The 144,179-nt window shown below is 40.7% G+C and overlaps 3 protein-coding genes across 9 annotated transcripts in view; all 3 read left to right on the top strand.

Annotated features, from left to right (window-relative positions):
- Window positions 1-17,205, top strand: part of ddhd1a (DDHD domain containing 1a) — a 22,133-nt gene extending 4,928 nt beyond the window's left edge. The window contains 13 exon segments of the mRNA XM_051078031.1: window positions 2,716-2,817; window positions 6,218-6,346; window positions 7,776-7,923; window positions 10,533-10,642; window positions 10,736-10,842; window positions 10,931-11,193; window positions 11,905-11,980; window positions 12,201-12,350; window positions 12,614-12,678; window positions 12,791-12,963; window positions 13,499-13,696; window positions 13,807-13,826; window positions 13,828-17,205. Coding sequence (XP_050933988.1) covers window positions 2,716-2,817; window positions 6,218-6,346; window positions 7,776-7,923; window positions 10,533-10,642; window positions 10,736-10,842; window positions 10,931-11,193; window positions 11,905-11,980; window positions 12,201-12,350; window positions 12,614-12,678; window positions 12,791-12,963; window positions 13,499-13,696; window positions 13,807-13,826; window positions 13,828-13,992 — 1,706 coding nt within the window. The 3' untranslated portion in view covers window positions 13,993-17,205.
- A 2,433-nt stretch (window positions 17,206-19,638) lies between these two features.
- Window positions 19,639-59,187, top strand: fermt2 (FERM domain containing kindlin 2). Of its 4 annotated transcripts, XM_018663562.2 has the most exons (17): window positions 19,639-19,900; window positions 21,867-22,024; window positions 35,161-35,394; window positions 41,560-41,688; window positions 43,959-43,991; window positions 45,672-45,897; window positions 46,083-46,185; window positions 46,464-46,571; window positions 48,993-49,127; window positions 49,733-49,782; window positions 50,337-50,461; window positions 50,624-50,730; window positions 50,818-51,036; window positions 53,947-53,967; window positions 55,125-55,249; window positions 55,418-55,559; window positions 56,546-59,187. In XM_018663562.2, the coding sequence occupies exons 2-17, from the start codon at window positions 21,868-21,870 to the stop codon at window positions 56,717-56,719; spliced, it is 2,088 nt and encodes a 695-aa protein (XP_018519078.1). In that variant the 5' UTR covers window positions 19,639-19,900; window position 21,867; the 3' UTR covers window positions 56,720-59,187. The 4 variants fall into 4 exon arrangements, with proteins under 4 accessions (XP_018519078.1, XP_018519080.1, XP_018519079.1 ...); XM_018663564.2 differs by lacking the exon at window positions 43,959-43,991 and having other exon boundaries at window positions 19,641-19,900; XM_018663563.2 differs by lacking the exon at window positions 53,947-53,967 and having other exon boundaries at window positions 19,641-19,900.
- An 8,721-nt stretch (window positions 59,188-67,908) lies between these two features.
- On the top strand, window positions 67,909-128,461 carry stxbp6 (syntaxin binding protein 6 (amisyn)). 4 transcript variants are annotated; one of them, XM_051078008.1, is made up of 9 exons: window positions 67,909-68,066; window positions 68,479-69,115; window positions 71,366-71,760; window positions 81,041-81,261; window positions 115,216-115,346; window positions 115,526-115,691; window positions 118,507-118,605; window positions 124,519-124,676; window positions 126,513-128,461. In XM_051078008.1, exons 4-9 carry the CDS (start codon window positions 81,108-81,110, stop codon window positions 126,534-126,536), a joined length of 732 nt encoding a protein of 243 aa, XP_050933965.1. In that variant the 5' UTR covers window positions 67,909-68,066; window positions 68,479-69,115; window positions 71,366-71,760; window positions 81,041-81,107; the 3' UTR covers window positions 126,537-128,461. The 4 variants fall into 4 exon arrangements, with proteins under 4 accessions (XP_050933965.1, XP_050933966.1, XP_050933967.1 ...); XM_051078009.1 differs by having other exon boundaries at window positions 67,913-68,066; window positions 68,928-69,115; XM_051078010.1 differs by having other exon boundaries at window positions 67,916-68,066; window positions 68,913-69,115.
- The last annotated feature ends 15,718 nt before the right edge of the window (window positions 128,462-144,179 follow it).

The raw sequence follows: 144,179 nt of genomic DNA, 5'->3' as shown, positions 1-144,179 counted from the left end.
TTGTTTGGGCTGTTTTTACAGGAAGACTAAAGAGTAGATTATTTTATCTTGGAATTAATAATCTGAAGCTCTTGGAGCTATAAGAAGGCTACCTTGTACCATATTACAATAGTTAAATGGATCATAAAGCGAGCCAGCCAGGCTCTGACATTACTGCAGTACATACATTTCCCCCGCTATCTCTCTCTCTCCCTCTCCCTCTTCTCCTCTCTCTTTTTTTCTGCCCTTCTCCTTGTGCCTCAGTAGCTAGCTGAGACTAAAGGTTAGTGAAGTAGAAGACATGTGATCAGTATACTAGCGTGCTATGCAGGCATAATTACATAATGTTCACTATGTACTTTTTTGCTTATTCTGATATAGTGTATTTTACTAAAGAAAGATCAGTTTTCAGATCACTTTTAATGAACAGAAATGTCAGTTTTAGATTCATAGTTTTTCCCTGTATAGATATCTCCCTTATTAATGTTTGTTTTATTTTCTGTAATTTTCTTTGAAGAATGAGTGTTGCTGTAGGAAAGTTGACAGTGGTCACGATGCTAAGCTTGTGGCATCAGAGAGGAAGCCACAGCTCTTATTTCAGTTATTGAGGCCAAAAATGGCCACAGGGGAATTATAGTTGATGGATTTTATTAATTGCTTTTTAATGTTTTGATTTCCATTGCCCAACTTTGATCAGCAGATTTTTTTTTTCTCTCAGCATAATGGTGCCAGTGTTATTTTCCAAGCCAGACTGAGGAAAATATTATTTGTCATTTTTCAGAGAGCTGAAAATGAAATAGAAGAAAAAAACATTTAATTAGCAGAGGATCCCGTACACTCCTTTAAAGTTTTTCCAGTTTGTGCACATGTGGGTATAGAAGAGTATAAGCCCATCATGGAAAGTATAGGGTGTGTCCCAGTCTGTTTAGCTTCTCAGACGTCAAGGAAACATAGAGGCAGCAAACAGCAGGCTGGGCACAGGGTCATCTGTCAGCATAATACTTTTGGTATTTTTGCAGTAGGCAAGGCTTGTAAAGTTTGTTTGTGTATACTACGTATTCAGCTACATATTTACTTAACCAGCACAAGAGGCTGGGAACACACTGCATGACTGCTTGAGTGATGACACATGCTTAAAAGAACCGGAAATGAATTACACACCGATGACTAGCTATTGGATCTTTAATGTTTTAATGTTTCAGTTATAGTTGGACAATACTTGTGCTCAAGACATCAGATATGTTTGAAATCATCAGGTGGCAAGAGAAAAAACATCAGATTGTCTAAGTCTACTGCTCATTGGAGCAACAATACATAGTCTTATTTGGTTCGATCTGGAAATGACTTTTAGTTGTCCAGTTGTGCCTTGGGGTGATGTAAATCATGTGTGTCCTCAACCTTAAAGGCCCATCACACACTTTTGTCTACAGCACACGTAAAGATTATTTGCTCCTTATGATGAAGATTCTGTGCATAGTGAATATCCCAGTCACTGGGGAACACTTATTTATGGATGGATCCATCAGTGCTGTAATGCCCAGATGGACTTCACTGATAGCTTTTACAGCAAATAAACATCCTGTGCACTCAGCAGGTCTCTGCTGCTCTTCAGCCTTTCACCTCTGCTGAAGGAGACGCTGCTGACATTTGCAAGTCTGATTTGCAGAATGACTGATGTAGTCAGATCTGAGACTTGTGGACTTGGCTGATTTGATTAACAAATGCTGAGGAGACCTTTTTAAATATCAGATCAAGCCATCCACTTGACCAATTCAGTGATTTAATGTATTTAGAACTTCTTTTCATTGAGCTTCAGTTTTGTTTTAAGTTGTATAGGACTGTTTGGTTATGATTAACATATGAACACCAGAATTTTAATTAATTTGCCGTATCATTTCTTCTTATTCCCACTAAATTTTACAATAAAGCTGTTGTTCTCTCTCAACAGAAAGATTGTTCTGAGCCACACAATGTATCATTTCCTCATTTGTGCAGTTCCAACTAAAAGAATTACAGAATAATCTCTTTGTATGATTGTAGTTGTTTCTTGCCATAAGTGGGATTCGGAATCAGTTCCCTAAAGTGATTCTGTAACACAAAGTATTCATAATCCCCAATGGAAACATAAATGCTGCTAGATGTTGTCAGAAGTGTTTAGAAAGTGAGCTCTTGTTTGTGTCCCATTTTTTCCCAAAATGTCTTGAAATGTTCAATTACTTTGTGCCCCTCTATTTACAATACAGGAATTTTTTTTAGTAGTTTCTTTATAATTAAGTCTTGAATTGTGTGGAAAATCATTGTTTCACCATTTGTTTCACCATTTCATCATATTTAAGTAACGAACAAACACATACAATTTTGTGTCTATGTATTACACATACATGTTAAAGATTTTAAAGATTTTATAACATGTTTAGTTTTCACAGTAGTAGATTTCTGCAGTAAGTGTTATTTAGAGTCTACCTCAGTCATCTTGGGCGTATGTCAAGAAGCGCTGCATTTTGCATCATACTGTAGCTGATTATTAAGCCATTGTTTCAGCTTATTTTCATGATTTCTTCCTGTAGCCACTAGGCCCTGTCAGTAACCAGTACAGGTTCTGTATCAGGGTCCTTGAAGTTCTAACCTGATAGCAGCGCTACTTGATATATCGCCCTGTTCAAGAGTGATGACAGTGGTAGCTCGTGTGACTTACGCCAGGGTAATAGACATTACTCACTCTCTGTCCGTTGTTAGTTCTCTCCCACCTGCCCCCTTTCTACCTCCCTTTTCTGTTCAAATGGAGTGGATATCAGACGAGTGCTAAAACTACATGTCACAAGCGCAAACGCTGCCAAGGTACTGTAAATTACCAAGTATTTGTTCTTTGCTTTGTTTTTTTTTTTAATTTTACTTCTGCTATTTTAGATCTGCTAGTTTGTGCCCTCTCTCCTCATAGAACCTAGGTCTCTGTGGAGCTAGATTTTCCTTTCATTTGTGATTCAGACCTTTAAAAATCTATTACTTAGAGCTAGACCTAGGCTCAGTTAGAAATGGTTGTGTTAAAGTGATGTAGGCTGCTCTCCCAGTTCTGCACTGCATCCTTAGCTGGGCCTAGTTGCTAGAACGTCTTCCTTTATGCTGTGACCTAGTGTCTGGTACTACTGCTGGAAACCTGTCAGTCTGTCTCTCATCTCCTTGCTGGGATAGTGAGTAGACAACATGGTTCAGTCAACTTCTAGGGCAAGACCCCTCAAATCAGTGGATCTGGAATGAATAAGCTGGTCCTCAAAAAAGCCACCTTTCTTTACCCTTTTTTAAAAAAATCTCTCCAACCCTGTCTCCCACATTCTCTCCCATTGCTTTCCTTCTCTCATCCCTTCTGGCAGTATGACCGTAATTAATGAACCACCATCACTAGCTCTCGCACTAAGGGCAATGAACAAAGCGCTCTGTTGAGAGCCTAGCGCAAGTGATGAGCTGAACAGAGGAGCCATTGTGGCCATTTACTATAGCCCCCAAACACGTTGTGTAGAGTCGGCCTCTTAGAGGTCCATCACTGTCCTAGTTCTGAGTGCATTGACCCTCATCAAAAATGCTGAACGGAGAGGTCTCAGGGGTCTGCGTCCTCATCTCACTGGAAATCCAAGCAGCCATTGACCTAAAGCTTAGTGTCCAAAGTAGACCTCAGCAGATACCTGTGATTTTCCTGAATAACTCTCCACCTGGGTTGAGTGTATTACAGTCTTGTAAGTACTACACTTATTTTACTAATATTGCATTAGTATTCTGTCCCGTCCTTCTCTACAACAAGTGGGAAAACCTTGTGAACGGAATGCACCTGATATGTTTATCATGCATTAGCCAAGAAAAAATTGGAACTAGTATCTTTCCTTAGAAAATCATTGTCACAGGCCCAGACCAATATCGCAGCACATCGTATTTGTGATTAATTTTAGGAGCCCTTCCTATTCCTATGCTGCTTCCTTTCCCATCCCACCCTAACCCTCTCACACACAATTCCCCCCAATTCTCTTGCTTCAGCAGCTTCCCAAGCCCCTTCCCCATCATTGTCAGATTCTGTCTGTCTCCTCATGTCTAACCCTGTCTCCCACCCCACGTCCTTCAGTAGTTCTCAGTGGCCATTAGAGAACTAGATCAGTAAACTCTTTAACCTTTATTGGTTGACTGCCAGCTCCCCTGTACACTTTGATCCCCTTTTCCTTTCCCTTCCTTTCACAATGCATTGTCTTTCATTGTAAAACAGGAAGTGTCCTTGCACAACCCCAAAGCATCACTCCATCTTACTGACTACATTTTCACTTTTAAGTCCCATCAAACTGAGATTTGATACTCATAAAGCCAGCTAACTGGAGAAGTTCAACATATTCTAGCTGGTCTCTAAGACCTCCTGTTTTACAGTGGACTTGGCTACTAATAGAGCTCGACAGTCTGAAGTGGCCCTCCTTGTCTAGCAGTGTTTGGTCTCATCTCACACCAACTTATTTTTCCTCTGTATTTTCACCTGTGCACGAGGTAGGTGAGAACAGGAGGCCACTTGAAACTGTTTAAGATAAAGCCAAACTGGACGGTGAAAGGTGCTCTTCTTGGAAGAGTTGAATGTTCCCCCTCACTGCTGCTGATGTAGAATGGTTGAGTGATATCTTGTGTGGTGGTAGAGGTTAAGCACATGTTTCCTTTGCTGTTGAGTGGTTTCATTTGAGGATCTGCAAAGGTATATGGAAACGTGTGAGACAAGAAACTAATGTATGCTACCAAATCTCTCACCTCTGGTTTCTCAAGACATGCACTTTATTGTTCTACCTGGCTGGGAAAACAGTGTTATTCCAAATTTGACTAGTTCCCTTTAGTCCAGCACCTCTGTTCCTTGACTACTTCTTCTTCCAGACCCTGCCTGTCCTTCTCCTTTCAGAGGCAGTCATTCATTTTCACACTGGTTGTACTCAGAGTGAACAGGTCTCAGTTAAGGTACAATAATTGCTTGGCCTTACATGGCCCCCCCAGTCATGCTTGTCCAATGAAGAAATTAGCCTGCCAGGCTACAGTCTCAGCTCAACCCAACCATGTGACACACAAACACACAGGCTTTGTTGATATACTTTATATATCTTGTTTTATTGATTTACATGTGAAGTGGAGAGAGAGACAGATACATTTTTGAATTTTACTTACTCCTGCCATCTAGATCTGGCCAGTGTATTAGGAAGGAATGTCTCATAAATGCCCAAACATTAACGGACGAATGAGAAAAAAATAACTCTGGAAATGATACTGACACTGACACAAGACTCAAGTGATTCCTACATCTCTATGAAAGATACATACAGATTGTATAAAAGACATTCAGTTAAATCTCAGGCTCTCTGTGTTCATCTTGAAACACCACAGTGCAATAATAACATCTCTTTTACACTTTGACCATTTCAATTTTGAATGTTTGCGGGGCAATACTGGTTCAAACTAGCAAAAAAGTCTGGAACATTGCGTTTCTCCAAGTACTCTACCCCATTCTTAAGGGTTTTAATCCCCAGATTGGTTCAGAGCAGTACAAAGAGCCATGACTGTGCACTGGACCTATGCCAAAGTCCTCCACCAATCTCATTCAGATGAACTTGCCTGCACAGGACATTCAAAGGACATGCTGCAGGGACATAAATAAGCTCTCAAGTCAGCCAGCTTCATTGATCGCTTTTAGCTCCTGTAGTAAATGGTGTCTCCTCTCTAGCCATACCTCTGCTCTTACTTGCTCCCGTCACTGCATTACACTACAACCTGGAGAAAAACTTAAACTGAAGTGAAAATGAATTTACGTTTAATCATGTTGCAAGCACATAAATATCTCTGGTCTACTCAGAATGATGATACACAAGCAGAACGGACAAGCAAGAGCTGAACTATGCAATCACAGTGTGTGATAGTTTGATGTGTTTTTTTTCCACCTGCAGATCAATGCTCCAGACTGCATTTGATTGAGCTGTTTGAATAGATTGATCCTAGACTTTTGCTTTTTTTTCATAACCTGGTGTAATTCTTATGATGTCTTCAATCTCTCTCCATCTGTGCTCTCCCTGAAATTTGTAATCACAACACTTCGTATCGGCAAACCTTTTCCCTTCACCCGTCACCCTGATTTTTCCCTTCTCTTTGCTCAATTTTCCCATTCCATCTGCCAATGCCCTCCTCGTTTTCCTCTGCCCATTCATTCGCTCACTCCTCTCTCACTGCCCCCCTCCTGCAGCCGTCCACAGTCTGAAGCTGAGTCGGACCCATGTGGATTGGCACAGTGTGGACGAGGTCTACCTCTACAGCGATGCCACCACTTCCAAAATTGCCCGCACCGTCACTCAGAAACTGGGCTTCTCCAAAGGTTTGTAATCACCCACTGTCATCGTCTTTCCAGATAATAATGTGAACAGTTTCCTAATCATACTGTACGTGTGTGCTTTTATTGTTGTCAGCATGAAGTACTTTCTCTACTGTTGGAAATAGAAATGTTTTGTTTGAATGGTAGATGTCTTAAATGATCTGTCATATTTTCTTCTGTTTTACTCTCACTATAAGGGACTGCTTCATTATACCTATTACTACAAGCTTGTGGGCTGTGAAACCAGCAATTTGCACAACTGAAATACTCAATTGATATCAATAAACACCAAAAGAATGACATTTTTTTTTACACACAAAGTACATCACATGTTTTAGCTGCTAACAGGGATCTAGAGATGCCAGTGTTGTTTGGTTGGCCTACCTCTTTAGTCCAGATAACAACTATTAGATGGATCGCCATAAGATTTTTGTACAGACATTTGTGGTTCCCAGACATCGTGACTTTAATAGCCCCCCTAACCTTTCCCCTGGCATCACCATGGGGTACGTCAACACCTCTACCCAATTCTTTGTCCATCTAATGCACAGATTAAATACTGACTGCATTTGCACTGTGCAGTAATTTGCTAGTATTAACAACCATTTGCTAGCAGTTATTTAAACATGGCTGTGCACAGTTCAGTCTCTTAAATGGATTAGCCCAGAAAATCATGCAGTGTCCATCTGCTGTTTTCAGGCACTAGATCTGATCAAATGACCTGAGTGTGACTGAAAAGGCAGCAACTGCACTTTAACCCAATGTCTGATGTTTGATCTGTATAGAAGACTAATCTGATCTAAGATTCTCCCTAGCTCTACGGTACATTTTCATCTCCTGCTTTCAGATTATAAGAGGAGCTGACAGTGGTTATCTCAATCTCCCCTGACACACAAATGATTACTGAGGGGAAATCTCCTTAGTGCTATCCAGACAGCAGCAAATTCCATTGGCTCCTGTCACCTTGCCGCACAGCACATGACTGAGCTAGACTGTAGATTCTAAATAAGGGCACACACTCAGTCCTCTAGGTACACTACAAGTGCTGCCAGGCAGTCTCAGGACAGTCGCAGTAGGACTCTGTCTCACCTGCTGGCCTCTTTGGACTCAGAACAACACTTTCTTAAACACCACAACATCACATATATTTATAGCTCTCTAGTGAACAGACTAGAGATGTGTTAATTTAGTAATGCATGTCAAAAAGTGCTGTTAAAAAGTCTTTTTTTTACTGTATAAAAATGACAAGTAAACCCAGGTGGTTACAAGTCAAGTCAAGTTAAGTCAATTTTTATTTATATAGCACCAATTCACAACAGTTTTTCTCACAGTCTTGAGGCACTGTACATACAGAGCAGGTCTAGACCATTCTCTTTTTCAAATTAACATTACAATAAATAATGATCCCACCCTGTCCTCTCTCCTCTTCCAGCATCCAGTAGTGGTACACGGCTCCATAGGGGTTATGTTGAGGAGGCCTCACCTGAGGATAGACCACCTCAGACTACACACATTGTCTTTGTGGTCCATGGGATTGGACAAAAGATGGACCAGGGGCGCATTATTAAAAACACTGGAATGTGAGTTGCAGTATTTAACAAGGATAATTTAATTGAGGATTTGTATGTTTTCTTTTTCTCAGTAAGACCACGACCTTTTCACTTTTGTTCCACTAGAATGTGTGAAGATTAAAAAGGACAGCTTCCACCTTTGTACCTTTTTTATTTGCACACAATCTGTACTAAATCTAAGTTAATTCAAGTGCATGGTGAGAAAAAATCTCTCTGGGATGATGTGATGTTCGAATTGCCATGAAGTTTGTTTGCTCTCTGTTCCTTTTCTCTTTTTTCCCAGACATGATCTGTCTCTCACACTTCTCATGCTGTCATTCTGTTTTTCTTGTGGCTTTTATGATGTCAGCTCACTTCTTCCCTCTTTTTACTTTGTTCCTCTGTGTGTCACAACACATGCACACAAGTATGACAATATCCTTTTAAATGGCTATGAACTCTATATAGCATTTTCAGCGCATTTACTTCCCTGGCCTCATGACTAAGCATCTTGTATCTTATGTTGTGTTCTTTATTAACTGATGAGAGGTTTCAGATATCAACCTGTCTGGCAGGTTCTTGTGATTCCAGATAACTTTGTTTTGCAGAAACTTTACCAACTATGTAACAAATGTGTTTATCAAATGCGTGACTTGTGTTTGCAGAAGAATGTAGATGCTGCTCATCACTACATATTCACAGCTGTTTTTTTAAGCATTTGAATATAATTCAGAATACAATGAATATAAGTGGCATATTACTGCATTAACCAAATCAGGGCTGTCACTCTGCTTTTCCCTTTGCTGTGTTCATCTAAAGCCACCCATAATTACAGCACTGGAAGTTATTTCAAGCATTTCTCTTGAGATCACAGCACCTGCAGCCTTTGTATTTTGTTCTCCTCCCTTCCACCTTTCTCACTTTGTCTTCTCCTGCTGTTCTCTTACTTTTTTCATTGCTTTGTTAATGTGCCTACAGTCTGGCAGCCCTGAAACTTGAGAAAACACGGAACGGAGCAGGGATATGCACTGCAACACAAGCAAATATAGAAAATGTGCAGTATGTATGCAATGCAACAGACTGAGCTGCTAATTCTGCAGGAAATATCAAAGACTAGACACGTCCTAATACTGGGTAAAAATCTTCATGAAAAGCCAATATCCTGTCAGCTAGGACTCATGCTATCCTAGTGTTAAAACTTATATCAGCTAACCAGTTACACCAACATCAGCATTCCACAATACAAGCCTGTGTTTCCAGCTGTGCCAAGTCTAACTGTTGGTTTGCCTTGAGCAGCATAAACAAAATCCCCATTTACTTCCATTTTATTTGGGTGGTGTCTCAATTTTGAAAAAATGAAAACTGTGACTTTGGTCTGATACTGTTAGCCAGCTCTTTAATCTGAGTTCCTTTTGTCTTTGAAAGGCTTCATGTTTTAATGATGGAACTCTATCAATAGTAAATATTCATATAGGCAAGGTTCACAAACCTTTAGGAAGTTACAGTGTCAGCACACCAGTGGCGTAACTGTACTATAGTAGTACAGAATGTGCAGACCAGTGCCTCGATGTGTGTCTCTGTGTCACAAAGTTACTGTCTGGCCACAGCCCCACAGCTTAGGCCAGCTAAGCAGGTAAAGTAGACCAAGCTGCGGAGCACTTTAAGCTTCACTCCCAGCTCCCTGTGGATTACAGCAGCATACACACTTTCCTCAGCCAAGAGGAAAGATCAGCCTGACATGCCATTTCCTTGTTTTTTGTTTTTTTTTTGTTGTTGGTTTTTTTTTTTTATTTTGAACCTGAATTATTCTCAGCTTTGTGCCTTTCTAAGTTTCATTAGCTTTATTATTATGCTCAAAAACAAAATCAGGGAGTGTCTGTTTAAAATGTGTTTAGCTAAACCTAGAATGTCACTGCTTAATTAATGCCAACCTAAAAACTAGGCAAAACCTTGCGGATGCAGTGCAGAGAGCTCTGTAATACAGCGCTGAACCCTCTTGAGTATTTATGTTCCCCTGCAAACGCAGCACATAGTCCTGTCAAAACCTGCATTAGGTTCATTCATTCAGAGACCAGTCATTTTAAAGCCTCTCTCAGCCTCCATTTACCCCATGCAAACACCATACCTCACTCTTTCTCTCCCTCTCTCTCTCTTTGTGTATTTAGTGTATCCTGCGAGCTAATGTTCCCCTATATAGGACTAACAGCAGTGTAGCCATTGTGCGTGTGTGTGTGTGTGTGTGTGTGTGTGTGTGTGTGTGTGTGTGTGTGTGTGTGTGTGTTGCATGAGAGAAGCTGCTGCATCAGTGAGCAGTAAAATGGATGTCTTTCTTCCCTCACAGACAGTCATTAAAGTCTGTGAGAGAACGAGTGCAAACACAAACTTCCCAGTCAGTCTGTAGCACGGCCGGATAAACAAAGAGACTCTTACTCACCCACTCAGAACCTGTCATTATGATGCACTGCTGCCCAAACAATGTGATGATGACGTTGTTTCCAAATTGCACACTTTTACTGCAGTTTGTATCTGAACGTTTTGCCATATAAGCTAAAATATTCCCAAATGCACTCTTAAGGGAATAAAATGATTAATGTTGTCCTAATTTACTGTATGTTCTTTGTTATCATGTGGCTGTTCAGGCTGAGGGAGGGCGTAAGGAAGATGGAGGAGAAGCACTTTTCAGATAACAATGACGAGCATGTGGAGTTCTTGCCTGTTGAATGGCGCTCCAAACTCGCACTGGATGGAGGTAAGCGTGTGCTGTTTTTTTTTTTTTTTGAGAGTGATGATACATGTGATTGTATATATTTTGAACTGTGATATTGGTTGTATGTCTCTGTAGATACAGTAGACTCAATCACACCCGACAAAGTGAGAGGACTGAGAGATCTCCTCAACAGCAGCGCCATGGACATCATGTACTACAACAGCCCCCTTTACAGGGACGAGGTGAGAGTCACATGCTTGCAGAAAACACTCACACATCTCTCTTGCGCTCTGTTCTTCCACTAAACTTCTTCACCTTCTGTCTCTTCAGATCACCAAGGGCCTAACACAGGAGCTAAACAGACTGTACACGCTTTTCTGCTCCCGGAATCCTGAGTTTGAGGAGAGAGGAGGGAAAGTGTCCATTGTGTCTCACTCCCTCGGCTGCGTCATCACCTATGATATCATGACAGGGTGGGATCCCGTGCGCTTCTGCCTGCAGGAGCATCACGCTGTGGAAGAGGAGCTGGACCTGCGCTGGATGTCCTATGAAGAGAGGCACGTTTTAGACCAGCTGCGGCTCACAAGGAATCGGTAAGGCTTGCTAATGTAGATCTCAGGGACTGTATGTATGTGTGCCTATGTAGGATTTGCAAATGATGTTTTGAGGGGAGAGCCTTCAGGGAGGCTTGAGCTATAACTTTGAATATATCTTGATAATGTGGGTACCAAAACAATGCACAAGCTGGTTGTTTAAACTAGACTTAATTGTGCCAGTTTACTCATTTACCTTCAGCTCTCTCAATAGGAAAAAATAGCACATGCTGCTCATATCTTTTCAACCTCTAAAATCATCATCAAACGAAGCATTTGTCTGAATACTATGTGTGCTGTCAGTTGCTCTTCTCATGCTCCCTTTTTAGACAATGAGCTGGCAACTTGTGCTTCCTGTTAGCTTTTGTCAGACAGCACATACTGTGATGCCTCATGATCAAATGGAAGGCAAGAAACTTTTAATATACCTCCTTTACAACACCCATCACCCTGTGTGTGCAATATCATTTAGTGTGTAGTACCATTACCTCAATATAACAAGCTGCTGGAGAAAAGGTTTCTGATCTGAGTGGTGCAGAGACTGAAAACCAGCCCGAAGGATAAAAGGTCTCAGCAGATGATGACTAAGTGGAGGTAATAGTGATGCATACAGGAAAGTTTAAAGGGAGATGATATTATAACCTGAGGTTTTAGAGAAGTTTTTAATTTCTCTTTATAGTTTCTTGACAATGTCCTTTTTGCTTTTAACAGGTTGCGAGAACTGGAAAATCAACTCCTCACCCTGGAGGCTTCTAAACCCTCAGCACCACCAGCCCTCAAATTTAAGGTAAGCTGCTCCTTTACAATATTACTAAACACCAGTCAGTGGTACTCCATCAAATGCTGTGACTTAACTTTCTGCAAACTTTGGCTTCCTTGTGTGAACATTGTAGTAATGTAATTATTTGGTGGTGTATGTAAACAAGGAAAACAAGGTAGCAAATGTTTACACCCCTTCTTTAGAACGTTTAGGGTTACCCATCATTTCTTCACTTTTTGCCATACAGGTGGAGAACTTTTTCTGCATGGGCTCACCTCTGGCAGTGTTCTTAGCCCTGAGAGGGATCCGCCCCGGTACCAGCTGCCACCAGGATCACATCCTGCCCACCTCCATCTGCAGCAGGCTCTTCAATGTCTTCCATCCCACAGACCCTGTGGTCAGTCTCCCTTTTGCCCTGTTCTCTCACTCAGGGTTATGACAGCATGTAGAGATATTCTTTTCTTATTTTATCATCTTTAGTTTTTTCTTTTTGTTTCTCTTTGCATGCATTTAGAGTATCATTTATCAGAAGGAATTTGCTGTTTTACACAACTTCATTTTTCATTGTGCTCTCCTAATACGTAGAACGTTTACAACTCCCAACAGAATGTTCACTGTGTGTATTTTGACATAATTTGAAGTTTTTATTGCTCTCTGCAGGCCTACAGACTGGAGCCCCTCATCCTCAAACATTACAGCAATATTGCACCTGTTCAGATCCACTGGTAGGAGCTTGACTGTTACATCTTATAACACTCAATGTTATCCCTTGTACACACAAAGAATGTTTTTAGAGAATGAAAATTCTGAATAGTTGGGATTTGTTTTCTCGATCAGGTGTAGCGCCACAAACCCCACACCCTACAATGAGATCCGGCCGACCTTCCTCAATCCAATCAAAGACCCGACATCTGACACTGAGAGCATTCCTAGCCCGAGCACTTCTCCTGTCCTCCCTCGGAGGCACTATGGAGAATCCATCACCAGTCTGGGCAAGGCCAGCATACTGGGTATGACTGTTTTCTCTATATGATTGATATGATGATTACTGATATTATATACCAGTCCAAAAGAGTTGTAAAATTCTTCAATAAAACCAAAATAAATTTATTTGAGTGCATACAGATGTATGACAATTGAAGTATCTGGGCAGAGAAGAAAGGTGTAAATATTCTCCTTTTAATACATATGTCTACATATTCTTATAAAACTGGCATGGGGGAATAGTATGAGCTCTGACAGCAATGTGAGCCCCAGAGAAAGAGCAGAACACATTAAATTTCACTTGAGAGATAGTCCTTATCCCATAGGTAAAATCCATTCTCTCCTGTGAGGTCCAGTATTTGAAGTCATGTGAGACACTCCATTTGACTGCAGCACTATGTCAACAGTGCCATCATGTGGAGAGATGGAGAATGGGCTCAGATACTTTGCTTTCCTCATACTTTGAAAGTGATTGAAAAACAGAAAGAAAAAGCATTACCACCACATCTCACCCATGATGTCTTTTTTTCTCTGACTCCCCTCTATGCTGCCTTAATGTAGGAGCGGCAAGCATAGGGAAAGGAATTGGAGGCATCCTTTTCTCTCGTTTCTCCCGCTCCAACAGCCAGCCTTCAGTGTCTTTAGGACTTGACGGAGGGACAAACAATGAGGAAGAGGAGCAGAAGCGGGCAGAAAGCCAGTCAGCGTATGGCCTCTCCACCATGGCACGCCCCACCTCACCTACTACTGACACTTCATGTACGTTCACTTACCTCTCCACACTAAACAATCATAGAGAAAGTCCTCTTATAGAAGGAAGAACTTCTTTCTTACTCACGTCTTTGTACTGCTCTGTATATTTCTTACAGTGGAGCTGGAGCGGCGCATTCGACTTTGAGCTTCGAGAAGGCCTGGTGGAGAGCCGCTATTGGTCAGCAGTTACCTCACACACAGGCTACTGGTGCTCACATGATATAGCACTCTTCCTGTTGACCTTCATATACAAGCAGAAGACAACCTCCGACCCAGCAGAGGATACTACGGAGCCAGACTGAAACAGCACACTCATATGACACACACACTTCAACGGTGTCTTATAACCCTGACAGGGCGTGTCATCCTCCTGACAAGACACAAAAATAGACTTTAATTCATTTATTTTTCATGCGCACAAACTGATTAAATACACTAATCTCTTTCTTTTATCTCCCTGTGATCCAGCTTTTTTAACACTTGGAAATCATTACTGACAAACTGATGTCATTCCAGGATGTGCATTTTTGTCTCTTTTTGTTTAGTTTTTACACAATTGTGCACCCTAAGGGTGACAGTGTTGGACCAGGAACCCCTAAGGAGGTGCTCTCTTTGCCAGTATGACCACAAATTATATGTAAACATGGTGTAAGAGTTTGATGCGTAGGAATTTGTTGCACCCAGTGGAAGACACTTATACCATCGTCCCCAAATCTTCAACCTTAAACAACAGCTTCAGCCTGTTGGCAAAGTGTCCATACGTTTTCTGTTAATTAATTACTCTGTCCAGCCTCTCTCCCAGCGACTCAGCCCAGAGCCTTGTGACACACTTGCCTGACCCACGGTCACTGAGGCTTTCAGTCCTGTGATTTTTTTTTTTTTTTCTTTGATGAGTAGGAGAGAGAAATATAATTGTCAAAAATAGCTGTTTTATCTTTAAAATAAACCTTTAGCCACTATGTCTCAAAATCTTAATGCTAACAAGCAGAAGCATTGCCTTTCAAAATTAGCCAAACAATGTTACACGTGAAGAATATTTTTGTTTAGTATTTCTGAAAGAAAACTGAGGGCATTATCCCTTTAACAATGACAGCTTAAAATAGATATGCACTAAAACATGAGTAAATCGCCACTTTTATATACTACACAGTTAAAACAGAATTTTCTTTTATGTTTAGTTTTCAGAAACTAAAGTGTTCGGGATAAAACATCTCTTATTATAACAGTTACAGCTGAACACCCTACAGGACATCATTAGTTTCCATGTGACATTAATGTACAGAAGTTTGCAGCCACATAAGACTTGTATCATGATACTCGTTCTTAAACAAGGCGCCTGGCATGTATAGTTATTTTCTTACACACAGTTGATAAGTCCAGATTGTAGTCTAGAAATCTCTTGATGATGTCATTTACTAGACAAGAGGTGTCACTCAAAACGGTCACACTCCTTCAAATTAATTTCCATGCCTCTACATTAAGGATGAGGTATGGAGAGAATTTTATGTGCTCATATCTTTATATTGATATCCAGATAAAATCAGTGGTACAAGATGTATTTTTCTTAGAGATTAAAAAAAAGAAATATTTTTCCTAGCAATTTTCAGGCTCTCGTGGGAATAAACCTGGATCTCATCTTGGGAAAATGGGATTCAAATTTGTGGCCAAATAACAGTTATGTGTTTAGCTCGTTAGCGGCTCGGCTTTATAGTAACACTGTGGCTAATTTATATTCCATGAAAACATAATTAGTCGTAGGGTAAGAGTAGCTTCTTTTTTTATTTTGTGGCTTTTGTGATACATTGCACACAAAAGTCAACTGTGTCTTGTTCACCTTTTTCGTGAATTGGTGGCTAATTCACCCCCCCCCCTCCGAACGGTGGATAATGTCAGCTTGTCTTTTTATTTGTGTAAAAGATGGGATTAATTACTTTTAAAAAACCTGGGTTTTCCAGTCATTATACATATGTGATTGCCTGATTGCAACTTTACCCCAAAAAGAAAAAAACATGGACAGCCAGGGACAGCAAATCATGAGTCTTGTTTTCTAAAAAATAACTTTTGCAGATTAATCATGACTTATATTAGTTTTATTTTTTTCTAATGTGGTCCTTTAAAAACACAGCAAGTAGTAATTATGCAGAAAGCTTAGTCACTTTGCATGTTGTCATATTAATAGGAAATGGATGGAACGAGAAGACAATGCAGAGTGCCAAGAAACTGCTTTGTGGTCTTTGTGCAGTAGAAAACCACTTGTGATTGTTTATGAATGTCTAATGAAATCATTTATGAGACAATTGCAATGGATGAAGAAATGGAACTTAACCCTCAGCTTAACGTTTATGGAGCTACGTGACAGATTTGATTACTGTCGGTGTCAAATTTCCTGTTATAATATAGTTATCAAAGAGCTTTTTTTGATTTGCTATGGTGCAAGCTGCTGCTTTTCTGTTCCACACAATCAAGGGCTGTTGTTGACTGGTCCACAGCTGAATGGAATCAGTTTCTTGGTCTTATGTGTGTGTCTGTGTTATGTGTGCTAAGGCCTACTGACTGAAACCAGGCTGCCTTTCAGATGACCAGATAGGTGACTGGGGAAGTAGTACGGAGGCAGGGGCGATTAAGGGAGAGTGATATGAAAGTGTTTGTACATTTGACCTGGTGGATCTTGCACATTCATCTGCTATGAATTGCACAGAAATTATATAGAAAATGGCCCATTTGTTAATTTTATATATACATCTTTGCATGTTACATTGCAGCAATAGAAAGCAATTTTAACATGTTACTTGGATGGCAGGAAATGCTGTTTACCTTGGAAACCTTAAAGATGCAATGCAAAGTACAGAAACAGTTCCACTGTTACCTCTGCATCTTTAAATCACACTGTGGATTTAGACACAGCAAATGTGTATTCGTAACAATTACATTAATATATTCTTGCCAGTGCTTGTGATTAGGCTGTGAGTTTCCAAAATGTATGTAAAATTTGCACATTTTCCATGAGAGCGATTCCTGATTCATGCACAGGTTTTCAACTGTCTTCACTCTGCATGCTAAACATACATTGTACCTTTGACTACATGAGCATTTAATGCACAGCATTTTGAATGAATGACAGTTTTTTTTTGTTCAAGGCATCATAAGCATCAGGGAAATGTCTACCGTATATTTTATTTGTAGATTCAACACTCCAGTTTTAAGCCATTACTACGTCAAAGCATCAAGTGCTGTTGCAGGTGTGTCGTCCAGAGGTTAATAAAGAAGGGCCTGCAGCCATGTGTAATCAGACATTGGGTGAGAAAGAGAAATGCTAATTGAATGTTATTGTGGGTGGTTTTGAATGAATTGTGTTAAATTTGGTATCACTGTTGCTCTAATTTTGAGTGGATGTCTGGCAAAATGTTTTTTGTCTGTCCCTAGAGCTGTGCAATAACCCATGCCTGTAATGGATTCTAACTGCCATCCAAAGCACTGTATTTATTTCCTTTTATTAAAGCATTTCTTTTTTTGGATACAGTGACTGTGTCTTCTTGCTCTGCCATATCTCACAAATAATTCCAGGAGAAAAATATTAAATATAGTTGTGTAGGAGGAGGTGGAAAGCATCAGAGAAAGATGGCCCCATTGCTCATTTCCAGGCTGATTTCGGAGGACAATGGAGCTATTTGTTCATCTGAAACTCAGATCAGATTCTTTCCGAGGCGCCCCCCTCGCGTGAGTAACAAAGCGGAACTTATAGATTGTAAATAGGCCTCATTGTAATCTGTGAGCAGTCATAGCTTCCACATGGGTTACTGGGGTTTTTAATGCAGTTTAGCAACATCTGCAAAGGCAAGGCTCACAGATGGGACCAGTTAGCACAGGGGTTATTCTCATAAATAATGGATTAGGCCCTGCTGTTCTGCATTTGGCCAGAAGAGGTCAGTCATCTATCAGTAAAACTGGAACAAAGACCCCTATTGACCATCTGTTGTCCAGTGCCCCCTCTCTTATCCTGTTTCCATTTATTGCCCTCAACTAATTGAGCTATTTTGACAGTTGTTAATGCTGTTATTTGTAATTGATTGGCTGGATCAATAATGTTTGTAAGGTAGTAAGATGTTAAATTGGTATAAGATACATAGAATTTGTACCAAAATCGCACAAACCACAATACAAATGCTGAGAAACTGATTTTTTTTTTTTTCCCCTAAAGGTGACTCATGCAGATCTTGTAAACCTCTTAAAGGCCTCCCCTCACGTCCTCCACCTCTCTGGCTCTTTCTCTCTCCCCTCCACCTCCTCCTCCCTCCCTCATCCACATCATCAGCAGCCAAGCCAGCTCTGTATCAGACTCTCCTGCTCTGCATCTGACTGACTCAAATGTTTACTCTGCAATTAAAACACAGCCTATAAAAGGCAATGGGTCGACTGCCAGACACTGACGAGGGGGTCAGGAGCTGCAGGAGGAGAGGTTATAAATCGCTTTGATGCCGACCGTAGTCTGAAGGCCCAGATTCCTGAGCTTGGAGGACTGGAGCTGAGCGGAGTTCACCGAGGTGGGGGTGGGGGGGTGGGGGGACGGAGCCAGAAACGCTGATGATTCATGTGTCTTTACTGCAGACCACATGGAGAGTGCGTGTTGGAGTGTGCATTGTGCTGCTGCTTTGGAAAGGAAGGAGACAGCAGCCTTCCTCTCTCCTTCTTTCCCCCCCAAATGTGTCATTTGTGTGATCATTTGATTGAATGCCTGCATAAAGTGCACATTTTTTTTTCCATCTAAAGCAGTGAAGATGTGAGCAACAGCTTGCAGACCATCTTGTCTTCAGTTTCTTGTGATCCCCGTGTACACTGTCTTCACAGATACCGATGATAGCAGGGCTATACTGGGAAACTACTGCAGATGGTTTAAAGTCTATTAGTAAATCAAAGTAAGCTGTTATTGAGTTTCTGTATTTAAATGAATTTCTGATACAGTATAATGAATGACTGTGTGAGAGTTAAGTGTAGTTTGTACATGAAGGAGAAAGTTAAAATGTGAGTTTCACATGAAAGTGAAGCATCTAGACATTTTTATTAATTTATTATACATATGTAAAAGCTGCTACCACAGACTTTTTTTTAACTTTTTTATTTCTATCTTGTGAGAAAATATATTTTTATTCCATTATATTATATGTCAGCAGGAAGTACTTTTATCTGCAGCTGTATGTACTTGTTGCACTCCAGAGAGATATGATTTTATATGAGATAAAATGATGAAATATAATTGATTTCTTTACTTTAAAACTCCAAAGACTACGTGAAGTAGTCTAACATGCCTCCACCTGGACCAGCAACAACATCACACTAAAATTCAGCTTGAATATATGTGATGTGTCAGAAATAAAAGCGAGCCCCAGTTTTTCCACTGGGAGAATAAAAAGAGGATTTTGGAGAAACTTTTTCAAGTTTTAAAGCTGTAAAAGTGACAAAAAACAAAATGCCTTGTTATTTTGTGCTGTTGCTCCTGGGACTAATGACCCAAAGGTCCCTTGATGCTGCTGCAAGCCTCAGCAGTATTATTGCCATAAAAGGCAGCTTGAGATTTTAACTGCATGTCCATTATCCCTGACACAAACTGTTGAGTTTTGGACTGTGGAGGGCTGCAGTTTGACAAGAATCTGTAATGAAACACTTATACAAACATGACCCTGGTAATATGTTTTTGGCAAATAGGTTTAAAATGTCACTTGTCAATCACTTGTCAAAAAACAACTTGATTTTTTTTTTCTACAAATGTCTTTCTGATGTACATAACAGGTCAAAAGGGGAGAATTAACCCACAGTTCAAAGCCTCGGATCCTGCTGAAGCCCTATGGGTGTTTGAACGTGTGTGTGTGTGTGTGTGTGAGAGAGAGAGAGAGAGAGAGAGAGAGAGAGAGAGAGAGAGGTGACGGGGGGACCAGTAGGCGACCAGAGAGGCTCCCAGTATGAAAGGAAAAGTAGGATTGGAGAAGTGACGTTATCTGCTGCTGGAAAGAGGGAGGGAGAAAGAGGGACGGCTGGACTCCATTAAGCCGCAGCCTGCAGGAAAACTGTTTGGGATACTTCACTTCTTCGGCGAGTTCTTCGGGGATTTCTCTCTGTTCTTATTATCCGAAAAGACTTTCTACATGATTTAAAGAGGGGGAACTTGTTCTGTACCGTGTAGTCGACTGTTTTAGTGTTTTTTTCGTCTTTGTGAAGGTGAGTACACAGATTTAAATGTTCGCCCTCAAAGCTTTGGCTCGTTCGCCGCTATGAAATATGAAAACGTTTTGGCATTTTACGTGTTTTTGTCGTTGTCGTACCGCTTTTATTAACAACTTTTCGCAAATATTAACTGCTCGTTTGCTTTTAGACGCACTTTTTTTAAGTGAAGTTACTCCTTTCATGACCGACTGAGTGTGTGCATGCAGCCGGGGAGTTGTACGGGCTCTGCTTACATAATTAACCCCTCAGTCTATTTGTAAGAGTGCCTTTACCGTTACTTTTAACAGGTGAACCGGCTCATTTGCGGTGATAATAGCTGCCAAAGGTCCTTGTTGAACTTGTAGCCGCGGGCCTATAGCCTTTGTTCTGTCGTGTTTATTGATTAGACCGCTGTTTTGATCGCCAGGCTACTCTTTACTGGACGCCTTCAAATCAAAGAATGACATATAAGCTATAATGTAACTTTTTGGCAGCGACTTCACACGACAGGCTATGTCTTATTCCTAGCTAGTTCATGGAGAGAGGAACAGTGATGGGAAAACAGTTCATTTTTCACGTTTTGTTCCCCTTCATCCCTTCATAAATCATCTTTCAGGGTCAAATGTTCATTAATGAGCTAAGTTACCTGAGCTGTTACCTCTATAATATTACCATAGCACTGTGCCAGTGCTTTAAGAAGTACCTCCTACTTTCCTGCCTCGACATAAAGAAAAGTAGCATTATCAAAATGCAAAAACACGCCATTATTAGCATTGGTTCTGCAGACCTCAGAGGGTTAAGATTGTACTGAATCAGCAGCAAAGTGCATTTAAACGATTTAAAGTATTAAAAGGAAAAGTACTCACAGTGGTATGAACAGGTGTGGACAATATTCATAAAATACTCAGTATATCATAATACTGGTACATAACAATATATGAATGGAAGATCAATGAAAATGATTTGTGGATACAATAACTAGATGGAAATGTCTGTTGACAAAATCAAGAATCTTCATTACATCAATGCAAAAAATCATAGTGAATTTATAATATTGCCTACAATGACCGACAAGGACAGCCTTTCCTACAGGGACCTACTACAACTGGTAATATTAAACTGCCTCTCCGGAGATGTAGTGTTGGTGTTAAACAATAATTCTGAAACACTGAATCCTACATTTCTTTCCTGGTCCATGTCATTGAAACTCCTCACCTTTGGAGTGTAACACAGGCTTTGTGATATCAATGTGTAGTCTGAGCTGTGATAAACCTTATGACATCACTGTAACAACATCAGGGTCACTTTGGAAAAGAAAGATATACAAAAGAAGATATACAACTGTTTTCTTGGGCTGAGTAGTATCAACCATGATTAGTAAGCTGTCTTTGATATGTGAAATTGCTGTAGTGCCCCTTTAAAAAGGATAGCTTCCACAGTAAAGCATCATGGTATTGGAAATCTCTGACGGGTAGACCAGTGTATTTCTGTTGTCATATTACTCACCCCTAGACCCTGCCATTGTGTTTGAAAGTATTGATGTGTCTTTGGGTAAGCCTTATTTGTATTGGCATGGCACATCTAGGTGGTGGCCGATCCAATTCCATTTTATACTATTGGTTTGTTTAATCTAAAGCAGTGCTCTTAATCTGCAGAGTAACCGTCAGATACTGTAACAGCAGTGGATTATAAATGTACAGTTTCCCACAAATGTACTGGAGTAGAAAGTGGAAATATTCAAGTAAAGTACTGCACTCAAGAATATTACTGAAGTAAATGTAGTGAGTTACTTTTCACCCCTGCAAAGTGCACATGCCCAGAGACATCAGCCTAGTGTCTGTCTGAAATGTCTACAGTACATTTCTTTTTCAGTGAGGCCTTGCATGCATGGGATTTGTGCCACATTTATTCTTCTCCAGAGGGTCAAAAGGTTTCTTTTCACCCCAGTGTGACTGGATCTGACTGTGGGTCTGTTTGGCAGGATGGCGCTGGACGGGATCCGGATGCCCGATGGCTGCTACGCCGATGGGACGTGGGAACTGAAGATGCATGTTACCGACCTCCACAGGGACGTGTCGCTGAGGGTCACTGGGGAAATCCACATTGGCGGAGTCATGCTCAAACTCGTGGAGAAACTAGGTACGCGTTCATGCTGCAGTCACATGGCAGTCAGAGCAATTTATGGTGGCTTTTCAAAGCTTCTTATCTGAAGTGTAGTAAACAGGTTTGAACATAGGTGACCATGAGTCTGCAGATTTAATATACAATTCATTTGTAATAGAGTGGAAATGCTTCTGGCAGTAATAATAGCTCTTTTCTTCGATGTCTGACCTTGCACCATCCTGCTATAGCAGAGTATGTGTGTGTATCAATGGCAGACTTTTGTTATCTGTTCAGATTTCTTGGGTAATAAATACCAGTCTTTTTAAAAAAAAATAGTTACCATTCTGAGAAGTGAGATTCCACTAAGCAAATAGACCCCTTCTATGCAAAAGTACAAACTGTTTCTGAACACTGGCCAAAGTTAAGAACAGACATTTTCCAGTTTTGTAATGGCTGGGAACTCAGAAGTATGCATTTTGCCAGAGACACTGAGAGAGAATGTATGAAATCAGAGGTTGGAGATCTGTTCAAGGACAGGCTATGAAGAGAGGAAACCTGTATATTTGCTGCTATCATTGTCTTTGATATTTGTTGCTTGGAACCAGCTCAAACAGAGGTAAATGTTCCTCTTTGTTACCCTGCAGCGTACATGTATATGGGTCAGTTACCCAAGGTATAAAGAAACCATAGACAGTGCCCTCCCCCCTGTGTATCATGCAGTGTTCTGTAGCTGTAGTTATGCACTTGACAAGTTTGGGTGCGAGTAAGCATAAGAGTCCTCTGTTCCAGCCACTTGAACACTGTTCTGTTTCATGCAGGCTGGAGAAAGGTCAGTGGTGGTGGCAGGGCGATTTGGGAGTGACAGTGTGTTGTGTGTCGATGGTGCTTGAATGCTCAGCATTCCTGCAGTGCTCCAAGGTTTTATTCCCTGCCCATGGTCCCGTTTTTAGCTCTCCTGTTAGAGCTCCACATAATTGAGGTCTTTGTTCTCTGTGGTCGTCTGTGCAAGAGCAGCATCTATGCTAGGCGAGTGCTGTGTTGCTGCCGCGAGTGGGACGACATGAATTCGCTGGTTCTCCCGCCCCAGCTCCACTCAAGGCCCGGCCTTATCCATTGTTTGAGTTGTGTTCGTGCTTTTTGTTAAGGTCTTGTTGAAGGGTATGACTTTACTCAACATGACACCTCCACTGTGGTGTGGTGTGGGGAAAGTCTTTGTTACACTGGTTGGCCTGTCATAACAGCTGGATACATACGGGATAACAGTGTAGGAACTTTATAAAAGCTTTTTCTTTTAATACAAATCAAAACTGGCCACATGTTTTTGTATTGCAGTTGTATCAAGTCATATTGGGGACATTCAATCTTCATTATGATGGGAGTTGACTTCTGTTTTTGTTTTCACCATTCCTAATCTCTAGTTTTCCTTTTCTTAAGGATGTAGCTATTTTGCTGATGGCTTGACCTTTTTTAACTTTGCAGGATTCCGGTGGCTTGATTTCTTCACATCCTCACTTGACAATAGTTAAGATTTGTTGACCATGGTTTGTTGTCGTCTGTTTTTGTGCAAGAGTAAAATAACAGGACGTGGGTGTGCACGCTTGTTTGTGCCGCTGTCTTGTCAGAAATTACTGCTCGGTTACTATTCTTAAACATATTTACAGCTGCATTATCACACCACTACCACCATTACTGCAGTTAATTTAGCATACTGAAGTATGCTTGAAGGTAATAGACCCCCTTACAGAGAAACAGAACTCTTGCAGTGACATTTAACTGCTCTGTGAATGTGTATTTGTGCCTCTTGACTGGTTTCACAAAGTGAGTGTGGGGACATTTTCATTTGACTGCCACCTCGCTCCTATCCTGAGTCAACAGGTTGTTTTTGCATTGTAATCATTAACCCACCCACAACATGGTTTTTCCACATGGCCAGCCACACACTGCAGGAAGACTGTACACTGTTCATATTTTGAGTTTGAAACAGGCGGTGAAGACCCGCTTTGATTGTCCAAAAGAAATAACATCTCCAACATGATTTTTCAGTGGAAACCTTAAAAAAACAACAACACACTGTTACCGTACAATTGTTGCGTTGCGAGAAAACAATCGGTTCAAGTTACATTATGAGATAAAGCAAGCTGTTCTCATGTGACATCCTTTTGTGGGAACAATCTTCAGACCTTTCTTTTGCCAGTAGCCTGTGTTTGTACCTCCCAGCTCTCACTGGTGACAGTGCTACATATTCCTCACTGAACACCTCCTAAGTGCTGTCACATAACCCAGTGTCGGACTTGCTGATTGCTTGGATGTGGGGGTTATACATAGATACTGTACATGTGCAAATGTACATACACATACAGTGTACATGGCCCTGTGAGAAAGGACACATAGATGCCACAGAGTTTTGGCAGGCACTGCGTCCGTCTTGGAAAAAAAAAAAAAAAAAAAAAAAAAAAACGAAAGTACATCCTTGTGCAATGACAAATCTCTCTCTGCTCCCCCACCCCCCCTCTGTCTGTCTCCGTCTCTTGCACTCCAAAATGAAGGACCTCTTGTGTTTGGTAATTGCTTTCCACAAGGCTGACGGTGCCGTTTTTTTTCCTATCATGGACATTTGTTGCTGTATGCTGCTCTTTTTCCCTGAAAATTTGTATTGGTGTGTAGTAGCTTTCTGAAGCAGTACGCGTTAGTGTACAAATGCGTTGACGTCAGCTGTCTTCTACGCGTCTGCCCATGTTCTCATTAGTAGTATTTGTGCATGTGTATCCACACGTGAGCGTGGTTGTGCGGGGTCGGTGGGTGTGTCTTGTCCACATGCATCCTGCTCCCATCGTTCAACTCTTCCTGTGAGCCGCAGGTCTCCCATCCACATCGCAGGCTCAGATGGCCTTCGATAATGGATTAAATAGACAAATGCCAGGAAGGCACTTAGCTATTGATCACAGCAGCGGACGGTGCTTCCATTTCCCCTGCAGGAGAGTAGTATTTAAAGCCAGCTGATTGACCACCCTCTGGTCCCCTGTTCCTATAATCCTTTCATCCCTCTGTTGCTTTCCATCATTGCTGCTTTCTCTGACTTTGTTGATGTTTTCCAAAAGAGCTGCCCTCCTCTCTAAAAGCAAACATTGTTCCATTTAGCAGGGAAAACAAATATCTCACAAACAACATTAGCTGGCGGGAGTTTTATTGGATTTAAAGGGATTGTTCCCAAGTTACATTGCTTTTATGACTATGGCTTACAGCAAGTGGATGGGTTATCTGCGTTTTGCGCAAATGCATTGCCACCTTGCACGTGCCAAAGGTGGAAAAGACATCGTTTTCAGTGTAGTCTGGGCCTCAGACTGTCAAGCCTGTGGATAAGAATAATAAATTTTAGCTAATTGTGAAAACCGCAGAGGCAAGTCGTGGAATGAATAGCATGTTAGCGAATGTAAATTATGGGTGTGAATGATGGTGCACTTATACTCCTGGAGGTACCCCGGTTGTATTGGCTCTGCTTTGCCTCACAAAGACAGCAGAGGGTGGAGGGAGTGGACGGAGAAGAAAATGGGAGGGAAACGCAGAGGGGGGAGGGGGGGGGGGTGTGTGTGAAGTGAGGAGGGCCTGAGCTTTCTCTCTTCTCCCTGTCCCTCGTTTCCCTGTGACGTTAGCCACGCTGCTAGAATTCCATAAAAGTCTTCGATGAAGCAGGAAATGACTTCCAAGGTTTGGCATGTTGTTCTCTGGTCACTGCCGTCATTGCTGGATTCTCTGCCTCATCCACCTCCCCCCTCTCTTTCTCTCTCTTTCTCTCTCTCTCTTTCTGTCAACCCTCCCTCTTTTCCTTTCTCTCTCTTTCTCTCTTTCTTACTCCTTCCTCATCTAAATAAATTTTGTGGAAACTATTTTTATGATTTTCTCTCACATCTTTCAAGTATTGGCAGCCATATTTTAGTACCTGACACCATCCACTCCTCAAGCCACGTAGCAAGGTCTTACAATCAATAACAAACATTTAAGTACACATTGTTCACTTTCTCATGGTTTCTGACCCGGATTCATGTATGCTGACTCTTCAGTGTTCCAGAAATAGAACTTGAGCAAACTAATTGGTCTAGTGTGACTCTGATAGTTCATGTGGTTGTTTCCAATGAGGGGCCTGCAGTTTTTTGGCTGCGGTACCACCAGCCAGCCGCAGAGAACTTTTCCTTGCATGTCAGAGAAAATGTGTGTTTTGTATTTGCGATGACCTACATATTCATTTCGCAAGTGATCTGGTGAATGTCATCATCCCACATTCATTTCGATTTTGTTACAGTAGATCATGTAGGAAACGTATTTGTACTTAACTTTTCTTTTTTTTTTTTCATTTCTACCGCTCTGTACAGAAGCACCTCTAACAAAACATCAGCGAACAAACACCAGTTACTGTTATTATCTTCAATTAGAATTGACTTAGAATGACTTTAATGTTTCCTGTGAGCAACTTTTGGTTTTCAAGATAGTGCTCCTCTTTGCCAGCTATTTGAATTGTGCGTCCTTTTTGAAATGCCAAAATGCTGTCTGCTGGAGGTTGTGGTGACCAGAGGGAGATGGCTTAGTTTTGACAATGGAGCCCAGATTTCATTAGGAAACAGACGCGATTTAACACAGGATGCGGAACTTCCTCTGGGCTTTTTTTATACGCCTTCTGCCTTCCTTTCATTCCTGCCCTCTTAGTTTGTGTGTGTGTGTGTGTGTGTGTGTGTGTGTGTGTGTGTGTGTGTGTGTGTGTGTTTTTTTTTTTTTTTAAGGATATGATTCTTTTGGGCTGGGGGGAAAGATGGGTCTTCAGATCCTGCAGAGGGCAAGATGAAGAGCTGAGAGATCATGTCTTTCCTGATGATGTGTGAACAGCTCTCTCACATCTTTACCTTCGATATCACATATCAGGAGAGTGTTGCATTTCTTTCCCTCTACTCATATCGTCTCGCTATGATACACAGTTCAGATACGTCACAGTGTGTAATGTGACTCATTTATTGGGACTGCGGAGCCATCCCATAGGTCTGGCATTATGAAGTGCAAAATGGCCTGGCAGCCTGTGTGATCATCCTGCTCTCTAATCTCTCTGACAGGAAGTAGTTAGCCTAAGTAGTGGTCCTGCCCAGGCCAGAGCTTTCCTGTTTCACCCGCAAGATGCTGCAGTGATTGTGCTGTTCTGCAGTCACGCTTGCACATGTAATCACACAGACCCCTGGCCTATATATCTACATACATACTCATTGATCTCCCATATAGACCAAAGTAATTTATTAGTTGATTTAAATTGTAATGTATTATTATTATAATTAAGAAAATAATAATTAGTTGCAGCCCTAGCTAGCATGTAACATGTAGAAGAGATAAATGTAGCATAAGTCCAGACCTTAACACACAAGTTAGTTCTTAAATTTTTTTTTCTGAACACTACACTGTTTGTGCAGTGCTACCGAGTTAATTACTTACACATTATACATGGAGGAGTTTCTGTTTAAACTGAACTAAAGTTGACTTTGACAGCTGTTTTGCCGCACTCCCTTGATGAAGGGTCATGTGGGAACAGTATCAGCTGCTTAATGCTCCAGATATCACATGATGCATTATTCTGAGCAGAGGAGTTGGCTGTAGAAATTTCTGCCACTTTGATGCAAATTTATACTTGAAAAGCACAGCATAATCACATTTTCATATGTGGAATATTTCTGCTTTCCATAGCTTCAACTTTTTGTCCAACGTCATGGAAGATCACCGTGCTTGTTAAGGATGATTTCATTAGCTATGTTTGGCATCTTAAACATGCAGTGGAACAAACTTTCATGGCTCCTCTGGGAATATGAAGCCTGTTGCTTTTCAGCCCTCTTGTCCTCCGGTCATGGTAGGTAGTGTAGTGGATCCAGTGGAAGGAAATGTTAGACACCACACACCTGTGTGCCAGTGGAGTAAACTGATCTGGAGTTTTTTGTTTAGGTTCTCAGCCCACATTTCATTCATTTAAACATGTCCCCGCCACACAGTTTGTTTCCATACTCTCCCTTTTTTCAGAGCAAAGCAGCAAGACAGGTGTTCGTTTTCATATCCAAGGCCTTAATTAGGGCTGTTGTGACAGAGCATAAATTGTGGAAATAATTTAATTGCAGTCACTCTTAGTGTTTATACATGATTAACATGCTAGCTAATTGGACTGTTTCCCACACATTTCATCAGCTTATTTGCTCCATTGCAGGTTCACTTTTCTGAAAAATGTCTCAATAATAAATAAATGAAAATGGCTGCCATGTGTCATCAAAGCCGAAAATAATGTTTTCAAGTTGCTTATTTTGTTTAACCAATAGCCAAACAAAGCCATAAATATACAATTTATAATAAAATTATACCATGAACCAGAGGTAATCAGCATTTTATTTCCCAACTAAAAAGCTGTTACTAGGAAACGTTCAGAATCAGAGTAGTCTGTTCATTTACTACTTGATAAATAAGCTAATTGTTTCAGCAGTGCTGTAGATTGTCCAAATATTTAATCTGGAAACAATCATGCAAGTATTCAGACATTTAACTTTAACATGCAAGTAAGTTCTGCTCAGGCTTTCTAGACAAATGCAACTTGAAGTCACAGATACATCACTGGGATTGCTCATCACAGTCCTGAGGGGGCGCCTGGCAGGATGCAAACATGGATAGAAGGACAGATGAATATTGTTATACTGCTCCATTGATCTTAGACCCAGAGTTTGTAATGACATTATCCCACCGGGTCCCTGAACACTTAATTGTATAAAGCTGTGTCAGGGCGGACTGGGAGTACCCCCACTGTTTTGCTGTGTTTGGATTATGACACAAATGGATACAAACTATGTGTCTCTAAGGAGGTTTTCTCTAATAACCCTCCTGGCCTCTCCTAATGCATCAAAGCCAGCACTGTAGCACTCTATTCTTGCTCTAACAGGGTGGATGTTCCTAAATTTCCTTTTAAGATTTCTGATTTGCTACACTCAGAGGAAAAGTGCCTATTTTCTTTCATTGATGTGGAGTCTGTTCAGCCTGTAGTCCTCTGTATTTTGACCCAGCTCTCCTGTCTACCTTGGCTCTACCAAAACAGTTTCATCTCATCCTCTGGAGCTCGCAGGTGAGCTAAGATGTTAACTTTGATGCATCAAAGATCTGGCCTGAAGTGTTACCAGCGCTTCACAGGACTTATCCTGAAGCGTACCCCAGAACTCATCCTGTATTATTTAGGCTATAGATGAATGCGCATGTTTTGGGGATGGATTTTCTCTATGTGTTTCTGTTGTGTAAACAGACAGCACTGCACTTTATGAAAAAGATAACTCATCTAGTTTCAGACTGGTTTATATTTGTGTGTGGGAAACAGTGGCAGTACACTCAATAAAATCAATAACACTTCACAATGTCCCCTGACTCCTTTTAGGCCTGGCATGACCTTAAAGGATCTTCCACTTAGCTGTGAGCTGTGTATCACTGACACAAGACACAACCTCGATGAGCCCTTGTTTCTTATTTCTGCAGCTCATAAAGCCTTAATGGCCGCTTGTATAATGCTTTGTGATGTTTGACTGCTTGAAATGTTCTGGATTTGCCTGTTAGCAGTTAACAGTCTAAAGGCAACGTGTCTTGCATATTTAATGCCTGTGATAAATGGCCTGTTTGAGTTTGATTGACTGTTGCCAGTAAGCTGAGCTGTTGTATAGTAACCAACTGAAATAAGCTCAGCTAATCTCATTCAACTCAGCCTGTAAATGGAAAGCACTTTGGTTTAAATGGTATTGGTTAGTGAATACCTGAGGGACGCAGCTGGAATAGATTGACACATAAGTCAATGATTTCACCTTTGCTGGTGTCAGAGTCAGGTAACCCGACTTGTTGCCTGTATTATATACTTCTTGTTGTATAGATGTAACAGTTTGCATTGCAGGCATGACTTCTGGATTGAGGTTATTATCTGTTGATCATTTGTCACGAGTGCACAAACACATTTGTCTGCTCTTTGGATGCCTCCTCTCTGAGGGATACAATGGTTTTGGTATGAGCCAAGAGTTGTTGAATTCACTGTATCACTTCAATCTCTCACTGTCAACCCATGTGACACTGTCATGTCTGCTCTACAGATTGTCATCATCACCTGTCTCTATCGAACCTGTTGTATACATGTTGGGTATCTGATGTTGATACTATCTAGCACGACTGCATGAGCAAGTGAGTGCCTAAAGGCCATTTACAGTTACAGATCTAATTTAAGGACAGTGCACACTTGTTTCCTGTATCTTTGCTTGTCAATACCGACCTTCACCCCGTGTCAGACATGGAATATATTTAGAAAGAGAAGGGCTTTCACATTGTAGAAGGGGATAAACTGGGTGTGTGAGAGACAGAGAGAGTAAGACTGACAACCTGCCGCTCTGTGTCTTTGTTGTGTATGAAAACAAGTCGCCTTGCACCACTGCCCCTGCAGCGTCAGCCAGGAGTCACCAAGGAAACGGCACGACCAGCCTCACCCGGCTGTAATGTTTTTATCAGCTGATGGCGGAAACTGACAAAGCCTTGCACTACGTGGCCATGGTTATTACTGACAGCAACAGCTTGGCTCTGATTAGGAAAAAAGGCTCACTGTGCAAACATGGTTAAAAAGTCCTGACCTGTAACCACGTGTCCTCTCTTAAATCACTTCCACCAATGATGCAAGAGATGAGCCTGGATTTTGCTCTAGGCATCAGCTGACTGTCACAGCTTTACTGGTTAAAGCCTAGTAAGGAGAAAATATCAGCCACTGAGTGCACATGGAACAGCAAAGATTTTTTTCCTTTTAGCACAAGAGCTGAGTGTTGGATCTTGGCATGACTATAGTGTGTCCAGTACTTTGTTTTTGGACTTTGTTTTTTTAAATAATCAGTATTAATTATAAGCCTTTTATATTATCAGCAAATATTTTGATTTTATAGAAATGACTAAATGTAGTACTGCATTGCCAAAATCGCAAAGAAATATTGTTCAGCATCAGATCAGTCAGTAAGATAAAACGGAAAACAGCAGAAGCTTTTTGATGGAAAATAGCCAAGTAATTTTTACAAAACAATGAACTTAAAACACTGATAGGCAAGTATGTCGCATCAGGTACCAAATCTGTGTATGTGTGCAAAACATGTGCTAGCAACAAGCAGATACATACTTGGGTGCTGAAATCTCTACTATATATTTGTTCCCCTAGGTGTAAGTGCAGTGTTTCATTTTTATGGAGGAGATAAAATTTGTAGATGCTATTTATACACTTAGTATTTTTTTGCTTTACTTTTTAAAAATTTCGTCCTCTGACTTGCTCTGACTCGTGTTATCGTATCCCCCACTTAGAGCTCCTCCCTGTCCTCTGCTCATCTTCCTGTCCTCTCCTTTTCCTGACCTTTCTCTCATTCCTTCTTTCTCATCCTCTCCTCTGTTGTCCCGCCCCCTCCCCCTCATAGACAGGCCTCCATAAACATAGCTGTCTCCTTATGTAAACACCACAGATACTCGACTAGCAGGGGAGGGATGGAGAAAGTAAAGAGAAATGATGGGGAGGAGAGGGAAGGAGGGACAGTTCAGTTTCCTGTGTTATTCCAGTGATAGCCCTGCAAACTGGATATCTCTGTGCCAAGCACTTTAAGTCCAGCTTTAATGTTTGGTCTTAACTTTCTTGTGTAATTGCCTCTTAAAATATTGCAGAATTATTCTGTGTGTTTTGAAAGCAGCATTTCTACTTGTGGTATCTTGTACATAAAGCAGAGGAAGTGGTCTTGGTCAAGAGCTGCGGTGGTGATGGTGGTGAATGAAAAGAACTTGGTTTGACAGAATTTATGGATTAATTTAGCTTGTTAAAGCACACACACGCACAAACACACAGAACTAATGTAGTTAATGGATGGATAAGAACACCCTCCCTCCGACAGATCCCCAGACCTGCGCACATGCACGCAACACACACAATCTCTGTATCATCTTTCACGTCCTGCAGAGGTCATAAAACACGGTTTTCCCATTCTGTTTCCCCTCCCCTTGTCTTTCTGGCCCTTCTTGCACACACACACACACACACCACTGCTAAGGGGCTGTGGGTCCACATTTAATGCACCCAATTACTTAAGCCCCCCTCCTCCCCTCTCTGGCTGCTGCATTACGTCAGGCTTGGCAAGCTGTATTTTTAGCTGGGAGATGCCATTGGCCCTCGCTCCCTCCTTCTCTCTGGATTGAGTTACCACCTTGTTGCTGAAAGAACCCAATGGACGCCTACACGAGCTGCCCTCATCCAATCACAACACATCGAACCACTGCGTGATGACACGAGCGAACAGACAGAAGGACTATGTCCAGTTAGGTTTTGGCGGTGGGTGGCAACAGAGGCCATTGAGAGCGTGTTGAGGGTAACTTAGACCAGCCAAGACGTGCATTCATGACTTGCCACAGACTGTATGGTGGTCATGCATGCTGAGTATGAAGACGTTGCTATAGAACGTGGTCTGTGGTGAAGACCTGAGTGCCAAACGTTAATGCTAGCTGTTTAGCATTGCTCCTAGACACCAGAAATTACAAGTTTGTAAGAGGAAAAACTGTGAGCAGACTTATGAAAATATATTCAGGTCTATTTTCAATTTTCCTCTCCTTCCTCCCTCTCATTATTTTGGCCTTTAATAGCTGCAGTGCACTTAAGGGAACAGTTTCTCTGATGGTAGCAATGAAGTTGTGCTCTGCACAGCTGAGGCATCAGAACAGAGCGATGACAGCTAGACCCCATGCTGCCAGAGTAACTCACACAGGGTCTCAGAAAGAAAGCTTGGAATGTTTTCACTCAAGTACCAAGTGTTTGCCTGTCGGAGTAAACAGTATAAAACCCAGCAGCTTGACAAACAACCCCTCCCCATTTCAATTCACACAGTCCTAGGCCTTGTGTCCCACAGTGACATTTGCATTGAGATGCTGGTGGCTACTCTCATTCCCAAACTTTCTTCTCCATTTTAAACACCAGTGTAATCTCCTCCTCATCACAGCATGCCTTACAGCAGTCTTGTTTCCTGGTTCAAAGCAGCCAATCTGTTGTTTCACTCACTCACCCGCTAATCCCATTCATTCAGCTTTTAGACGGGATCAGCAGGAAAGTGTCAACAATGCATATGAATGCCCCTATGTAAAATTAAGGTCAGGGAAAACAATAGCAGTGCATGGAAACAGAGGGCCACTCAAGGTTTAGGTTACCATGGCACTGAGCGGTTTGATTGACAGACAGAGGAGATCACCATAGGTTAACATTCAAGATCATTCCTTTGGCTTTTAACATTGTTGCCATCTTCCTTTGAGAGTGAGCAGAAGCAATGAGCATCTGTCAGTGTCAAACCAAACCGCTGCTGTAACTGCTGTTTGCTCGCTATATATCAGAAAGTAATTGTAGTCCATTATGGCTTCAGTTTGTCCATTAGTAGCTGTGTCCTTCCTTGTGTAATCAGTAAATGTAATGTGTTGATACCACATTTAGCTACTGTGCTACCAGCCTGAATACAAAGTAGATGTGTTTCTTTAATGGGGTCATCCAGCTTTTGCCTGTTTTTAACCACAGAAATGTTCAGCATTCATTTTCTCTAAATACAGTGAATCTTGGACCATGAGATATTTTAATTCATTTTTATTCACCCATCAGTATGGTACTGCTGAAACAATTAATCAATTATGTATTAGTCAGTTGAAAGGAATTTAACAAGTCAGATAATTGATAAGGTGTTTATCAAGGAAGAATACCAAATATTTACCTTCTTACTGTCCTTTAAGAGTTGGCACATGTAAACAGCACCCAAATTCCTACAGTGGCTAATGGAAACCTGAATATTATAATGTGTCAAAACACAAGTACACTTTGTTAGCTTTTTTGGATATTTAGCAATATATGACGCTACTTGGCAACATTTTCTCCTCAGTCAGGGTATATGGCTTTAAACAAACCACTGGCACAGCAGAGTTGAAAGAGTTCAGATCGAATGCTTTGATTAAAGGGTGACTGGGCAAACCAGTGTCTGTGTCTGGCACTGACTCAGTGAGAAGAGAGAGAGAGACAGAGACAGAGACCCAGGCTGGAGAAGCGATGAAGGGGTATGTGGGTGGAGGAAATGAGACACCGCTCTGGGGAAGTGCCTTCCTGGGCTAATGCTAGAGTAATGACATCACTATTCAGGGGGGACATCTGGAAGTATAATAGGCTACAAACTATAGGCCTGTTCACTCCATCTCAACTATTGTACTCAACTAAAAGGGTGATTATAGTTTACCCTTGAACATAAGGCAATATACGCACAGCATGGGGTACATGTAAACAGCCAAGAAGTCTGTTCTTAAGCCAGCTGTCATGCATTTTGACTCACAGCTTAACATACTTCGCTATTTTGCGAATGTTTCCCTTTAGAGGGATAAAAAAAATTATGACGTGGATGCAGAGGAACTCACGCTTTTTCATTTTTACCTTTAGCTTTGAAGTGACTTAGAAGCTCAAATACAACTTCAGCCCATCACAATTCTGTTCATGTCGAAACCAGAGCAAGGTGATCTGCCAGACAGCTGCTTTGAGTTCCCTCAAATCCCTGCGGTTTTCACCTTCTCCTTGAAGTCAGACACACACACCATGAGACCACAGGTCTGTCCCCATTGTGCTGAGCCCCTGCGGAGCGAAAGCCTGGGAGCTACGTGGGGTTTTGGGTGGCTTGTGTCTGCTTTAGAGGGATCACAGTGTGACTTTGGAACAAAGGGGGAGGTATGAACCTGATATCCCCACAGTGTCCTACAAACAGCCACGTCTTTCACACACTCAGTTGTCTCCTCCCGCTCACTTTGACTTCACCGCCCCTGTGCAAACCTTTTCTGGACTCCCCCCTTCACCCTAAATGTGACCCCCTGCCCTAGAGGAACAGATTTGGTGAGCTTAGGTCAGTACAGTGCAATGGATACAGACTGAGCGCTCAAGTTACACTTTCCCTTTGCCAACAATATCTTCACCTGTTGATACAAGCAACACAAATGACCACTAATATACAATTTAGCAAAGGGAATGCTAGAAAAATTTGAACTACATAATGTTTTGCTGTGCTTTCATTTGCATGTCGGCGTTCCACTAACACTCATTCACTCTACTCTTTTCTCCCCCTCTGTAGATGTGAAGAAGGACTGGTCAGACCATGCTTTGTGGTGGGAGAAGAAGAAGACATGGCTGCTGAAAACCCACTGGACATTGGACAAGTACGGCATCCAAGCCGATGCCAGGCTTCTCTTCACGCCGCAGCACAAGCTGCTGCGCCTTCAGCTGCCCAACATGAAGCACATGAAGGTCAAGGTCAACTTCTCAGACCGTGTCTTCAAGGCTGTGTCCGACATCTGCAAAACTTTCAGTAAGTGGAGCGAAGGCCTCATTTACAGGACAGTTCGGCAGAGCAGCTTTCATATTTTTAGTGATGGTGTGGAAAACAGTCACAAAGCAAATGTGAGATGAGGTGTGACTGATTGGCAATGAGTTACGGGAATAAAGCTCCTTTTGAGTTTATAACGATGGGTCTACACTCACCCTGCTCAATCAAACACTTCCCCTGGTAATACTATTTTTGGTTCTGGAAATATTCTACATCAAACCGATCTAATCATGTCCTTCCTCTTACTTTGTTTTTATCCCTGGCAATTTGTTGTGTTTATTAAACATGCTTTGAGCCCTACGTACCAGAGTCACGTCTCCTAACTGGTAGTGCACAGTTAGCTCTGGAGTCATGTCCTTGGAACCTGGGCTCCATCGGTCTTAGAGTAATGTTTAGTAAACAGAGATTATCTATTTGTCTCAGTCTCGTAACACAGGCACACTCCAAAGTACAAACTCATGTGCACGTAAATAACTCGTACTCTTCTCACTGTCTGGCTTACCTATCCCCTCTACTAATATCAGTTCCAAATTTAACTGTCCCCCATGGTGTAAGTAATACCCAAGGGAGACACATACACACAGACACACACACTATTGATATCTTCCATCATTGGCACCACACTGTCCTGTCAGAGATGTGTCAGAGTCACGCACTGAACCCCGGTGACCCCTGACCTGCTAACGCCCACTTTTCCTAGGCTGAGAACTCACCACTTGCCCCTGACTCAAAATCACTGTTTTCAGTGGGGTTTGCCCCCCCATATAAATCCCTCCAGAGTCATAGCACACCTGTTGTGACTTTGTCACTGGCAGGATCAGGAGCCACAGTGGCAGAACTCCTGTTTTTATTGGCTTCTACAGGTAGCACTCAGGCTTGTTTTTAATTTGGCAGGAATGGAGCTTTTTGTGTTTTTTTTTTTAAAGGCTAAGGGGTCTAAATGAATGAACAAGAACAAATAGCACATTCTATTGAGTATAAATATACAAATACGCTGTTTTTAAAAGCAGAGGCAGGGAGACAGGGGAATAACAGGCCTGTACCCTTTCTCAGCCAGGCCTGTTTAGGAATATGTCTGCTGTTCTGTAATAAATCTATTTCAGCTTTACAGAAATTCAGGACAAATGCAAATGCTTTTGGCTGACTTGGTGCCAGGTTGTTGCAAGATGTTGTACGGAAGCTGGAAAGGGCTCCTCAGTGTGATGTGCTTCTGTTCTTGTATTTTAATACTGTGTATTATAGCTTGTAAAAAGCAGAACTCAAAGTAACGGACAGTGGGGAAGCTCTAAACTATAACTGAGGGTATGACAGCTGACTTAGCTGACTTACAGCTGGTCTGACCTGGAAGCCTTTCATTTTTTTTTTTTTTTTTTTTTTTTTTTTTTTTTTGGTTATCTGGGCAACTTTGAGTTTTACAATTTCCTGTGCATATTTTCTGCTGACTGCCTGTGAGCAGCACAGCATGGAGAGTCAGAGGGGACAGGAAGAGACTAGGCCTGTCCAACTGGCCTTTGCTCCAGACAGCAGAAAGGGAGGGGCAGAGATACTTGAAAGACAGTGAAGATTTTTTTCAGTGATGAGCAACTCCCTATTGGCTCCAGTTCTTGATATCGCACTAATTTATTTGGAGGCGTTTCTTGCCCTGGCATGTCCAGTCAGTTGGTCACACAGAAGCTATTTCCTATTCCAAAACAAGTTCCAAGTTCAGTCCTCCAGTGTAGTATTTGGCTGTTTTTATCCCCACCCACTCAATAGTTTATTTCTCTAATTATGCTCTACAGTTTTAGAATGATATTATGTTGTCAACATTGTGTTATATTGTAATATAGAGTAACATACAGTATGTTTGTACCTCAAATTTTCTGTTTTGTTTGATTTTCAGTCTCTTTAGCACAACTCAAATTCTGACAGTGATCGTCCCATACAGGGGCAAAGCATAGAAAATTAACATAACACTCCCAAGTTAAAAGTATAAAAACAATTATCAACGCTGTGCTTCTCCCATGTCCACTGCAGCTGTGTCCTGACACAGACACAGTCCATCTGGGCTGGCTGGGAAAGAAACGGACTCTGCAAAAGGTTGATGTACTGTAATAGAAGAAAATCACTCAGTTCCACTCTTGTTTTGACCTCTGATTCCCTTTGGCAGCCCTTACATCCTGTCCTGCATTGCTTACTTGGTAGTGAACGAAAGACATTAGGGATTTTCCACTGTTAGTTTGAAGATAACATTTTTGAACCCTGTCAACAATTGCGAAAATTCACAGAACCCACGTTTGTGTACTTCTTGAAGTCTGAAGATCATCTCAGATAGGGAATTTTTGTTGTGTTATAGTGCCAGTGTACACAAGTGTATACAAGTTTGCAACCAACAATTATTTTCATTGTTGTTTTATGTGTAGATTTTTCTTTTCTTGATAAAAGTGATAAACCGAGAACAGCAGCGAATAACGATATTTGAGAAGCAGGATTGTACAAATATTTTGCTTTTTTGCTTGATAAATTACTTAAATGATTCATAGATTATGAAAATTCTCTTTGCCAATGAATCAGTTAATCCTCAGCTACAAAATGCTGTATGAAATAGTAGAAGTCAGGTCTGTAGTTGAGGAAAAAAATGAATGGCACTGAACTGGCTCCTTTGGCTTTTGTAAAGAGTAATTTGTCCAGTGAAGAGTCACAGTCAGACATGAGCCTTGTCCTGTCTAGACAACCTGGACTCACTTCCAACACATTAAACACATACACATAAACCTCCTCCCTCTAACAGGAGGCAGTTTTACTCTTCCTGTGAAACACAACTGACTAACACATGACTGTGGACCTGGGGCAGTACAAAATGAAGCTGCTGCTCTCAGGAAAGCACCTCTTCAGGGTAACAAGCATCAGGCTGCTCTACTTAACCACTGTGTGTCTTTCACCAAGCACTCCTTTGCTTCCATGTGTGGGAAAACTGAGACACAATAGCATTCTCTGGAAAATACAAGAGGCAGTAACATTTGTGTAACTTTTGTGAGCACTCCTCTGAGACACTACAGTGACTCAAATAACTGACTGGAGGTAGAAATTGATGACCAGACAGGAGAGGACAGTGACTGAGAAGGATGTCAATATCAAGGGACGTTGAGAGCACAGGAGGGATGAGTCTGAAGTAGGACGCTGACAGTTGAGAATATTGCAGTAACGTGTTTGGCTGGGACGCTTTGTCCTCTTGAAACCTCTTTGAAATTATGTGGAACTGTTGCTTCATCATTTTGGTCCAGCAGATTTATGGCCCATCAACCTGTGGTCTGCATGACTGGCCCAAGTGCGCTGGCCACTGTTGTCATAACACAGGAGGAGTGTGGTGTGGCCTCAGTTCTAGCTCCCAAATTAAAGTGCAATATTATCCTTTCTGAGTGGCCTTTTAGCACCTTTTTAGCCTCCAGTCTGACAGATGGAGAAAACTTCCTGTCCTTAAAGTAAGAGTGAAAAATAGTAAAAGTGATCTATTTGGATCACTGCAGATGTCAAAAATTGAACTTATCCAAAGTTTGATAGCCAAAGATCTTCAAACACAAAATATCCAGATCATGTGCGTCCTTATTATCTGTTTCCTTTTGGACTCTATGTGAGTAATCACTTGCCCCTTGTTTTATTCGGTCTGCCCGGAACAAATGCTTGATTTATTGTTCCCAAGAATCGATCAGTCCATTGAGTCTTCATAACAGTGAGAAATATGCAAGGGGAAAACAGAAGGTGAAATCACTCCACTTTAATTTTTTTGTCCATGTAGGGTCTCCATCTGTTTGTACTGTAAACCTTAGTGCTGTAAAATTAGACTGTGACGGTGTTTGTGATTCTTCTGCGGCTGGCCTTACTCACTGCAGTGAATCATGTGTTCCAAGGAGTAGGTCTTGCAAGCCCAGCTGGCTCTCAGTCAACCCCTCTCTCCTTTGGCTCCGGGCCTGGTTACTGCCACAAGTCTGCAGGATGGAAGATATGGGGTCTTATTGTCTAAGGTGTCATTTCTGCTAATGGAAATCAACCAAGCTTTTGTAAGCACTTTAACCATCACTCACCCTTCCTCCTCATCCTGACACTGGCCACAAGTATGCGATGAGTGTAGGAGCAGTCCTTACCACCAGATCATGATTCTTAAATTATCTCTATAAACATACAATTCAACACTCAACTGAGTATGTCAGCAGAAATGGACTGTAACGCCTGCCTGTCTGAAAAATACTAGTGAAGCGCTTTTTTGGTATTTTCCCCTTGGGCCTGCCTTCTCCTTCTTTATCTCTTTATTTTTAATGGTATTTATACTTAAGCAGCCCTGAAATGTCAATCATATCTGCTAAACCTCCACTCCTTTCATGGGAGTCATGAAAAAAAGCATATCTGTCAATTTCTTTACCCCACCCCATTTCCCACACACTCAGGCACAGGTCTAAAATACTGCTTTTACAGGAATATTTTATTTTCATTTTCTCCCCTGATAATGGACTCTAAACCTGTCACAGAAAATAGATTTTTACCACACCGAGTAATGGTTTGAAAAAGATTGATGGCCAAAGATGGCCAAAATTTGACCCACACATTTGATCTATAGAGAGTTATAATATTCATTATAATATTCATCTATGTTAGGAGGTTGAGATACTTTATAAATGATAGTTATATCACATTTGTTATGGCGTATCAGATTGATCTTGCTCAGTAGATGGCTTACACTTCGCCTATGTATAAGTTTCCAGTGTTGACAATGAGGTCATAAGGATGAACAATTAAAGAGACATCGTAGTAAAATACCACATGCCTCTGCAATGCCTCACCAAGAGACAGATTCCTACGTACGTACACAGCTTGGCCTTCTTGCACAGCTCAGTGGGGCTAAAGCTCGGCAGCACGCCTGCAACTCACATGGCTGTATAAGGGCACAGGGATTGCACTCCACCACTTCAGCAGAGCGAGAATGAGGGAGGAGGGAGGCAGCGAGAGGGAGAGAGCAAGAGAGGGTGAGCTCCCATCTGGTAGTTCTTAAAACTCCTGGAATGCTTTTGCTTTAGTTACACAAACCAAACAAGCTTTCTCACCAAGCCAAGACGTTCTCTCTCCCCTTATGCTCGTGCTCTCCCCAGCGCCCTCAGCAACCTCTTTAATCAGTCTGCAACACCTTTCCAATCCTTCATTTTTAAAAATTAAGAGAGATTTATTTCAACGGATATGAGAAAATGTACATTTTTACAACAGTTCTGCACAAAAACAAAGTGAGAGTAATAAAATAAGGCTCTCAAATAGCATCTCTCGCCTTAATTTATGTGGAATCCTTGACAAAACCAAATCCAGCTGAGGACCCAGATGTGCTTGCTTCTAGACTAACTCCATCTATTCTAGTCCTGACACATTCTGGCCATCTCACCCAGCAGATCAGAACCATCCCAAGCCCATCTTAAAACATCATTGCTGATGCTGAGTGATGGTTCCCTGGCCTCCAAGCCCAGGGGGAAAGGGGGGGGGCTGCTCTGTTTTATTCATTATATTCTGTGTGGTGTCTTGCTGTCTGAATGGGATCTTGCACACAGCTCTTCCATTTACAGAGTTAGGATGTGGTTGTTTATTTAATTTACAGTATCTGAGTATCTTCAGGGGTGACATTTTTCTGCTTTTATGAAACCTGTGCTGTCCTACTACTCACACACAGCAACTGAACTCTGGTTTCATGTGTGTGAGAGGAATAGTTGAGAGGGAGATAGAGATTGTGTCTGCCCTGTCTCAGTTGGGGATTGGATACAGTTAAAGAAAGATTTGTTGGGGCCCTGAGAAAAGGGATTTGCAATTTTCCACCCCTCTTCTTGTGTACAGCTGTCTACAATTCTTACCCATCCCCTCCATCCCTTTTCTTTTTCTTACTCCTTTTCCCTTTTTGCCACTCACCTTTTTGTCAGTCACTGTATTCACTTACAGTACAGGTTCTACACATTGTTTGTGTCCTATGTGAGGGGTTGTGTGGTTTATTCTAAGCCAGTAGTTTAAAAACAACAAATTACTGTACTATCTTTGTATCATCAAAACCTGCCCATCTTGGTGTCCAGATTGTGTTGACTTTGTTGCAAGTCAAGCTTATGTTTATATGACATGAAATGAACTTTCTTTCTCTCTCTCCAGATATCCGCCACCCAGAGGAGCTATCTCTACTGCGTAAGCCCCGTGATCCCAAGAAGAAGAAGAAAAAGTTGGAGGAAGCAGAGGAGGATGATCTGGAGCTGGAGGGTCCACTGTTAACCCCTGGATCAGGTTAGTTGATGGACAGTAACTCAAAGCACTTGTTACAGTGTTTTCCAGCTGAATTAGTCATGTTAAGTAAGGTGGAAGCATAGAATTTAGAGCTAATTTAGGAGATGTGATATAAAATTATGAAACAAGCACATGTTTAACTGATGAGTTTATATGAAGTCAATGCATTCAGGTTTTTAGGTTCAGATATACGTTGAAGTAATTATGGTGCTTTGGGTTATATTTTTGTATCTCATTTTGAAAAGTAATAATCACATTCCCCTTAAGCAGCAGGTTGAATAACAGGTTCCTCTGGCTGCTATGGAGCGTCTTCCATTCTTTTTTTGTGTCTGATTGCACTTGTGGTTCAGAAACCACTAAGATAACTCCAGATTGCTGCACCCTGCTTTAATGACCAAATATGAATGTGTGAGTTTGAGGCCTGCTTGGGATCTACAGCCCTGGCTCCCAGTTCCTTGGCGGGGAGGACGAAGAATGGTTGAGATTCCACACATAGTTGGTCACGCTGCCATTTTAAACCCAAACCAGGCTACCCGACTGCTAGCTATACAGGCCCTCCTCCCTCGTTTCCGCCAGTGATGAGAGACTTACAACCATGTGAGTGGGGAGGAGCAGAACAAAACAGGCTATACTGCTGTCACAGAGTTAGCATTAAGTAAAACTGCTAACGCTATGAGACAGGGTGAATGGGACTCTTTGTGTGGTTTGACTCTCTTCTGCTCTGGCCTTGAGTCTGTCTGTTTTCTCCTTAGACTCAGCTTAACATGCATATAAACTCTCATGTGAGTGGAAAAATGCCTGAACAATTATTGTGAACTTGCTGAACCATCACAATTTCGGGAGTCAAGAATAGACTAATTCTGCCGGCATGCAGATTTGTTTTGCTGTATATGCCCATGTATAGAAATATGAGTGATAGAAAATGCAAAGAAAACAGCACTGTTTCAATTGTAACTCATTTTTATGAACACAGCACATGATGGTCGCACCCAATGTTGCATCATTGCATTTCAAGGGTGTGCTACGTTGATGCCTCTGGTATAGATACACGTTGTTCCCAGTTGGCGACAGCGGTCACACTAGGTGGTGCAGAAAAACAGTGTTTCAGCAGGAATGTGCAGAATCTGTTTACTGTTACCACTCTCCCTGTGTGTGAGCACACACACATACATACTTCCTGTCGTCCTCCCTATCAGATCACATGCCACAGTCACACAGTGTATTTCAAGGCCAAGTTGTAAGGCATCACTTCGTCCCATGTGGGGAAGGGCTGGCCTCTAAGCCCGGGTCTCCTGATAGGAATCACAAGGCTTTGCAGAGAAGCAGCGATGCAATCAGAATCTCAAGCCCTCTTCTGTGCAGCCAAATGCTCTTGTTTAGTCCACACCAATAATACATTGACTGAATATATTTTGGGCTTAGAACATTGGTGCTGGTAACAAATAAATAGCAGCTCAGATACATACATTTGTACTCCGTATATATGCTGTTCACTGAGAAGACACTGACCTCATGAGCATATGACATGGGTGGATGGTGAACACTAAGGTCATATGCTGTACATGACCAATTATTTCCACTTAAGGATGGGCAATTCCTTTTCCAAAACCTCAATCTCCATGTTTAAATGTACTATTTAGAAAACTCCATGTCCCCTGTCTGTCTGCAGACTCATGTCAAGTGTCCCACAGAATTGGTCATTTTGGTAGGAAACCTATGTTACTAATCCTCAACTGTTGTCGTGACTCAGACTGAGAGGGCTATGATGTTGCCCAGGATGCCAGTCCCATAGGTCCCTCCTGGCCCACCACATCTTGATGTGCCCGTTGTATCTAATTATCTTTCCTGTCAGCGTGGAGAATGACATACCTCAGACAGCCCATACTTTTTATTTGTGCTGCAGTTTATACTTGCAGGGCAGGGTCACGCTGACCAACGCCTTGCCTGGGTTTTCAATCAGTTGGGCTGTGTTGGACAGCTATGAATGGGTGGATGGAAACGGCTAGAACCTCACTAGTCATGCCAGGGTGATCTCCCTCTGTAAAAAGGGTAAACTGAGTCATTCACTCTGAGGCTAGCAGTTGGCAGTGCCCATGGAAACGCCACAGATCTCCTCGTTCTTGTATTTCTCTATTTTTGTCTTTTCTCCTCCATTTCCTCCTGTCCTTGTAGGGTTTTCAGTATCTTAAATCTGTCCACTTGATGTTCCGCTTCTTCCCTCTACTCCTTTCCTGTCTTTCTTTCTCTTACTCTCTCTCTTTTCATCCTAGCCTCTGAGATAATATACATCGGACCTGTGAAAGGTAAGCTTTCCTCTTCCTCTGTCCTTTACTCTTCAGCACTGCTTCCTCACCCTTGCCTCCCCCTTTCCTCCCTACCCTCCACTACCCCCACAGCTGGAGTGTTGAGGTCACATGACATCTGTAACCTTTGGGACTAGCAGGCGAGTCACCTGACTGCTCCTCTAGAGGAAGTCAGCTGATTTGAATGGTCACATGACATAAAGGCTTTGCCTCATTAGAAATTAGCTCAAAGCTCACTTTTTCTTACAGCTCCTTCAGGCCTGCTCACTGTGCCTGCTGACTTGTTTCGCAGGGTAGCTGATCACTGTTTGGCCCTTGAAAGCGGTGGCTAGTCAGATGGTCACAAATAAATCATTATGTTGTATGTTTTTGTGTTTTTGCTTTACATTTAATAAAAGCGATAATGTTTGTTGGTCCCTAATATATACATACATACTACAACCAATAGCCCACACAGAACCTTTGTGTAGAAATCTAATTCACCAGAGACACTTTCATTAATTGTCAACCCTCTCATGGTTTACTTCTAGTCTTAACAGCCCATGGTGGTCTAGCTCCTTCCATCTAAGCCTTCTACAAATCCCCAGTGCGGGAGCATTACGGAGTCAAGTCATGTTAACATTCTTTGTGCCTTTTTGCCTGTATTGGAGAGTCAGTAAACAGGATGGAGGAGGCCTAGCTGTGTATTTAATGGGCTGCCAGCTTTCACCTTATACGTGGTCTCTCTGGATATTTGGGATTCCTGAAGAGACCCTACGGGAAACGGGAGTACTCTCCCTGACCTGATGAACTCAGCATTCGTGAAAAACCTTGGAGGAATCACTGAATAAAAACCCTCCCCCACAAAGGGATGGGTGGCCATACTCCGCACCCTGTTCTCATGACCTCAGCTCGCAAACACAAACACACACGTGCACACTCACAAAACACAAACCAGGCCCACTTCCTGATTTCAGAAGGGATTTAGCAGTTTAGTCAGTGTTGCTTCTTGACCTAGGCCCTGCAGAGGGAGAGAGGGAATGGAGGGGTGTGGGGCCAAAAATACTCCACAAGGCCAGCCAACAGGAAATGCAAACAGCTTCACTTTGGTGGCTTGCTTATGTTTGTAGCCAAAATTGGGCTAAAAAATGGAAAAACTAAAGCATAAATATACAGATAAATCAACATTTAAAATATTTATTGAATTTTACGGTTATGTTTTGAAACTTCCCCCCCCAACATTACATGTTTTTGTGATCCATTCATCCTCCCACATCTTTGCGCTCCCCCTCTCCTCACTGTTGTGCAATAGTTTGCTGTGTGCAGTGCATTCCTGCAGGTTTTTTGACTGTGAGTAAGTGGGTGACCCCTGATCATGTAGTGCATCATCTGCATGCTGATTCACATCAATCCCGCCATCAGCAGGAGGACGTTGTTGAAGCCACTCATCTGCAAGTGTGGGCTGGTAGTCACATGGTGTTGTTGACCGCTAGCTGGCCTGGCTAGGCTGCAAGTGTGTGTGCTTTTTGAAAATTGTTCACTTTCTTTTTTCCCATGATGCTGTATTCAGTGATATTTGTGAATAATATATATAATATATTCAAAAATAAAATTATGTTTATTTGATAAATACGTTGTGTGTATCCTTTCTGTTTAGACTTTTTGCACCACAAGAGCTAACTGATGGCTGTGTGTTTTCAGGGAGCATCTACTCCAGTCCAGGATTGTACAGTAAGACTATGACCCCCACCTATGACTCCAGGGACGGCAGCCCACTCTCGCCCACCTCCGCCTGGTTCGGGGACAGCCCCTTGTCCGAGGGCAATCCCAGCATCCTTGCCGTCAGCCAGCCAATCTCCTCACCAGACATCCTGGTGAAACTCTACAAGCCCCAGTCCCTGCTGGACAAAGCCAAAATCAACCAGGGGTGAGATGAACTTTGCTTAGTGGTTTGGTGGTTTGGTTAAACTGCTTGTAGTCAGAAATACTGTGGTGGATGGTAGAATATTTTAGAGTTGTGCTATTGATCAAAATAGAGGCTGCATTTCATCCAGAGAGAGATTGTTTTTAAGGACATTATATTCTAACCAGCCACATTCACTCTGTGCACAGGTGGTTGGACTCATCCAGGTCTCTGATGGAGCAGGATGTAAAGGAGAATGAGGTGCTGCTGCTGAGGTTTAAATACCACAGTTTCTTTGATCTCAACCCTAAGGTATGTCCTATAGACAAAACAGAACAGCTTAACCCTACAATGATGTTGTACCAGACGGGTCTTTATTATACTGTTTGAAGGACGGCATACGTGGTATCATTCTGACCACCTAAGCGAAGCATTTGAAATTCAAGTTACTGTATGTTTTTGGGACAGCACAATCAGGGTGTAATACAACACGTTCAACCTTTAACAGTTGCTTCACCAGATCTACTGATATGCTGTGTGTATCAGACTGTGAGACAGCTTTTGTTTATTTACTGTTTCTTTGTCCACAGTATGATGCCATCCGAGTGAACCAGCTCTATGAACAGGCCAAGTGGGCTATCCTGTTGGAGGAAATTGAGTGCACGGAGGAGGAAATGATGATGTTTGCTGCCCTGCAGGTAATAAGACTCTGTGTGTTTGTGTCTGTGCCTGATCTTAATTTTCCTGTTTCAGCCTTGTTTTATCATGGTCTGAAATTTGAAGACCCGCATTCTTCTTTTCATTGGGCAATGGGCACATTTCCCTCTTAACCACAAGCTAATAAATTGGATGGGCCTCCAGCCCAGGGCTGAGCCATATGGCAGCCAGTTCTGCTGCGGCATGCGTACAAAAACTTGGCTATTGTACATTGTTGCAGAATGAGTTAATGGGGGCATTATCACACCAATTCCCACTGGGCTTCTCAAAGTGCTTCAATATCAATCAATTCACTTTATTTCTGACTCATAGTCAGTGTAAAAAAGGGAGTCATCATGCTTTTAAATACAAAAAATCCCTTTTGAATAATTAATCACAATTAACTTTAAAGACATAAATGGACTTACTTTGGTAAACAGAATGAAGTGTCAGTTTGATTGCCTGGGAACAAAGCCTAGTAAGTCTTCATGACAACCAAGTAAAAAAAATGATGTTGAAATATTATATTCTGATTTTCATAAATGTTCTTGTTGATATATGTAGTAAACTATAAAAAATCCCAGCACTTTATTCTTCCAACTTAAAATTTCTTCAGTGATACCAAGGGATTTCAAGCATGTTAGCCTCAAGTAATTTCTTCAAACCATGGGGCTCCTGGCTACAGCCACTCATACAGAGCTATTCTGGCCTGGAAATACAGTTTCTATTTTGAGTTAAGTTTAAAGGAAGATCAGAAGATAGAGGCATGACAGGAGTCGATTTAAAGGGGAATAGTGGAAGTGATATACAGATGTGAGCCCCATTTTACCCCCTTCAGTCTGGGGGTGGTGTCCCTGCTATTTCTGACCCTCATAAACTGTGGGTGCCAAGACCTGAGGACGCCACCCTGTCCTCACCCCCAGGGTAATTATAGAGCATCTTGGGCCACAGGACCCAGTGCCTCAACCCAGACCACCCACCCCAGCAAGACACCACCTCATAGACCTGGTCGCATTCCTCTAAAAGCTGCTTTACACTCTGAGGTGTTAGGTGTGTTTCATCAGCCCGGTTATAATTACACATAACTGGTTTCTTGTTGCTCTTCCTGAGAGAGATGCTAATCCAAGTTGGGTGTTTAGACTGGCAGCGACTCTGTCGCTACCTGTCTGTTAGCACTTTGGTAGCTACTACTATGTTTCAGCTGGGTAGTATGAGCTCAGAATTTTTGGCTAAGGTTTCACTGCTGAGAGTGGATACGCAGCGTCTAAATAAAGAGCAATGATTGTCCACTTCCAGTATGCTGCTGGCTTGTGCTAGTATGCTATCACCTGGAAGTTTCTCTTTGGCAGTACACAGAAATGAGGTAATCAGGACACAGGAACAGTAATTGACCTCATAGCCATGCTGCCCACGGGAAAGACTTGGGGTACAGATTGTACTTTGTACCTCAGCGGGTAAAACATATGCGCTCAGCCACTGACACAAACACGCAAACAGGAAACAAGCCCATCAGTGCTGAAAGTTTTAAAAGACTGTCAGAGTGGAGGAGGCAGGGGAATGGAGTGTCATTGAGAGCCCTTTGTCCCACATTCTGTAACCTTAGCTAGCTGGAGCCTCACATATCTCTCTCTCAAACTCTGCCTCTGTATCTCTCACTCTCTCGACAGCTGTTCATTCATATATTGGTGGGGGGTTGGTGATGGGTTGACATTATAAATACCATTTGTCAACAAGTTGTATTTAGTGTCTGTGACTCACTGAGAGAGGAAACCATGGTCAGTTTTCAGTAATGGTCCCATCTTGATGAATTGGTGTCTTCATTGTTACAAGAACACTCTCTTATCACATCCTGTTGGCTCAGTTGTTTTGTTTTTACTGGGAACATATGTGCCATTCCCAGTAAAAACAATTTTATAGGCTGTTACAGTTAAAAAATGTGCTGAGAACGAATTGTCTAAACCGTACCACTTATTTCTCTCAGTGAATCATCATCACCAATCAACTCCATTCTCCCCTCATCCTGAAACTAGTCTCCTCATCTTCAAAGACATTGTTCCATCACCGGTAAACTCAGTGGTGCATACTGGCACCATTCGCTAACATAAATGCCAATAAGTCTTAAAGTATTTATATGGCAATTATCACAGACCAGTTCCCTTTTTATAATACTAAGTTGTAGGGTTTATGCCCCAGTAGCTCACATAGCAGGAAAGCAGAAAACCTGTTGACAAAGGTGTTGGAGTAGCTAACAATTGCTAGTAAAGTCTATCTCCAACTCCCTCTTCCGTTCGTTGGGATAGAAACATTCTTTAACTGGAAGGACCCTTTTTTCCACAGCACCTCAGACTTTGCTCCAACACTGATTTAACACAGAAAATGAAGTGCTTAAATGTTGTGCATGCGCCTCTTTTCTTTTTCCTCAGTACCACATCAACAAGCTGTCAATCATGGCTTCAGACAACCATATGAATAACAGTGAGAAGGAGGTGGATGAGGTGGATGCAGCCCTGTCAGATCTGGAGATTACCTTGGAGGGAGGGAAGACGTCCAACACACTGGTATGACAGCACCGTCACATCATCACATTGATTGTATGGAATTACATGTACTGGGCTGGTCAAAGGATTATTATGTGATGTTCTTTTTCCCAGTTGTGAGGGCTTGGCATGTTTGGTCCATTGTTTCTCAGCTGTATACTGATGAAGTCTCCTTTCATCGGTGGTATTAAACAGGAGCGGCACACTGCCTGCTGACCCAGGGGAGGGGAAATAACAATGAAATTCACTGGAAGTGCAAAATTTCACAGTTATGCATGAGAACTGCAAGAACTGGTGTGAGATTTTTGACACTTAGACAAACCCCACAAAGGCTGCAATTTATTGTGATATTGTTTTTATAGTGATGCTGAGAATATATACATATATATAGTTACAGCAGCCCCGCCTTGAATAGTTAAGTTTATACAGCTTATCAGAGGAAACTGAGCTTTGAGATATGACATAACAAGTGTTGTCTTTAGAGTACTGTACTGAATAATGACATTGAATGTACAAAGTCGATGCTGAAGTCATTGTTTTAGTTTTGTTTAACCATGTTACTGTATTCTTTTATATTAAAATCTTCTGGGCTTATAATAACAATGGGTTTTTCCCTTTCCTCATAGGGTGACATCACATCTATTCCTGAGCTAGCGGACTATGTCAAAGTCTTCAAGTGAGTGAACACATTTTCAGAATTATCAAAAACTGTGTATGAGTGCGTGCAAAGATTGCATTTGGGAACCAGGAATTAACATTTTCTGTCTAAATAAGAGAGTTGTTGCCTGTTTTGTATCAGTGTAATAGGCCTAGTTGATTGCCAAAAGACATCTGCAGGCTGAGCTTGCAGTTTGGTTTTTTGAAATGATTACAGTTGGACCAAGCATATTGTGAACCATATTAATTTTTGGCTTTAAGCCTTTGCTGACAGGCAGGTGGCCCCCAGGGTGGGTTGTCTCATAAAATGTACAAACCATCAGGGGGGTATGATATCAAGAGGCATTTCCTCTTTAATGGTTTTCCATTAATGTTCTTGTCCAATACTGGCTCCTTTCCCATTCACCTCGCTGACTTTGCACTTGAGAAACCCCCACCCTCCCCATCTCTCTCTCCTTTGTACTCACTTATGATCTTCCCTCCCCCACTCTTCCTCTTGACCACTAATAAAGAAAATGGGTGATTTTTTTTCCATCTGAAGTAAGTCTTCCTCTGTCTGTTATGTATTTCTAGACCCAAGAAACTGACGCTGAAGGGCTATAAGCAGTACTGGTGCACATTCAAGGATATCACAATTTCCTGTTACAAGAGTAAAGAGGAGGCTCATGGGACACCTGCTCACCAAATGAATCTTAGAGGTGCAGATGCACGCACATTTACGTAGAAACACACAAAAGTCATTTCATGCCCATGCAGGAATGTAATGCTTTATTTTTCTGTTGCAAGTATGTTATCTTTGGTGGTGTGTCTAAAGAACGGGTGTGACCTTTCACCCCTCTTTCCGCTCTGCGCTGTGGTAGGTTGTGAGGTAACTCCAGATGTTAACATCTCGGGTCAGAAATTCAACATCAAGTTGCTAATCCCCGTGGCTGATGGCATGAATGAGATCTGGCTTCGGTGCGACACGGTAAGACTGCAGTTATTGCACCATTTACTGCAATTTCTTCTGCTGTGACAGGTTGTTGATTTATCAGCGTTTGACTCTCTTCTCCAGGAGAAACAGTATGCCCATTGGATGGCTGCGTGTCGCTTGGCCTCCAAAGGGAAGACGATGGCCGACAGCTCTTACAACCTGGAGGTCCAGAACATTCTGTCCTTCCTCAAGATGCAGCACATGAACCCTGACCCTCAGTTCATTGAGCCAATCACCACTGATATCAACCCAGAGTGCCTGGTGTCCCCACGCTATCTGAAGAAGTACAAGAACAAGCAGGTAAGCCGTGTTTATGTACAGAGCGTTAACACACAACCTCTGAATGAACTGTGTCTATTTACAGCAAAGTGGAAGGTAACGTGTGGGGTTGGAAAGAGACAAATAGAAGAAGGTAACTATCTGGCCTAATGTGTGTTTTGTGGGAGGTTGTTTACTTGTTTGATGAGTCCATTGTGGAGTTAGATGGAACAGCATTTGATGCTTCCCAGATGGGTGCCTCCTGGCATCAGAGTTGTTGTGCCTTGGAATGTAGCCTCCCTCTACTCCCCCTCCTTTACTTTTTCTCCCTCCTCTCCTCCCTCTGTTCCCTCTCCCCACCCCTCTCTGTCCGAGGGGAAACCAGGACAGCAGACGTCCAAACTACTCAACATGCTTACAGTAGAGCTGCTCATGTCAGACTGTAACAGATACTTTACTTCAGCTCTCAGTCTTTGTGCTTGAAGTCAAAGGGGCTGGAAGGGTGGAGATCTCAATCCCTGAAACTGTAGGTGCTCATCCTATATGGAGGTGAGGTGGTAATAAACGGCGCAAAATCTGAATTTATTTGTCCACACACAATAGTATGGGAGTGGCCGCAACTGAGCGACAGTGGCAAACATCTTGATAACCAGGTGTAACATTCAAACACTAAGAATGAATTAACTTTCTTGTAAGCGTTAGGAAAACTCCCCAGTGTGCCCAGCAGATTTGCATGTAAGCAATAGGCTGGTGTGTGTATACTGGAACAGCTGAGTACACGACAGCCGCGGCTGCTGTGTTAGCTGGAGATGGGTGAGGGAGGGGAGGGGGAAGGGTTGCCTCATCATAGTTTACTCACTCAATCTGGTTTTGTTTATGTTGTAGTAGAAATGTAGAATGTTGCTAGGGGGTTGGAGAGATGTTGGGAAGCAATGACTTGGAAATGGTCTGAGACATAACATGAAATATAATGCATGTCTTGAAAGAGAGGCAGAGTAAGAGGAAAATGGATGTCAAACAGAAGCATTTTTAATAAGGGATCGTGCACTACAATGATCCAGAGGGTGTGTTTCATATTCAGCTGTTAAAAATGAGTGAAATGGAATCGGAACAGAAAGACAAGCATTGCTTGTTGAAGCTGTACGCTGCAGACACTGATTCAGTAGTATCTCATTGATACTTGGAGCTGCACTTTGATAGATACAGGAAATGTTCATATTATACAGCACCAAATAAAGTTTCAGTTCTCTCTCTTTTTATATCTCACTTTCTCCCTTTTTGGATTAGTCAGGAAATCCCTTAAATATAGCTGCAGTCGATAACATGAAATTGATTCACCATCTCAAATACAAAGGCCTGTCCACCGAACTCCCAGAGTCACCAATTAATGTTCAAGTAAGGTTGCAAAGATGATGCAGGTTGACCCATTAAGACCAGTGAACCCAGTGGATTTAACTTGTGTCAGTATGTTCATCTGAAAGAGAGAGAAACCGTGGCTCACTTCTTGGTTATCTTTTGTTTGACAAGCCTTTATGTTTTTTTTTTTTGTTTGTTTTTTTTTTTACTAAAATAGAGCATTCCTGTCATTTGTTTTGCTGAAAAGCTGAAACAATACATAGATTTCCTGAACTTGTACTCTAGAGGAGACAGGAGCTTTTAGGAGCTCATCATTTTAATCAAGATGAAGCAATAATAATTTTGGTAGTATTTAAGAACTACAGTTCCCATGGACCATATGCAAGACCTCACAGGAGCTGTTGTTGAGTACTAACAAAATAATTGTCTTGTCTTATCTTGGTAACAGTGATTAGCTGCTCAAATGTCACACTCCACTGTCCACTGACCCATTTTCCTTTAGAATATGAACAGAAGACTCCAGTATCATGTTTCAGTGTTTTTGTAGAGAGACGAATGAAAAAAAAAAAACCCTCCTTAATACATTGGCTGGACCAGAGGCTAGCTTGAACAGGCAGCAGGATTTGGACTTTTTAGGAGTTCAACCCCGGCAGCGTGTGTGTGTCTGTCTGGGGCTGTGGTTCTCTCTGGCCCAGGTCCGATCTCACTCTCAAACCCAGTCTGATAGTGGGTGTCCCCAGGCACGGCACGAAAGGGTAGTAGAATACTGTATGTACAGTATGTGTATGCGCCCTGTGCATTCACACACGCGTGTACTCATGTAGTGGGTGTGGGGCACCAGGAAATGAGCCGTGCCTGGGAATGCTGCGCGGGAAAACTGTCTGGGGAAAAGCCTGTTTGCTCTCAGTCAGCTGCGACCCCTCCCCACCTCCCTTAAACTGGACTTCCTGTGGCAAGATTTGTCCGAGGAGACTTCCGTGCTGTAGCTCCCTGCGGATACACACACAGAGGTATTTTTAGATTATTTGGACTTGAGTGGTCTCCAGCCAAATCTATACATTTATATAAGAGAAAACAAACGATAAAGGCACAACAGAAAACTCCTAGAACTGGGAGACATGACACGCCTACATTTTGGCGCTTCCACAGTGTGCTGCTTGGTACATATCACCATCTTGTGGACGAAAGAGGAATTGCAGTGTGATTCCTATAATTGGCCATTGTGAAAGTCCGTGTAGAATAAACAGACATTATCTAGACCTGAAAATGTATGGTTCCGGTGCCCACTTCCTTAATGTGAAACCACACAAGCGTTGTATAACCCTCCCTCTTTTCTCCTATAAATTACACACTGTCAGATTGCTGCTGTACACTCCCTCTTGTGGCCAAACACTGCATGCAGACTCCAAACCCACCTCTTCTAGCTTTGTTCCCTTTATTACAGTTATGGTCTCCCACTTATTATTTTGTCTCTTTCTTTCCCTCAACATTGATCTTACTTGCTTGTTCTCCTTATCTACTATTTCTCTCTCTCCCCTTCTATGCATCTCCTTCATTCCTCTGTGTCTTCCCCCCATCCCCACCTCCCCTCTTCAGCCAGGCTATATCAGGGACTTGGTAAGTCAAGTTGTGTGTCCACTGGGTGCCTTCGAAACCTTAGATATCTGCATGATTGTCTCAACTCTGAATACCTCCCTTAATTATAAGTAGATGTATGACATAGTCATCATAGTTGCTATAGTGACAGTAGAATAGATAGCATCCTTGATAGCTTCAGTGTGTTTTCTGTACGCTCTCTTATGTTTTCAGGGGCCATAAGTACACAAAACACTCTGATTTCAATTCATATCTGTATAATATGAGAAGCAGAGACTAGGATCTCGCTGAAGGCAAGTGATCCATCACACTGAAGCTAATTTATTTTTTCAGTTACTTCATCATAATTCAGTCCAACAGGGACTGCTGATCTGCTGTTGTGTCGATTCTTTTAAGTACTTTTGTTACATGTTGTCACATGAGTGTTGCTTCTTAAAAGCAACAAAATGATCAGCTTCACTGATTAATGTCTCGCTTCCTATTTACTCTGTTCCTTTCGTTTCACTTTTGATTACTATACTAATCAGTAGCTGACTGCAAAATGTTGTCCACTGAGATGGATTACTCATTTCAGGAAATTCCAGTCTCTTAGGTGATTTTCATCCTGCACTCACATGAACTGAAATCAGTGCTGAAACACGTGTAATTATTTAACATGCACTTAACATTTAACATGCAAGTAGTCAGCAGTAAGTATACATATATATATATAGAGAGAATCCTCATTTGAGACCATTAAGTCACTCTGGATGTCTCTGTTACACTGCTCATCCAGCTGAATTGGTTGGTTGTTGGGCTTAAGGACAGTAGGGGAATACACATATGCATGCACACTCACACAGACTGAACACTTCCCTTGACTTTTTAACCTTAGTCTGGCTCTCCAGGGTGCTCATAGGTTTATTCGTTGTCTTGTCTATTTTCTATCTGTGTGAAGTAGACATTTACTGTGACAGCTCTCTGGGTATTGGCTGACACTGTGTGTGCTGATGGCTTTATGGAGTTAGCCACAGCTTGTTTATACATCCGGGGTGTGTGTGTGTGTGTGTGTGTGTGCATCTGGGTGCATTGTGTGGTTGAAATGTGGTGATGGGATACATTTGTTTACTTTGGGGAATGTGACTCAACTGGGCAGACCATACTGAAATGTTATGCATGCAATTTTTGTGGTTTGTCAGATTTCAGCCCGGATCCTGGAAGCCCACCAGAACGTGGCCCAGATGAGTCTCATCGAGGCCAAGATGCGCTTCATCCAGGCGTGGCAGTCCCTGCCTGAGTTTGGAATCACTCATTTCCTCGCCAAGTAAATTTTGTCACAGCTGACTTAAGTTCAATAAATTGCTGCTGTATCTTTATACTTTTATCTCTGTATCACCCACACTCTCAGTTTAATGTGCTGACAGGGACTCATTTTGTCTTTTGATCTACACTTTCATTTCACAGTGGATTCTCCTCCTCTTCTTCTCTGCAGGTTCCAGGGCGTAAAGCGGGAGGAGCTGATCGGCATCACTTATAACCGTTTGATCCGGATGGATGCCAGCACTGGAGATGCCATTAAGACTTGGCGCTTTAGCAACATGAAACAGTGGAACGTCAACTGGGAGATCAAGATGGTAGGGAAAAATTTAGAAAATACTAGATTAATTCTTTACATCCTATAGTATTGGAAGTTTTTTTTTTCTAGAGCTGAAACACAAGTCAAATAAACTCCACTGATTTACAGGCCTTGGATGATACTACTGCATATAGCACATAAAAAAATGGTATACAATTTTTGTGGATTTTGAAGCTGCACAAAATCTGCTAAATTGCTTCAAGTGATGTGAGTTGAATGACAAGGGAGAAGAGCAAGTGGAATAAAAGAAACTATCCCTTGTTCTGGGACACTGATTTCGTAAAAAATCCTTTTTTGTAGGTTCACCGATGTTATCGGTGTGTAATGCTAATAGTGAAGTACTCAAAAACTAACTGGTTCCAATTTCTCAGATGTAAAAATTTGCTGGTTTTGGATTGAATATCTTTGCATGTTGCACTCCTGATCAAATGAAAGAAGATATTTGAGTTATTGAGATGTTATTGTATCTTGAGAATCATGATGGGCATTTTTCACGATGTCCTTACATTTCACAGACCAAATGATCATTTGATCATCTATAAAACAGTTAGCTGAAGGCTGCACAGTTGGTTGTTTAAATCTGCAGTACTAACAAGCCTTCCACAACTCTGAGGAGTTATTAGATGTAATTTAATTAACAAAATTATTGCTTGATGGAGGAAAATCCATTAAGAACTACAGCCAATGGAATTGTTTATGATGTACATGAAATGTTTGTGACCAGTTTGTTGTTAAAGTGAATATATTTCCTCTCTCTCCTGGATAACTGGCCATATAGAAGGGTTATAACAGATGTGACTTTTTATAGACTCTATCTCGTCCTGCACCTGTTCTCTATCAAAAGTAATCCAGGGAAACATTAGACATCAGTACCAAACTGAACTGCAGTGCTGGGCATCATATCAGCACGAAAAACACAATTACATTTCACCAGTTGCTGTCCAAGCATGACTGATGCGATGTGCTGCGCTCTGTGCTGCTCAGGTGACGGTGGAATTCGCAGACGAGCCCAGTCTGTCTTTCATCTGCGCTGAGGTGGACTGCAAGGTGGTCCACGAGTTCATCGGCGGCTACATCTTCCTGTCCACACGCGCCAAGGACCAGAACGAGTCTCTAGACGAGGAGATGTTCTATAAGCTGACCAGCGGCTGGGTCTGAGCTGCCCCCCTCCACCCCCTCCCCCCGAAACAACCAGGGGTCAACAATTGTAGGTCGGGGGCGGGGCCAGGAGGGGAGCGGTGGGGGGTGGGAGGGGGTCCAACCGCATTGTGTATGGGTTTATTTTACTCTACTATTTCTCAGTCTTTTTAATTGTTTGGAGCTGAGCTGAAGAGTCCAGAACAGCACGACTGTTGCCATGCTGATACCGTTTTTTATTATTGTTATAGTTGTTTCGCATTAACGCCGACAAAGGTCATTTGTTACAACACTAATTTGTGGTGAATGCAGTCCAGATGAACTCTGAACTTTAACTCCTGTGGTTGAGCAGAAGCCTTACACAAAACCTGAACGGGGACATCTGTCTGTTTCCTTACGACCACCTGCCTCCTCTCCTCCTGGACCGATGGCCATCAACTTAACGTCCATGACAACCCTTTATAACCAATCAAACACCTGATTTAATCCCAAAGATCCTTTTTTTTCCCTCTTCACTCTTTGTCTTGCTGTATTTTCTCTCTCTCTCTCTCTTCTAGAACTGGACTAAAGGAGCTGACATCAAACTGTCATTAAAACATATGTGATATAGTGCCACAGATACCCACAGTTATATCTAATTATTTATCCTAAGAGATGGACTTCATCAAATAGTCCAATCAGAAGGGTTATCTGTAAACAGCAGTGTACATCCTATCCACTATGAAGGGTTTAATCTCTTTGAAGTCACATGTAAGCACTTCTACAGTATACAGTCCTGTTTATGAATAAGCTGTTTTTTTATTTTTTATTTCCTTTTGCTTTTGATGTCTGTTGTCTTCGTTTCAGAGCTGGAGAGTCTCGTCTCTCCTTTGAATTGTCATTGTATTAGCTGACAGGTGTGACATTGAGAGCCTGAGTTTTGTTTTGTATTTAATAGACTGCTAATAGTGGAGCATGTCTGAAAACACACTACAGTTCAGTGCACTGGGGTGAGTGTCCTGTTTGTTTGAAAATCTGGTTTCCAGCTGATCTAAATGTCCTTGCTGCAAAAAAATGCTCATGTTAAAAAGTCATTTAGTGTAGTGTTTGGTCCATTGAGTGTATCTTGAAAACAATTTTTTTAAAAATGTTGGCTAGTGAAGATGTTGAACTGAGGTAGATTACTAATGTCGCAAGGTATCACAAGTGCATGTGTGTTTAAAACATCTCAACCCGTTGGCAGTTTTTATGGTTGTTTTTAGAGACTCAACAAGAGGCCAACTGATTTTTCAACATGTCCATTAGCTTCTCCAAACTGTAAGCAGCCTCCTGTTTAGGCAGGGTTTTTTCATCTTCTGACCTGGAAGTGCGCATTTAGAGATGATGTGCCAAAGTGCATAAACATTTTGCCAAACGTGTCTTGTTTTTGGCTGCTGTTTTGACCCACAGTTACAAGTAGCGAAATCACAACAGCATGCTTGGAATCGCATCCAGATTGGAAGCCCCTTGACATCTCATTGCTTTAGTGCACGTGCACGTACACTACACAACACAAGGGATCATTACTCCCTCGTACCACCTTTTTACTTTATTGCCATTCTGTTTCAAACACCATATAGTATTAATATTGTTATTATTATCATTTTTATCATTACACACCAGCAAAAGGTCACTGAGTTTGAAGAATGAATATGCAAACGTTTTTTTTTTCTTCTGTCCTCAGTATGAAGGATCAGTAAATAAATATTATTTTTTTGTAACTAATGTAAAAACACAAACGTTTTATAGAATTGTACAGTTTTTTTTTCTGCTTTTTTTGGGGGATTTGGAAGTTTTTCCTTTCAGAAAAAAAGGGGGGAAGCCATCTGTCAACATGTAGTATTCAGAATTGTGCCTGCCTATGTTGTGGTCTTACTGAGTTTTCAGATGAAGATATATATGAATATATATGAAGATAACACTAGTCTCAAACTCCAGGTTTGATTAAGATGTTTGTCGAGTACATATTATAATTTTTTTTTCTAAAATACAGATACGTATGCCTTTTCACTGTGTTCTTTTTTTCCCCTTGCATTACTGCTTAATTTTATTGATTTTCCTCTTCCTCTTGCTCCTCACTTGGGGCTGACCGTCTGTGGCCCTGAGTTGCATTTTTAGCTCATTCTTTAAACAGTGATACTCTTATGTGCATTTGTGCTGCAAATTTAATTTGCTCAGCAAGCGCCTTTTTAAAATACTTCACTTAATTGTCTGGTTTTGTCACAACTGAAGTGTGCCATTTAATAATGTCCATATGAAGGAGACCCACATTGTTTAGACCCTGGAGTTTGAGACAAATCAGCAAAAATGAACAGAGGTAAGAGAAAATCAAGCCTAGTCTGTTTTTTTTTTCTCTGATGTTGTTTTTGTTTGCCTCCAGTGTCGGGAGCAGCAGTGCATGTCCTGCTGCTCTGTTTTCTGACTGTAAAAAATGCATTTATTTTAAAAAAATAAAGTAATTTTTATTTAAATTGAGTGTAATCAGTCCTTTTATTCTACATCTTTTGTCATCAATTGTCTTTTAACCATAGGATGTATGGTTCTTGAGATCTTGAGGTTTTAAATGGTTTGTGGTAAGCACTTAAAAACTTGCTGTGGCAGCCCAGCTACGTAAGGGAGTCCCACTGGGACACCTCCTGGGGTCCCTGTTAAATATTCAGTGTCTTTCTTTGCTTTAACTTGGTCTGGGATTTGTGTCCACTCTTTACACCTACCCGCCATGATAAGAAATGTTTTGTCAAACTGCCTTTTGAGAATGAAAGAATGAACTTTAAAGCTCACCTCATACTGTTGACTCATTGAATTTCATGAATATGCAACATTTCACTTAAGTCAGCATCAATGACCTTTTGTGCAAAATGCACCAAAAAAGATCAAGAAAATGAAAACCACAGTGGTTAAGTGGAGATAAATTATAATGAACTGTACAGTAATGTCAAGATTGCCTAGTTAATTTTCTTTAACATCAGGCTGAAAGGTTTGACAAAAGGTCAGGTTTAAAATGTCAAATTATCTCAATTATTGTAACATGCATTTCCACAGACACACAACTCTAAAACTATCCATACATCGTGCGCACTGCTAATGTTTCTCCATCAGAGGGCAGCGTATAACAATCTCTACTCCCCCAGTGAGTCTCATCCTTGCTGCCTTCCAAACTTTGTCAAAGGTCTCTTTGCCCAAATCTGACATGTTTACCTGGCACCCCAGCAGAAACCAAGTGCCAGATTGAGGAGGAGATTAGATCAGAGAACGCCTGCAGACAGTCTGTCTATTTGCAGGCTTTTGCCCATTCCCCTACAGTGGACATGGCGCACAATTCGTCCTGTCACCTGCTGAGCAGCTGGGATACGGAGGTGTTGCTGCTCACAACACCCGATGCCTGCTGCCTGTGTTGTGTAGAATGGCAGCATATGCATCATGGGTTAAACTAAAGGTGACAGTTTGAAACAGGTTGGACAATAACTTGTGTGAGATCAGATGAGCCTGGAGGGCAATTATTGTGAACTACAGAGATCTAACATCTGCTCTTCTTCTTCGTGCATATATCATCCAATGGTTTGGTTTTTACAGTATACTTTTGCAATCAGCCGTAAAGTATCATATCATTAACAGCTGGCACTACATTTCATTTCAGCCTGTGAGCTTGTATCCTTGTGAGATCAGATGAGGTGTGCAATATCGCAATGGGAGCTCTGAAGGAACATTCTGTTCTGGTTGAAGATGAGTCTCAATCCGACACTTCAACTGATGTGTTTGACAGCAGTAACTTCCAAGAAAGCTTTTGACTCACTTGTAGGTGGGATCTAGACGTAGAAGCATATTCTCTTGCCTTTCTCTGCAGCCTCTGATGTTCCCTATATAGAATGTTCTCCAGTGGGATCTGGCCTATTGTGTTTCAAAGCGTGCATGGGAAGTAAAGACACGTCAGCCGTGGCTCCACCCAGTGACGTGGAATTCCTCAGACCCCCCTTGGGAGGACAGGGTGGATGACGGGCCTTGATGTGACAGAAGAAAATGTGGGGAAGAGGACCTGAGGATGACATTTATAGACTGCACTGCTCACAAACAATTAAAATGCAGGAAGCAAAAACATAAAAGAAGTAGCACAATACAGAGGAGGTCAGGGGCGAGGGTGGGGGGGTGGGGGGTGGGGGCAAGGTAGCACCTGTCGCCATTTAACACAGCAGCTTCCTGGTTAAACAAAGTGTAGAGTTCAGTTTCAAGGAAGCATTGCCCCGCTCTCCTCATTCCTCAAGTTCACAGCCGGTGAAAGTCATTGTTAATACCATGGAGGTTTCTCTCTAGGAAAGTGTTTCTGACATTTACCCCCTTCACCTGCAGTGAATAGAGAGCTAGAGATAATGCCAGCCATGACAGCAGATGTGCTGATAAGCTGGTTTCAGGTAAGCCTTGAAATTTCCTGTGAAGAAAACTTGCTCTTTTTTCTTCAGTTTTTTTGACCTTGTCTGGATCAATTGTTTTTTATTCTCTTTCTCCTGCTGCTGTCACCAGCTGTCAAGAGGTAATTGTCAGAGTGCATTTCATGGTAGCTGGAGGTTAAAGTACCCGCTACAGAGAAAGACAGAAATTGATGAGATCTTGCAGGGTTTTAGCCACAGCTAGCGGTGTGGTCTGTCGGTTGGTCCACTACTTTGGTTCTGGCTGAATTGTCTCAACAACCACTTGATGGATTGACACCAAAGTTTATACATACATTCATAGTCCCCAGATGATATGTCCTATTGACATTGGTGAAACCCTGACTTTTCCTCTAGTGCCACCTTGAGGTTTTGTGTGAAATGTCTCCACGGCTATTCGATTTGATACAGAAATTCCCCCTCGAGATGAATTCTAATGACTCTTGTGCACCCTTAACCTTTCAGTGCTTTTATTTTGTCCGATACTGTTGTTCATAACTAAACACTTCCAAAACTAAAGGCATACTCATCAGCCTTAGCTGCACTTTGAGCAAATGTTAACATACCAACATGCTAAACTAAAATGAAGAATACCCTGCTTCAGATGTGCACCATGTTAGCATTGTCATTGTGAACATGTTTGCATGCTCATGTTAGCATTTAGCTATCACAATGCTTGCATGGATATCTGTCTTTAGTCTTGTAGAGCTGTGCTCTGCTGTTTCTTCTTAATTTGCCTTGGATACATGAAACTCTACATATATTTGTTTAATCAATGCATGCCATAATTTAACCTTTCAAAGCAAATGCTTTTCAGTGTGATTGAGAGCCTTGGATATTTTGGTTTGTAATCAAAAACAAATGGCATAAACTTTAATTACTAAAGAGTCTGATGTGCTTCCAGCGTGTGTGCTGCATTAATTCCCTTATGTGATTTTTGCGAGCCAAACCATTTTGGAAGCCTACACTGCACAAAAGATGTGTTTAATCTTTCTGGAAAATGTATGTAATTCTCAGGATACTCAGTATTGTGTTTATTCACCATAAACAGAAGTTTTAATTATGTAGGATTCATAATTTCCAGTCTATTATTACACTGTCTGTGCACTTGACCTCTTGTATTCACATGTTAAAACATAAAAATTCCACCTTAAAAAGAACTCACATATGCTATTCTCATTATCTTGGACAGTGAGGTCTAGATAGGTTTCCATGGAAAAGGCTCGGTCTGGGCTAAACACTGAGATGCGCCAAGACTCTTATCTTGATGTCATCAATTACACTCTGGAGCTGCTAAACTGAGTTTAAAGGCTCTAGGAAAACATATGTTCTGGTCAAAGCTCTTTGTGGGTCAAAGACAAGAGCAACAGTTCTATAAGCCCACAAAATCATGTTCAATTTTGCAATCAGTTCATTCAAGTGAACTTTGTCAGATGGGTGTTGGTGTATTCTAGCTGTTAAAAGGACAAGGTCTTTCAGATACTTTATTAGGATTCTATTTTAGGATTTTATAGAAAGAACTTTACATGTTGGTCATTGTCTTGATGTTTTTGTCACTGACTCATACACCAGATGCCGCCTCATTCATGGCTGCAAAAGCAATTATCCCTCACCTGTTCTTATCTTGGTAAAACCCTGAATTAGTTTAATTTGTAAACAACATTTTACACCACCCCATCAGGTCTGTTGGATGAGTATTCAGAGGCCTTAAGTCATCCACCTTGTTAGCCTCGCCTAAAAGTCTCGGACATCACGCACGCTGTTTCAGAAAAATTATAAGCAGGTCATTAAAGTCTCAGAGCTGATCTAGAGGGTGTCCTCTCAGCTGATGAGGTCATGTCACATGGTGTTTAAAGAGATGAGTGAGGCCTGTTTTGGACCAAGATGCTTGCATCATCCTGTTTCCATGGCACGCAAAGAATTGCATGGTCATGCACGAGTATAAGCAAACAGGCTTTTTGTCTGTGTTATAAATTACAGCTAGAGCTACAGATGTTGTGTATTCCAGCTCATGTGACATTTCAAGTTGAATCTTCTCTCGGGCTATTTACTGTGGAAATCTTTTCTAAAGTAATCCACTTCTCCCCCGGGGACCTTTTGGCTTTAAGCACTGTTGCACAGAATTGGGTAATTTGCATCACCTCGCTAACTGAAACATGTTGTGTTCGGCTAAATCTTGTTTTTCAGCCGAGTTAATGCAATTTAAAGGCCTGTCGTTGTTAGGGAATACATTTGGAACAAACAGACAAGTGTCAGGTTCCTTTTGTGTTTATTCTTTTGGCGGCGGTGGAAGAACCTGTCTTTGCCTGGGGCACGACGGCAGCACTAGTCTACTTTGTCTAACAGGGAGGAAAAATACAATCCTGGGAGGTATTTTGTCAAAATCATAACACAGCAAGAGTTAATAGGAAACCTCCAATGAAAAAAAAAAGATAATTCAAGGAACAATTTCAGAAAATAAGGTGCTCAAATGGGACACCAGGGGCGGTTTTCAATTTATTTGGCTCAGTGCAAGATATCGAGATAATTCAGTTCTTTATAAATTGATCCCCTTGGACCAGTAATATCAAAAAGTCCTCCAAGGCCACCACCTTTCAGAGCCTCATTGGCACCTTCACCTTCAGCTGCATCCCTCTTTTTTTATTATGTTTGCCACATAATTGTTCCCAGATATCAAGACATTATAAGAAATAAGTCTGTCTTAATTCCAAAGTCTCACTGCCCCCTGTGTACATCTCTGTATTCCCACTTTTATCTCCCTGTGGTGTTATGAGCGTGACGGTGTCTCTGAGAGACACCACCTGTCCCGCGACAGTGAGGACCAAATTGAACTTGGGAAATAAAATTGAATCGTTGGCTCTTTGCGTCACCCTGAAGGCTCTGTTCATCGGCTAAACTAGCTGCTTTCTGACTGTTATCTGTCAACGAAACGATGAGAGGGGTGGAGAGGGGAGCGGGTTACTGGCAGGCAGGGACAGGAGACCAAAGACAGAGGGTGGTGAGGGCAAGACTCAGGAAGACTGAGTCAAGCAAGGCTTCTATCCAGGGTTAACTGATGCATGTATACAGGTGGCCCAGGCCCCAACATTTGCAATACTGTATCTAGCCAATGAAGATAAAAGGTGTATGAGGTGTATAAGATACTGAAGGGCTGTTTCAATGTAATGTAGACTGAGAGACTCCAATGAGGCGTTCAGGGGTCTGAATCCTTTATAATAACAGAGGTGATGTAATATATTAAGAAATACCACAAACAACCACAGCAGCCACACAAACACACATATACACACACACACACACACACACACACACACACACACACGCCTATTATTCAACTGTCTGTCTGCCATGATGGAGATGGATATAGTTTGTAGTGTTTAATGGTGTGTGGCTCCATTACAGTAGAGCGATTTTGCCCGGGCGAGCCACACTGAATCTTCAGCCACACTGAAATCTGACTTCACCCCACACCCCAGAGTATTAACTTTGATTCAGGATGCGTTCTCCCTCTGCAATAAAAAAAAAAATCCCACTCTCACTCCTGAGTTAAGCTGCTGCCTGCGGGTCATAGAGAGATTAAATGTTTCTCCAGTTTTTGGCATGATGTGTGGCAGCGAAGCGAGGGGGAAATAGAGAAATAGAAAACTTTGTACTCTGTAGTGAAACAGATGTAGGCTTAGAATAAGGTTGCATGGTTTACTGTGTCTCAACTATTTCCTCCTTATCTACTCTCTTATTCATAACACCCCAGATGTAGAAAATCAGCAATTACAAGCAACAGCATTGATGTAATGTTAATTCAGACACTGCTTTCATATTGTGCCAGCATGAAATGCAAAATGTAAAATTTTCCACCACTGACAGACGTTCCAGTATCTGTTGCATGTTTCATACAGGGACTCTTTCTCTTCAGATGCACTGATTTTCAGTAGCGTCATGGTTGAAATCAGTATCCATTGTTCTATAAATTGAGGAAAAAGAGGTAGAAAAGGAAACATTCTTTAGTACAAGCTATAAAAAGACACCTAAATATAGGTTAAAAAGTGGATAATTGTCCAATCAGATAGGGTGAACAGAGTAATATAGCAACATTAGCGGGACCTCCCTCTTTCCCTCATAAACCAACAATCTGAATTTGATTAAATATTGATTTTTTTACATATTAAAACTAAATGCGTCATCGATCAAACAACAATCTTTTTATTAGAAATGCAGAATTCAAAACAGGGAACTCAAAGCAAATTTCTTTGCCATAATTTTCTACAGCAACAAAGCAGCCATGATTGATCTGAATATGAAAGTCGTTACTTGAGGCTGGCCAGGACTCTGATGATGGATAGTTAATATCTGCCTCAAAGCCTATTAAAACTGCTGTGTTTGGCAGAGAGCGACTGATCCAAAAATTCAGACTTTAAAAGAAAAAAATATATAAATAAAAAAAAACTGTTGTCAAAAATGGTGTCAGCGTGAGCAGTTATGTGAATAGTTGCTGGGATAATTTTAAAGAAATGACAGGTCTTTCTGTTCCAGCAGCACCTGGAAGGTCATATATAATTCCTATAATCTGACAGATCTCCTGGACTAATCAGATGAATCCTTTTGACAACCATTGTCCTAGAATGACTCACTGTAATACAAGAATACAGATATGCCTTAGAAAGAGCGTAATAGTCATAAAAAAAACCGCCCCTGCTCGAAACAACGTTCTCTGTGAAAGTTGATTTGTATTTCCATGCAAGACTGGACACAATTCCACATGCAGCAAAACAGCGTGATTAAACAAGGTGTACTCCGCCTGATGCTGATTATCAGAGGATTTCAGGCAAAGAGAATTAATTGAACATGAGAAATGGGCAAGATGCAGTAATGCAAGAACATTTCTTAATACAACACAGAGGTCAGGAGTTTGTTAATCTAAGAGTCCTTTATCACAAATGGTTCTTATGTATCTAATGTGATTGGTTAGGGCCCACATGTGAGAGATATTCTATCAGGCACTTGCAGGTTAAATCAATACCAGATCTGAGGTCTGAATATTTTTCTTATTTTACACTACTTACAGATTATCAACGCGAATTGTTACAGTTGACCTGATTGGATAATGTGAAATGTTGTGCATGAAGGAGTGAGGTGCAGCATGCATATACACACACTTATTTCCTCACTTGACATGAGAAACTTAAACATCCCACCCCCACCCCCACCCCCTCATATAAACATGCAGTCCACCTCCCTGAATGTCCCGAGTTCCACAAAGTCACCAAGAACCACAAAAACACAACTCTGATGAAAGAAAATCAAACACATACTGTTTGATATTCTCCACTCAGAACACACAATAAAACCTCAAATGAAAACACGCAACAGCTCACACGTTGCACACACGCACACTTTTTGAAGTAACGTATGCATGTCAGCTCGACCACAATAAGACATGTTGTTTTCTCTAGTGAGCTCTCTGTAAGCAGTGTATGTGTTTCATACCTCACACTGTGCAGAGTAAACAACGAACCGCATGAATTTGGTGTTTGATTAGCAGCAGCAGAGAAATGGAGGAAGGAGGAAAAAAATGGAGATGGAGAGTGTATTTGGGGAGTGTGTGAGTGTATGGCAGCCATCTGGCAGTGCGGGGAGATGAGAGGCAGCTGGTGGTGGTTGGAGCAAAGGGTCCCTCGCACCGTTCCATTCCTCTATCGTCAGATCTCTATGTTTACCCTGCTCACCGTGGGGGACTGAGGCACCTCGTTCTCCCTAATCCAGCCGGTCTGCACATGCACAGGGTAACGTCACTGGCTGGAAGGATGTTTATGTTTTCCAGGATTGTTTTGGGATGAGGGATATAGGGTGTGCAAAGAGAGAGAGGGAGAGAGAAGGGGGAAAGGGATGGAGTCAAGGGAGAAGTAGTGCCAGGCTAGAGCTCTGACAGTGCCTCCTGCCTCCTCTGGGAGTGCTTTAATGATGGAAAAAGTACTGACTGTACTCACGGAGAAGGAACGTCACTGATTAACCTCTCACCCCCATGGATTCTCTGGCGGGGTCCAGCATTACGAGCTCATGTTACGTGAAAGATGTTTACTTGAGCCCACACAAGCACTTTATGAATTCACAATTCAAAGGTTTTGAAGGATGCCAAATAAGAGTGAAATATGTCATCCTGTTTTATAACTGTGTGGAAAATCATTAAAACTTTTCTACTTAATGTACTGGTGCAGCAGAGCCTAAAATATTTAATTGGATATAATTATTACTCTTAATATATCAGCTCTGCAAAAAGCAGGTACAGAACCAGCCTGCTCTCACAAGTTTGTGAAATCATCACCAAACTTAATGTTCTGATTGTACATATTGATTGTAGTGTATATAGACACAAATTTCCCGTTGTTTTCAGTGTGATGCTGTGTGTTTTTTTTTAGTTAATGCATTTCAATAGGATTTAGTTTTTACATTAATTACAACTCACTCTCACGGCACAGAACACAACGTTACCAAGCGGCATAAGCAAAATTCTTTGTGGCCTAAAGTCTAGGGGGAGTATCTGGAAGCTTGGTTTTGTTTATGCTAAGTAGGATGTGTGGTCCCCGCTTCACGATTGGCTGCAGCTGGGAAGGCGTGGCTTTCCCCGTCACCTCAACTCCTGCCTCCTGCTTCCTGATTGGTGGCTCCCAGTCCAGCTCCACCAATTACAATTATGGGAATGAAATCTACATAGGCTCGGCCAACCGGTTTAGCTAGCGAGATGTGAAGGCCCTCTCTTTCGTCTTTGGCAAGTGTTAATCATCGTGTGAATTCACACAAACTAGTATTACCGAGGCACTCGTAAATCTACCTGGGGCCTGGGAGAGGTATTGAACTTAAAAACTGATGACGACTTGCACACTGTAGCAGGGGTGCTGTCTCTATCATGTTTTGTTTTCACAAGTGAAATTCAGGTAATGAGTTTTTTATTTTCACTTTTGCTTCTGTTTTGGATATAGTAGCGTTAACTTTTAACTTTCGAGGGTCCTCTTTTGGTTTTATTTATTTCTTTTGGACTGCTTCCACTGGCGCTTTTCCGTTGTAGTTTTGCCCTACATTTTTGTGCGTTTGATTCTGAACCTTGTTAAAAATTAACCTGCCTTCACCTGCACTCTTACCCACACTTCTACCTACACATGAATGTCTCATTATGAATTGCCCTACTAACCATTCTGGTAACTTTAGTATGCTGCTTAAAAAAGTAGGACATTGTTGCTTTGTAAAAGTCAATAGCCACAGTTCTTTAGCACTGTATACTATACTAATATTCAAGCAAATTCACAAGAATATCTGTGACTGGTTACTTTTCCTCCACTGTTCCCAAAGATTCCAATCCTGTAACACATCTCGGAAACTTCAAACCACACAAGCAAAACCTGGAGGATGTGTCAGTCTCTGTGGTGTGTCATGCATCCAAAACCCAACCTCAGTATTGCATTGAGCAATGAGCAGCATCAAGCTTTCAACATATTTGTTGGGCAGTCATTCTGCAGACTGTTATTGAGACTGGTAGCGCCGTTCAAAAACCTTGACTTGGTTCAGTGTTTTGGCTCTTTTGTCAGAACAAAATCTCCGGCCAGTATTTCCCTAGAGAGACACAACTGCCTGAAATCCCAAACTCACCAGCAGGAAACGGCTAATGCCCTTTTAACCCTCTCTGCATGTGTGCGTCTGTGTGTGTGTTTGCATCATTTTTCCCCCCGTTCGGCCATCGTCTTTTTTCCCCTCCACCTGGAAAAAGTGACTCATTTCTGTGAAAGTGTTTGCTCATGTAGGGGAGCGCAGAGGTGCAGCTCAGCATTTCTACAGTGTCACAGCCTGGAGAGCCTCTAGCAGTGCGTCCACTACCTTCTTGTTGCTGTCCCAGTTGCCTCACAGCTGTGGCTGCAAAACACTCCCCTTCAGATCCAATTGATTGACACTCAACAGGAAGAGCCTGTAAATCAAAGTGGATTGTCTGAAGGTAAGCAGAAAAAAATAAAAAGTCCCGGGGGGGTTCAGTGAACATTTTTCAATTCTAAATTCTTGAAATGAACTATTTCCACATGCTGTACCAGATGGTTGAGCAGCTTGCTGTAGCGTGGAATCACAAATCCAGACAAACTGTAATATGATCCTGAGGAAGCTTCAAGAATAGACATCTTGATTTGTGTTGTTTTTTTTTTTTTTTTGCCTGCATGGATTAAAGACTCATTTGTCACTGTGATGGTGAATAAATTGTACTCATCAGTGAAAAACTGAATGACATCTGTCATTAATACTGCTGGTCATCTGTGCTTACAGTGACACCTTATGGGGACTAAAGTGTTGAAGCAGATTGCTCAATGAAAATTTGAAGGCTGGAGAAATTAGAAACATTCATATTTGATTACAAAGACAGCTTTTTATCAGCCACAAGTGGGTTTGTTATTCCTTTATCATGTACTTAATACCACGGCTTTCTCGGCTGACCTGAGGACATCTGCTGCAGTGCAACTGGTTGTTTGCTTACGACAAATAATGATGACTTAAATGCTCATCATTTTCCCTCTGCAGCATGTTAATGATCAGCTGCAAAGACTCAGGGGCAAAAAAAACAGAAGCACATTAAACTTGAACTCAATCTCAGATGAGGCAGCAGTGACTGTGTCCAAATCTGCTCAAAATGAAGACAGAGCTTATGAAAGAAGCCAAATCTATCAGGAATTGGAGCTCTGTAGGGAATTTGGATGACTCACTATCAGCCAAGCAAAACATTAGATAGACACAATCACACACACCGTTACACTGACTGTGTGTGTGTGTGTGAATTCCCAGGGAACAAACTTCTGTTGGCATGGCATTAAAAAAAAGGAAAAAGAAAAAAAGAAGGTGGTCAACAGCTGCTGGTAGTTTGGGGCAGTGTTGAACAGTGACACGTCCCACACATCCAACAGTGAGCCATTGGAAAATGTTCAGGTGGTGAAGGCCTGTCTAAACAAGTAATTCAGAGAAGTCAAGCAACTTTTTTTTTAATGGTAACCGTTGGGAATGCCCTAGTTACTGTTCAGTCAGTCATTTTGTGGGAAGCCTACTATAATCATAGATGTTCTAGGTTTTAGTCATAGTTGGGATAAATGCCATAGAATAATATTTTTGCTTCCATTATAACTTGTAATATCCTCATAAGATGAGACTCTTATGAGTCTAGTAACTTGCTTTGGCTGTGTAGCTCTGGCTAAAAAGTAGTTATGCCACTTTTGTTTTTATGGTGACCATGGGGAATATCCTATTTTGGGAAGCCTGCTGTAATCAGAGATATTTAAGGTTTGAGTCAGAGACTAAGTAATAAAACACATAATAAAATATACTCATATTACAGTACATCATCATCCAGCTTTATAGCCATTGTTATGAGAATATGAATCTCTCTGAGTAGTGTTGGCCTGTCCAAACAGGTAATTCAAAGAAGTCATCTTTTTTCTTTATATCTTTACTGTTGATTGAATTATTGAGTAGGGCACACATTCTAGTCAGATATCTAAGGTTTGAGTCAAAGCAACTTGAAATTTCAAGCCATACAATAATAAATACAATATAGATTTTTCCACCATAAGGACTGGACGAGTCTCAGTTGGGTCCTGCAAGCAAGTTAGGTAAAACCTGTCTCAACAAGTTAAGGAAGATAAGCTAAGATGATGACTTGGGGAATGTCCTAGACATTGTACATTCAGATATTGTGAGGGGAGCCCGCTGTAGTCAGAGATATGCAAAGCTTGAGTCACAGAGACAGGGCCATAAAGAACAATAAATATTATTTATACAGCCTGTAATATTTTAGTAGGGGCTTAAAGTCACTGATAAGACTAGTTAGGATGGTGAAGCCTTGTCTAACCAAGTAATTCCATTATAATTAGAATTATAGTCGATAATATAAGCATTTTTCAACTCCTTTTCTTTACATGTAGCTATTTACAGTTGTAATGCAGCTTATGCGATGTCTGTATGCTGTACTTTTAAACGTGTTCATTTTTTAAAAATCAAGATAATAACCAGGCTCTTGAAGAGAGCCTCTTCAGTTATAAATACCTCGAGTTTCGAGTCTAAAATCTTGACCAGGCTGTTGTTTAAACGTTGCCATACATGGTAATTTCTGCTACAATGTTTTATTACTTTACTATGGCTCATAAACATCCATCCAAGGCTTCCATTTATAATCTTGAGCCACGGTACTTTCTTTCTCGTCTCTTCGCAGTACAAACAAAACATGCAGATGTGAGGAGCAGCTACGTGGTGGTGTGACACTGTACGTGATTGGCGGGCGGGTTTGTGTGTCTGGGAACCTGCTACTGGTTTTCCACCCACACACCCACAGACACTCAGAGACACACAGAGAAGACAGACGGTCTCTCCGCAGAAACGGCAGCAGGGAAAACAAACTCTCCTCCCGCGAGCTCAGAAACCAACACAACTGTCGTTAAAGTGGAGTCGACGCGATGTTAAACACGAAATGCTACCGTTTACTCTGAGAAGACAGCTCACAGTAAGGAAGAGGCTGCTGCAAGAAGTGGGTGAACTGTGACAGCAGCTGGAGAAATAAAGCCAAAGGATTTGAGGTCCGCACGTGGAAAGCATCGCTGAAACACGTCGGTGAGTAACGTTAACGTCAAGCTGTGCCTTCAGTTTTGAAATTTTAATGGGTACATATTTAGTTTTCCTCGCGGAAAAAGTTGAAGTGGAGTTTTACAAAGAGGAAAGAGTTGTTTTCGCGTTATTGATCCGCAATTGGTACTTTAATTGCGTCAACAACTATTTAGCCACTTTGCCGTGGAATCGGAACAAGTGTGCGCGCACGTGTAGCTCATTACGATTAGTCGGTTTTGCACCCAAAAGCAGAAAATACTTACCTTTTTTTTCGGATTATGTGAACTAAGCGGTGTTTTATAAATGTTTCTGTGGGGCTTTGGGGAGCAAACCTGGTGAACTCTTCTTACCTTTGCTTTGACGAAATTAGAGTGATTAAAATTAATTTTCAGTATAAATTTGTATGCTTTGGTTTCATGGCGTTCACGGAGGTGTATCGCGTCTTCCTATTCTGGAGCTGTCTATATAACCTGAGGCTGTAGTCACGGTGTGTTTCGAAGAAACCGAAAATGGCATGTCATAAGTGGACCAATATATCTAAGTTTGCCCACCTCCTTGTCCTACATATAATTTCTAAGTGCAAATAATCCAGGGAATTCCAAGAGAATTTGGGTGTTGTCCAAGTTGAATGGCTCAGTATAGGCTGCACTTCTGTGTTATCAGTGTGTATGCTCATAAAGCAACACGGGACATTTCTCTCCCATGATCATAATATTAACTCCCAAGATAATAAAATACTCACTTGATGTCTCAAAACAATACAGTTGCTTTTTGAGACTGTAAGAAATCTGTTTGTGGTGGTGCTAATGAACCATATGGAGTGAGGTAGTCGAGACATTTGTCCTTGATGCTGGTGTTTAATCAATATATCTGGTTAACATTAAATCCTAAATGTTCAGTAAGTCACTTGGACTATCAGTAGTGGTTGCTTTTTAGTGTAACAACATGTAGAAGTCATAAGCATGCTTTTGGTGCTGTGTTTTAAAAATACACGTTTGGTGTACTTGTGTGTGCTCAAGCAGAGGTGGCCCAAGGCATAATCAAACTGAGCAGCTCTTAAAAGACCTCAGGAGCCACCTTGAGGCTCTTAAAACAAGCAAATGACTATTGGATGTTTTCAGTGAAAAAAAAACAACTTTTATAATCCAAATGTTATCTTTTTTGGAAGCATTCTTGTTTTGGCTGGCTGAGACACTGCGTTTTTAACATTATTATTCAGAGGCTTCTGAAAAGGGGTCAGGAGCCTAAGGGGTCAAAAGATTGTCTCAGTCCATGAAAGAGCCTGTAGTACTTAAGATTTTTTTTTTTTTTTTTTTTGAAAACATGAACATGACCGCAATTGGAGATACACTTGAATCTTCTTAGTGACCAAATGTAAAGTCCTTCACTTTATTTTAATGTAAATGTGCTCAGGCTGGTTCTTTGCCAAGGCCAAAGATAAGAAAAAGCTGGTTGTATTTAAATGCGAGCATCTCAGAAGAGCAATTACCACATGTCTCTGCTGGTGTATCTCTGTGACAGGCTGGGACCTGGAAGCCCGTTTGGTTCAGATTAGCAAATCCTGCCCTTGTGCCTCCCACTGCTGTTACCTAACCCACTTATGTTTAAATATATTGCTTCTTCCTATGCAGGAGATTGGGGCTTAATTTGTTCTGGCTCACCATAAAAGATAAGTTTGCTGTATACCTTTCCCCTTCATTGTCCAACTACAGTCAGCATAATGTAAACTGTCAAGCTGGGTCCCACCACCTCTGCTTGTTCTGTCACCAGAGAGGATCCTTGAAGGCAGACATTAAGAGCCCTGTTTCTTTAGTGGATCGTGTAATAAAAAGAGGAACAAAAACCTGCCTGTCAGTGTTTTTGACAAAATGACACTAAGATTTGAAGTCCCCAAGGAATCTGAGTCACAGAGGCTGCGGTCGCCATCCTTGCATCACAGAAATGACATGTTCTGCGTTATGATCATTTTGCAATACATTATAATGGAGAAGCTGTAGAATTAGACACAAGGCTGGTTATGTTTTTGTCTGTTTACCAAAGACTTTTGCTCTAAGTATATCATGTAAATCTTTTATTGTAGCTATGTACACTGATACAGTGCTATTGCTTTAAGCTTATCCTTATGCAGACTAATTGTATATTCCCTTTCGTATTGTTAATGCATTAAGCCATTTCCCTAGTCTGTTATTGAGTCACTGTGGTAATGATCCCTGCAGTTGCATTCGACACATCTATTGGTAAGTGCTCTACATTTGCTATTTTACTGTGTGCCCACCACTTTTCAGTTCCCTCCCAAATGTTTTATTGCCATAAGGTTCTTGGCTATAAAGAATGAGCTCATTTGGGGGCCTGGCATGTCATTCATTGATTCATGGTTAGCCCATGCCTCCCTGGCACTATATAACCTTCACTAGAAGCCGAGTCACCCAGGAAAATGGATGGGTACTTCCATATCCATCCTTTTTTAAGGAAAAAGACTAAGGTCCTATTCAACCTGCAGCTTTGATGGAGAGCTATTCTTATTTTGACATAAGTAGTTTCCATTATTTCATAACATAAAATAGACATCAGTGGGACATCGGTATCTATTCTTTTCTCTTACCTTTTGTCCCACACTGTAATGTGCATCAGTTGCCTTACATATTGTGAAAGAAAAAAACAGCTCATATTAAAACACAAATTACTGAGCGGACGAGAAATGAACAATGGAATTTTTGGAAGCATCTTTAGGCAAAAAAATATACTTTTGATCCTGTCATCTCTTTCGCTCCTCCTCAGAAGTGCTCCCGTCTCTGAGAGTATTCAGACAAACTGATGAAGTGCTCCCTCAAGAATAAAGGGCCCTACAAATTACAGTATTATCTCTCAGAGTAGCCAATTATAGATGCTAGTTTCCCTGTTCATGATCTGAAAATCAGTTTGATCCCTATGCTGAGCACACAGTTTTCAACTCCGTGGAACCTGGAATCTCTGTTCAATTAAGCGACCTTCTTCCTTGTAAATTCTTGTTTCGCCAATGTTGTCATGCACACAGTAAACAGTGTGTCGCAGGCTTGGAGTTAAAACTTTTCATTTGGATTTGGATGGGAGGAATTCAGGTGCCCTGCCACTGTCTCAAACACAAAACAAACAAGAAAAAAAATGACTTTTTTTCACCCGAGTGTGCATAAATGCGTGAGGAGAGAGAGCAGCTCAACCCCTTCTGTCTAAATGTCAAAGAGAACAGTGCTAGATGCTGAATTTGAGCAGAATGGTTAAGTTGCAGCACTTGTTGTCATTTCTGTTGGAAATGCATAACTTATAAAGCCTGGTGATATTGTTTATTATTGTAGTTTTCAATCCTTCAGTCTGGTTTACTTGGTTTCAGTCCCTCTCTTTATATACAGTACTACAACAGCATAGCAGATTTTACTAAGTAGAGCATATTTGAAGATTCCTGGATGTCTGCGATGGCAGAAAAACTGTGTTAATGAGCTTTGCTGACTGGCAGGCACATTGATGGAGGGATTTGGTCCCGTATCCCAAAACTTGGACAGCCGAATCAGGTCTGAAGCCTTACCCAGCTTGAATAAGCCGTCCTACCCTTGTGCTTGTTTTTGACTTCATGGTAGAAAATTACAGCTGCTGGTCTGTTGTGCACTTTCTACAAGGTTATTTCTGAGAAAAATCCCTCACAGTTCAGCCTTAAAGCAGAGCTGCCAGTGAGAGAAAATGAGGGAGCTGTTTGATTCCCCCAGTGCAGTTTTGGAGTGGTACATGGTAGAAATGCTGCAGAAATTATGGGCTCTCTTTCACTGACCTGTCATGAAATACCAGAGAGAATTTTTCCTCAGCATGAAGTGGAATGTGCAGTTGCAAGACGTAATAATTCTTAGTGTTATTGGCTCTTATGAACAAACATGATACTTTTCAGTGACCTGAGACTGAAACATTTTTACTGTGCATGTCAAGACTCAAGTTTTGTCTGTAATTTGTAGATTGATGCTGCAACTAGCGTAGGATTAAATTTTAATACATCACAGGCTGGCATCGACACCACAAAAACAGCAGGGTAGACGGTGTAATCTCTCAATTATTTTAAGAGAGGTAACATTCACCATCTGTGCGTGTGGCGATGTTGGATGCCGCTCACTCTAAGTGACACTGCCGTATGACATCACTCTCTAAAGATGTAATCCATGTAGATGTGTGCACCGTGGGAGGTTTTTCTGTAAACTCAAGGCCTTCTACAGAGCCATGAGTCAACATGAATGACACGCATGAGGGGCAGCAGATGAGGTGAAGTGTTTTATTTCTTTCATACATCTTTGAAGGTGCAGTTTGGAATTTTGTCTTTGAAAGTCTCCAAAGTTGGTCAAATGTGAGTGGGAGGAATAGATACAGGATGAACTGCTTCAAGAGGAGGATTACATTATCAGTTTGAGTTGGTTATCTTGCCACATATCATTATGTTCTAAATAGTGCAGTGTCATTTTTGTAAATCATACTCACTTAGCAGAGGTTTTGACAACACCCTTAAGTGCAAGTGATCTCCAACATTGTTTTCACTGTTGTTCTCTGCTTTAAGTAGACGGACTGTAATTCTTTGTCTTATTGCTTTCTTACCCACAAGCAGGAAGGCTTGTTGACGCACCAGTGCAGTGCAGTGACTGTATATGTTGACTGTTTTTATTTCAAGTATGCCATTGTCTCTATCTCTCAAATACCGCACATTGGTCTGCACTGTACTGTAAATTTTCAGAATGTTTCTAAATGATGGATTTTTCTTTGAAAAATATCAATATCCCAAAAGCAGTCCAACCTTTTTGTTTTCCATTTCGGTCCAAGACACTGCTGTTCTTATTTGCGCGGGGTTTTGCAATTCTGACTATGCACAGACAAGGGCTTTTGGAGCTTTCCCATATCCACTTTAACAGATGACTGTAAACATGCAAAAGTTAGGTTGAAGCTGTCAGAATCTAAAGGAAAAAATCTTAGATATACTAAGTTATGGATAAGTTCTTATTCCTACTCAGTGGCTGGCCCTTTCTAAGAGGTAAAGATAAGGCACAAAAATATGTTTTCCCATACTTATCACTCTTTTTCCGGTTCATGTGCACACATACATGTTCGTATGCCTAACCCCTGCCCTTACCTTAACCTAATTCTAACCCCAGTCTTGAAAACAATCCTTAATCCTGAAACAATGCTTTGAAATAGTGGGGAGCACCTAAAATGTCCCTTCTCTCCAAAAGTGCACTCACATGGTTCAGAACTAATTGGTCCTCACAAAGATAGGACAAGTACATGCTTAAAAAAACAGCATGGTACTACCTCACTAGTTTCAGTCTGCCTCACCTCGCTGGTCCACATCTAAACTGTAGGTCATATTTTTATATTTAGGTGATTGATTTCTATTGGCTCACTATCTAAATAATTCTCCCAACAACTGCCAGCATTTCAATTACATGAGCAGCAGAGTAAATATACTTGATAATTCCTTCCTTAATGGATTTTTAGCTTGTGCCAAATGCTGGTTTGGCTTTGAATTTTTACACCTCTCCAAAGGAAATAAAGTACTTCAGTTCAGTACAATATGGGCCATGTCTTCCACCTGTCCTTTAGGGCCTTTTCCTCTGCTGCTCCTACTACTGTGGCAGGTTCCCATGGGCTTGTGAGCACAGGCTGGAGAGGAGGACTGTGTTGATGGTTAAAGACGTGGCTGCGCAGCTAACTCCAAGAGCCAGCGCCAATGAGGTCCCAGGAGAGCCGTGAGCACTGGACTGAACAGATTTCACATGAACGCGCTGGGCAAGAGGGGAAGCAAAGGAATGAGCAGGAGCAGTGCTACTCCTTTGACTGCTTGGCAGCACACAGCCACAGTTAATGAAGTGTTTTTGAAAGGGGCTCTGTTTGGAAATGGGGTGATAAGCAGCCGTAAAATATATGTACGTCGTTTTCACTGCCACAGCAGCTCCTTGGCTCCCACCAATGCAACTGCTCAGCCCCGCAACTGTGAGCATTGCATAAGACTGCTCAAAGTCAAACCATAAGCTATACATTCTAGCTGGCTACATTTCACTGCCTGAAGGCTCCTGTCTGCCTCCTCCTCCTCTTCCTCCTTGTTGTTTTCTTCTCGCATCCCCCATCCCCTTATCCCTCCTTTCCTGTCATGCTTCAGTGGGCCACCTGAGGGGGGGGATATGTGCTCCCCTTTGCCTGGTGACAGCTTGCAGGGAGATGTGGGCAGCCTTCCGTCTCTGCTGGAGGATAGTGGAGAAGAGGGAGTGATGCTGCGGATTAGGGCTTCCACAGAGAGGAACTCCGCTGGGTTGATTTGCTGTGAGAAAGCAGCAAGACCAGTGACTTTTCTACAATTAATTTAGATTTTCTGGTTTTGTTTTCTTCATTGTGTGATCCAGTAAAATGCAAAGGGAGGGAGACATAAATTGCTAGGGGAGGGGTTGACCTCATCTGGCAGTTACTGTGTACATATAAATGAGTAAGAATATAAATGTGTACAGTATTATGTATATGTGTGTAGGTTGGTTAATGCACAATATGATCAAGAATCTCTTTCCTCAACAAGGAAAATTAATATCCTTATCACTCCTGTTGTCTTTGTGTAAAAGGTCTGAGAGCGCTGATGCACACAAGGGGTTAAACAACCATTAATACATTCAGAGCTGACCTCAGAATATTGAAAAAGCTTGTTATATATTTAGAGGACATGATATCCAAGTTTTTTGAGTGCTGTACTGTTTATGTATTTTGAGGTTGGACTGGCACAGTATAGGTCCTTCAGTCTTTTATCAGAGCTCAGTATGACATGCACACACAGCTCAAAGCAGAGTTTTTGCAGTTTTTACATGCTGTCTGGCTCGTTTAAAAGGCGCCAATTGAGAGAGCTCTCCTGCTATTGAGAGAGGATTTGAGTTCAGAACAACTTTGTGCTCGTGATCAATAGTGTTGCATTTTTATAGGAAAGTTTAGATCTATTTCCTAGCTGAAGTGTTGAGATGTTGGAGATCTTTTAAATTCCAAAGGGTGACATATTTATTAGCCTTTCTAATTACTCCCCACAAAATCTTGGCCTCGGTTTTTGTTTACTGTGAAGTCTTGCATCGCCGAAACAGCAGAGAGAAAGGGAGATGGATGGAAAAGGAGCATATTAAATAAGGCTGGAAACACTCTCATATAGACACAAATGCGCAAACAAAGTTTGTAACTGTGCTGATCCAACTACAATTACCACTACTATTTATAATAATTCTCATAGTTCATAGTAGTAAACTTTTTATAAAGAGAATTGCATGTTTACATAAAAAATAATTGGAATGGTCATGGTTAAAAGATTAGTTACTATGTCCACCAGATGTCACCTAACAATAAAACGTAACTACTGGTCAAGTTAAGGTTGATAATAATGATCTATGGGGTAGATCATAATAGGAAATAGACACTGTAACATATGTACAATATAATACAGTGTCACAGTTGCAATACATTCTACTTTTGTGAAACCTGTAATGTAAACTTTGTGTGAGTGAAAGAATTGATGATTCAGCTCACTTTGTCAGCCCTCTCCACACATTATCTTTGCCTGTAATGTCATTCAGTGTAAAACCCCCACTAAATGCTATCTCAGAAATTACTATTGAGCTCACGCCCTGAACAAAAACTCAACAACTGATAGCCTCATGGAAGTACCACTTACTGCAGGGCTATTTATTAGATTGCATTATATCGTAGCAGTTGTATTGTGTCCAAAACTTTTATGTTCCCCTGCTGTTGAAGTGTTCCTTCTGGCTTGACGTAATCCTGCTTTTATAATGACCACCAGTCAACAATGGCAGCCTTTCAACCACTAAGTTTGGGGGTGGAGAGGTTAGCTTGTGCACTTTAAACTGCTCATGTAAACTTTGTGCTCCTGCAGGTTTTGCTTTTATGGTGATCACTGAATGAAACTCTGACTCTGTTTGCTTCTCCTCAGCTGCTGATTGCTCATTTTAAAGCTTGCTGCAGTCTTAGAAAACAGCTCAGTGTTTGTGGTCTGTTATTTATTAGCAAGCCAGTCTGATGAAGGCATTGTTTTGCAGTCTGGCTTGCTTTGCCTTGCAGTGGAGTAATTCATCCACTGGTTGAGACTGACAGATTGGTTCATCAGGGTGGCCTCTGTGGTATGTGGTGCGTCTCTAGTAAATGTGTGTGGCTGAGAAAATGATCAAGTTCCATTGTCCTCATGAGAGCGTTTGGACCTAATTAACCCACTTCTTTATGACTGTATCCTGCACTTAAGCGCAGTTAGGCCAAGTAAGCATAGTATCCTGACACCAGCAGACATACTGCTGTATCTCCCGTAGTACATTTCCCAGTCACCAAGAAATAAATTCACTGGTAGATGTTAGCTGTAATAATAGAAACATGATTGCTGTTCAGTATCAGTAAGACTCACCAGTAGTCTCAACAGCGTTAGCTGAAGTCATTTCATTTCTGCAAGTGGCAGTGCTTCCAAGGAGAACATTGGTAAAGCATTTAGAGAGATGGAGCATGTAGACTGGCTGCAAACCAGAGAGACACAACCGCTCTCCATCTTGGAACCCTTTACTCTCTCTGTCATTACTTTAATGTGCTATACACTGTGAGCAGTAGACAAGTGTACCAGTCTAGATTGGCTGTGCGTGTACTTTTGGAGTAATTTGGGTGAGGCTGTGAAAAGACACAAGCTTTACAGTTTTAACTGAACGATTTCTCCTATTCAATTCATGTCACCCTTATCTCCATACAAAGATGAATCCAAATTACAAAAAACACACTTTCTCACTTGTGGCTAGTACACATGGCTTAGGTCACAGGCAAAAAAGGCCGGGAACCACTGCTCTAGTGCTTTCTGGCCATGCAGATAGTTTTGGTTTTATTTCCCTCTGTTTTGAGTTATCTGTCTCTGACATATCTGCCTCCACCCCAGTGCAGTGTAGGTGAAGATTTTGTTTATGCAGCTCACATCATTGAAATATTTTAAAAATTGGTGTACATCTCTTTTCAGAATCAATGTCGTATTATCTCTAGATAATCCACAGAGCACACTGTCACCAGTTTTAATTGGCACTATATAATTTCAAGAGAGAGTTGTTTATCTCAGAACTCGTAGAAATTCCAAACTAACTGGATGGCCAGATAATGCCAGTGGAAAATGAGAAAGTTTGTTTTTTTTGTAGTTTAGGAGACTTTTGTTCGTTGTAACTAGTTAACCTGGTCCATTATTTCTTCATAATTTCATTTTCTGTTTTTCTCTTCTCCTCTTCAGTGAAGAGTGGATCTCGTCCTCTTCACTGTAACTGTTTGCCACTTGTTCATTCCTGCCTGCTTCAAAGATGAGTGCCAAGTCAGCTATCAACAAGGAGGTCTTCATACCCCACGATGAGAAGATGCTTGCTGCCGTGCAGGTGAAGCGGAGGACCAAGAAGAAGATCCCCTTCCTTGCCACCGGTGGTCAAGGAGATTACATGACCTTCATCTGCCTCTCAGGTCAGAGAACAAATTAAACTTCACTTATCTTGTCTTCTCTGGTTTGTGTATGTCATGCTGTTGTGACCTAAAGTCACATTTCAACACGTCTCCCTTAATTCTCCCGCTAATGCTCACACTGATGAGCATGTTTACATTTCCCCTGCCAATAGAATGACATGCTAAATCAATTTACTGCTGGGCTTTAGGTCAATCCTTTTAAAATAGATTAGATTTACGCTGAAATTGAATAATTGTTTCACCAGAAATTGAGGTTTAAATAATTGTTTTTTTTTTCTATTTGAACATTAGCTGAGATATTGCTTGCTAATTGAATTAGCCACACATATTATTCATGAGGAGAATAGCTAGAGCCTATTAATTTCAGTGCCAGCAGAACTGCTTATGAAGATCAATGACACTTCTTAATCCTACTATTTTAATGTGCATTAAATTCTGCTTTGGCAGTATCTGATCACATTGCAAAAGATTCAGAGTTACTTAATTGTGACTTGGAGGAATTAGCCTTTATCAGTATAGCACAAGGGCCAGTAGAACTCTCCCTATGTAGAACCCAAATTCAAGATTGTCCTCAAGTAGTTACACTACTAAAACATCTAATGCTACTGAGCCTCTAGCCTCTATGTTTACACTCTCTGGTATGAACACATAAAAGCCAACTGTGTCAAGTCACAGATTAACCACAAGTTTCTGAGAATGGACACTGTTTTTCCGAAGGGTTTATGATGAGTCATTTCTCCTTTGATATGAAAATAAAAGTGTTGCTTGATTTTCACTTGTTGTAATGCAAGTCTTGTCACATCCTCAACCACCTCTGTGCCTTGTTTGTGCTGCGTTGCTCCTGAATTTACTAAAGTCACTGGATGTCCTAACTGCTAAGCGTGGCGTAATTAAAATGCATGAATTATCTGATTACCTTCCTTGAAATCTTTGAATCATGATTACAACAGAATACATGACATTATATGGATAGATTAGAGTTTAGTCTTGAATGGAAGGCTGCTGGTTTGCATCCCAAATGCGACAAATTATTTCTTACCTGTGTGTCCTACCGAACAGTATTTATATTTTTTAAGTCTTTCTTCAGTTTTTTTGTATATTCATGATGTTGACATAGATAGTCTTTGCATCTGCTTTACTCTTTCAGCCACAGCCTTGACTAGGAATAAACAGAACAGTACATAGTAGCAAATGAAATTTTCATTATGTATCAACAGCGGCCAAGGGCATCCTGTAGACCATAGAGAGGCATAGCTATTTGGGTATTGTCTTTTTGCAGAGCATCCATGTGTGACCCATGTTTATGACCCTGTGTTAGCTAGCAGCCCCCTGCTAATGTGTCCTTCAGCAAGACACCATACCAGCTCTGAATGCTATTGAGAAATAAATCCCCCATTTTGTGAGGTTGGAATCAGTGATTGTTTGGACTTTTACTTGATAAGCTATTCATTTAGTTTTCATATTTATAGGTGACTCCATTCATGACATAGTTTAGGTAAAAAAAGCCCACAAAAATACTTAAATGTGTTTTGATAATTAATTGTATGGCAGCTTACTAACTGATTCATCACTACTTTAGGTGACTCACAACCTCTCCATCACATACTGTAAATTTGGACATACTGCATCAAACAAAGATAGAAATAATGTAGGCGATTTATGTATTTACCTAGAATTGACCAATCTTTGTTTGGTTATTGGACATTTAACCTCAGGTAGAGCTGCTCTTTCTTATACACTGCAAGGCTGCAATGCTGCTGGGCACTTAGGTGTCTTATATGTATGTGTGTGTGTGCCTGTGTATGTCAGTGTAACCTGGACAAAGAGACAGACTGACTGAGGCAGGGTCAGTCTTAAATCACCAGTGATGATGTCGAGGGGTAGCCAATTTAAACTGCCTTAAAGTAGCTATCAGTGGAGGATTTACGCCCTGGGTCTCTGCATCAACTGGCTGGAGCAAGATAACTTTGCTACAGTCAGTGACTCTAACCTTGCTATAAGGATGGAGAAGCCTAATGTTGGACTGTGTGACTAATGGGACTGTGGGCTGTTGCATTCTTACTTTATTCACTTTTTATGTAACTCAACTGAATAGGTGCGTTTTCTGTTTTTGTCTACAGGGAATGTAAGTGGGAGTCAAGTCTCTCTGGTTTTTTTTTTTGTTTTTTTTAAACAAACTGCCATTCATTCACCGCCATCCTTGCTTATTATGAGCAGAGACATCAGGCTGTTTCATCCTTGTGCTGAAAAGCCTTTTGTTGATTTAGTTTTGATCATGTTTAAAGGAGGGACATTTTGTATCCCAATATCCTCTGAAGTGCAAGTGTGAATGGATGTTACATAATGTTCTAAAACAAATCAAGAAAGTTCATAGTCTATAGCCACTAGTACCATCACTGCCATTGCCCAAGTTTATCCCCTGCCATGGTGTGCCTGTTAAAAGGTTTTTTCTGTCTGCTCTCTATTAACAGTCTCCTGACTAAGCTGCTGCTTTGCATCACATGTGGGAGCACAGCAGTGAAGGCAAGCACTGTCAAGTAATTGACTTAGTCATGTGGCATTTCTTTAAGCCCAGCCAAGCATTGTTCTGAGTTTTGTGTGTGTGTGTGTGTGTATTCTTGTATGTGTGTGCTGTATAGGCAAACCATGTGTGAAACCAGCCTGCGCCCGTCTCCCAGCACACTGGAGATACAAGGCTGGTGTGTGTGTGTGTGTGTGAGTGTTCAGCATGTGCGTAACTATGTGAAAGCACTGTGTATGTATATAACGGTGGGGGAAGGGGGTCACTGACAGTCTCATGGCCACAGTAGCAGATAGTTGACGCCTGAGGGCCATACAGTGGCAGAGTTATGTAATCTGTGACATGTCATGGCTAAAGGAGGCCCTACAGTACGAGGAGCTGTACTGTAGAGACAACCACAGGCACTTCACGCTCAAGCTAAGGAGGGTGCTAGGATGAAACACCAGGCCACCACTGCTGCTCTAATTCCAGCATCATATGCTGTAATGCTGCCATAAGATCTGACTGAATACAATAAAAACAAGTTATGTTCAACTAATATGACTTATACTGAAAATACCCTTGCTTGCAGTTTAAAATTAATCACTGTTATGAAGTTACTTACCTATTTTGAATTAATCACTGCTTTCACAGCCATGTGATATGGATGTTATGCAATTGACCTTGTAATCACAGCATTCAGTTTTAGCTGTCTCCTCAGTGTGGGTGAGTCTGAGTCTTTGAATTGGCTGTTTGTTGAGAACATGGCTGTTTGTCTTAAGTAGAGAGCTACATCTATCAGTGGAACAAAAAGGCCTGGACAGCTGCCACTTGGAGAGCCGTGTTTTCTCATTTCAGAATTCCATGTGGCTCCAGGAAAACAAGAGCGGTTCGGCTCACTTAGCTAACTGCTGTTTGGCTTCAGGATGATATCTTGGAAATCAGTCGTATGCCAGCAAAACAGAACAGCACTATCCTTAAACTTGAGCATCACCACAACCTGAAGCAATAAACTGATTTCAATATGAGGAGGCCTTTTGTCCACAAAGCCTAAATCAGCAGTATATGAATTGACTTTTAAAAGTCTACTAGATGTTTTGGGTGCATGATTAAGCTCATGTTCGTAACCTGTTTGGTCTGAAAAACTGGTCCATTTTGTCCACTTTGCTTTGCAGTTATTTGTCACAGTCTGGTGGGTTTAGTCTGTTCCAAGTGAAATCTGCTGTGGTTTGATTGAGGAGAGAACACAACACAGACCATAAGACAACTCATATCATTATGTGATGTATGTGATGTAGATTTTTTTTTAAAGTTAAGCTTTTTCTTTGTTGATCATGGTAACCACTTATAACATCATGTTGCATTTTCCTCCTCTTTTTCTAGCTGCCCATTGCCATTCATTAGAAATAAATAACACATAAAATCTAATGTTCATTATCAAACTGTCTGTGAGATTTAGGAGCTCTGCATGACCATTATGGGAAACGTATGTTAACGCTTTCACAACATCATCAGGGATTTTGATGACATAGGGGTGTGCTAGAGCGAAGCCAGAAGATCAACATTGACCAAGTCGGTTAGTGAGCTTTCTCTTTGATCATGGGGTTTCATGCGGTGCCTGTGCGGCTGGACCTCAGGGCTGGAAACTGTGGACTGCCCACAGAATGTTTGGCAGGAGAGATGTGAGGCCGGTCGAGCTAGATAAGACACTGTGAAGGTTCACCGGAGTAGCCTATTAGTCTCCATGGTTTTCATTTTTACTGATCTGAGAGGAAAACATATTTTCCTTCCTTTCCCATCTCTTTTCTTCTTTAAGCAACTCTTGTTCACAAGATTTTCAACACTTTGCCCTTGTTGTTTACATGTGTGTAACTACTACAGGTTGGCAGCTTTGGGGGATTTAGTGAGGGAAATGAGGAGCCATCTGCTGATTTCTAAATCATATTAGGAAATGCCATCCTTTTGATTTCCATTACTTAACCTCACTCAACTGATATAAGCCACCACCCTGCTCCCAGTTATCTGTCACTAACACATGCTTTCTGTGTTTGGCTACACTAATGCTTTATGTTAATATATGAGTTTCCATGTGGGAAGCATGATTATGGGTGTATTCATGAACTGTGTGTTTATGCAGGCATGTTATTTTGTGGGTTGGTTTACATGTTTAATTTCATACGTAGGCTGTTTCTTGCTTATGTGATATGCTTAGAACCTCATGCTGGTATCTTGGTTGGCGTGTATCTCTCTTTGTGGTGTTTGTCTATGTTTGTGTTGTTTTGTTTTTGATGTTTAAACTTTTCCCATCACACCTGATGAGTTGAAAGTTGAAACTCAAAAAGCAGGAAGGATCTATTTAATCTTACGCAAGGATTATTACATTTGAATATGTTTAAATTATGACAGCCGTGTAAATTATACTCACACCCATCTGTCTCACACCCATGTGTCATCAGTGAGTCCTCTTTGTTGGAGACACAAACATCTCTTACTTTCTGTCAAAAAATTCTGTAACAAAGGCCAGTGTCTGTGCTTCCTCTGGGTCTGTTTAGAACAGAAATTTCACAGTTACTACACCAGCTTGTGTATTGCACTTTTCATTTCACTCCATTCGTCATCAGTGTCCTCGTAGCTATTGATTAGCTGGAGAGATGGATGGGCAAGCAGATCACAGTAGCTCACTGGTATATTAAGCAGCTTAGACTGATCAGAAAGTCAGGTCAGTCATGACCTTGGTTATGCATTGCAAAAACCAGTCACACTTGCATGTATTCATATACATGCATTTTAGGTTGTGGGCGTGTTTTCCAAGGTAAGCCCAACCTTACAAGTCCAGATGGAAACAGAAATGAGAGACCACGACTACATATTTATAATGATCTGGGAGATGTTAACACAAACTCTGCTATAAAAGGGTTTCATGTTTTTGGGACAGTACAGTTCAAGGTAAGAAAATACCAAGATGTTTTTCTGTTAAAAATGAAGGAAAAGAAAATGTTTTCAAGAATTACTGTCAATAATAAAGCTTATATCTAGAGTATTCATGTTAAATGTTTTACTCTAACTTTGGGATTGCTGATCCTTTTCTTCATTAGTTGACAGTTAGATACTTGTACTTTAGATTAACTAAATTTGACTTAAACAACAACAGAAACTACTAATTGGGACAAAACAAATCTTTGATGGCCATATGGTTTAGGGATTTAGTCATGAATTATGCAGCTGATGCCTTGGTAATTATAATTCATTTTAATAGTAGTGGAAATGAAAATTGTGCCAGTAAATATGGCAGTGATTAATTTTATAATGCAGAAATGATGATCAGATTTAATGTCTTTTAATGTTTGTTTTATACCTTTTGTGCCTGCATACTGTCTCTCCATGGGATATAATAAAGTTCAGCACAGTATTGGACCATCATGCACTTTAAATCATTTTTTAGTTTGGTTTAACATCTAACTTATAAAACTTTTTTAAATGTCTCAGGGAGTCTGGACAAATGTTTGTTAACGAGGTTTATTCAGGCATGGGTGCGTGGGTGGTCTGTGTTCTGTTGTGAAGAATGTTGCCGTCTGTGGGTTTCTCACAGGGCCAGTGTAGCGGTGACTGATGCTGGCCTCCCAGTATTTACTGAGAGCAGAGACATACAGCCCACTCACACAGGACCAGATACATCTCCATGACACTAATACCCCCAGTTCCCTGTTTAGGTATGTGTGTGCGTATGTGCACACGTCCACATATGCGTGCCATCCATACCAAAAACTTTTTGTATCAGTGTGCTATGGCAGTCTTTATCTAGACTAATTGGGCTCTTGCAGCTCATTTCTGTGCCAGACTACTCTCTAAAACATGAACTGTCTTCACTCTCCACTCCCCTCTTATCATGTCAACCTCCCCCTCATCCCTTTGCCTTAAATCTCCTTTTGGCCAAGATGAGGGTCCTTAAAAGACTTGGGAATGGCTTCAGTGCTTGAGTGAACTGAGCGTAGCCAGGGAGAGGAGAGCTAAGATAGAGGGTTAAAAGGTAAGAGAAATGAGCCTGGGCAGATGGCAATGTGAAAAGATTGGAGTGATGAAATGGCAATCTTTCGGAAAGCTTGAAGATAGTAAGCTGAAAAGGCTATCAACACGCAACATGTATACAGACATATTAAAGAAGTTTTAAAAAGCTGATAATGGATCTCAGATAACTTGAGCCTCCACAAAAATATTGAACAAGTGTAATTCATCTATCTATCCAAATTGTTGTTTATGAAGAATAAAATGTTTAAAATGTTTCAACACAGTTTACTTTATACAGTAACTGAACATTCATTCATTATTTATACTGTTTATCTGTTAAGGGTTGGGTGGGTGGGGCTCTCCCAGCTGACACTGGGCGAGAGGCGGCGAGAGAACACCCTGGAAAGGCCGCCAGTCCATCGCAGGACCAACACATACAAACAACTATTCACACTCACATTAATAACTGAACAGCTGAAAAGCAAATGTAGCTTCTTACTTGAAATCACACCAATAGCTTATCTTGAATGGCATAAAATAAAAGAATAAAATAAAAAAGAATAGAAAGAATAAAAGAAAAGAAACTTGAAAACATATGTAGTAGTCCACAGAAAACCACTGAAAGTTTTTGAATTGCTACAGCATACCTGACCTTGACGCCTGACTGCCTGCAGATGTTGGGTTGTTATCCATTCCTGTCACTGTCCAGTGGCACTTTAGTCTACAATTATGGATCCAGTGTGCTCATCCATTTCAGTTGTTTGGGAACAGCTTGTCCCCTCCTGTGACCCTAAAACGAGCCTGAAAGCAGGCAGACATTCTTTGGTTTCATGTTGTCAAACAACAGGAATAAGAATACAGTCATCGTCTGTATTTGTAGGATCAAATGTGATTCATATTAACATGGGTAGGAACGCATTCATGTGAAAACGTGAGGTTTCTTTTGATTTTCACTTATTCAGTTTATGTAAATATAAGATGGAAAACAGGAAAACATTTGTGAAAGAAACCCAATGGCTTAAACAGTACGGTGGCAGGCAATTGCATAATAAGGTATCCATGGTCTCTGATGTCTCTCTCACTTGCTCACTCATGCAGCGCCCACACACACTGCATGTTCACGGCAGGTGGAGCCGGATAGATGAAAGGCTCAGGTGCTCTGCAGGTGGATTGTGATGTGTGCAGTGCTGTGCATACAAAGGCCTCCCTTGGTAGAGTCGACCAGCGTGTTTCATCCAGTCTACAGAGAATGAGTGTCGGTTTGTGTGTGTGTGTGTGTGTATGTACATGTTGGGAAATCAGTACATGCCCCAGTAGTTCTGACAGCTGTCTTTGCAGCGCGCTCTTATACCAAAGCCAGAACTGTCCAAACTGTCTATCATGAGCTACTCCTCTGTCCTTTACTGTCCAACTCAGTCTGCTTGCCTTCTATCCAGACACATTGGTTCATAGAACACAACTGCAATTTTGCGCCATGATCTCCTCACAAATCAGCCATAGTCCTGTGTGCTGTTCAGCTGCCACTGCTTTTGTCTTGTGTGTGTGTGTGTATGTGTGTGTGTGTAGTTTTCCAGCAGAAACAGTAGGGTGCTTTTTTATAGCAGGAATCTGTGGATTGGTGTGGTGGAAGCAGTACATGGTTGTTAGTTTGGAAGCCTCTGCTCAGTTCCTTGTAACTCTTCATTCACTCTTTTGGCTGCTGTTGTGCACCTGCACTCCTTATTTAGGACTCTGTCAGGCTCCTGCTTAACACTGGAGATACAATGGAAGATGGAAATGAAAGAGATAAAACACAGGATTGGGTGTATTCTTTCAATGCACGTGCATGCTTAGAAAATATATTGAACTTCAGGGAATTATTTGTGGTTTTGTGTGATTTGGAGCTGATAGTTTTATTTTGCTGTTGTTGTAGTGTAGCAGTAGATTATATGTATCTAGTTTAGTCGTTTTTTGGTAATTGCTAGCGTGTGGTTGTGTATGTCTTATGCTCACTGGGATGAGATTTATTTTGATGCAGAGTGGTTAGAGTAGACAGTTTAATCCATAAGACTGAAGCATGCTAACTTCACTAAAAGAAGAGATAGACATAGATACAAAACAAGAATTAACTTTGGAATTGCATTCCACCGCTGGAGAGAGCTCTCAGTGAGTAAATGAATCAAGTTTGATGCTGAACTTGGAATATTTCTTCTACACTGGTAAGTAAACAGTGATAGCAAAAACGTATATACAGCACCTTGACTATTCTTATTTGTTTTGACAGACGTGTTTATAGTGAAGAGGTTTTGTTTCTGGCCTCCTTGCTGGGGTGTACCGTTGTTGTGGAAGTGTTGATGGCACATAACAGCAGGGATTGGCCCAGGGCGATGAGGTGATGCAGCCACTTAGGGATCATTGAGGAGGTAATTATTCACGAAGAGGACCACACCACACATGTTTTTGATACTGTGTACTCTGACCATATCTATTAGCTCACTAACAGAGCAAAGACCATTTCAGTGCAATTCCCTATGCACCTGGAAAAAGTCATCTTCATGGTGTTCTCAGCTTTTGTTTTGTGTAAACAAAATTTGTACCTCAGATCCTTCCTCTCATCTGTGCAGTGTGAAATGAAGGGAAAAGGAGACGAGGAAAGAAGAGAGAGCTGTAATGAAAGAGCAAAAAGCCCCAGCCTTATAAAAGTCAGCCATCCATATAATTAGCTGATGCTGTTCTTGTCAAACTAAGAGTCTTTACAAGTAAACATTTAATAACCAACTTTAGCTACTCAGTCCAGTTGACTTTCCAAGACATTTCATTTGTCTGTATTAAAACAGTCTCTGAAGATATTGAAAGTACAAATGTCTCATATGAAGAAAAATGTTTTTATGACCTGTGTGTTTTGGTTGTAAAATAAGGCTTGTTTCAGCAGCAGTTCATTCTTATTTCGCAATGTGTTGACATTAGTTCATTATTACAAAATGTCCTGCCAGAGTATTATAATTCTAAGCATTTTAGAAGCTACTACTCTCAGTCTATCACAGTAATTTGGAGGTAATAACAGTCTCCTTCAGATCAAGGAATGGAAAAAGTAGCTGCTGTTGGGGGTAAGGGTAATTGGTCCTTTGGAGATCCAGAGTGTGAGTGTGTTTTAATAATCAAATGAGTTTTACTCATATTAATGTCACACGTGTTTCATGTAATCAGTAATGTTAGTCTAAGGCTAGGACACACAGGAAACATCTTTCCTTTGTTTTTAGCCCTGGCCTGTAAAAACACTCATAGATTATGTCCTTAACACACTCGAGACCTTTTCTTTAGCTCATTAATTCAAGTCCTTAGTCTTGTCCGAACCCCTTTGGCTGCACTTGGCCCTCTTTCAACAAGTGCATTTGATGTAGACTTGGAGAGGAAAACTTGTGCTATCACAACAGTGAAGTCAGAGTCAGTGTTCTGGACTGCTTGCGTCTTCTGTCGACTGGTAAGATGTTTGTAAGATGCCATCCCCCTACAGAATAATGCCTCCTATTCAGCTAACATAGATCTTTTTCCACTGCTTGTTTTCTGTGTAATTTCTGTGCGATGGTCTGTTCATTGAGAGGTAATTGAATCGAACAGGACTTTTGTTAGTCTCATATGGCTTCTGTGGGAATCAGAGTATGAATGAAATAAAATATGAAAGAACCATTGGGCAGGCTTCCTCCAATATTTGGTCTGAAATCTTCTCCAGCTCAGCCACATTAATTTTGTAACTCACCCATTTTGGACAGTTCCACTGTTGTAGTATATGGTCTTGCTGAAATATTTAGGCCACTTGCTGAAATGAGGCAAAACATTTACTGGCGGTAGTACACTTACAAACCTTGAGTTGTTCAGTGCTAGGCGTATGTCAGCTGCATTTGCAGCACATTACTTGAACATGCTGCAGTAGGAGAAACATTTTCTCTCACAAGCTACAGCACTCCTTGATGAAAACACTTAAAAAAAGGGAGTCTGGTAATGCTTCTCCCAGCGGCCAGTGCCATCTGTCTTTGAAGCATTTACAAAGACAGTAACAGAATGCTTTGGGTATTCAAGTAATTATACACCTGCCTCGGTTTGACTGCAGTGACTTTAGTGTACTTGATTGGGTCATTTGTTTGTTTGCAAGCAAGGGAATGTAGATGATTAATAGAATGAACTTCATCATTAGAGAAGAGGGTTTCCTCTCTTCTCTCAAACAAAATGTTTATGTTTGGTTTTTTTTTGCAGAGATGCGAGGGAATATGTCAGGAATAGAAGAGAGGGAGTAAAGGAAGCAGATTGCAGTGAGTGGTGAAAAGGCCTGCAGTGTATGGGGGGGATAGTGGGAGTTACGGTATGTTAACAGTAGCAGGTCATATCTAACAGTAGCTACGAATTTGAAAATGTTTTGTTGTTAAAAGTGAATTCATATCGCATTGACCTTCATTCAGCAGTTCAACCTGCTCTTTGTTGGATCAAAATCAGCAAACAGGGACTTACCAAAGTGTCTGCTGGCTGGAAAATTGACACTACACAATCATCCTGGCTTTGTGCCTCCAGTACAATTCATCATCGGTTTGGCTGACAAAGTTTGGTACATTTACAAAAAGTCTCCAGCTGTATGAAAGCATATGGCTTAACTGCTGCCAGATGACATATTTTAAAACTCTGCATATGGTAAGTTTCTTTTATTACTGTATATGTTTTGAAATGTAAAACATTTATTTTCATAATTTTAATGGAAATTGTTGAAGATTTGTTTCTCTGTAACACGTTGAACTGTAAAACCTATGTGGCAGCAGCCAAAAGCTTGAAAATAACCATATTTCCATGAATAAGACAAATTGACTTTAATGGACAAAAAGACAGTTTGAGTTGGCTGCATCTCCCTCGTGTTAATCTACAGGTGCAGCCAGTAAATCTGTTCAGACAAGAGTCCCCCTGTGACTCTGCCTGTCATGAAAGACTTATCTTATTATTAGATACTATCAGAGACACATGAAAATATCAACCAGAAGGAACAGAGGAATATCCAGTACAGCATATGTCTGCTTAGACTAGGATAGGCGGAGACAGGGAGAGAGGTGTGGATAGTGAGACAGAGATGTGGGGGAGAAAGGGAGGGAAGGATCTCAAGGGTCCTAACCTCTGATGGTCTTTACTGGAATGACGCAGGATTTGAAATGGAAAGTAAGAGTTGGAAAGCTATCACTGTTATTAGTCTCCTGTACATTATTATTATTATTTTTTTTAAAAAACAAAACAGTCAGAGTCAAAAATGCTTTTTTCTGATGATGTAGAGGCCCCAACATTTATGTGCACTACAATGACAATGTATTCTTTCTATAAAGTATCTCTCCTTTACATTAACTCTTATCTCTAGTCATGTCTTTGTTGAGGTCAAGAGACACATTTCTTCTACACCCTCCTCGTGGTGCTGATGTGTGTCTTGCCTTGATTTACAATTCCTTTGATGGCCAGAAAGGTGTCTAATACCTCAAGTGCTGCATAAATAAAATATCTGCCTGGGCCAAGGGAGCCGATCAATTTATGCATGTCCTTTATAAACTGTCAGCTTCTCCTTTGTCTGTGTCTGCACACATAATTAAACACATCCATGTTTCTCAGTGTTCAGTAACTTCGTCTTTTTCCTGCCTTTTTTTAAATATTTAAGGAGAAGATGTACCATACTTTACTATGGTTACTCAGTACTAGTGACAGTGCTTGTGCTATATATATATATATATATATATATATATATATAGACACACACACACACACGATTCGATTCTATATACAGTATTCCTCTTCTCTTTATGCATTGAGATTCTTGAGATTCGTTTTCTGTCACCTCCTTGTAAACCTGTATTATGGGGCTAATAAAGCTGAAAGCATACTGTATCTGAGCCAGCACCACCGAAAAACACGCACACCGAAAGACTGAAATTTCCATGCATTAACCTTGGGGACTCATCTGCCTGGTTGGAAAACTTTAAGGAGAAACATGCTATCCTCTTCTGCTTCAGCAGGCCCTCCTCTCTCTAGCTGTCCAATTATCTTTCATTTGAATGTCTTTACTGTATGGTAGTGCAAGAGGGTGTGTGTGCTTCATGATATGGGAGTGGTAGTGTCACTATTCCTCTGGCAGAGATAATGGCTGAGTTCAGGATTTTGGGAACATAAATGAACATGGCTTATCCATGGCACATTAGCATTATTGCAGTGAATATTAAGCTTTAAATGTGAATATAGCCTAATTTCACATTACTTTTATTTATGTGTTTACAGTGCAGGGATTCTCCCACTGTACCTTATTGCAGAGGTGGATGTTAACATTCAGAGGAAAACGCAGCAAATACAACCTATAGTTAATTAGTATGTCCATTGTTTAGGCTTTAATCTTCTAATTAAAATGATCACAAGATGAGATGTATCCTGATCTGGGTGGCTTGCTGCCGCTGCTCAACAATATCCAGTTGGAAAGCCTGTGAGTCTATGCTCCTGCTACCAACATATTGCCCCCAGCCTTCCCCCTCATTGTTCTCCAGGAAAGCGTAAAATAGAGAAAAGAAATTGGCATTATCATCTTTTTTCAAACCCCAAGTTTCTGCTATGAAATTGTGTTTCCATTGCTCAGGGGGAGGAACTTGCTTGTTAGCTGCCTCTGAGTGATTGAGGCGAGGACTGAGAATTATCGATAAGGCTCTTTTGCAGAAAAGCCACTGCAGCGCTCACAGTAAATATTTGTTTGGCTCTCTCTCCAGCCCTGAGGTTAGAGAACAATGCATACAACATTTGCAGAATTATACTTTGGAAAAGCAAAATCAAGCGGTATCTATTCGAATCATTATGGTTGTCTGTCAGGGCTGAGGTGTAGTTATACATCTGCCTTTTTTTTCTTAATTCATGAGTCTCATGTCACACAGTGTGAAACCCTGGCAGTTTTAAGGGCTCCTATCACTGGCATGTCTAATTCCTCATAAATTTCAAGGTGCATCTAGATCATTTCTATCCTCATTTCATTTTATTATTAGACATTTAATATATTTGCAAAGTAGACATTTACTTCCAGGAACTCCAAGTTGTACACACACATATGTACTGTGCCACATATTATACATCTTAAAGAGATGAATTTCTTGAACATGCAGCCTCTCAGTTCTCCTACCCTATATCTTCTCATTGTATGATAAATTATAGATGCATCCTCCTTTTATCCTGCAGGCTTATGTCTAATGGAATAGTTTACCAGAATGTATATACTGTAGAAGGGCAGTGGCATCCATTTGTTAAGGACTGTGAATGGTAATCCTCACAGCTCCCCTCAGTAATGCATAAATGCCATTTTTTTTTCTAGTAGCATGACATCCATACTGAAGACAGATGATGTATAATGATTCTTGAATTGAATTGTCTATTTTGCTCTCGTCAATAGTAAAGTTACTGAGGTTATGCAAGAAATACAGTTTAATAGATATGATTTTACAAAGCTGACAGCAGGTGACTGTTTTGTGGAGCTCATTATTCCCTCAATCTTGTGATGTATCCCAGTTTGCAGTTTTTTGCCTCTCAGGCTCTGCAGAAATGTCCTCTGCCTCTGTTCGGTATGCTGTCAGACTATAGCTGTCCAAGAGAGAACAAGGAAGATTTAAAAGTAGTATAGTAAGAAAAGCCTCTCTGTGAGGGGTTCTAATAAGGCATAGCAGGTTGATACCATCAGATGTAATGAATTCAGAGGCGTATCTGATTCCACGGTTATATGCTCACTGGGCCTGATGATTCTTATATCATTTTAAAGCAGCTAGTATTGATTTTGAAGTGAGACAAATGGATTTGCTGAGCCAGTGCATTTGGAGTTAACTCTATCAGTCTCTAAAGGGAGAGTGGATTTATCTACAGCTCCAAAATGGAGAGGAATTCTGCCTTCCAAGCAGATCTGAGTCCAAATGCAGTCTACAAGAAGGTGGAGAGAGTTGGATTTGATTCTGCACAGTGTACCCTATTATATTCATCTTTTCAGCATGTTATCTGTCTGTCGTGTTTGAGCTGCAATAATGGGAGTAAGGAGTAAGGAATGACTGTCTCAATCAATGGATCCATATCAACTACATTTTTGCACCTGCTTCAGCAGGGAAGTTAACACCGTGAATGATTTGTGCTCCCTGAGCAACATGCGCTCAAGGCGAAATCTACATGAGCCAACTTTAGTGCTTAACAACACACGGTGCTTATGTTAGTGTTTGGGACAGGGTCCAAAGCAGTCTCCTAGATCCCTGACTTAGTCTTTTCCTAATCCTTCCCCTTAGAGGCCACAAACAAACGAGTGGCTGAGTCAAGGAGTGTGAGTGAGAACTGAAAGTAAGAGCTGGAGACAGTGAGTGACAGTGTAGAGCTGCTGGAGAAGTCACTCAGCTCAGTGTTCAGGCAGTGCCAAGAGGCATGTGCACAGCTGTGCAGGACACTTGTCCAGTGTACTTCTGGTTTCATGTCTGGCAGGTAGGCCACAGTGCATCTTAGCTCACTCAAGGGTGCAGGCTGGAGCCATATAGGTTGCATATGTGATCCACCGCCATGGTGGTCCTTTACTGATTTGCTGTTTTGTTTGGGTGGTGGGAGTGTGTTTGTTTGCTTGTTTGTGAATGTGTGTGCTTTGTTACATCAGGCCATTAGATGTGGATCAGCTCTGATGCAAACAGACAGCACTGAATCTACTGAGCTTGAGTAATTGGACCTTGTGGGGAACATCAGACCCACTTCTGGAAAATACACACACTCTTGACAACACTCATACACACGCATGCATACATGGCTTCCCATATCACTCTTTGTTACAGTTATCAGATAAAAGCCAGTTTGTTGTGAGATTAGACTAAATGGACAAAGATTTTCCTCTTTGCCGGTAACACATCTTGAGCAGCGTCAGGGTCAAGTCAGAGTCTAGTCGGGTAATCAGGAAGAGATATTGCTTTGATACGCCACAGTTTTCACAGTAGGGGAAACAGCATCTGGCTAGGGTGATAGTTTCCACTGCTAACTTTCACCTCAGTGAAACATTTTACAGAAACATGTTAGTCTAAATTCTCTCAACTGACTTGATTCTCAAAAGGTGATCTGTAACACTCTGAGAACCCCAAATATTATGCCATACACTATATATATTTATATGTATGTGTGTGTGGGGGTGTGTCTTCATAATGTGGAGATAAAGTAGAAATTTAAGATGCTATAATTCCTGGTGTAAAGGTTAAGTAAATCTGTTAGACTGTGGCTTCTGAGGGAGTATGGTCGGTAGTTTACCAGACATTATGGTGACAGTTTTCAGGTTTATCCACAAGTTGGAAATTTGTATTGATTCTGAATTTTAGTCTTGGCCCCTTATCTTTTATTTTAACCAAATAATTTAAGTTGCTATGGGTTGGAAAGTTTCTGGAATGGTGTCTGTTTATTTCACGGGTGTATTTTAATGCACTTTGAAAGCTTGAAAATAAAACAGTCCCAAAAAAGTTCCTATAATCACATTTGAAGTTTGAGTCATCACCTTGCACAATTTTTTGAAATATAAAAAGGGGAACACATTTTTATCCGCTCTCCTCCTCATAACTGGCAGGCGTTACCATGTCTGTTTAACACGATCAGTTATGCTGTGTTCATTTTTGAACATGATGTTCTTTAATCAAGGCTTTTCGTGATGGTCATGAAGTGAACCAACAGGGTGCAAATGTTGCCAAAAGAAAGAACATAAAATTGAATTTGGCATTTTGTGATAAACTTATCAGAATTGTGAAATGAAATGGAGAGGATAATCAAAACAAGGCTGTTTGATTATAATCCTAGAAAAATTGACAAAAAGATTGTTTTGTATCAAATGTACATCTACTCACCAAAATAACACTGCTGCTCAAATGCCTTTTAATTAACACGTTAATGAGATCATGCTGATATTCTGTTTTTATATGTACTCATTCAGTTGATGTATGAATTGGAGGAATTGTCATAACACTTTTCCAGAGCAGATCTTGTGATGGAGTTTACCCCAGCCTCACCCCAAACCCAGCTGTTATGAGGCTTTATTCTGACCTAATTTTTTCCTACTCTGTGACCTTTGAATTGAATAAAAACTCAATTGATAAAAGTTAAGATGAAATTTACTTTCTATTAGTCTTTCCTCCCATGCAACCCATAACTCTGATTGAACAACTGCGGGCTAAAGAGATATAACAATTCCTGCTCTAACTTGATGGCTCTTTTATCTGCTCCTCCATTCCCATCCCCTTTCACTTTCCTCACTTTCATCTTTTTGACCTTCTCCTTGTTATTTTCAACATCTGCTGGTCTTCATCTTCCACCTCTCCTTTATGCAGTACTTCCTCAGTTTGGTTCTTATCTAACGTAATGACAAGCTTTAGTCTCCAGATTTGAAGCTAAGGAAGACAAATGCTGGCCTGCCTCAGAGGCCCACTAAGAGCAACTGTAAACTTCTGTCTTTGATTACATGTGTGTTCATGTTTATGGCATGTTTATCACTTGAAATTCCCTTTGGAAAAATATATGTATTATTTAAGAAGTCTTAAACAGATGTTTGTGAGAAGTGTTTCATATTGGAAACAGTAATAGAAAGGATAGTTTTTTTTTTTTTCTCCCCCATACGTCATCGTATAAGTGTTTTCCTTTTTTGTTTTATGAGCACACTCTTTTGATCATCATTCACTGAAGAACAGCATGATTTATGCTTGATGCTTTAATAATGGTTTGACCCGAGGTGCTAGTTCATGTGTCTCTGTCACTTACGGCTTTATGTAGAAACCATGGCAGTATAAAGCCCTTAAGACTTTTAAGTGGTCTCGTTGACAGGAAGCCAAAGCTCACATCAGCAAATAACACCGCCGCAGTTTCAATTTGGCTCGGCTTCCAGCTGCATGTCAATAAAAGTCTATGGGTTTAGGTGAGTGGACAGCAGAATATGAACTAGCGGTATGTTTAAAGAGTGTGTCGTCTGACCTTGGGTCACCACAAGAATAATTTGCCACATCAACAGATCTATTTTAATTTGCATAATTGTAGTCTGCAGCCTTCAAATCTACATTTGCAGTGAACAGTTAAACTTTGTAAAGTGTATTAAATATGCAAGTATTATTTTTCAGTTATAGTTGTTTTGATCAGTTATAAATATTAGTAATTTAGTGTCATTTTCTCACATATTTACTCTTAAATGTGAAAGACATTACAGTGACTTGTCTTTTAAAGACATAATGTATTAGCTTGGAATTTCATGAGAGATTAACCAACTCTAGCACATACACTACATACATTCTGTATGTTGCATGAGATTTTTATGTTATTTCTTAAAAGGTACACTCCCTTATTTTGATATAGCTCCCTTATCAGTGTTGATTAACACTGTAAACAGCAGAACTTTCATACGTAGTGACCACACTTTCACAGATTGACTTGTCCTCATTAGCTTCCTCTATAGTCTCTAACCATAAAACAGGCAGATCAATAAGAAATGTGGGAGATATTCGCCTCAACAGCACAGCAGTCTAATACTGTTCTGTTCTTCTGTCATTGCAGATCAGAGCCTCTAACTGACCAATTAAGCATTGTTTTTGTTTGCCCAGCTCCTGTACCTAGGGACCTGATCAGGCATGTAAATGAATGGGTCTGTGTTGAGAAGCAGTGTAAAACGGGAGGTAATGGTCTCTGTTCACCTTGCTTGGCCTTTGTGTTCTTTGATCGATTAGCTTTAGAATAGCAAACAAAAGTTCCTGAATAAAGTGCCCATTAGCTGTTGTGCAATAAGCTATTTCTCCTTATTGATTTTTTTTTTATTGTCAAGGTCTTTGACACAAAGCAGAGTGTTTGTAACTAAGGCCTTTTAGATGATCTAACCCAGCTTCCCCCATTTAAGTCAGGGGTTCATCAGACTGTTGAATGGTGATGACAGATTTGTAAAGAGACATTTAAACCTAGTGTCAGTGAAGTCAGTGCATTTGTGTAATGGCTTAGTAGCAAAATAAGGATAGCACATCTCATTTCTATGAAGGACAAAGAGTGCACGGTCAAGTGATAACTGATAAGTGATAAACTGGCACATGCCAACTTGCAGTATAAAGCTACAATTTAAGACCTGTTGTGCATGAGTGGGAAAAAGATTCAAAATACAAAGTATATTTTAAAAAATCCCCATGACCAAGTGTGCTGCAAATTTAGACCTTTTGTTTGATCATTTGTTTGAATTATTATGTATTGTACTGGTATTGTCTTCCAGTCTGCTGACAATACATGCTGAAAATGTACATAAAATATTGAGGACCATGTTCTTTGAGGAGTAGAGTTGTACCATTGTCTGCTTGCTGTGTGGCCAGTTACACTTTGGCAGTACACACAACCCAATCCCCAATCACAGTTTAAATGGCATTGAAGCTTAAAAAGACAACTTAGCTTGTAGTTACATCCATAAATTGTAAGAAAAACCTGAAATGTAGATGACTGAAAAAACAAGTATTTCTTGTCACTTGATAAAAGCTGGTCTCTTTTAATGTTCCTTTTTTGTTGACTGTCTGAAACTATTAAGTTTGGTACAGAGTGCTGGATTTTATTACAGCTCTGGTGCAGGATGTAGAGGGAACCTTGCCAGCTTTATGAATCTCTGCATTTATATCATTGCCTTTTGTAATGTGTTTATTGTGAAACATTCATATTGCAGTAACTCTAAAAAGACAATCCAGATCTGCAATTTAGTCTTCTTAGGGTGTCATGGGTCTTAGGCAACAAAACATCAGTGAGGGACATGCCCAACAATGACTCACTTTCTCTGAAAGTGGCTAAGTGGAAAATAGCTGTCTGCTTGTGGTCTGTAGGAGCCTGCTGTTTTCTAGTTTTCATTTGCATTGTAGGTCCTTATTGTATCATACTCCAAGGGATACACAAGGGATAGCAATACAGTATATCTTATGTATTTATTTATATGCAGCCATAGTTCTAACAGTGCAGTATTAGTTAAACAATGACTATACACATCACTCCTTGAATTCATTTTGACTGTATTAGAACAAATCGTTATCTTTTTAAGTTATTTGTTTCACTCCTGATAGTTTTCATGAAGCAATTTTGCAAACAATTCCTTCTTCAGTTTTTTTGTCAATGGGCCAGCTGTGTCGTGTCCCTCGCCCTTCTCCTCTCAGCCTGTGCTTACACTGCAACATCCACTCCAGCCTAGTTATGCCTGTGAGTGGCATGCATGTTAATTGTGGTAATGAAGGTCACCTAGAGGAGCAGCTGGAGTCCTTCTCTGTATCTACAACATTCCCTGTAGGGAAGTTTTTGCCTGGCGAGAACCTCACCGGGACACCAAAAAACACCATATGCTCCCCACCCACCACCTCGCACCTTTCTCAGAGCTGCAACAGAGAAGTTCAATCACAGACTCGGAGCCTAACAAGGCATGCATGATACTATGAGGTCTGATCCATCTATACAGCTCAGATGACTGCAGATGCTAAAATAAACTACATTTAGATGGTTCAGGTTATTATCAAGCAAGTATGGCTGATGCAAGCAATTAAATCGATGTTCAGCAAACACTGCGTCTGGACTCCAGCTACTCTAGTGGGTTACAGCTCATCACCCAACAGAAGTAAGGGCCAATCTTAATCATGCAGTCACTGCTACAACAACAGATAGCCAGGACTCAGGGGGCACATCCAAGTGTGCTTGTTATTTTCATCCATGTAGTGCTAACATGCTCATTTTTGTGACTGTCATAGTGACCGTGAATATGGCAGGCTGGGCGCATAGAAGTAAGAAAATGATATTGTAGTTGTTTGAGCTCAGCACAGACTGTAGCCTACCAGCATACTTTCATAATCATAATATAATATAATATAATATATAAAAATACTTTCTTTCATGTGTGGTTGTTGGCAGAATCACCAATTTTCTCAATGAAGGGATGTCCTGAGATGATTCTTAGAGTAAATTCAATGTTATCACCAGAAGACCAGCACCTGGTCTCATGCTTCCTCATTTCAATGTGACCTTTATCTAATTCTGCCTGTCCTCTCAGACCACACACGTAGGTGCAGCCATGTGTGGCATACATCCATTATAAGTTTCTCAGTTCCTTTATGTTGCTATCTGGTTGAAAACCCTTTATCTTCAAAATGCCAACTTTTCACAAAGTTAGAAAACAAGGTGACAGTGCAATGCAAAATCCAATGGATTTTGAAACACTTTTATGAGGATTAGCGTTAGAGACAATTTTCTCAACCAGTAATCCTTCTACTTATCTGAAAATCTAAGAATCATGAAACTCTGATGCATGGATTTACTGAAAAGCAGTGCTCTGCTGCAATGTGTGGGAAGCCAGCCAATGGATAACAGCTGGGCAAAATGTTTGCTAAATTTGGATTTAAATCAAAAATAAATCAGAGTAGCATTGTAGCTGAGAAAGATCAGTGAGATTGAGGTCCTCACTCAGAATATCTGTAATAAATTGCAAAGGAAAATAATTCATCCATGCATTTGGTACATTTTTTAACAGGGGACCTGCAAGTTATTTCATTATTCTGCATGTAGTTAAACACTCTTCAAGTTTGCACTCTCTTCAGACCTATAATTGGTAGTGGCCTTAAGGCTCTGCATTTTGGACTGTGTAAACTTTAATTACCCAAAACCAACAGCAGAGATTTTATGTTCATTTCTGTTTGGATTATCTATGATTGGCTGTGTTTTACAGGCTACAGCACTGATCAGTTCACACACATAGTTTGCTTTGAGGTCAAATTAAGTGCAGCTATGTCACCCTGTACTAATTCAGAGAAAAAGTACATGTAATAAAATAAGTAACCAAAAGAAATTTTGCACAGAACACTGGGTTAGTAGTGTAGTTAGACCGATAGAAGTCCAGAATTTCGGATCCAAGTACACTTGACTCCAGACAACACCCTTAATCTTCACATACAGCTTCTGATGCGCTGCAGGGGCTGTACTGCATCTGTACATGTTTTATAAAACTTTGCCCTTGACAGAGAATCACATCTCCCACACATCACCTGTTCGTAGCAGGTGTTCAGGCCAACACCAGGCAGTTCGGCACCTTTACGTTTAGCGTTAGTCAGGATTTAAAGGTTAGGCAGGATGTGGACTGGCAGCATGGCATCTCCGTATCTCCAGGCAGCTGTGTGGCTGAACAGACCTGGTGACAGCAGACTGCAGGGACTCTAATGGTTTACTGTGGAGACTTCCTCTGTCAGGCCCTGGGTGGGCTTTGCTCTGGTATTTCACATTAAGGGCATGGCTCAGCACTCCTGCAGGCTCCCTGACAGTGCTGTATCGATACACATTGGGTACTAGTGGGATGCCAAACACACACATATACACACTGAGGAAAGTGTCCATCTGTTAGAGCTTTTCTCTTATTTTTTGCTTTAGTGGAAGATAATGTCAGAGAAACTGAGATCGTAACATTTTCCTTTTTAATTTCACTTGTTAGTGAGTCTCATGAACTGAAGATGAACTGAAGAAAAAAAAATGACAGTTTTCCTTTTTTCCCCATATGTGCTGAACGCTGTGCGAAAGAGGGAAGGAAAGGAAGAATGATAGCACAGTTTAATATCATTTTCACATCCCCCAGCTGTTTTCCTGCTACATGGAACATCATTCATGGAAAGACCAGATGGACACCCAATGACTGAGGGAACAAATGAAACTTTTCCTGCAAATTTGTGATCCATCCTGAAAGAATAGCAATCTGTGCCCTTCAGTGACACTGCTTTTGTGTGTATGTGTGTAGTCATGTATTTGTTCATTTTTTGTGACAAGCCCCCAGAGGATGTATTCATTGTCTCTTCTCAATCTGCAGCACAGAGTCATACAGTCTCTAACTCCCTCTGATCCATCAGAGATTGGCTTAAGCTCAAGGTGTGGCGCATTACAGAAAAACCTTGACTTTTTGGGAAATATGCTTGTTCACCCTGAAACCCTCAAACTCAGATGAGAAGTTTGATATCCATTTCATTTCCCTGCATGCCATACAGAGATTGGTCCAGGACGTGTTAAGCATAGATTAACCCAAGGACGGTGACTAGTAACATGGGTTTTGCAGTTTTTGGTCAAGTTGTTGTCATTAATATTATATGTTGTGTTTATCATTGTGTAGTTGTTATACTGCACCTTATCCCTGCATTGCTTTCATTTGTGTTTTGCTTGGGACATTATTTTTAAGATGTGAGTTGAACCTACCTTTTCAAGAATACATCACTCTCTCCCCTGTACTTTCCTTGCAAAAGTTCTTGTGGATGAATTAGAAGTCTGGTAAATCAGCCGCACATGTGTCCCTAATGAGTCAGTAGGCCTAATTGGTTACTTGAAGAGCATATTGATCTGGTTTTTCAGGTTTGTTATTGTTGACACTGGCAAGTTTTTCCAGTATTTCCCTCCTTTAGGGTCATTTCTTTGATCTTCTTAATGCACTGCAGCAACCACACACAGGTGATGCGGCTTACTTTTAATTTCCACAGTCTCTTTAATATCCCAAAACCATACCTCACTACATTGTGTAAGACCACATCATACATTAAGTCTAACCTTCCTTGACCCAGGCTCTAGACAGCATTTATTCCTTAGAATCATCTGCTGTGATAGTAATCATAAACTCTGAGACAAATGCAGATTGTGTAACAGAGCCATGTGTCTCACAGAAATACATCAAAGCACAAATATGTTAACAATGTATAGTTTTACAATTCTTATACGGCCAGATCACCTTCTCTTTGTTCTTTCCCATGACCCCTTTTTAATGTACTGAATTATTCATCCTCCTCTTATACTCCTGCTTTGACCAAATATCCCTGAGAACAGGACTAATGGATTTTAAACAAGAGTAAAGGCAAAAGGAAATGGACATCCTGGTGCCGTAGAGTGTTTATAACTGTGTAAATTAAGGGAATTTTGTGACCGTCATATTTTGGATAACCCCCCACTATTCACTATTAGACTTTTACTACTGAACAAATTGTTTTGGCAACTATCCTGTAGTTAATCATCAATTTCCAGTTTAATACTCTACATATGTTTCTTACAAATCCTTTAATTGCACACATCTGTCACCATTGCGTCATTGAGATCAGGTTATGTCATCCGTATTATCTTTTAGATTACTGTTGTGAATGTGGACAGCAAATAAGGGGCTGTTATGAAGGGAAAAAACTATCTAGCAGAGGCATGAAATACTATTCCCGTGGCTCCTATTATAGTCATCATTTTTCTATGTAGCAACATTCGGTGAGAAAATAATCCAGGTCGTGGAATTAAAAATGCTATTATAATAACTTCTGGGCTTATTGTTGTCCCTTAAGAAGCATACATAATTGAGCCTTCTGTTCTGTACAAAGGCATGTCCTGTTAAATTTCATTTGGCTCAGCTGAGTATCTGCGTGACCTTGATCACACTGCGGTCTGGATTACTGGAAAAGGTTTCTTGCTGAGGAGTCTTCATGGAGCCTGTCACCAGTGAGGAAGACTGATGGATGCTACTTACCATCCATCCCTCACTGGTGACAAGCCACATCTATCATGCACCCCAAAACTTTGCATAAGCCAAAAGGTTAAGCAGTTTCTGCTGCTTTGTGAATTTTGCTAGAAGAAAGGTTTTCATGGCAGGTGTAGCACTGATGTTTAACCATATTGCTTGATGCTGTTGTCAGCGTACGTGGTTATTTATCACAAAGCGTGGTTTGGAGGTTACCGTAGTTTTTAAGCAGACTCTAACAGAAAAAAATTTATAAAATTTGTTCCTGCCGATCATGTAGCAGGGCTTTGACTAAACCACGGCGAAATGTGTAATGGAAGTCAAAGATTCCATATAGATTTAGATTTTCTACTCTGAAACTTTGACCTGGCTCTGCAATCCCGAGAAAGCATTTCAGGTTGAGTTCTAATCCTGCCTGAATACAGGACGTGGTAGGAATTGTGAATGTAACCCTCACTCAGTCCCTGACTCACAGAAACATGTGCACACAGGCACACCCAACTATAAGATATTACCGTGCTTTTCAGTATATGATCAGATATGTTTTCCTCTTTGATAAAAGCTACAGCATGTCCCTTGAAACAGAAACAACAAACAAATGGTGGGGCTTTTTTTTGCCTTAATCTTAAGAAAAGTAGGCAGTGTATGAAAGCTGAAAGAACAGAGTGCCCTGTAGCATAGTACTGGATGGTTCTCATATTTTTTGCTATTCAAGAAATGTCTTCTGCTGTTGTAGTCCCAAAAATATCTTTCTCTGAATTTACATATCACAACCATGATAGTGAAACTATTTTCTTAAGGTTTTCTTAAACTCTATGAGCAGCATGTATTCTTGGATGTTTGGAGAGAGTTGTGCAATATTAATCTCTGTCTCTCCCCTTCAATATTACATACAGACAGCGCTTCACTAAACCTTGTGTAAAAAAAGAACAGATGGGCCAGGAAATGAGATCTGGAAACGAGCCTGAAATGCGATGCTTTGATTCATCGTTTCATTTCACTTTTTAGGTCTTAAGGTAGAATTCACTGGAATGACTCACCAGTATTCGATCCAACTCCACCAGACGTTTCAGTAATAGCTGTGAACAATTTAAAATATTGGGATGATGGATAAATTAGTGCATTAGTAGACTGGAAGGTTTAAATTCCTGGATTGCTAATGTTGTATAATCACAAACCAGACTACTCAATCAAGAGATAAATACTCTAAATTGTATCTCTTAAGTGTCCATGTATGATGGAGGACTGGGATAAAATTACAGCCAGTTGGATTTAGTGTAAAAGAAAAAAAAAAAACATAGTGAACAGGTAGTCATTGAGGTACTTCCTAAAGTGATATCTCAGGAATATGTTAAGATAGGGACTGTATGCTTCCATCTGTGCTCACAAACCGGTTATTACTAATAATTTCTGTCAATTTTTTTTTTTGTGACCCAGGTTTGACACAGAGGTTGTTTTTGGTTTGACGATTTTTGCTCCAGGCACATCAGTTTAGGTCATCGTGAAGAGGTAAGTGTTGAGGAATGCGCGTTGTTCTGACTGTTTGAAATACCGGCACATGCTATTGCGTGATGATATCCAGATTAGGTTATTATGAGGTCTTCATGTATCGCACACCAGAGTTCTGGCACATACAACACGTTTTGAATGTGTTTTATCATTTTCCACGCCAAGCTGTGAGATTATAGTGTGAAATGTAATGGCCTGACATTGGTGTGTCTTTTTGTCTCTGGCCCTCACTCTCTCCTTATGCTCATTTCTTACTTTTTTCCTGCAAAGAGGAATATAGAAATGTAGAAATATCAAAATCAATGAACAATAAACACTTGATAGGTTCATAAAAAAAAATCCCTTTGAGCCTAGTGGAGTCGTGTGGAAACACAATCAGTTCAGGTTTTACATGGCCAATAGGGAGCCTAGACAGGCAGATGGATATTAAATCCATCCCATAGCATCACAGTAGGGGAGAAGCCTCAGGTTGGTGCCCCAGTGTAATTAAATATTTCCTTGTAACCGTGGGCTCCAGCTCTAGAGGAATGTCTGCAATGTGGGCTGGGGCCTAGCCTGAATAGCTGGGTTATTAAGTGGTTCATGGAGCACAGAGTGATGGACGAGCACAGGGGGTCATGATGTGGAACATAGGCCTCACAAGAGACCTTGTGTTTCCTCCCTGGATGTGCACAGGAGCAGGGAGGCAAGATGAGAAAGAGAAACACAACCATTTGCCTCTGTGGAAAGTGTGATTGTTTTTTTTCCCACTGAACTTGATGATGATGTTTTTCCCTGGTTTCTCTTCATAGGAATCTAAGATGTATTGCTTATCTTTCATAGTGATTAAATATAATCTGTGCTTGACACACTGCAGGTCTATTCATCATTGCTATAAGACAAAAAATATCCTGCATTTGTATGCACTCGAATTAGTTTTTGTCCTGTGTGTTGCAAATTGACATAATTATATCACTTGGTGAGTTTGTCTTTCAGCAGTTTCGTGCTGACCATGACAAATTTTGGGGAGGCTGAAGCCTTCAATGAGCAAACTTGCTCAAGAAAAGCTCTCATCATTTTTTCCCCAAAGCTGCTCTTATGGCTTCTCTCTCCCTTCACTTTATCTCCTGCCCTCTCTTCATATTCAGTTTTTCTTTTTCATCTTCTCCCAAACTGCCGCTCTGATTATTTCACTCTGTGATAACTTTACTCTTCACGTCACTTCATTAATCAACTCCTCAAGCTGCACTTGACACCTCTGATACATCAAGGCAAATGTCACAGTGATCAGTAGCGTGTTTGCATTATATCATGAGCTGTCAACAGAGCCATCTCCATCTCATCACTCCATGACCAAGGTGTTAACATGATACTGTTGAGTTGCAAAGATTAAAGTTAATGATTAAAGTCGAGCCAACTTTAGTTTAACTATGATCTCCATAGAAGAGATGGAGATGATGATCAACAAGGAAAATGGAAAGCTCATAGATCATATTTAAATCAGTTATTAGATTATGATATATGACATTGCCACAAATTTTATGTGACAGTGCAGAAATTATGAATTGAACTGAATAATTACCACATTATGTTAAATAATTGCCCAGATTCTGTACATTCTATACCTGTATATTCAAAAATGAGACAAGTATAAAAACAAAGAACTTGAAATTTGATGAACATTTCAGTTTAGACACTTTGTTTAATTTGACAGTCTCTGGGTTGGTTTGATTTGAACCAAACTTAAAAAAGCTCTGGTGCCTCAAATGAGAGTTTTCGCTTTGGATGGCTGACAGATGATTTGTCAAGCCTCCAGAATCCTTTTAATGTGCTGTCCTTGGGTGAGTGTTATAATTGGATGGATAACAGATGTGACTGGAGGCAAAAGGCAGCTATGTTTTAAAAAGCTCATTTGGGTTTTGAATTCTTACTGTTTAAAGGAGGTTGGATGAAAGAAATGACTCGACTTTCAGAAGATTCTGAAAGACACAAACTAGTTTTGTTCTGAACATGTGGTTTGAACATGGGGTTATATCAATGCCGTTACAGTCACAGCTAGGTTAATTAAAACACAAACATGCCAAGGCAGTTTTATTTAATTTGAAAATAACAATAATTTCTTGTCTCCTGGTGTTGCAGTCACTTTAATAGCCATTAGCAGTACCCCATGCATATTCCCACTGTGAAGGATTACAGCCATTAGCAGTGGTGCATGATTGTTGTTTTTAGATGTTATTAGCCACAAAATTTTAAAATGCAGTGGCTTGAATACAATTCAGATACACTTGGAGGTGGCACGGCACAAAAGAAATTACACAAGGAACTTTTCTCTGTAATGTCTTGCTCAGGTGCCAGTGAGCTGTGACACACCACTGGATTTGTCAAATATTCAAATGTTCTCTCAAGAATTTGTCAGATATGTCATTTAAAGGATCACTGCAGTTCGGTCTTGATTAAAGTGAAAGTCAGATAGTTACTGTCTGCTACCCGCTGATTAAAAATCCTTCCATGGAATGAAAGTCAAACTAAAAGTTGATTTTCAAGTTTTACAGTTACTCACATTTGTTGCAACTGTTTTGTTATTGTCTTAAATAAACTCTGTTGACGCGTGAGGACGTACAGCTGTGCACTGCTCCATTGTTACTATGTTGTTGTGTTAAGCTAATGGTCTCTGTGTCTATTCTGTAGCTATTATTCACTGTGGTATATGCGCTCCCTTTTACTATTGGTGCCTTGCCACTGCATGGGCACCATCCTGCCTGAGGGGGCCTTGTACACAGCAGTGACTGTGTCTTCAAACCCATGAATAGACTGTAGAGGCCTTTGTTCTGGGGTGTTGTTGCCAGTCTAGCCGGTGCCGTGGTTCATTCCAGTGACAGCTTCTTTCTGAAGATAACAGCGTGTTCCAGCTCGAGCAGAGTGGGGGCAGCTTTAAAATAGACCTGTAATCATAGACCCAGACAGGGAAAAGTGTTAGACATGCCCTCAGACGACAGCTATAATAACAAGCTGCAAAAATTCAACCTGTAAGGCAAACTGTTTGGATATTTACCTTGCAAGATAGTGTCCTTCATACCAAGATAGCTTGTTTGAATTATGTAATCCATATACGGGCAGTCATTTCAGTTTGTTGTTGTTGTTGCAACCTCAAGAGATGGGGTTCATGAAGTATGCAGTATCTGTCTTCAAGTGCTTTGATAATGACTCATCAGTTCAGTGGTTTCACAAAGTGTGAAGCAAATTCTTTGCCCAAGATGAAAGCATTGTGCAAAGTCTTTTCCTCACATGAACTTTTCTGAACTCACTTTCACCACTTGTGGCTTCATCTCTTTAGTTTGTTCAAACACATATGATCTATCCCTTGAGAGCATATAACACAACATTTCTTGTGGCCCTAGTGCTTCATCCATTAACATTTCCTACTGTCTTAATGATATTCAAATGATTTTGAAATCCTGTTAATTGGGATACCAGTGTTGAGTCAAAATTGCATGTGAACCATCCTGGCTCACTGTCTTTGTATAAACCTGGCTAGATGCCAGCTCCTGCTTCTCAGGTGTCTTTTGTGCCATGCAAATGAGATTGCCATGGTAACGGGGCCTACTTAATGTCAGAGCAAAGAGCCAATTGACTGCTGACTGAAGGGGTCTGATTTGTCAAGAGATCATTAGCGCACCTGGGCGAGATAGAGGCTGCGAAATGCTTCTTTGAAGTAGGACAGATGGGATCAGAAATTGTAACATAAAGAAAAATCTGTTTCAGCAACACAATCAATCACAGATTCAATTTTAGTAAAGTTTTTGTGTTTGCTAGTATGGACACCAAGAGTCAGATCATTTTTGCTGCAAAATATCTTTTGGCACACAGGAATAAGATTTTCTAGAAATGGCTTGTTTGGTAAGACTTTATTTTCTGCATAGTGGGTAAATTTTTAAACAACCAGTCAGTCCAAGGGCAACACAGAACTTCCCCGCTTGTACAGCTACACATTATCTTCCATATCTGATGTGATCTTTTGTTATTCCATGGGTCTGGATTTTCATATCTCTGCTCGGATGCCACAAAATGTTGATGTGTATCATATTTCTGGCTTGTGGAAGGAGATTTTTGATAAGCATCAGTGTTGACAAAAGAATTAAGTTGCATTATGTAAGGGAGAGGAAGTTATTAATGTTGTGCCCATGCGGGTGGTCCTTCATATTCTGTTAGCTTTCACGGTGGCATTGGCAAGCTCAGATATTTTTGCATACATTTTATAGTTGTTCTGTTTTCATAGTGTGTTATGAAACATTTCCACAAATGCATGTATGCATTCAAAATTGACAACTTGCACACTTCTCACAAGATCGCTTATGTCAATACTGCTTTTGCTAGAAATCCTCCCGGTGCTCACATTTCTCTCTTAACAACCACAACTATGATAATATTTCCTTGAGGGAAAGCTGATCCTGAGAACGTTTTCTTCTGTGTTGTCCACACCATGTGAATGGTACAGTACGAGTTTCCCTTCAGGCTCACAGCAGTCGCACATAGCCAAGCACAACAAGGGACTGATCCACTAGAGGAAGTGAAAGCGTGTCACCATCAGAGCATGAGAAAGGAGCAGGACAGGAACCTCAGCATGGCCTTCCTCTAACAGCCAGCCCACATGGAAACAATGGCTTTGGCAGCCTCTCAGTGGTTGTGGTCTTTCCTTGTTTCTAGATATATTATGTAGCGTTAAGTGGTGTTCGCTCATTCTCATAAAGTTTATTGTGCTTCAGCATTGTTCTGGGTATGATTGTGATTATGTTTGCTTGGCTTTTTGAAAGTTTGGGAAGTGTGTCACATTACATGTTCGATCCACTTAAGTTCATGTACAGGAAGGGAAAATGTGTCTTTATCAATCTTTGTGTCCTTACTCTGAACAAACGTTCAAGCTCAGTGAACTTTGGCCTGTGAATCTCAATCTCAACACGACTTGAGGAGCTCGACTCATATCACAATTATACATGCAAGAGTGGTAGTTGGGGTGTTGTCTAGTTTAATAGCAGTCTAACAGGACAGTGTTGCAGTCTAAAAGAGAAGCTTATTGTGACACTGGATTATAAAGTATTGATAAAATGATGTATAATATCACCATGCCTAATGATATGAAACATTTTTTTTATTCCCTTCTATGGTTTTGTCATCATGTGTATCTCTGTTTGCCTTTTTGACCATTTAGGCTAACTTTTCTAAAAATATTTTTTCTCCACACTCAAAGTATCACTCAGTGATTCAGTTTCTTGTGAAAGCAACTTGTGGTTTAACTTTAGAAGTGGAGATTGAGTATACATTTTCTCACAGTCCTCCTTGATTGCTGTTCCAATTTAGCCAGCTCTTCTAACTCAGTAATTGTTTAATATGCAGGAGAGGTACTCAGACAAGGTGGGAGTCAACAGCTGAATACAAAATTGATTTTAAAGGCTCAAAGGAGTCTGGCAGTTTGATTAAGACCTCAGCGTTGACGTGTTGACAATTTAGCTTCATCGTCCTTTCAAAGTCTCTTTCAAATATTCACTGATGCGTTTCAGTAGTCAGAGCTCGGTGTAATGTCATAATTTCATTTTAAATAAAAAAACATAAATAACCAAATGGTGGTGCCAGATTGTGGACTGAGTGTGCAGTAAATGTTGCTCCCCATGTGAGCAACAGATCATGAGTATGTAATTCTCATGTCTCATGCCATTTCTCCAGCGTTACGTAACTGTTATTCTAATCCTGGAGTCAGTGTGATTGTTTTGAAAGCAGGCTCGCCACAGAGTTTGTGATATGACAGTGAATATGCTAATTCAGGGATGTGTCAGTCAAAGCCTGTGGGGCTCATGGGTTATACTCATTCATAATCATGATTTTTTTTTTTCATCTGTTGTACAATATGCTGTAGGTGCAAAAATCATTGAGCCGTGACATGAGTGGTTGGTACAATATGTTATGAAACTACTGTTACTAAATTTTCAGTATGTTGCATTTCCCTGCTCTGACCAATTCAATTCAATTCAATTCAATTCAATTTTATTTATATAGCGCCATATCACAACAATAGTCATCTCAAGGCACTTTTCATATAGAGCAGGTCTAGACTGTACTCTTTAAAATAGGTATTTACAGAGAGAGACCCAACAAATCCCTAACTAACTGTGACTAACTGTGCTTGTGTACAGCTTGGTATATTGTGGTGTGTTTGGATGTCAGCTTACACTTATCACTTAGGACTGTGCAGAAACAATTGATAGATCCATTATTTATTACACAAACATGCCAAATATTCACCAGCTGTAGCTACTCAAATCCGAGGACATGGTGTTTTTCACTGTTTTGGGTTTTGGACTGGTTTTCAGACAAAACAAGTCCATTTGAAGACACAGCCTTGGGCTCTGGGACTGTGATGTGTATTTATGTCTGTTTTGTGACATTTCATAGACCAGGCAGTTTCAATTAATTGAAAAATTGTTCTCAGATTCACTGATAATAAGAATAGTCATTAGTTCCAGCCTTATACAGTATAGGTTGTTTCTGGTAGGATAAGATGAAGGCCAGGCTCATATCTAAGGGAGAGAATTGGTTTCTAGTTAAATTTTTACTGTACTTGTGTCATTATTTTATCTCCCAGCTACCAGCCCTCCACTTATCAAGTGGGACCAATAAAACCCAATTTCTCCTTAATCAATTTGGAGAAAGTAGTGGTTCTGTGCTATAGCCTACCATCTGCCATGAATATGGCTTAAAGATTAAATTATTCTTGCTGTGAATTGGTTGACCTTAGTTTCCAGACTACTACTCTTCAACACAGTGGTTCATTACATCCAGCTGTCATCCTTTTTATAAACTTTTCTGGTTTCTAGAGCTTCTTCTGTTAGCCGACTGCATGACCCAAGACAGTTCTGATCAGTCACTTCATCTGTTTGTCATGGGTTGTGGCTGTCGGTTTGAATAAAAATAAATTCACAAAGAAGAGAATAGAAAGAAATGTCTGCCAGTCTGATTGTATTGTATCTGTCTGCCTCTGTCTATCTGTTCCACCCTGCAACCTCTGTGCAGCTCCTCAAGTATTAGCTGCAGCTGTCTAAATGGATACACAAAACATATCCAAACATTCCTCCCCTCAGGGGATTTTGCTTACTGAATGTATCACCTGATGTAACATTCGGCCCTACCTATATTTTTAAAATCATGTCCAGTAAAGGGCGTGGTAGAGCTCTCACAAAACAAACCTGAACAAAAGGCACAATGAAACATGACAGCCAGCAGGGATAGTGGTGTTTTTTCTGAGAGATGAGAAGCACAGTAAAGGGCAACAGCAGTGAAAGTGACCTGAACACTTCCCTTTCTCTCTCTGAGATGACACAATGGCACATGTTTGGGAGAGCGGAAGCAGAAGTTTTGCTGCTGGGGTTAAAAAAGCAACACAGGAGCATGTTTGCCCCAGAGAAGGACAAAGGGTTTCAGTATCCAGCCACACACACACATCCAGCTGTGAGCCTCGATGATCTGTAAACATGTGGTGGTGTTGATCTCCGTACAGGAAGAATCAAGCATGGATATTCATGGCCAAGTTGAGGACAAAATGATGAGGTCATTGGAGGGAAGGTGAAAAGTCAGAGTAAAAAATGTGACACCTTAAAATACTATAGCTACTTATTCATAAACGTTACATTTAAGCATAAGCATGTTACTACTCCTGTAGGGCAAACTCATTAAGTCTTATATTAGACAACAAAGAAAAAAGCAACAGAACCTTTATTGTTGTACAGATAAGCTTGATTGTTCATGCACCAACTGATAAAAATCTAGAAATCTAGTACCTAATAATATTAATGGAAACACAATGTATTACCACTGTTGGATGTTGTTATTATGTCCATTCTTCTTTTGTGAGTTGTTTAAAGTCAGTGCCTCCATGCTTGAATGTAGTGTAATTTGTTACCCACTTAGATTTAGTCAGCAGTGCAGTGGAAGAAATATATCACTTTCCTGAAGAGAAATGAGTTGTGTCCAGCACTATATAAAAAAAACTCAGCAATTTGTACTTTGACAGGGACAATATAACCAAGTGTTTATGTTCTTCAGACCAATGATGTGGAAAGATTTGCTTTATGTAGCTGGAACACAACAGGATTTTATTGCACAGCATAGTGTATATATCTGATATAAGATATTGTATCATGCTCTCTGTTGCTATTGGCTCTAAAAGTGAAATGTCCATTGTTAATGGCTCCCTTTGTTTCTGCCGCCCACAGCAAGAAGCTTGTGGCTTTTGCTTGACTCAAATATTCCTCATCTTGTGACCTGAACTGACCATTTATCCTAATCCAGACTTTCTCAGTGTATCTGTAACATAGGGGAAGTTACACTGAAACCTCACACACTGGTTGTGGTGTTGATAATTGTTCTTATCTGGCCTGTCATATTGTTTTTCTTTCCACAGTGACGAATAAGAAACCTTCCCACTTATCCATCACTAAGGTGAAGCAGTTTCAAGGATCTTCTGCCTTCATAAAAAGGTCACAGTGGACAATTGATCAGCTACGGCAGGTCAACGGCATTGACCCCAACAAAGTATGTCATTTCTAGTTCCCTTCACTCAGTAGTATTTATTTAGTTGATATAGCCATGGGAGACTTCAGGGTTAACATAGGCAATGATACAAAATAACTTTTTCTGCTGATAGTTAAGATATTTCTTTTCCCTTACTACACACTCTCACTCATGTCTCCCTCACTTTTATTCTCTCCAAGGACTGTCCAGAGTTTGACCTGATGTTTGATAATGCTTTTGACCAGTGGGTTGCTGGTTCAGCAGGAGAGAAGTGCACCTTTATCCAGATTCTTCACCACACCTGCCAGCGCCACAGCTCGGCACGGAAACCGGAGTTCGTCAACTGTCAGTCCAAACTGCTGGGGGGTAAGACAGTTTTAAAAAAGGCTCTGCCAACTGTTCTTTGTTAACATTTCTGTTCAGAATGCAGTGGCTCTGCTGATAGCACACTCGCTGCTGTCATACTGTGCTGTAAGCCAGCCTGAATCTGATTATGTATGATGACAACCAGCACCTGGTGTGTATGAAAATGCATGCTTATTCCTCGCACACAGCATCTGCTGATCGCTCTGGTGAAGTGAGGTCAATGAGGATGTCCAACAAAATACATCAGCCATGACTCAAAGCATCTGACACAGATTTTGGTTTTACGGCACACAGAAATACAACACTAAATAACAGTTTTCCCTAATTTATGTGATGTTGACACATTTCATTGCCTAAATGCCTAAATTCTGAGACTCATTATTTTTGATTGGTTTCCACCCTTCAAAATAACATTAAACATCACAGTAAGAGCTGCTTAATTATTGTTTGACACTGATATTAAATTCATGAGATTGTGTAAAAGCAGTTAGTTGAAAGCTAACCTTTCCCTCTGAAAATAACATTAATTTGATGTCCAACTAATAAGTGAAGACAGGCTGATCAAACAAGTCAAAACACCACCAATTCCCAGACATTGTGCACATGTAAAATGCAAATGTAAAACCACATAATTGGTCATTTCCTTGCTGCAAATGGTTTTGTTTACCCAGGAGGTGGAGAGTTCTGGTGGTGCTAGTTACAACCCAGTAGAGAATGCAGCATCCTGTGGGGCTTGATCAGATATTGATCTGTTTACCTCCAAGCCTCATCTTTGAGCACCCTTCAACCTGTTGTATTATTCATGCAATTATTTATGGAAGCTCCATAACCGCCTGCAGGTTGTCTATCTGCCCCGCTTATAGGACTCAATTACCAGAAATAGAAAACAAACAAAAAATATGTTCACTTTGCCAGATTTTAAACTTTCAAGTGTTGTACTACAAATGAAATTTTACTGCAAGCCACAGAATGAATAATGGCAGCTTAGCAACTCTTGTTATTGGGAACATGTGCTTTGTGAAAGCACATGATGCGCTTAATGCAAAAAATAGACTTTTTGGGGGGATTTCTGGAGGAACCTGCAGTTTTGGGAGGTATTATTCAACATACTTTACCTTTCAAAGAGGTGAAACTATGTCAAGTATGGGTATAAAGTTATATTTACTGTCAAATTTCCTTTGTTCCTTTTCTCTCTTACTCTACATGTGTGGGAACCCACTATCTGTCCATTGATGATAAAGCTGCCCATCCTCTTCAACATTCTGTTATGTTGCCTTGACCTCCCTCCCACTCTTAAACTCATGTCCATATTTAACTCACTTAAACTGCCCCTGGTGCATACTATAGTCTGTGTATGTGTAGGTGGGAAGGTAGTGGTGTCCCGGAGAGCACTGAACCTAAGGGTCTTTAGAGTAGGATGGATTATGGAGTGCAGATGTTGCATATCAACCACACGCCTCCAGTAAATCTGAAAATTACACTTTAACTGCACAAAATGCTTCTACTATTAATGAATTTATGGACAAAACCAAAGTCCTATTTTAAATGACATTTTTAAGAGCCAAACCTAGTTTTGTAGAATCAGCTATTGATCTGGCTATTGACACCATGCTGGAAGTCCATCTGGGTGATGATCTGATAATGAACTCCTGGCTCCCAGTGTGTAGAGGAAGCTGTGTTTGATGGATGAAAAAGTTGACAGTTGAGCACATACTCTGTGACAGGAGGAACAGAGAGGATGCCAGCCTCCTGCCAACTCTGTCCACTCCAGTTTAAGTCTCACACCAGTGCAAAACAAAAATCATGACGCTGCTCAGGTGTGGGACCATAACTGTGGGAGACTCTGTCTGCAAAAACGGTCCAGGATGGCAGTCCCTTGAGAACATCAAAACAGATTCACATAAACATGGTTATGCACAGAGGAATCAATACAAATATGTGTTGCCATTCAAGATAACAAGCATAGGATGAATGAAGGTGATATTACTGCCAAGTGACAAATCTCTGGGGATGGCTTTTGGTTTCCTGATATATGTTCTGGGGATGTTAAAGCTTCTCATGACAATATTATCAGTGGCCTGTAGATGCCAGCATCTTTGTTCTTTACTTGAGCTTAATCTTGCAGTGTTTTCCCATGGTAACTACATGTTACTACAGGAGGTCCTGTCAGCCTTGAGTTGAAAATGATAATAGACTGCAAACAGCAGCCATCTTATCCATATAATGTATTAGTGAGGTAATATTAACATTTAATCATCACGTGATATCCTCTAAGTCTCAAACTGTGAAAATAGAGTATATAGTAGAGCAAATGAATTGGAGTTTTTAGAGGATTTGTTATTGATATGCAGAATCATTTAAATAAAACTTGTTTGATTGAAGATTCAAATTAAATCCATGAGACTAAGTGGATGCTCTTAAGCCCTCAACATTAGGCAAACTTGTTGCGCTCTAGTTTAGACTAAATGCCCAGGGTGAATTTTCATTCTTGGGGAGAGTTAGGGTTAAGACTGATAAGCAGTGAATAAGCAGATTGCATAAATATGGGCTAAAACCTTTTTCACTAATGCATCACTTTCTTAACATGAAATACCATTTTTTACACTATTCAGTGTGTGAACCTACATTTTACCCAACAGATAAACAAACAGTAACCAGTTTCACAGTTGCATGACATTTACAAAGAACCGAGCCCCTGAGTGTTTAACATGGTTTCACATTCCAAAAATCATAACCCCTCTTGACTAATGTCAAAACTATAATCATGTTTTGAGCATCAAAGCTGACTATGACTTTCAATATTTTCTCATCACAGAAGACCAAGCTGTAGATTCAGTCATTTTCCGTTGCAAGGTCTTTATGAACACAATGAGGAAAGAATTTGTTGCACACCATGGTCGTCTACTAAGACAAGGTAAGCTGATGATACATGACACTACTTGGACTAAATTTAAAAGGTTATATCCCCTACTAAAAAGAACAAAGTTCCACTGGAAGTCAAGGTGGTATACAAAGTTAAAAATAGATATCCCCTGCTAACAAGTGATGAGTTCCAATAGTTGCCAGTTTTGATAAGAGACAATGTTATCTTTCAGAAGTAACTCATGGCGTACATTGCAAGCAGATGTAGGATATGGGACATATGTCCCCTCTGCATTTGGAAATCAGACATTTGACCACAGTATTGGCAACAGCAAGGTCTCAAGCAGAATTATAAAGCAGATACACTTGAAAATCTGACTACAGTAAATTGGGTCATTTGTTTAAATTGAAGCCTGTCCCCTAACTTCTGAACTGTGGGTATGCCACTGGCTGTCAGGGACTTAACTGACCCCTGTTGTCATTTTTAGGGCAATACTGTAGTTAACATTTACACACACACACACACACACACACACACACACACACACACACACACACACACACACGCACAGGGCTGAGTACATGCTGAAAGGGATTTAGTTTGCATTAAAAGGTTATGTGAGCTATTTTCACTGTCCTCCTCCCTCACGGTCACTGTGTGTGCAGGTCACTCAGTGATACAGTGTGGAGGATAAGTCACATTTTGACATGCAAGGATCATACAGTGATAGTTTGCTTCTTTTCTCTACTTCTGTGCAACATTTCATAAAATAACATTTAAGCTTAGTCAAGGCCATAATGATGGAAGCAGTTTAATGCATTGTGTGATGCTGACATTTATCTGCTGATTAAAGCCACTAAGAGTGGGCTGTTCATGAATACCTAGTAGCTATTTTTCTGTGACTGTGCTCTGAGGTACATTTAGGACAGAATGTTCCATGTTTGTACCCATTAGTGTCCTGAGTGCCATGTTGAAGCCTTTTGAACCAGCATGATAGTGACTAGACCAAAGGCCAACTGAGCAAGCGAGGTCAAGGCTTTAATCTCATGGCAAATTATCAAGGGGCAGATTGATCTCCTTGCTTTTCTCTGAGATGATAACCAAGGTGTTGGAGTCTTTCAAGCATTTCACATCCAAAATAAAGTATCTGTAGGACACATACATCTGTGCATTAAAAGTGAATCAAATAGAGTTCATGCAGGAGGGATCAACAAGGTAATAAAGATTAATGACCTTATCACAACTTATAATAGGATCATTTGTCGTAAACCTCAGCGCTGGATCACACATTTTACATTAACAACTGAGTGAGAGTGCAATCGAGTTTATGTTGAATCGAAGATAGCCGTAGTACTCCTGGATGCCTGTGGTGGTGCAGATGAGGAGGAGCAGAATTATGAGGCCTGAAAAACAATTATATAATGATAGGCATATACGGAAGAGTGTATATATGGTATAGATTTCATTAGGAGGGAGTGGTATCGGAAAAAGAGGGAAATGCACAGATGGTTTAATGATTTGGGAGAAATACATAGAGAGAACTGCCCTACATAAAAGGTTCGGGAATGACCATTGAATGAGAGAATTAACTGTTCCAGGAATAACTGCAGGAAGAAAGTGAAGACAAGTGATTGGATAAAAGGCTATAGAGAAATAATAGGTGTGTATCAGGATTGCCGGAGGAGAAGCCCTTCCTGGTTGAACCTCTGCTATAGTTTCATTATACTGCTGCGGGTAATGTCAAGATTTGCATTAATTAAACTGCAGCAGGGGTTTATATTTCAGCAGGAGCAGCATGACTGTCTTTAGGCCTGTGTGATTACATTTACCAATGCTTCAGTTTGTCTTATTTTATACGCCATTTTCTATGCATAATCCATTTGAAATGTAAAGTAGCAGCATAGTTACTTAAAGAGTCACTGCTTTATTTATTGCAAACTTGCCTTGCTTTGTTGTTTTTAATTAATAGGAAACAAACCCAGCAAAATAGCATGTATACCATAACAACCGTAAGTAACTCAGATATGTCTCAGATTTTCTAAGACTTGTTTAAATTCCTCTTTTTAAATCTTTTTAAGTAAGAAAACTTGTCAAGAATACCAGATCACACAGTCAATAAAGGAACCTTGATGCCATCCATGATGCTTTATTGTGTTCCACTTATGTCACCTGCTAACTGTATAGCTTTATACCTCCACCAGTGCTGCTGTCACACACAGAGAGCAAAACAAACTTCAGTCTGTTGGAATTTAAAAATAAATGAAAAGCCGTTCTTTTCTCTCAATAACAGTCAAATTGTGAATACAGTTGTGATTCAGGTGGAGCAGTTGTCACAAACCAGCAGTTATGATGCGTGATATATTTAATACAGTTTATTCCTCACTCACTTCTATGTTTACTTTTCTGGCTGCCTGTCTTCCATCTTGTGATATCTTCTAGAGGGAGGAAAATGGGATTATGCCTGTGATTCTAAATGTTTAACACATTGAAACACACACAGATATGATTGTGATTTTATGAATTAAAAATTAATCAGTTTAAAATATATTTTTGCAAATACAGTTGTATTATTGTGAATAGATCAGATAAAAAAACCTTTCACTGATCTTCCTTACTGCTTGTGTTGATAATGGTTTTTGTGTTTGCATAATAACTCCTCATGAACATGAGGAAAATCTTATGTTGTATGTCCTCTCTGTGAACTGAAAACACATGAATCTACAGTAAAATAAGTGATGAAATGTTTTAATATTTCGTATCTCATAATAGCAGAAACTGGGAAAAGAGGGCCCAGGTTGAAAATAACAGCAATTACCGTGCACTTCAAAGTAGGATTGGGATCACTTGCAGAAATTCTTGACAGAATGCTTCATGTTTCTTTGGGTGGATAACGGCAGCCTTAAAGCCCCTCTGGTAATATCTGGTTAATAAGGAGAATTTTTGATAGAATTTGTTGAAGTGTAGATAAGTATGTACTCGCTAATACTTAAAAGAAATTATTGTAAGACACTGTCTCCCTTCAAACACCCACTCATATAATACCCCACAGCATTATCCTAGCACAGTGATGACATGATCATGTATGCTGCCAGAATGAAAACATTAAAGGCGCTGTAACATGTATGTTATTTGCATGGATCTCTATTTGTGTAGGTGTTCTTGAAATCAACCATCCAGTCTAATCAATCCCATATGCTTTGAGAGTAAACGTGACTTTGCTGTCAGCATCTGGTGACGTGTATCTGACATGTTCCTCTTGATAACCATCAGCTTATTTTCTTAGCCCTGTAGCACTATAGCCTGTAATCTACAGTTTACAGCAGAACTGGAAAAGGAGGGGTCGACTTGGAATGATCTTTCCCCTTCCTTGTTATTCTTTGCTCGTAGTTCCTATTTTCTGGAATATTTTGTTGCCGGAAAACAACTTGCCTTTTTGTTCGTTCTCCATTGTTGATGAAAGTCTGGCTTATTATGATGATATCATGTGGTATGGTAACAAAATTCCTTCTGCATTTTTGAGAGAGGTGTGTCATGGATGTACTAGGTTCGGCCTCGCACTGTACTGTTCTCAATCAACAATGTAAGTTCACAAAAAAGCAACATCAGTGTCATAACAGGGAAAAACTCCTACCTCATTAAAATGCAGACTGAATAGATAGCAGTGAACCCCTAAAGTAACATAAAAGAGCTTCTGTTATCCCTGCTGATAACAGCGATGGCTGATTAGCTCCCACTTTAAGTTAAAAGACACTAAGGCTCAGAGTTTGGATCACAGTGATGGCACAATGTAACGTAATCTACTCCTACACATGTTTCATTCAGCTCCTGATGCAGCAGCCCCTTTCATAAGCTCCCCAGAATGTCTCCACCCTGCCTTTTCTGTAATTACATTCTCCAGTGGGGGAGCCCACGCTGCAGCCCGGCACTGATCTCTGAGAATGAAGAAAAGGCACCAGAGAAAGGAAAATGGTGTGCTGACAAATAAAGGAGTGTGTTCTCCTGTACAGTGTGGAGAGGCTGTGAGGTTGGGGGTTATACCGAGGATGATGGGAGTATTACTCCCCGGGTTACCCCCGCAGGAGTAGAGGATTAAGAGGAATCTGTCTGAAGGTGAAAAGGTCTTATCCTTTCTAGTGAAGACCTAAAGCCACTACGAGAAAATGTTTTTTTTCCCAGACAGAAATAGAGCAGGAATGTGTTTTAACCTATGTAAGCTGTAATCCTCATTTGCAATGCATTAGGGTTGAACTTTACTTTGCTAAGGGCTTCATAGTTCCAAGTTAAGAAGCTAAATACTACATTCACATTGTAGCAGTGTCACAGAGTGAGTTTTGACTGTTTCATGTTTGAGCAAATGAAAAAGTAATCCCAACAGGTGAGGCTTATTTCACCATTTCATCATTGGTCCAGATGTGTTTGTCATGTGCTATGAGCGCTGCTGCCTGTGGTTTGTTTTCCCATTTCCTTTCCTGTGCGTAGGTGTGGGTATGAAGAGCTATACGTCCATTTGTGTGTCTGCAGCGCGGGTGTGTCTCTACATAAATTGCTTTGACTTTATCAAGTTAACTTCTTTTGAGGGAACACCAGCTGGCCTCGCCGTCTGCTTTTGGGGCCGTCATATAACCCACTGCAGAGGAGCCGTCCCAATTATCTGTCACTCAGCTTACCTGCCTTGATGCCACGGGACATACACTCGCTATATCGTAGTTTCCTGTGGGAAAAGATAGACTCAGGCTTGTCAAGTCTTAATACTGTTGGTACCTTCAAGCTTTGCTCTGTCTGTTCCTTCTCCTCAAACTCAGTTACTGTATATCTGAAGGTATAGACTTCAGAGAATCAAATCTGTCTTATTTCATCACTGGATGTTCGTTGTGTCTTTCTTAAAGTTGGGTACAGGTGTAATACTGTATTAAAAACTGCATATTTGACCCTCCCGTGGTGGCTGGGTTGGTCATCACCAAATCAGTATCCTGAAGGGATCAAATGATTCAGAGAGCACCATGTGTTATTTTAGCTTTGGGTAGAATATTGTGCTGTACTCATTTTTTTATTTAGTCTTATTGTCATGTTGTGAACTTTGTGGTGCTGCTGTAATTAATAAAGACTCATCAGGAACTTGGGATCACAGACTGAGTCCCTTCTTCCCTTTTATTGGCAACCAGGTATCAGTTTGCGTCAGAAGTAGGCAACAACTTAAAAAACAATGCGGATATTTGTCCCAGACTGGCGTGCTGCCCTCAGGTACATCTACATAAAATGACAGATTATACCCCACTGGAACAATGCAACTGTATTGCCAACAACGAGGAAGCAGCAGGAAGATTGCTGTTCCTAGTGTAGTTGTTAGCGTATAGTGCATAACAGCAGCACTCCCGACGTGCGGTAGATTAATGGCTTGTCAGAGGAAACATCCGCAGGGTTGCCACAGCTATCGGAAGATGTGTTCTCTGTCTTATATCTACTACTGGGTCTCAAGGGCTGCCTGTGCAGCCAAGCACATATCCTCTCTTTATTACACTTTAGAAAAGAGGAGGCTAATCAGTCTGGCACCAAAGCAGTGCTGAATGTCAACAGGAATGACATACTCTCCTAAAAAGAGACATTAAATCCAGCATTGCATGTTTTGCCCGTTGCATACTTTGAAGTTTGAAAAGGTTAATTTCACTTGCTCTTTCCTTGAAATCAGCTTTGAAGAAAACTCGTTAGCCACCTTCCCACGTTGCACCTGATGGGAAAGCCATTTACTTTTTCATGTTTTGTCCTCCATCATTAACACTAATACTCAGGGTCACTGATTGGACTACACCCATCTAATGTCACAGGTTCATTTGTTGCAGCTGCTCTGCTGTTGTTTGGAATGACAATCTCTTTCCCCTTTTGTCTTTTCTCTCCTCTTTCGTGTTTCTCTTTACTTGTCTCCCTCGCCTTTCTGTCTGGCTTCCTCTCTCCCACCCTTATCTGCAGGTAACAGCATACTACACTCAGCCGCAGACAGCGTGACGAGTGCCGTACAGAAGGCCAGCCAGGCTCTGAACGAGCGCGGTGAGCGATTAGGCCGGGCTGAGGAGCGGACCGCAGACATGATGAACAGTGCTGAACAGTTCGCTGTCACTGCACACAAGGTGAGCCCATGCGCTAGCAAGATACACATAACTCAGGGTGGGTTTACTGTATGTATTTCAACGCGATTCATTGAAATGCTAACGTCAAGTCCCACCTCGTTTCTTATAGAATATCCAGTCACGATTTTAAAGTCATTACTAGTTCAGCCAAAAGATCAAACATTTTACTTAAACCTGAGGATATTTGCAAAAGTTGCGTCATTGTGACTTCAACATCTCAGCAGTGGTGCTCTCTGCTCTGAGAAGATAATAGTTTTTTTTTTCTTCTTCCCTCATTCACTCTCATTTGTAGTTCTCTATAGGGTGTTTCCTCACCCTCCATCTATCCCATATCTCTTGTTTGTCAGAAAAACTAATAGCATGCCGTTTAATGAGGCTATTAACATAATATGATTTTTTTTCTGCAAAACAAATTTAAGAATCGATTGCTTTGTAATGAGCACACCTGATTGTGATCATTACACTTGCCTTTCTAATAGCATGTAATACATCACACTCCCCTGGCTTTGCAGCTTGGCTTGGTATGGTTGTGCTGTCAGCGGCGGATAGCCTTCACTGTTAGACACATGCCAGCAAAAGTGAAATGTCACTGACACTTTGATAGTAAAGCCATCCCACCGAAAATGACTGTTTTGAACGATGCATAATGCCATACTAGAGATGGTGGGATAATTGAAAGACATTTGAAGAGCCGTGCACAGCCCTCTCACTGTTCGCAGATGAGCTTCCCCGCCGTGATGAATTACAAAAACTGTGATAAGCAGAGAAAAATGCCTCAGCTATGGTGGTTTCAGGAGAAAATGACTGTAGAACCCCTGCGAAGAATCACTCATTTGTCAGCATTTCTCATTTCACTTGCTGCCATTAACATTTATATGATTTTCTTCATAACTTGTCATTTGTCCTGCGCATTATTATCAAAACTCATACTGTTGCATGTTTGATGCCCCCTGTTAAAGGAAGTTTGTAGTGGCAAGAATGGATAAAGAAGTCATTCCTCCTAGAACAAGCAAAGCAGTTTGCCATTTACAGATTTTATGTATTTGCATCTGAGAATGACTTTGTGGACAGCGTGATGGGATGTGTCGTGAATGATTTAAGTTTTCGTACTTTTCGAGTCATCTGCATGTGTTTCTACACATAGTATAACTTTAAATCATAGCTAACCATCTGCAGTATTGTGACAGGGGCCTTGTCTCTTTTTCTCTTAGTTCGCTTCTGTGAATCCATTTCTGTGCCTCACTGTGTGCTCAGTTTTACTCAGGACCACTCATATCTGCATGCTGCTCTACTGCCCTCACTTGTTCAGTCTGTAGAATTGAATTCCCCTCATTCTACAGCAACATACCCCATACTCAGTCTGCTCTCTGTGTGCGTGTGTATGTGTGTGTAAATGTGTGTTTCTACCATCCTTATGTCTCCATACCCTGTAGCTTTGTATTAAATCGGTCGCCCTGGTCATCTCTCTAACAAGCCTCCAGCTGAGCCCACTGGAGCCCTTGTTAATGAGATAAATGAAGTTGACTTGTCATTGCCTGAATAAAAAAAAACACCAGGACCCCTGGCTGCCTTCCAGCATCTGTGTAATAAATATCCCCTAACTGTTTTTTCCTTTGTGGAAGATTTCTAAAACAGCCAAATCTGCACCTTACATTTCCTTATTTTATTAACCGCTATGCTCGCTTCCATATTTTACTGAAGACGGCCTCTTGCATCTGCTTGTTGTTTCTATCTGGCTTGCATTTTGCTTACAGGGTAATTTAAAAAATCCACTCACACCCCCTTCTTGAGTTTCTCACGGTATTGTCCTGCAACCCCCACCCCAATTTTTTACAGCTTGCCATGAAGCACAAGTGTTAGACCACTGCCAAAACCCACTGGGTCCGGGGGGAGGGGGTCACCAATCGCCAGTCGCTGTACAGAAGAAGGATTCCAGATTTTATTGTTTTTAAAAACTAATATTATTACTATTTGTTAACAATGTTAACATTTTAATGTTTTGGGTTATTGTATTCTGGTGCATCTTCTGGTGGTGACGCATCAAGCAGAGGGGAGGAAGAGAGGTAAACAATGCTACTTCAGACTGTCAGCAGAATGTTTCATGTTTCTGTTTGCCCCCCCCCAAAAAAGTTTCAAGCCACAGCCATGACTGTATTTGATAACCAGGGTCACTCAAAACACTTCCTCTTTTTATGTGCTCAGACACTAACACGAGTGTACACATGCTGACAAGTCATTATCAGCAATTGCTCCAAGACCAGGAGCAGCTTGTCTTGCAGATTATTAATTGTTATGAGTTATTTATGAGTACTGCAGTGATTGTGCAGTCTGATTTGTGAGTGACACACACTCTCAGGTGTGTCTAGGATTGAGTGGCACTATACACGCAAATATTTAACACAAAATATTTAACACATACATACCTGAAGAGAGTCCAGATTTCTTACTGGATGTGTAGATTGTAGCAGATAAAAACGTACATGCACCTCCTAAACCTATAACATTCAGAGAGTGGCATGTTTGTGGCAAAAACTTTAATGCTACACCTGAAAATCCAAAAGTATTCATTTTCAATTTAATGTTTCCTTCTCTTGTTTGACTCTTGGACATTGCACACTTTTAGTCTGTTGTTCTGTCCATGATTTCAAATTGTATCAAATCAGTATTAGTCACTATGTTTTCAATATATTATCTCATAAACTGCAGGTGAGATTGACTGGAGTAGTTTTGGTGACATAATATACAACAACAGTGAAAATATTTAGACCTCTGTTAGACTTGTTTGTCATTCAAATACAACCAAAACGATATAGAATACATTTGCCTACCAACATTTTTGGAAGTGTAATTGAAGAACTCGCTTTGAGAATAAGCTTTTTTTCATCACAATAATTTATGTTAAAGAGGGGAATTCAGTAAACCAGCTTCTGCATTGTAAAAAGCAAAACATATAATTCTTCTAGTACTATTATCTCAATGTCTGTAGAGCTAATATGTCCCATGAACATGGGATGTTTTGAAATTACTCCTGGCTGTATTTCAACTTTAAACATTCAGTAGTCATCCCTTGTGCTTTTTGTATAATTTGGATTGTCATAATAATCATAATAATGTGTGTGCTGATAGATAAAGGACAAAATGTCTCAAATAGCAGCAGCAGCAGCAGCAGCAGCAGTGTGTAGTAGTTTATTTTTGTGTCAGTGCTCTCACACTGCCTGTACCTGTGGCTTCCTCACTGGCAAGATACCACGCTCCAAATCAAGATGTATTTGATTCTTTTTATATTTTGAATTTTATAATTCATGACGTTACAATGCACTGACAACCTTATCTCGCAGAGCACTGTTGAGTTCATAATGAAACGTTCCAGTTGCCTAACTCTTAGTGTGCTTTTATTCCTCTCTCTAACACTTTGGATGTTTATTGTTTTAATAAAAAAAAAAAAACACTATAAAAATGAATTTCTATTATTCTCAGTGTCCTTTTTATAACCAACTTTAACAGTTCCATCAAACAATGGAATCAGAAGTTGTACATTTATTTTGTTGGGTTTTCTTCATCCTTACTGATGCGTTTGTGTATTTTTACTTACATGGATGTTCCCTACTCATGAACGATAAGCTGCCAAAAACTCAACTGTCTCAAGGATACTTTTCTCTGTCTGATGTGCTCAGTTTCACTTCATGCTTCAACAAATGCTCGTGTCACACTGATCTCAATTCTTGATAACACTGCAAATGTGAAATAAAATCCACAATCACAATAAAATGGTTCTTTATTGGTGCCTTGTGCTGTTAGCGTCTCACCTCTGTCTGCAAATCAGTGTTAATATTGTCTCGCTTAATGTAGCAACCCAGGGAAACACTGCCTCAGAGGATCCATGAAGGAAAAAGGTTATGGTTTCAACTGAATGATATACTACATACTGTGTTCATACAGCAGAAGAGAGTTATGGAAAGTGACAGTAAGATGATGAGGGTCATTCTTGGTCAAATTTTGCACATTAAAATGTGGCTACTACTTGTAACTTTATCTACTGTAATTTGAGCTTTTATGGTTATTTAACAGCTTTACATAATGTAATTAAATATTATTTGCATGCGTCGTGTTTAGCCAGGTTTAAATTCAGCTACTAGTTAAACATTGTGTATGTAGCATATACATTATTTATTGTAGAAGAATGTTTTTGACTAGTGATATTTGAATTTTTATATCTCAGTTTTGTTAACCATAGAGAACTCTGTACATCACTAAAAAAGTAATAAACGTCATACTTCATGTTGTGCAGCTTGTTTCCCCAGTACTCATGATATTGCTTCTGTAAATCAAATTTCATATGTCTCATTTCACTGTCTTTCATTGACTTAAATATTTAGACCAACATATAGTTGCCCAACATAAAATTGTCCTGTTTCAGATTCAGGGGCCACTGACAATTTTAGTTTAAGTGTCTTTGTATGTGTGGGTTTGTGTTTGTGTGTGTGTGTGTAAGTATGCAATATATGCACATATGCCTCAGCTCTGGCTGTAGTGAAGAGCGCCCTCATGTGGTGTAGTTAAAAGACAGCGTCTGTGCTCCAGATACAAATCAGGAACCTGTAACTTGCCATGCTTTCTGTTCATAAAATGAGTAACTTTAAACAATAATTACATTTATGTTAGTAATATTAATAGTAATTAATTAAACACAGTCAGTAAAACTGGCCTTTGAATTGTGATTGACTAGAAAACACAACAATGCTCATTTTTGATTTCAAAGTCTTAAGGATTAATTGTGGAATTGAATGTATGTATGACCTTGTACGGTTATAATATTACAAAGCATGTGATGAAAAAAGTTTGTTTCACCAAAATTTATTACGCAAAAAATATAACACACATGACAGGAGTGTCCATAACCACATGCAGTAATAATCTAGACTGTTGCCATTGTTCCTGCATGTACCTAAAATACACTTCTCTTTTACCATCAGTGCCAAACTTATCCTGTTTCTGATGCAGGTTTGACACTAAATACTGTCATATTTGTCTGTAAAAGACTGAAAAATGTACTCAAGGACTAGCAAGAGTCATTCTAATCATGTCATAAATCATACAATTCCCTAATAGGTCTTTAGCACCAAAACTGTTGGATCCTACTCTTCCCATAATGCAACTCAACGCAGTCTCTTCATTAAACCTCCTATAAATGGAGGAGGCCCTCATCTTTCAAACTCCCTTCCCCCACTCTGTACTGCAGGCTTTTCATCAGAAATGTATATTTCTCAAATCCAAGCTATGATAACTATTATTATCTCTCTGGTTCTAAGCCAGATTTTTGTGTAGTTGGCTTAGTTTGAACAATCTGTTTCAGTTTGCCCCTAAATCATATACCCATATCCACATCATCGTACACAAATCATGAACGTACAGCACAGGGTAGTGTACATTTTCGTAGAACTCACTTGTATCATATTTCTCTCAAAAGAAATTCACTGTTTTCACAGAGAGAGGGCAGAGCTGCTGAGGCTGATCGCTGATAAAGACTTGTGAAGGTGCAGCAGAGTCAAGTAACCAGAAATGAATCTTATCAAAACATCTATGTTATCTTCTCCCTCCTTGGCACCTCTTAGTAGTATTTTATTCCTCCAGTTAATGATGTGGACCAATCTGGCACGCAGAATGGTAGTAAGCTCAGAAGCAGCGCTGATATACATGATCTATAGCTTTTAGAGCTGCAGAGGGGGAAGTAAGTACCTCATAAAAACCTCTGTGCAAGACTCTGCTACCATTACTCACTCTGCCAACTCCTGTGAATTACACCTCGCTCCTTCTTAAAACCCACCTCTAATCGTTCAGCTCTCCTCTCACTTTCCCTCCCTGCTCTAGCAACATGGAGGTCCCGGCGTCTGTTCCTGTCCTCGGTTTCTGCTCACACATCCTGGCTTAGGTCTTGACACCTGCAAAGTGATTATTTGCAAGATTATGACCTGGTTCACTGGAGTGTTTAAATTAAGCTACAGCCTTTTTATATTTCATATATGCACCAAGTAGAGTAAGATTCTTGAGGACACCACTGGAGGGTGCACTATCCTTGTAGAAAGACCCATAAACTGTCAGCTAGCTTTATTGCCCAGGCGCATATTGATTAGTGGAACTGGTTATCAGTGTGTGTAATTTGGTGTAATGTATAAATTGATTGCAGGTTGAGGGCGTGAATTAGGGACCGATTGAAAGCTGTCTACTACTATCAGTAATTGCTACAGTGAGTGTCTTGACAGGGACATGAGTTACAGTGGGACTGATCAAGTGAGCAGTTAAGCCATCAGACATTTTCCCAACCTGCACACAGAGCACAACAGTTTAGCAAAGTATAAATCAGAATTTGTCCTTTAAAATATAAGGGATGTTATTCAAGTTGTTAAATTCAAACAACTAAACGAAAAAGCAAATATTATTATTTGTTTTTGATGTACAACCTGAATCTGTGAAGGAAAATAACTTTAACAAATGTTTGTTAATAAATGTAGTGGCAAAAGTAAAACATTTCCCTTTGAAATCTCTTGAATAGTTAAAGTCAAGTAAATTAACAAAAACAGAAAGTGAAGTAACTAAGTAGTTTATACTAACATCTCAACACTAATGTATTTTAACAGAAGTAACACTGGTGTGGGTGTCGCGCAGTGCTATGAGAATGTGTTTCTTGAGTGATCTTAACATAAGACTGGAGAATTTGTCCAGTTATGGGTCACCTTGAGAGGTGCATTGACATTCCTGTCAGCCGGAGAGCCGGTGTCACTTCAGGAGAGGCTCGGTGGCTGCCTGACTAACTAACTGACTCGAGGCAACTGCTTTTTAATCTGCCAGTCTCCCTAAAGCTCCACAGGAGTAATTACAAGTTAGACCCAGAGGTGAGAAGGCTGAATGAATTGGGACTGCACCTCTATTTCTCATTATCGCATAAAAAATTTCTGCAGTGATTCCTGAGTAGTACTATTAGTCAGGACTTGATTTTACCCCAAAGTCAAAGTTTAATAACAGCAGCAGATATTGCCTTTGTCCCTAAGGTATTCTGGGAAGTGTGATTCAGAGAAATGTGAAATATAAATAATAAATAATGAAACAGAAAGTGCTGCAAAACTTTTTCACATGGTTAAGAACAGCTCTGCCTCAGTATAGCTATATGTTCTTTGTGGAAATGAACCATTAATAAAATGTGAGAGTGCTCTGAGATGACCATTTCTATTAATATTTTAAATTAATCACTATATTTAAAAACAGTTTTTTTAAAGTATGCATTTAAACTCTAACCTAGGCTACAGTTGTTTTGACTTGCCATCTCACTTTGAGTTAATAATGCTCCAGTAACATTTGCTGAAAATCCAGCTCAACTTTTCTGAGCTGATTCGTTGATGAAAGGAGACCAATCCTGTTGATAGCCAGCTGTTCAGAGGTGTCTATTATTTTGTAGTTGAAGGCTTAAGTCACATGAAAGTGTGAACCCTCAGATCATTTTCCCAATTGTGTATTTAAGTGTAATACAGTACCATACGGACAATGTCATTGTGGAAATTCAATCAAATAAAATAAGAATACAGAGTCTGAGCTACATACTTTACCTCCCTTAATTAACCAGTGTAATCTGAAGCGAAGCCTGTGAGTTAGTCCAGGGGAACAAACCTGGGGAACTCCCACATGACACACTCTATTCTACTATCCAGTGCACTGTTTGTAATGAGGTGGTCTTTTTAAGCTGTCAGTGCACTGCCCACGCTTTCACTCTGCTCTGCTGTTCATAAACCATTTCACAAGCAAGCTCAGTCAGGATGGCATCCTTACTTCTGCCCTCAGTATTTTATGATTCTGTTTTTCAGCCATGGAACAGAGTCGACAAACCATGGTCGACAATCAGTCATAGAATACATATGTGGAAAACCATGATGGACCAGAAAATGTTTTTTGCGGTCCTGCTACATTTGATATCATGCTGTCTGCTGGCTATTTCTGCTTATTTGCTGCTGCTATGTTACCTACACCTATACCTGTACTTATTTTCCTTTAGCTGCTTTTTCACGATACTGTTGATTGATTGATTGGGTCTGCTCATATAAAGCTATATGTGGGGCTAATGTTATTACTCCCCAGTCTATCCTGTGCAGGGTTTGGTGTGGGCTTACAGTAAATGATGAGATCAAAATCAAAGTCTTCACACCAAATACAAAAATAAAACAGACAAGAGGTTAAATAGCAGAATATCTAAGACCACTGCTTGATCTTATGCAATGTAGCGTTCACTTACACAGAGTTAATAATGCCTGTTTACCTGGGCTGAGCTGAGCTGTGAGTAGTCACATGACACCAACAAACAGGCACAGTCAGCTCATCTGAAGCAGATTCCTGAGCGACCTGAATGAGGAGGGAGGAGTGTGCATGTTTTCAGTGCTGCAATTCAGACCCGTTCATTAATACTGCTCCTTGTCAACTGTGCAAGTAACATCAGTATGCTTGTTATTTGGGTAGGATAAAACTTAATATGGTAACAGGGAGAATTCAAAAAGTGAGGAAGAGGCAGAGACGGACTGGTTCAGCTTGGGAAGTCACCTCAGCGCCCTGCCCACAGTGACTTGGCAGATGTGTAGCCAGGCGAAGTGCACAACAGCTGCTTGCTCTAAATCGGGACGCCCATCCTCCCCATTCTCCCCTCTGCCTTTGAGTTCCTGCGGAGTGCAATGTCAGCCGTGCTGGAATCATCATTCATTACCCTGATATGCACCTACCTCACATAGCTTTCTCTCATACCTTGTCTTGTCTTGTATTATTTCTCTTTATGTAGAAGTGGGTCAGAATTTAGTGCCTTTACTCCCATTGTGCACTAAGTCTCATGCTTAGGTTTAGGTAGAATAATGTGTAATTCTGCATTGGACCAGGAAAAGACACCCCTAATATAGTTTGTTATGTTTATTAATAAAATCCAAAGAGATATTTTTATGCTGAGGGGAAAAAGCATAGATCGGCATCTTCTCTGCTTACAGAGTATAAATACCACCTTAAGCTTCTGCTGAAATTGAGACTAGTTTTAGAAGACAAATGGGGGGTGGAGGAAAGAGATCCGCAGTGACCCACTTCCTTGTGGAACTTTTATGCCATTTATGTTCACAATACAGTATACACAGGATTCTAGTTGTTATACAAGGTACAAAACATTGGGGATTCTTGCTATTTCTGTGGAATTGACAGAAAACAACTGCACCGACTAAAAACCTTGCTGTCTATGACAGAGCCTGCAGGAACATCTCTTGATGTCTGTACCACCTTTAATCCTTGAAATATACAGTAGAGAAAAAAGGAAATCATTTTGTATATTGTTGCTTGTGTGTGTGCACATAAACAAAGTCTCATGGTATGATGTGGCATCATTATTGATCTAGCAGCCCACCGCTCTAGTGCATCCAGCTGTTACAATATTGACTTGACTGAAGAAACAGATTGGCTTCAAACAAGCGGTGACATGCAATCTTTCCCTCTTCTGGGAGCACTCAGTGCCACAGCCCTGCCATAGGGATGAAGTGATCATGTGAGTCATTCAGCCCCTGCTGAGGACATATATCAAATAGGGTGTTTCTTTGTTGACTGTTTCAATGGAGGTGTATACAACTGTTTCAGGACCGAAGGTGCAGACCTTAGCTAAATCACGTTTATTCCCGAGAGCTTCAGTGAGAGGTTCAGACAAACCTCTGTATTGGAGCTCAGCATAGCAGCACCACAGTGACCTGGGACCTCATTTGTAGATGTATCAAGATAGTCTCACAGTAGGAACAACTTAACAGACATACAGTACATCCTTAAAGTAATTGTGAATAAATGGCATCATCCGATGTGTTTTAAATTAAAACCGAAGGAAAATTTAGGAAAATTATATTTGTCTGTAAGTCCAAAAGTGAGTCAACTGTGGTTTAAATCTACTCTTGTATCCTTTTTTAAAAATCTTTATATTTTGAATCATCTGCCCTAATTATAAACATTTTCTCACCAAACTGTTGAATCAGGATGAGCAGAGTAATTTGATTCACCTGCACATTAAAATAATGTCACTGAGTTTGACTGATATTAATCATCCTTGTATATGTGATCATAGGTGGGTATATGGAGATTACAATTCAAACCACAATTGCTTCACCAGAATCAGTTCAAACATGGTCAAACTTGATTTTATCCTCTAGTGAATCCTCGCCTCACTTGTTTTCTTGTGTGCCTAATGCACCTCTGATAGCTGAGTTTCTTTTTTAAAGGGATGTTTATTTGCACAGTGTTTTCACAAGTGCCTGTAATATCTCTGTTGTGTGAAGGATAGTCCCATTAAAACGACTGTGGGAGCCTCTGATCCTCTGCTCTCAGTGAACAGGACATCAGTATGCAGACAACGCCCTACAGTTTTGCAGTGCAGGCTGCGTGAAGCCTCTAAATCACTGTGGAATATGCAGGAAGGAGAATTCATAACAAAATCTGTCACTTCCTGTTTGTCTATGATACATCAACACAGTTTCGTTAATATTCTCCAATTTCCACCAGAGGATTTGTGTGTGTGTGTGTGTGTGTGTGTGTGTGGGTGGGGGTGGGGGTGGGGGTGCAAGGCAAGTTATTGTAAGCGTAGTGTTTTTTTTTTTTTGTTTTTTTTGCTGTGTCTGGGCCAGAGGTAACTGCAGCGTGAAGCTGTGAAGCAGCAGGAGTTTGTATCTGTCTCTCTATTGACTCGGGAGATTTATCTGCTGGGCAAAGAGGCAGCGCCCCAAAACCGTTTGCATCAGCAAAGTAACGACAAGCGCTGCACTGACACCAGGGGGCAGCAATTAACATGAATTAATCACATTGATTTAGGATTCATCTCCCCCTGGTTAGAGCTCAGTCATTCTCTGCTACACATTCTCACACACACTCACAGCAGACGTGTTTCTCGTACATGATACTATGCTCAGGTTAATGGTCTGATAATGACTTTATATCACATGTCCTGGAGCAAATGGTGACGGTAAAATTTCTTTGTTGTACTGGAGAAAGAAGGAGAGTCAAAACAGCTGGAAGATGTAGAGGAGGGGATGGTAATTATCGACCAATCATCATTTAAATCCAAATGAAGTTAGGTAATAGTACAGTGTACAGTTGTATGATATTTTCTTGTCCTTTCCATGCCCTCACCTCCTCTGTCTTGACCATTTCCTACTCAGGGGTTCAACATACTGTATATACCTACACTCAACCACTGAGGGGCACTGCAGCTTAAGCAGAGTCCTGTAGAGCAACAGAACCCGGCTGAACCTTTAGGAGCGAGGGCTGACCACGACAGCGTCAGCTGCTCACTTCAGTGCCAGCCCCTTAAAAGTTACCCAGGATACCTAAATCTGCTGAGTTGTCTTCTCCCTCTGCTCCTCTCTCCACCGCAATACGACTTTTTTTCCGACTCAACTCCCGAAGAAAGTTCTTTATATCTTACTCTTCTGGCTATCCTCCTTTCCTCGTTTCCTCCCTCCCTCTCTCTCCTCTGCGCTTCATGCGCTCTCCCTCTCTCTTGCTCTATCTTTCTCTGTTCTTAGAGGCATCAGGTCCAATCCAGCTGTAGTCAATCTAATCCCTCTAATTCAGTTAATCTAATTTTCTGGATACGGTCACACTGCTGATCTCCACTACTGGTCCTCTACAATCTCTCTGCACTCTGATTTCTGCCCAAATCCCCCCCGGAGCCTGCACTTTCCCACTTCTCTCCCCTACAACACTTAGAAAAAGTAACTGATCGGCATTAATTTGATCTGGCAAGAACTTATGAAGTACGATCACCAAATAGCAGTGGCCTGGTTTAAGGTGGGGAATTCAATTCAAGATAAATTACACTCTTACCTCACGTTACCTCCCAGTGTGATTTGCTTTAGTCACAGTGGTAGTGAATGTGTTAGAGCCACATTCAGGTTGTATTCTGCATAACTCTCCTCTCAAAAATTGGTATAAACCCCTGGATGAGTCATCCTTACAGTATGTTGCTCTGTTTGCTGATTATTAGTGACTAAATTTCTATACAACATTTTGCAAGTCAACTGTCTTTGTCAGAGGAAGTTGACGCAACAGAGCTCAAGATTTATTTAATTAATTTAAATCTGACTCAGGGTTGCAGTAATATAAACTGTGTTGTATACTTTATCCATGAATAGATGATTGCCCTGGTGAGTCCTGCAACCTGATACTCAGATCTTGAAATGTGGAATTATTGATAAACCAGGAACCATCCACACGTAGGTGCACATACCATAGTATCTCTTGTTTTCCATCAGACTCATCTCTCATTCAGTATTCATTAGAAGCTGCCAGTGTGCAGTACATGCGTGTTTGAGGGATTACCAAGGTCTATTAACAGATAAGAGGGACTTTCTCGGTGGAAATCGCTGGAGATAGGGTATGTAGGTTAAACATTATGTGTCCCAACACTCGCTTTTTAATCACATTCACAGATAAGCTCAGCGTTATTTGCATCTTGCAGCCCGTTTTTAACACTCGCTCACAGCATCACAAACACCACTTGTTTCATAATGCTTTTCTGCTGCCACTCTTTAATTTGTCTCCCTCTTTTCACTCACTTCGCCGCGCCTACCCGTGGCTCCTGTCTGCGGCAAAGCTCTACAGTGATTGTCAGAAGAATGAAAGCATTTTATCCGCATGAAAAATCATCTTCTGTACACGACCTCCTTTAACCTGTTATCATGTAAAAGTACAGAAGAGAGGGAAAAAAACCCCCACACACACACATTTTGCGTAGGGGTGGGGTGTGGTAGGAATGGTGTCAGTCTCAGAGAGAGGATTAGGGCCAGGCCAACCAGACATTCACAGGAGGTGCTGGGGGGGGGGCGACACACACTGGACACACCCTTGTGCCTCACCGTCTGGATGTGTTTGTCCTGCCTGACAGCTGAAGGGGGGAAAGAAACACATAATATCCTCATATGTCTGTGTCTTTTTTTTTTTTTTTCCTTCTTTCACTTTCCACTTTCCTCTTTGGGCTTCTCTTCTGATCCTACACACTGTCTCACTCTCCACCTCTTCCTTCAGCTTGTTCTTTCTGTCCGCTCCCCTCTCCACCTGTGCCCCACTTGTGAATTTATAGGTCAACTGTCTGACAATTTCAGGTCCATCTTCTTTAATTCCCTCCCAACGGATGTCAGGAAAATGAGTTACCTGCCACGGCTCAGTTCTCAGAACTGTCTGCTCAACTGACTGCAGGAATGTGATGTGTGCAGTTTAGAAAGTCATGAATAGTAAGAGGGAGATGTCTAATTAAGAGGAGAGTGAGCAAGTGAGTAGTGGAGAAACTAGTGTCCATTAATTGTTTAATTTGTGAGGGCTTTATTAGAAATGACCAACATCCTGATGTGTCTTCACAGCAGCCTTCTGTGGCAGTGGCCTTCTGTTTAAACCTTTAAACTGAGTTTGCTCATCAGTCCTTTTCAATTTTTTTTGTGTGTGACTTTTTGTTGTCTCTCTACAGTACTCTCTCGTCTATCTCTTCATTTCCCTCCTCTCCATCGCTGTCCTCATCTGCCTTTTCTTCTTCGATCTATCTTCTTTTCCCCGGTGAAATATGGACGTGTTCGGGATGACTGCAATGCAGCTGAAACAACAGCAATGGTCTCACAGATCAGACAAAAGGGAGGGTGGCCTGTCATCCAGGCCTGCGTGGAGGTTTAAAGAGCCCCAGTGCTTTCACGATCTGGATTGGACCGGGCGAGCTGAGCTGAGCTGGCGGGTCGTCCGCCTGGCCAACAGATCCTCAAAGACATGGGGAAGAGAAAAACACGTACCTCCTGCCTTGGCATGGGTACAGAGAGACAGAGATAAAACAAGACATAAGAAGAAGCACGCAGAGAGATAGAGACTGCAAAATAAAAAGACAGAGCCAACAAAAAAAAATCTGGGAGAAAAGTAATAAGCCTAAAAGTAATAAGCCTTCAACCCACTCTAAAGTTCGACGTTAGGACTTTCACAAGGAGAATTATTCATGATATTGATGGCACACAGGCATGTCTGCAGTATTTTCAGCTGCTTAACACTGACCTGAGTGCTTCTCAGTGCCTACTCAGCCTCTTGTGGTCTGTGTAAGCAAACCAGACAGGTGTTTTCCACTCTGCATTATCCCTCAGTTCAGTATAGCTTTCACACCTCAGCCAGGCCCCACGCCGACATAGCAGGTGAATCAGCGTCATCCAATGCCCACTGTGCATCAGTGAGGTAAATATAACACTGACTGTGGGGTTTTAGAGTTAATTTAAATGTGATAGGGAGTGTTCTGTCTTCTATACCTGCAGTAACATACAGTAACAGAGAGTGGGAATGTCAGGACAGCAAGACGTGTAAATATACAATATGTTAGTGATAGTGTGACTTTTATTCACATGGTTAAAATGTGCAATAAAACTTGTAGGCAAAACAATATCAAAAACCTACATGTCAGTGGCTCCAAATGAAAATTGTTGAAATTTTTTAATTAAGAGCAGTGACAGTAACAATTCATCTAATTATCAATAAATTATTAATTTAATAATCAATTAGATAATTCTTGAGTATTTGATTCAGGTCTAGGTCTATAAAGTGTCAGGAAATTGCATTGCTTGAATCCCAAGTTTTAACAGTTTCAAATCACTGAAACAGTCCAACACAAATTTGGTAGAAAAGACAAATACTGTTTTGTAATTTAGTGCCATAACCAGAGGTAGAAAGTACATTTACTCAAGTACTGTGCTTATGCACTATTTTAGCTACTTCTCCACTACTCTTCCTGACACCTAGGATTTTTGTTCAGATTAACATTTTGCATAAACAGCATCTTAAAAAATACAGTACATTGTTAAAGATTAAACCAGTTGTTAACCTTTTTGGCATGTGAATGATAACAAAAACAGTTTCTGGTTGGCCTTGTAATGTCTATATGTTAATCAGTTGTACAAAATAATGAGTTCCTCTGTAAACATCTTACATGGTTTTACTTACTTACTTATAAATGGTCTGAATACCTCTTTGACCTCTGCTGATAACTTGCCCTGGGTGTCGTATTACATCTTGTGTAATACAACTCTGACTTTCACTCACTTCAGGCATTTAAATGGGCTCTTTTTTGCAGAATGCAATTGTGTCCCGTCTCAGTGATCAGCGCTGTCTGTCACTGTCCTGCTGCCCATCAGCTTGGGATGACAGACAATTAGTGACAGTAGAAATGGCTTTTGAAGCAGACCCGTTCCTCCTGAATTCCCTTGTCACAGCTCATTGCGATAAGACAGTGACTGCAGAAGCACTGCTAGTGGGATAGCAGGGCAGTTACACTATGCATTCATTTTTCAACAGCCACTTGGGCTAAGACTGACTTAAAGAGGAGCACACACGCTCATGCACATGCGCACACACATAAATACTAACCAGAGCACTTAGAAAACAGGTCCTGCTGCATCAAACGCACGCTCGCAATTTCACTCCAGAGTCTTTGTGTGTTTGGGTGTTGTGATGAGCCCCAACTTATTCAGCGCAGTTGTTTTTTTAGCCACTTGATGAGGGAGGGAAAAAAAGAGCTGAATGTCATATTCAGAGTCGAGATGCGCTCTGCCACAGCATGCCTAAAAACTACTCACTTATTCAGTGCACAGAAGCAATTAGGAGAAAATGAAATCTCTGCATTTGTGAGCAGAGTTGCTGTTTATTGCTCTGGCTGTGGAGCTGATTATTTTTCAGTGCAGGCACCATCACAGGCAGAAAAAAAGAGAGTCTCAAAGTGTCAAATATCTTCCCGGAAATAATCTGTTTTGCTCATTCTGCTATCAGCAAGCTCAGATGTTAATGTGTCGTTGGGTGTCTTTGGTAAGCCCAGAAATGGGTGCTGGTCAGAGTCAGAGTCTCGTGCGGTAAACCTTGAGTATGGAGTGGCGTCACTGTGGTTGACCTAACATGTTCAGCCTGTTTCTTTCATTAAGCATCACCCACTCCTGTGTTACTGGAAATGAGTGTGGCTAGAATTCACAGAGAAAAGATGTGACTCATGCCTACCATATATTTGTGCATGTGCTTGTATTGCTCATCAGGTTTAAATAAGTACTTTGTTGTCAGGTTTAGGATTGTGGATTAAGTTTGACAGGGTAACGGCTGCTCTGTTAAGCATAAGTTTAAGTAGCGACGTTGCAGACACAGACACTGAAGGATAAAGCTGAAGGCATAGCAAGCTTTATTTTGCGCATTTTGTCCAATTTGACGCTGTTCTACACACAAAAAAAATTTTCACATATTTTGAATTAAACTTACCTTAGAAACTGTTCTGTTTTGTAATGTTTACATACCACTCATTTTCCGTCATTTCTGCCAATTAACCTGCAGCCAACCTCACATTAAAATCTCATTAATCCAGTAAATAAAACAAGGAAATAAGTATTTTAATAAATAACTTGTTCATTTAAAACCAATCACAAAATTTGATGACCATCACTTTCAGTAATTATTGCTGTGTCTTCCTTGGAGGCAGAATGCTAAAAAATTATTGAGTGTTAAAATATTTTACGATTGGTTGCTATTTCCAGGCCAGTACTGGTGTATATCTTTATTCAGAAACATAACATTTAAATCATTTCAGTTTTTCGTTAATGACTAAATTCAGAGAGGACTCATCAATTTACATTTACACTTTATCTAATAAATAAAATTATACTGTGTAGCTGTGTAGCTGTGCTACAGTGCTATTTTTCTTCTAGAAATGTAGATTACCATTCATTTATCAGTTGTAACTCTGTATTTGATTGTGAATAAATCAAAACTGTTTAGAGCAACATTTTTTGAAATTAAGCCTTGAGATTAGTAGCCTCATATGAAGCAATACATCTTAACACCAGTCATGAGCTTTATTATACATGGCCAGTGATGCTTCATGAGTAGTCAGTACTTACCTATAGAAACAGCAAAAGAAAGACAGGGGATTTTACAGGAAGTGGATCCCATGTGCAAATGGCACAGTGTGTGTGTACAGTGTATGTGTACCTGTTTCCGGGTCATGATTTAGAGGAACCTGAGAGACATGGCTAGACACTAAAAGCTAAAAGAAGCATTTATAAACAACCAATTACTGTGTCTCTGTGTGCATCACTGTGGGTGTGTAATTGTATAACGTATGCTGTGTGCGTTCATGAGTGTGTAGATGTACGTGCCCTAATGACGATGGCTCTCACAGGTGCAGCCTCTTGACGCTTGAGCATTTTAACATATTGAAATAGATATGTGTGGAGTACATGAATGTCACTGCATTTGAATAAAAACATGAAAAAAATCTCACTTGAGACAAAGATGAATTTGCGCACACTTAATTTTTGTACATGTGAATACTTTCATATATACTATTATATACTATTTTTTTTCAATTAAATTAGTAAAATGCACACATTACCAGATAGTGTGTACACTACTGAAAATACACAGAAGTTACACTAAATTTAAATCAAGTTTCTCATTTGTTACATTTTCTAACTCATGGTTGTAGTTTATTGCATTGTATATGTGATGCTTAAATGTTCAAGCATTTTACATGACATGTTGCAACCTTGGAGTTATTTTACAGCACAGGTGGAGGGGGTAACAGCACATGTTCCTTGCTGAGAGAAATACTTACATGAAGCAGTTTGAATTAATAATGAAAAACCAGTAGACTCAGTGGGAAACAAAGCCGTGCAGAGGAAGCTGGTGTCATGTGCAAATCGCAGGGGTCTTGATTTAAAGCCGACCTTTGTACCTCGACCTTTTGCATCTCTGAGTCGGCAGAGTTGGATAGTGTGCACTCAGCATCCTCCTGCCTTGTACAGAGGGAGCTGAAAGGGGCAGAAGATGCGGGAGATGGGAGGAGCCGGGATTCTTGAGTTGAAGCTCGTGAGGTTGGAGGGTCAGAGGGAGGCAGGGGGCCTCCGAGACCTGCCTTGATCTTCTGGTCAATGCTCTCACAACATCCCACTTTGTGATGTCGTGTGTGTGCTTTTCTGATCAGCAGTCTCCCTCATGTTAGCATTTTTACAATGCACTGGGATATAGTTTCGCTAAAGGAAATCGACTGAGGAGACGATATAGATTGTCGTACAAGCATTAAAATAATGGGCAACGAAACTCAACTCAATATTCACGACATCTTGTCAGACTAATACAACGTCTCCTGATTCAGATTTATTCTGGACTGTTTCCTTATTGCACACTGATATGCATAGATCACTATTTACGCAAACATCTAAACAGTACCCTTTACAGTATAATCAGTAATCAGCAAAGCCTCTTTTGTAACCATGAAGTGGAAATTCTAAAACCTGAAAGGCATATGAATTCTGTTCTGATAAGCTTTTATATTTCTTGTACTTGCTGAAATATTATTCAGATTAAGACAATGGAACATTTTCCCTTAGGTCTCAGCAAACTCTATTAACCATTCTCAAGTGTATTTGACATCCGGTGTATATTGGCTAGGAATTATAAAGAAATGGACATGTTAAAATCTCACAAATTAGATCGTCACCCACATGGCACTTTTGTCTAATGCATTAATGCACCATTATATGTCTATGAAAACACAGGCAGACATTACTTGACATTCGGTCATTTGAATGTCATTTACCCCGGTGACAACAGCACGCCCACGTCTCTATTAATGTCATAATGCTGTGTTAAGGAACTGTATAAAGGAATGATAATTTATGACCCTTATCAGCAATGAGTAGGAAATGATCACACAACTCACTTCAATTTACACTTTACTCATTGGCACCCTACCTACTCCCTTGTGCTACAGGGGTCTGAGTTGTGCTGATTAGATCAGAGATTTCAATAGAGAATTCTGCTATGAGCAGCGAATACAATTTAATTAAGTTACTCAAATGTTACATTATTGTTTGTTTTTTAGTCTGAAAAATATACCTTTTAGTCTTTGTGCAGTAGCTTAAATTTTTTGCAACACTAGACAACATGTAAATGTGAAGGTGTAGTGGGCGAGCAGTAGGTGGATGGGGACATGGAGATTCAGCACCAAGTCCAAGTAATGTACAGCAAGTGTTGAGTCAAGTGTTAATAAAGGCAAGACACATATTATTGTATACAGCACATTTGTACACAAATTGTACACAAATGCAGAAATGAATAAAAATAGATTAGGAAAGAAATCTGACAGAAGAAGTTCAAAATACACCTAACATGAAACTAAATACATCCAAAAGCTTTTTTAAGGTAGTAAGGTATCTTCCCTGGGGAAGTTTTAGGTTTTTTAACCTATAATAAATAATTACAGCTTCTCTACAATTATCATTCACATTTTGTGCAATAAAGCAGCACATATATATAATACATATTGGTGATTTTCCTTTCAAGCCTTGATAAACTGCAGCATGGCTGCCGCTACTTTATTTTGTGTTTACATTGTATTGCATTGAACATGATGCACTGCAGCTCGTGAGACGAAGGTTTCTCTGCAGGTCTGTTTATCTGTGTGTC

Source organism: Lates calcarifer, linkage group LG19 (assembly GCF_001640805.2).
Source record: "Lates calcarifer isolate ASB-BC8 linkage group LG19, TLL_Latcal_v3, whole genome shotgun sequence".
NCBI lineage: Eukaryota > Metazoa > Chordata > Actinopteri > Centropomidae > Lates > Lates calcarifer.
Note: the sequence above shows the minus strand (reverse complement) of the source record. Positions and strands in the feature narration are given on the sequence as shown.

Excerpts from the sequence above, each read along its gene's own strand:
- fermt2 (XM_018663562.2), top strand. The coding sequence starts at position 21,868 with ATGGCGCTGGACGGGATCCGGATGCCCGATGGCTGCTACGCCGATGGG. Across the intron at positions 35,395-41,559 it reads CGACATCTGCAAAACTTTCA|ATATCCGCCACCCAGAGGAG; the intron begins GTAAGTGGAGCG and ends CTCTCTCTCCAG. Across the intron at positions 50,462-50,623 it reads TCACCAAATGAATCTTAGAG|GTTGTGAGGTAACTCCAGAT; the intron begins GTGCAGATGCAC and ends GCGCTGTGGTAG.
- stxbp6 (XM_051078008.1), top strand. The coding sequence starts at position 81,108 with ATGAGTGCCAAGTCAGCTATCAACAAGGAGGTCTTCATACCCCACGAT. Across the intron at positions 81,262-115,215 it reads GACCTTCATCTGCCTCTCAG|TGACGAATAAGAAACCTTCC; the intron begins GTCAGAGAACAA and ends TTCTTTCCACAG. Across the intron at positions 115,347-115,525 it reads ACGGCATTGACCCCAACAAA|GACTGTCCAGAGTTTGACCT; the intron begins GTATGTCATTTC and ends ATTCTCTCCAAG.